Genomic DNA, 144,179 nt, shown 5'->3' on the forward strand with positions numbered 1-144,179 from the left:
CATGATGGGATTAAAGTGAAATTTTCCATGGGAACGTGTCAATTTAGTCAAAACTTGCAACAGAAACCAGGCAGGGATGGCTACCCAGCTCCCTGCCTCGCAGGCTGCTGGTCTTCCAGGGGTTGCTGGGCTGCCCAGCTCCTCAGCTACACCCTGGTGGGCTGCCCCAGAACCAGGGCTCTCTGGGCTCACAGCTCCTCAGCAAACCATCTTGGGGGGCGGGGGGGGGGGGGACCTTGGGAGTCAGAGTTCCCTAGGCTTCAAGGCTCAACAGCTCATTGAGCAGCTGCCTCTCCAGGCTGGCCAGCTGTCTGGGCAACTGGCTTTCCAGGCTGCCTGGCTCCCTGGGCAGCTGCTTGCTGGGCTGCCTGACTCATGGCCTCCCAGGGAGCCAGCTGCCTTGCCAGGAGAATATCTTGGCTTGCTGTTTCAGTCCTCCTGAAATACGTTTTTTCCACAACCTCCCCCCCGCCCCCCCCCAGCAAGAAATTTTGAATTTTTGTCCATTCGCCCCCATTTCAGATTATTTTTTTTTCTTTCAAGGTAGGAAAATTTCCTTTTCCTGCAAGCTCTGGAGAAACCTCTTGGAGAAATATTGCTTTGTGTGTGTGTGTGTGTGGTGCTGCTCTCTGAAACTTCCGAACCTGGTCCCTGACACCTGCCCTTAAGGGCCATTCACTCCCCTAGCATTTTCAGAGAATCCACCTGATCCAACTATGCACTCTTCTACACAACATTGCTCAGCTGATGAGGTGCATTACAATAATATCACTTCTCCACTTTCCGCAAAGCCATCAAAAGTGGGTGAGGGCTGGGGGCAGAATACCAGACTGGATGGACTGATAGTTTTATCTAAGACAGCTAAGTCTATATTCCTAGAAATCCGTTTTCCCCACAATCAAAAGGCAAAGCATGTTTGGAGCAGGGTGGGATAAGGGGGTTTGGGACCACAGGATGGCCCGCAGTGCTGTGGGAAATAAATACTTTATCTTAATCTTTATTTTATTTCCAATGTCCTGGTTTCACACAGAAATGATCTGTACAATGTTTTGAACCTGCAGGAAAGTAAGTAAAGTGGCAGGGAAGTGGAGAGAGAGGGAGAAAGAAAAGGTTTTAAAGGAAGAAAAGAAATGGTGCAATTTCCCAGACACTGTTAAAGTCCCCTTGAAACTAATTGTGGCAACAAGCAAGGTGGGCCGTGCTGCTGGGGATTTCCAAGGGGGAGCTGTTAACGTTACTATGATTGATGGGAAGTTTTCCTCTCTCTCAGAGGGGATGAAGTTGAGAGCCCTTCGAGAAGGAGAGTGCCTGTGTTCTCAGACAGTCTAAATAATGGCCTCTAATGGGTTCAGCAATGTCAAGAGGGTCTATAGAACAACACTGGAAGCCATTCCCTTCCACTTCCCCCTCTGCAGACTCAGATGTATTACCAGGGCTGGAAGTGCCAGCTTGCCTCTCCCACCTGGGCTGGCAGTGCCGACAAAGGGAAGCCCCTTAAGTGAGTCTCACTGGCTTCTCCATTTGTTTTCATTTTGTCACCAGACGTTTCTATTTAAGCCGCTTGGAAAGATATCTCAACAACAACTGTACTGGACTCAAGGAGACAGAGGCTGATGATACGCCCGCCCTCCTTCTTTCTCCGGAACTTCACTGCTGTGTCGAAATAACCGGCACCTACCAGGGAGAGAAAATCGGGCAGGTCCAGAGGGTCTGTTACATTCTCCTTGTCATGCATGCCACGTTGAGCTGTGATGGGGTCAGATCTAATTCACTAACCCAGGAGGAGCCAGGTCAGTACTGGGGTGGGAGATTTCTAAGGAAAACCCAGGGGGCTGCAGGAATTCATGTGGATAATTCAAGTTGAGTCAGTGCTGAACCAATGCCCCAAACTAATGCTAGAGAGTGCTGTGCTGGAGGAGACACTGTCCATCCCGTAGCTGTTAGGACTGCAGAATGACATTAGCACTAATGCAGAGGTTCCCATACTGGGTTCCCTGAAATATCTGCCAATGATTCACAGAGACCTGGCAGGTTACATGGCTTTGTCTACAGCTCTTTGTCTCCATGTGCTCTAGTTCAGGCTATTGGAAAGCTAGACTTACATGCTTGTAAGAACAACTGGTAATAAGTCATAGCCGTGTTAGAGGCCTCTATTGGCAGCCACTGCTACATATGAAGAGCACACGAGGAAATAGGAACCAACACTCAGGGGCAGAACACTTATAAATAACTAAATACTTTCCTAATTTCTTTTCCATAGAAGAAGGTGTTGTCATCGCCACAAGCGTGTTTATCAGTGGGTTTCCACTGATAAACACGCAACAACCTTGTGGCGATGACAACACCTTCTTCTATGGAAAAGAAATTAGGAAAGTATTTAGTTATTTATAAGTGTTCTGCTCCTGAGTGTTGGTTCCTATTTCCTCGTGTGCTCTTCATATGTAGCAGTGGCTGCCAATAGAGGCCTCTAACACGGCTATGACTTATTACCAGTTGTTCTTACAAGCATGTAAGTGGAGTGGAGATGATCCCTGCAAGCTGCAGGGCTCAGAGCTCGGAACTAGAAATCATGAGATCTGAGTTCCATTCCTGATTCTGCCAGTGATTTGCTGTGAGAGTTTGGGCATGCTGTTTCTCCGTGCCTCAGTTTCCCTGCACGTGAAATGGAAATTATGCCCACCGTTGTGAAGTGCTTTGCTGTCCTTGGATAAAAAGTGATATGTGAGTGCAAGGTATTGCTACAACTGATGCTGACAGTCTGTCTGTTGCACAACCAAGTGTAAGTGTGTTTAGATCAGAGCGGGTGCATGAGCTCCTCCTCAATTTTGTCACACTATGAGTGTGCTACCAAGTGCCTGTGTGTTAGAAGGGGATTCTCTCTACCTGCTAATCAAGTGCAGTTTATCCATAATAGTGTGTGACTGTCACATTGTCCATGGAGGACTCGATGTTTCATGTGTGTGCACGATTATAGGTGTGGGCTTATTACCATGGTGTATGTGGATGACTGCACGCAGTTGATGTATGTATTTGGATCTGGCTTGTCTTTGTGTGTTTATGTCACTATGTGTACCTGTGTGCGTGATTGTCAGTGAACTGGGCCAGGAGAGGATAGGACAAGGGGAAAGCACATTATTTAAGAGTCAGTTTTCCTTTCTCTTTTCCGAGTCGATCATAATTAAACCCTAGATTCTGGCCAAAGTCACCTTCATTGGGTCACTGCAGAAGCCCCAGATTTAAACATCTGACTGCTCTCCCCTTTGGCCTGGGGAAAAGAGTGTCCACCAAAAGGAATGGCAGAGGCTTTTAGCAAAGTCTCCAAAGAACAACCCTTGAATGGCTCAGAATTGCCTGTGCCAAGCAGAGAGAACTGTAAAGCAAGCACAAGCCAAAGACAGAGAGAGACAGGGCTGCTCCACTTTAGCTCTCTGCTGCACTGTGCACTTATTATTCGCACAAGGTCTAATTTATAAACCCTGCTCATGTTTATAAACTCTGCCATCCTAATGGAAATGAAAACATTAATACAACCCGAGGAATCTTCACTTTCCAGGTTTTAATTAAAATCATAGGCGTTAAGAAATGAAAGCGTCTTCGTGGAATAAGTCTAATGAAGTATTTCCTCACATAGCACAAATCTCCGTGTGCAGTCCCTGATCACTGGTGCCAGGAGCCTGAATAACCAACCCCCTTGTCATCAGGAGATTGCACCTCAAAAATTAGACAAATTATCCTGAAATTTATTTCAAATAAATATAGTTGCCAAGATGGAGCTAGGAAATAATATCCAGTGCAGGAGGGTGGGGATGGGGGGAACCAGCACAGCCACGAAACATGATGTCTTAATTGATTAACTAGAGGCAAGGGTGACTGCATCACATGCCATCTGGTGGGAATTGAAGGGGAGAGGAGAGCACTGAGAGATGGAGGCGGTGTGTTCAGAGGCAGCGAGAAGGGGAGAAAGAAAGAGAGGGAGAGAAGGATAAATGGATGGATCATGGGGCTGCAGGGGGAGAGGAAGTAATGGGGTGTGCAGAGAATAAAAGACCACAGGAATTGCCAGACTGGATCTCACCAGATGCTGCAGAGGAAGCTGTGAAGTGAGCAGTTATGGAATGACCTGCCTGTAGGGGAAGTTTGTTCCTAACCTCAGTGAAAGGTTGGCTTGTGCTCTGAAGCATAAGGGTTTATATCCCTATATCAGGCTAAAAAAAAAAAAAAAAAAAGGAGCGGAGGAGATAGATGAAGTGTGGAAAGAACCAACATGAAAATCAATGGAAACCAGAGACGCAGGCAGTGTTTGTGTGGGAATGGATGGGGCAAGTGCCCCACCAGCTGCTTTGCCTGCCCTGTGCCAGGCACATGGTACCTCTGGAAAGCCCTGAGAAGAGAGGAATGCTGGGATACCAGAGCCCGTTGTCACACAGTAGCAAGACAACGACCATTTTCTGCACCATTTTTTTCTCCAGAGCCTCAAGCAGAATATACAGGAACTAGTGCTGGGCCTAAAGCAAATAATCTGGATCTACACCTGAATTTCTGGAGCTTTTTGGTTGCCAGGTTTTGGTCTGGGCTTATTTCCAAGAGGAACATGTCATGTGTCGGACTGGATCAGTCAATAGGCTAGCTAGACCAGTATCCGGTCTCTGCCGGTGGCTACCAAGAGCTGCTTCAGAGGAAGGGTGACAAGCTCAGCTCAGCTCTGAAGCGCCTCTTGTTTGGGCTCACCTGCAGCTTGTGGACACTGAGTTGCCCAGTTTGAGACCCATCTGAGGTAATGCATAGAATTTGAAGTCAATAGAAAGACTTCCACTCACTTCAATGGACTTTGGAACAGACTCCATAGCAAGTGCCTCTTGCACCATGGGGGAAAATCAGTTCACTTGTTACATCTACTTTGATGTCTGCACCACTAGTTCACAGACAACACCAGTCCTTCCCTCTCATCAGGTTAAGGACAAGGGAAGAGCATGCGGCAGGTATAGAAGGACTAATACTCTAAGGCAGAGGTGGGCAAACTTTTTGGCCCGAGGGCCACATCCAGGTATGGAAATTGTATGATGGGCCATAAATGCTCACAAACATTAGAGGTTGGGGTGCAGGGGGGGTGCAGGCTCTGGGCGGGGGGCAGAAATGAGGAGTTTGGGGTATGAGAGGGTGCTCTGGGTTGGGACTGAGAGGGTGGGATGGGGATCAGGGTTCAGACAGGAGGTTGGGGCATGGGAGGGGGTCGGGGTGCAGGCTCCTGGCAGTGCTTACCTCAAGCAGCTACTAGAAGCAGTGGCAGGTCCCCGCTCTGGTTCCTATGCGGAAGCATGGCCAGGCACCTCTGTGCACTGACCTGTCTGCAGGCGCCACCCCTGCAGTTCCCATTGCCCGTGATTCCCGGCCAATGGGAGCTGCAGGGGCAGCATGCGGAGCCCCCTGGCTACCCGTACGCGTAGGAGCCGGAGTGGGGACCTGTCGCTGCTTCTGGGGACTGCGCAGAGTGGGGCAAGTCCCTGACTCAGCTCCCTGGCTAGAGCGGGGCAAGTCCTGGAGCTCAAGAGACAGATTAAAATATCTGGAAGGCCGGATGCAGCCCCCGGGCTGTAGTTTGCCCATCCTTGCTCTAAAGTGCAGTGCCTCAGATAGAGGAGACCTCTTGTACCATTGTCTGAGTTGTAAGAGTTCTGAACACAGAAAGCGCCATGACACTAGGAGCGAGGGAGGAAAACAATCAATGCTGTGGTGTTATTAAGAGGTAAACATGCTTTCTGACCCTCACGGGATGCTGTACACAGCATTAATGAGGCCCAAAAAAGGAACTGAAGCATCACAGAATTTCACAGATTGCCTCCTAGTTACTGGCCCAGTGGGGGCAACTTTCAGTTTTATTGGGCTAGTCCTTTGGTCACGGTCTGATCGGTTTGTATTCTTTTTATCACGGCAACAAAGGGGAGGCTTTAGCATCATTCAAAAATGCAATGTTGTGGAATCAAATGGAGTGACCTGGCAACTCTGGGGTTTATAAATCAGCCAGTGGAATGAACACCATTCAGCACTGAGAGCCATGTGCACAAATACTTTGCACTCACATTTACTCTCCACTAACACCAAAAGAATCATTTGCATGTCTATGGGCACCTTCCATTAGAGGGTCTCCCAGTGCTTTGCAAGCATTAGTACAAATGCACCCTGGGCTTCAATCTTCACTGCCTGGTACTGTATCATTGGGCCAGATCCTCAGCTGGGCTAGCTAATTCCAATGGAGCCAGACCTGATTTTTGACACCATCTCAGGCCAGGTCTTGGGAGAGCTAATGGAGAGTCAACAGGATGCCAAAGGACCAAGCACTGACAGAAAGAGTTGTTAAAAAAATCAGGAATATGTTGCAAATGTACCTGGTCTTGTGATTAGAGATTTGAACTTGCACCTACTGAAGCGAATGGCCTGGCCCCCATGGAACTTTAGTAGGGAAGGATCTGACCCTTTGAGCAGTCAGGATCCACAGGAACCCAAATAATTCCACGTATTTGTTTATATGTGTAGGTGTATTTATATTTTGCATGGGCTCTTTTTGCTTCAAGAAACAGTTTATGGAGACCGAATGGAGGCGAGATCTAGTTACTGTGGAGACAGATCGAATATAAAAATCTACAGAGATGAAACCTGGTCATGGTTCTGATGAAGCTGGAATTTCCTGTAATGTTTTTAGAAATCTGAGGCATGCCTCAGTTTCCTCCTGTACATTGCATGGCTACCCCCTGGGTGCAAAGGGTTAAATGGATGCTCTTGGGGCACAACAGGAGACCAGAGGTGTATCACCTAATGGTCTGGGGTGGAATGAATGGTTCAGGAAAGAACTGGTTGAAACTGACCCATATCCGTGAAGGATCCACCAAAAAAAATGATGGGACCCCCAAGGACTGAACACCTGACACTTATCCAACTTACCCAGGGGAATCACTGGCAAGCGGAACATGTGAACTCAGAATGGGTTGGGGGCAGGGGGAGGCATGAGATAATTGTCAGAGAGACTGGGCAGCTCTCCCCTGGTTGTGACAGAGATAGGAAGAGAGAGAGAGCGTGAAAGAAATGGATTCCATAGCAGCTTGGCTGGCTGATTGCATTGCCTTGGTGAGGATGGACAACCTTCATTTCTCTATGCTAACCTAAGGACTTTCAGAATCTGTAGGTCAGGTGACTAATCAATGATTACCCTGCAGTGGAAAGGCTGCCTAGCGTCACTGCAGATAGTCGCTGAGAGCACTGCACCATGAGGGGGTATAGTACACAAACCTCCTGCAGGAGTGGGGCTTGTGTGGATTTGCTGCTGGGAGCCATGGAGAGAGACCGGAATTGTTGTGCCCACAAGCCCAGTGTTGGAGTCTTGGCAGCTGTAGGCCTGTCCCTGTTGAACAGTGTGGGTCCTTGGGGCCTGGCACAAGGAACGGGTGGTATTTCCACTATATAAAGTAAGAGAGTGTGTGTGTGCGCGAGAGAGAGAGAGAGAGAAAATAAGACTGCCCCAGACTAGAAGACTGATATCAACAGCTTTAGGAATATACTTTTTTCAGTTTTCTATTTCACAGCTGGTTGATTTCAACATTTTAATGGACCTTCCCCACCCCAGTGCCCATCTGTCCACCCTAATAAATGCTCTTGGTAGAATCTACCTATCTGTTGTATCACCACTTTCATAAAAACCCAGCGGCGCTATCAAGTTTCACCCTAAATCAGGGGCTGTAAGGCTGAAGTCTATCGAAATGATACAATCCCTACTCTGTCACAAATCAGACACGGGCAGAAGCAGACAGACTGACTGATCTGCACGGCAAGGTGAATGGATTGGGTCTCTTCTCTCTCCTTTGCTCTTCGCTTAGCACAGAGCGGGTGGCTGTAATGCCAGGGTGCCCCATTAAGTCACAGAGCCTCCTTTGAGTGGCAAACAGAGCAATGTGGAGGCTCATGAGCCACCCCAGAGATGCTGTGTGATAACTGATGTGTTGAAGGTACCAGACGACAAAGCCCTGCCTCTCTTGGGGATCCATTAGTTATTTCCGATCTGCTGGTGTCTCTGCCTTGGTCTCTTTCTCTCCAGAGCTAATCAGTGGTGATGGATGTTGACACTTGTTCCTTCCTGCGGGCATCCAATTGCAGTGTCTCTCATTTGTCACTGGCTCTCCCATCTATTTCCCAATGCGTCCTTAATTCAAATGAGCAGGAGCCAGGCCAGGAAGAGAGCACACTCATTCAGATTACCCTCTGTCAGGTTTCCAGCTGGTGAGTCAGTTAAACAGCAGTTGATGAGCATAGTTGGAATGCAAACACTGATCTCCATACTATTAGGAAACCTGGATATCCAGATCCCTTGCCTCTGTTTCCACCTCTATTCCAGAAACAGACCTGCTGGCTGCTGCTATCATTGCCCAGATAGCCTGAGGCAGAGCTAGAGTGGAAGAGCTCAGAACCTCTGCTTTGCTCCATCCCAAACCAAACAAGCACCTGGGATTTCCTGCCCTGAGTTATCACACTGTTCACTCTGTCTCATGCAATTAGTAGTTATTAGGCCCCAGCCTTCTCAAGGCCAAAGAGAGGTCATCGTGTCTGTGAAGCTTTGTCTCTGCTGATCCAGCAAGTGGAGAGCTCTCCCACCTCCCATCTGCTTCCGAATGGGGGACATCCTGCAAGTAACAGTTCACTTACCTTCCCCAATCCCCACTACCATGGCTGGACCTCCCAATCCCACCTTCCGTTCTCTGATCCTACTCATTCTTCTTGACAGATGAAGAAAGAAATGGGAAGACAGACTGCAAGCAGTGCCAGTAAGTCATGCAAAGGACAGTGAAGAAGTCTTACCCAGGCAGAGCAGTAGTGCAGTCCATCAAGCAGGGGCAGTAGGGCCATAAAACACAGAGGGAGTCTGACCTTCTACCCACTCCTCTCATCACAAGGGAGGTTGAGCTATCCATTTCCGTGACTAGCGGTGGTACAGTGTGGGAAGAAATTCAGGACACAGGACTAAATTGAGCCCTGGGGAAAGTCCGATTCGAGTTTCACCCACTTACCCTAGGGCTGAATTTGGCCCAGAGATCAGATCCTCTCCCTCACCCTAAGAGATAGCATCTCTACTGGGGCCTTCTCCGAATGGCAGCAGCAGCCTGTGCTAACACCATGCTTCTGTGATTGCCCTGGGGACACGAATGTTTGGTTAAGTCTCGGCATTTCACCCTTCATCAATACTAAAAAATTAGCACAAAATGTGTACAATAAAGGCTTATGTCTTAGGCCTTTTCCTTATTAATCCTATTACACTTGTCTTTATGAGCTCTCCAAGTTCCTTTCACTCCCTCCGGGGCTTGGCTGCAAATGAGATTTTGCATCTCAGTGTAAAATAACCCGAACATTTTTATATAAAATTAAATAAAAATCCTCCATCCTGGCAGTACATGCCTGGAATCCAATTTCTGGAGCTTGTGTCTTTCAAGAACCTCATTGTCTTCCCAACTTCTCTTAGCTTTGGGAAGATGCTGCTTTTCTTTCATTCAGACAATGTATTGATTAATATCACAAAGGCAAGTGAGGAGCTAATTTTGAATGGCTCAGATGAGCAGGATGGAGAAAGCATGTGTTTAAAACACAGAATGGGGAGGCCAGAACAGAGTGAATAATTTATGGTTTGGGTCAGTGGCTGAACTGAAAAATCAGGGGGGGAAATGTGGTTTCTTTCTAACCGAAACTGAATTTATTTTTTTCTTGACAAAAAGGAAAACTAAAACACTTAGTTTGGGTTGAACAAAACATTTTGAATGTCAAACCAAAATGACATTTCAAAATGAAAATGCTGATTTGAAATGAAACGTCAAAATGATTCGGTTTGACATATTCAAAATTTGTGTTTTCAGGTGTTTTTTTTTCCAACTGAACTATTTGCCAAATTTGAACCAAACTCAGAAATATTGGTGCTACCAAAAAATGCATTTTTCAGCCTATTTACTATTCACCACAAATATTTTGCCTAGCTCTAGTCAGGACACCTGGTTTCCATTCCCAGTTCTGCCACTAACTATTGCTCTGACATTAGGCAAGTCACTACACTGCTCTGTGCCTCAGTTTCCCTATTGGTAAAATGGAGATAACTAGAGGTCCTTCCCAGCTGGTGAATTGTGAGGCTCCATTCACGAATGCTCAAAAGTGCTCGGAGATCCTTGAGCAACAGAGGTATACAGCATTAATTTATTATTTTTACTACATCTAAATGTTCAAATCTTTTCCTGATCCTCTTATATGATTCTTATTTCAGTGTATGTTTATCACTCTCTAATATTGATACAAGACATGTTCATGAGCCACACATTTTGGACCTGTATTGGCAATTTCCCAGTGTTGGTTCCAGATTTTAATTCAAGCCACTCTCTGCTTGTTGCAGCAGAACAAGCTGGACACAAGAAAAAATAAAACACAATTAAGAGATTTATAAGTGTAGATTTTAAGGCCAGAAAGGGGTCATAGTGATCTAGTCTTACCTGCTGTATAACGTGACCTGCTGTAAAACACAGGAGTTCACCCAGTAATTCCTCTTTAAGCATATAGCATTCCTGTTCGACCCCTTCCAGTACTCTGTTGTTTACCATAAAAGCTGACATTTAAAGGTGAAAAATCCAGGAAGGAAAGGGGGTGACTTAAAAATAAAATGTAATTTACACTAATTATCTAGTTACACAGGATGCTCTGTGAAAACATTAGCAAGCGAGATTAATTCAGAAAAGCACCAAATACACCACAGAGAAGATTTTCACCTTTTACAGTCAAAAATCTGTGGTTATCTACCACTAGTCATTCGAGTATACATCACAGCCATTCAAGTCATCGACAGCAGGGATCTATCTAAAGTATTTATACAGCTCCAAACACCATGCTATCTGAGCACTTCACAGTCTTTAATATATTTAACCCCACAACACCCCTGTGAGGTAGGGAAGCGCTGTTATCCCCATTGCCCAGATGGGAAACACAGGCACAGAGAGAATAAGGGCATGTCTACACTCTGGAGTAATGAGCACTATGGGTGGGTGGGGGTTTCTAAAGTGCACTAACAAATTGCACATTAATTGGCCTATGTAGACCCTTCTGTGGCACACTAAACATTCGCTAGTGTGCTTTAAAGCAGTACTGTGCACTACATTAAGTGTACAACAGAACCATTTGTGCCCACCAGTAGGGTCTACAAGGCCCAATCAATGCATATAACACATTAGTGTGCTTTAGAAATTACAGCTTGTAGTGTGCATTAACCGCATAGTGTACGCAAGCCTGAAGTGACTTGCCCAAGGTCAAATAGAAAAGTTGTGACAGAAGAGAGAATCATAACCATGTCTCCCAAGTCCCAGCTTAGTGCCCTAATAACTACACCGTCCTTTCTCTGAGACACGGCAGCTCCTTCAGCTCCAAAAGCAACATATCCCTACCACTAGAACTACAATGGAGTAAACTAATGGGCCACTTCACCTTGTATGGTCCCTTATATGTGCTAACTACTTATGCTATACTATCTGTTCCATCTTGTATTTAGCTGTGACACTAAGGGCATGCCTACACTTACCTCCAGAGCGATCGATCCAGCGGGGGTCGATTTATCGCATCCAACGAAGACACGATAAATCGACCACCGAGCGCTCCACCGGAGCGAGAAGTTATGCGGTGCCGACGGGGGAGCGTCAGCGGTCGACCTACTGCAGTGAAGACACCGCGGTAAGTAGCTCTTAAGTACATCGACTTCTGCTATGCTATTTTCATAGCTGAAGCTGCATAACTTAGACGGTCTTAACTCGCCCCTTCCCCCCACCATGTAGACCACGTAAAAGGGCTGGTCTACACTGGCACTTTACAGCGCTGCAACTTTCTCGCCCGGGGTGTGAAAAAACACCCCCTCCCCCCCGAGCGCTGCAAATTTCAGCGCTGTAACGTGCCCGTGTAGACAGTGCCGCAGGGCTGGGAGCTACGCCCCTCGTGGGGGTGGGTTTTTTAGAGCACTGGGAGAGCTCTCTCCCAACCCTGTGCCACAACCACACAAGCCACGGTCAAGCGCTGCTGCGGCCGTGCTTGAATATTGCCTGCGTGGACTAGCCCTAAGGCTTGCCCTGCAGCACACAGGTAGGTTGATGTAAGGCAGCTTACATTGTAGGTTGCTGTAGTTCGGGCGATGCAGTGTAGGCACTGCATTACTTACATCAGCTGTTGGCTAAAATTCTTGTTAATTTTACAGCTTTCTGCTGGAGCCATGAAACTGACAAGAAAGGCTGGTAGGTTCCATGCTGTGAACCCTGAGCCCAGCTCACAACTTGGGCTGTCACACTGGGGCAGTGCTGGGCTCCAGATACAGCTCAGCTGTTCCCCAGGTTCCCCCCTACCTGCTCCCAGCCAGGCTCTCCACTGGGAGCCCTGCTTCCCCCACGCTCCTGGCTCCCCACTCTGAGCCCGGCTGCCCAGCACTGAAAGCCTGGGCTCCCAATTCCCCATGAGACTCCCAGAGTGTGGCTGCTCTGAGCAGAGACAACAACAGCGTGAAATTGACAAGAATATCAATTTCACTGCTGGTAGGCTCTGTGCTGTGAAATTGAGCCTGCTCCAGGCTCACAGCTGTGAGCCCAGGCAGCTCTATGTCCCACACAATGCCCCTTTTCAATCAGTGCAAGTGCTCCTGGTGAGGATGTGCTCCACCGGCAGAAGGAGAGTAACGTGGACACCAATAGCCAATTGAATTACTACAGTGGTTGTAGGTCGACTTAAATTAAGTCGACATAATTTTGTAGTGTAGAGAAGCCGTAAGGCCAGGTCTACACTACAGACCTATAGGCATAACTATGTTGCCACACCCCTGAGCAACGCTGTTAGCCCGACCCAACCCCCAATGTAGACAGTGCTATGTTGACGGGAGAGCTTCTCCCATCAACATAGCTCCCCCCTCTCACAGAGGGGGATTAACTACACCAACAGGAGAAGCTTTCCCATCGGTGTAGTAGCATCTTCACTAAAGCACGACAGTGACATAGTTGCGCTGCTGTAATTCTGTACACGAAGACAAATCCTAAGTACCTTTCCCAGACCTGAGGAAAAGTTCTGCATGGCTCGAAAGCATGTCTCTCTCACCAACAGGAGCTGGTCCAATAAAGGATATTACCTCACTTTGTCTAATTAGCTACTGATTGACAGCATAGGACATAAAGTGACATAAAGTTGAGCAATTTGGATTCTTTTTGGTATAGTGCACTCTCTCTCTCACACATACACACACACACCCCATTCAGTACAGGATATAGATGTTCTACATATACTAAAAGCCACCATTAGTGATTTTTTTTTTAAAGAAAAGGTTAATTTCACAAATATTTGCTAAAATGCAGAAAAGTGACTCTGAAAATAACATAATGGGATTTTCATACTTAATGTGTCTCAAAGACTCCAGATCAAATTGTCTCCATTTACAAGTCAATTTTCAGTTTGTTCTCCTGTAGCTGTATTGTCTCTCTGGAGGACTAACAGGAGTAAGAATTTGCTTTTGTCACTATTGTCAGCAGGCCCCTACGCAAAGACACTCACAGGAGTGTATACTGGGAGCAGATATGTTGATCATAAAGCATCTTTCTAACAGACAAGTTAAAAAAAAATTAACCGTATTTTAATGTAACCTTTTCTTGGTCTCTCTCTCACACACACAGACACAAACATATGATCAACTCTGCTGTATGCAAAATAACCCTGCAGACAACCCCTTTAGTAACCTAGTGATCAAAAATACAGTATTAGGTTAAATCATTTAAACTCACATATTTTAGAGGCACATAAACCGTCTCAGGAATGATTTGGTACATTCATGTGAATAGCTCCTGCCCTTTATCTTCCACCAGGTTTTTTCCAACCTCTATACTCAAATCCATATGACAAGATGTTACCTCAGAAGGGGTAGCACTGGAAAAAATCCTCAAGTGCTGCATTAACAAATCTGGCATTTATATTTTACTTTTTAGCCAATAAGAACTCAAAGTGGTTTTGTAAACTTTTAAAAAAGTTTGAAACTTTAAAAACTACTTATTGCATATCTATCTTTATCACTCTATTGATCACTAGGGTTGGGCATGTGATGGAAAAATTGTCTGGCCATTTATTTGAAAAACCTTGTGAAATATTTCAGCCAATTATTTGACAAATACATCTGAGAATTGTTCAGCCAGCTCTGTTAACCAGATTAATTATGGAAAAGGATATCAACTGAATAATTTATTCCAAAATATAGCCATCATTGAATAAATTATTGAAATAATAATATTTGATAAATACTGCCCTTCACTGATGTACAACTTTCTCTGTGATGGAACAGAGCAGCTGTTAAAAGTACACAATCGTTTAGGACAGTAAATGCAGGGGGAAAATATGCCAATTTGTAAGTGCTGAGGGAATTTGATATTAGGCAGAATGTAATTACGCAGATTGGGATTTAGTCAGAGATGATAACCTTCTTTTGTAAAAAATGTAACATTATAATGACCACAAATGATAAACACCTCATGTCTTGTTTTCATCCAAAAGAATAGACTCCCCAACAATATAGTTCCCTTTATCATCATACTGGTTCCATACCAATTCAGAAGGGAAAGCACTCCCTCCTGATTCATCAACCCCACTTCTTATAACACAGCACCCTCTAGGATCACACTGAGGCATTAGTGGGGATAAATTATGGAAGCACTCAGGAAGCATTAATTAAAGAAAAGAGCTACAACTACAGACAAACAAAACAAGTTTCCTACACAGCTTGAGTTCCAACTTTATCCCCTTTGTGTACTTGTTTACTACAATCTGAAACCCTATACAGTGCAGAGAGACATCTGGAGGCTGAATTATACCCTGTCAGTAAACATATCATTACATTGGTTTCTGTACCGATTCAGAAAAAAGAAAAAAAAAGAAAAGAATACTTGATGCTGAATCACCAAAACTGCTCCTGCAGTATGTCAGTGTTTTCTTCCAGCAGCTCCTGACCAAGTACTACCCACACCCAGCTGTAATTAATTTCTAAGATCAGTTGGATCACACAGCACAAGTTGCTGCAAATTTAACCTCACACTAGACAACTCTCATTTTGGCTGAATATAGGGAATTGCAGCCTCACGAATACTCCAATGTTCAGAACTCAGCTGTATGTACTTTTTGCTTATGGTTTTTGTGTCAACTGTGATAAGTTAGGAATGAAAGAAACCCTCTTTTTCTTCAAGTATATTTCTTTCATCAGTCTTGCGGCCAGCAGGACGCTCTCACTCAATGCCACAGAGAAGTACTCAATATGGCTATTAGTGTACCTGTAGGGGTTGTTACTTTAAAATCACTGCCAGTCCCTTTCAAAGGGGGAAATCATAAGAATGACAGCTCAGAAAGATTTGCTTCTAGTATCTGAAAAAGGAACGGAGTTTATTTTAAGCATTTCAAAAATTATTTGGGGAATTTACACTCCTGGGTCCTCACTCTTGGTTACCAGCAGGGAAACACAATACCGCATGGAAAATGAAATTTACAAACGTCTGTCGCCCCTTGGGAACGTGGTGGTGTTCTCCAATTTACAGACACACACCTTGAATGTGTAAATACTTCACCGCCACAGTTTAAGGACACCCATGATTTGCACAGCAACATAAATCACTGTTTCCCCGGTGAGCAGAAAGCTGCTGCGAACTAGGACTAATGCCAGATGTGGATTAACATTAACATCTCAACCAGTATGCTGGAAGTTTAATTGTTTACGTACATGATGTGAACTGATTTAAAATCTATTATTTACACACATTTAGATGGCACACACTCATTAATAAATTAGACACTCGCAAAACAAGTGTAAATCACTGGAGCCGTGACTTGACTTTATTTACGAGCCTCCTCAGGGCCAGGCGGCCTCCGAGCCCTTGCCAAAACTCATGCAAGGGTCCAGAACTAACTCCTCCACCTGGCTCCCCATGCTGGGGTTATGTTTTCCATACATAATTTGCATTGCCGCTGCTGGTGACATACCTCTCCCAGGGCTACATAAAGGTCTTCCATCCCACGGGCTTTCAATCTGGCACCTTTTCCCAGCACTGAATTCAATCATTTAAAAGATTATAATAATAAATAATAAAAATAAATGTCAGGTCTTCCAAGGAAAAGCTTGGACCTATGGGGAAGCAGCCCGAGGATCTGAAGTGGGACAGTTGCCACCCCAGACCATTGCACCAGCCTTTTTTCTAGTCAGCTCTCCAGACTCCGCTCCCCTCCACCCAAAAGCCAACGATTAAATCTTAGATGCTCTGATCTCTGCCTCATTAAATAGAGAATATTCACACTCTGTCCTGACCTGCACTGGGGCCAGTTTAAGGAGCAATCTGTCATGAGATCATTAATACAGAAACTGGCTCAGCCGGCGAGAATAATCATCCAAAATTAATTTTGTAACCTTTTCTGGGAAGGCCTTGGAGAGGGTATTTTACCTCTCATAACTGGGGGATCAGTTATATATTTCCTGGTTTCAGTCATTACAGAACCAAGCCAAGAAGGCACATCCACACTGAGGCAATGCCTCCCAGAGCCTCTTGGCGACACTGCAATGCTACGTATGCATGGCCCTGCCTCAGAGAAAGGGGCTGAAACAGCAAAGTGTGGGGTCAAGGATAGATTGAGACAAGTACAGTTTGGACGGACAAGAGACATGGATTCCAAAATTGCTTTCTAGGGAGCCAGGTGGAAAATATACCTGGGGAACTGGCATTTACTGGAAAAATATTGATGTGTCTCTATCATGCCTTCAGAGCAGAAGGTCCAGACCAGATCAGCTAGAGTACTTTGCAGGCTGTATGAGTGACAAGTCTGCCTACAAAAGGAGAATTCTGGTTTTGCTAACTGGTCAACACAACCAGTGTTTCTGTAAACTCTCTGGGGGTAAGAACTGTCTTTTTTAAATATGTGAATCCAGTGCCTAGCACAATGGAATCCTGATCAGGGCATCCCAGTCCCTTAATAAATAATAATCTCCCCTTAAGAAGTGATTGTCCTGGACTCAGGCTTCCTCCTCTCCTCTTTCCTGTCTCTTTCCCCATCTTTCCTTCCTTGCTGGCTGTTAGTGGCAGGATGCACACATATCCTGGTATAGACAGAGAGAGAGAGAGAGATCAATCAAACTTAGGTAGATAGATGGTGGAAGCCTCCAGCACGCATACATTCTATCTTGACAGTGTGCAATTCACACAGACCACGGCAGAATTGGGATAAATAATAAAATAATGGAAATTTCTCATCCCCTATTGCTGTCACATCCCGTTAAACTCACTGCAGGTAAAAGGTGCATTGTCGATGCTGCTAAAACCGCCTGGCACACTGGGTTACCATAAACAAGCGAAAGTATACAAACAAACAGTCATCTCCACAGTGACGCTGGGGGAGGAAGGGAATAGGTGCTTTTCCAGAGGAAGCGTATAGGCTATCTCACAGGAGAACTGAAGCCTAGAATTAAACCTTTCATTGCTGGTTCTAGGAAAAGCAGCTGCACTGTCTCCTGTAATGTTAATGTGTATTTATACCAAATAAAATAACTGGATTAGTATGGAACTTGTGGAACAAGGTTTGTACCGTGTGATTTGACATCCAACAACTGAATTAAAGATGGCAGCTTGATACATAATGCACAATGCCAAAAGGAGTCCATATGAACTATGAAACCTAGACTGGATCAAGTGTAAGAATGGACTGCACTTGGGAAATGACTTGAGTGGGTAATTACTTCTGAGAGTAAGGTGGTAACATTTTTACAGTCACTTTCTGGCAGTAACTGCATTTTATGTGATTTCAGTGCACAAAAAATTTGTTACAGACAAATATAGTTCTTTTAGAAATCAACCTCACCCATAACTCATGGTAAGAAATAATATTACCCTTGTTATAGGACTTTTCACTCATGAGATAAAAGTTCTTTACAAAGGCTATTGTAGGAAGTTGGCTATCTACACTATAGAGAGCAGGACACAGGCTACCCTCTTGTCCAAAGCCACTGTGAAGTAGCTCACCAGAGACGAAGCAGGCTTCCACGTCGACCTACCCAGTGGGTAACTGACAGGAATTTGAGGGGTGTGGAACTTAACCAGTCTTTCCTGAAACTTAAAAGAGGTCTATATAAGGAGAGAACATTTTAGTAGTTTTTTATTTTGCCCAGACAGATTTGCCTTTAAATACCATTGGCTTGATCAAGCCATCTTCCTGGAGCTTTGGCAGCTCCGAGAGGTAATGTAAATGTAGCTATTACCATAGCCCTGGAGAAAACCTTTTTAAGGAATGGGTTTCATCATCATTTGGAATGCATTTAACATACGGAGCAACATTCTGGGTGTCACAACTCCTAGCTGGTGGCCAGACGCTACCGTGGACTCAACCAACTGGCAAGTCCTTCGGCCTGCCAGCCCGACATTCTGCGCATGCATGACCTGTGTGGTTCCATGGCACAGCCTTGGAGCACCATCCCCGAGATCTGCAAGCAAAAGCACGGTCTGCTGAACGGCAGAGGAAGCCGTTCCCTGGCCAAGCTGGGAGGAGCTGTGCCAAGTTAATCTCAGCTGCCCTATCTTACCCTGGAAATAGAAGGAACCCAGTTATCGCCCATAGGTTTTACTGCCCGGCTAGACTGCAGGAAGAAAGACTGTGGTTATGGCACAGACCTGAGTGTCAAGAGACCGGGGTCTCATCTCAGATCTGCTGCCATTTTACTCTGAGACCTTGGGCATGTCTCCTTGTCATGCCTCAGTTTCCTGTACAATAGAGGTAATGAATGATACTGACCTACCCTAGTAAACTGCTTTGAGAGACATACATGGTGTAGGAGAGGTTTCTATTATATCTGTAAGCCAGGACGATCAACGCTCAAAAGGAGGCCTGAGTGGTTAATATTTGTACAGGACTCAAGAAGAAGGTGCTACGTAAGTGCCAAGTGCTACTGCTCATTGCAGCCTGTAGGGTGGATTTCTGTAATTGGTTTGCCCATTTGCAATTCTGTGGCGAATTCGTAGTTATTTGCTGTCCAAAGTGCAGCTGTGCTATCACTCCTGCAGTATTACAGTAAGAGACACAATTGCATTGCCAGCTAGACTGGTCACTTAGCAAACACTAACGCCCCCGTTTGCAAGGTGATGATTAAGGGGTACTCTGACTTTATAACATAAAAAATGGCTGTGTGGTCACAGACTGATCACACACAACCGGGAGTGGCATTGATTAAATGCTATTGGCAATCTCGCTGCTAGAATACCAATAATATAGGTCGCCAGCAGCTGTAATATTGGAGTAATTAATAATAATGCTTAATCTTTCCCTCTGATGAACAGCGGCAGAACTCTCTTCCCTCCACCCCCAAAATAAATCTTTCGGCTGCATAGGAAGTGGAAAGCTGCAGTCACAGCGTGAAGGGGAACACAGAGACCATTCCCGTGGCCGCCCGCCCCCAACCAATTTTGGAAGAGACAAGAACTTTGCCAGATGGAGGTCAGCTTAGCCACTCCACCCTTGCAAACTACCGTACATCTGCCCTGGTGTGTAACCGTCCGAGCGGAGCTCTGATCATGAATGGAGGAATCTCCAACCTCCTGCCCAGCTCCCACCTGTGACTGACGCTCAGATCAAACACTGACATCCTGTGAAGGGAGCGCTATCCAGCCACCCCGGTGCCTTTGAGGAAGTAGGTAAAAGGGGGTGGGAATGGGGGCAAAAGGAGACTCTCAGAGTAATACCTTCCCACTATGGTGTATACAGCTATTTAAGTATGATGCCTTTGTTTACCAGGTACTGCACCTTTGCATTTCCACTATTGGCTATCCCTAGCAACCATAAATCATGAGGCAGCCCGCACCCCAAATCAGGAGATCTAAACAAACGTAATACATTTGGGGCTCTTTTTATTTGGTCTTCTGGATTTTGAATATTCAAATCATATCGGGTCACATTTTCAAGCTTTCCTCTGCAACCAAGAGGGCTAGAAAATAACTATTTGTAAATGAAAGCGGAGATTCTCACCTAATCCCATACTTCCAGGAGCTTGGGCCTTAAGATCAACACTGAATGTGGCAAGATGCACGGTAAAAATTGAGAGAGTTGGCAACATTGCATTTCTAAGAACTCTGCCTGTGTGCAAAAATGATGGCCATTTTGTGCTCTGAGCTGACACACCCTATTACAAAGGAGACCCACACATTGTGCTTTGTGTTACTTTTATGCTTTGTTGTTGCTGTTTTCTTTAATTGAAAGTAAAAGGTGCGCACATGGAAAGTCAATGGCTGCGCTCTTTGTACATGGGGAAAGTCAATGGCTGCGCTCTTTCTACATGTACGTAGTACGTTTCCCAAAAAACAGGATACCATCCAGGTTAAAAGGCCCAAATGTCACCTAATTCCAAAATAACAGGGATTCTCCATTCATATAGCCCTCATGATCCTGCAAGATTTATTGGTCCCCAAACAAATAAAAATGAACATCTCAACACACACTTCATAGCTCTAAAAAGAGGGGTATATTTAAGCCATGGAATTCCCTGCTGCAGGAGATCATTAAGTCAAAGGAACAGTGGCCATGTTTTTTAAACGGTCGGTATGGAGTTACGCCCACGAAACATCTGTACAGCTATGGGAGCCACACTAACTACCCAGGCAATCAAGCCTCATGCTTCAGGAAGTAACATGATCATCACAGAGGAGGATTTACATCCCCTGAACTGTATTAATAGGTATATTGAGTGCCTTCTGGTGGTAGTTCAAGTCATAGCACGTAGGAAGTACCTGTTTGACAACTCTTATCCAGATCCCTTAGGAGGAAGCTGGACCCTCAGCTGCATTGTGCGTTGGCCAGTTATTGCTTTCCTCTGAAGCATCTGGTACTGGCTATCGAGGCAGACAGAGTCTGATCTTGTATGTCAAACCCTATATTCCTTTGAAAGGGAAGGACACACACACCCCACCCTGTTCCTCTCTTCTGCCAGCCAGCCAGCTGTGTTGTCATGAGTAAGATTTGTTTGATGGGCTTCATATTGGCCTGGCATCACTTGCTCCGTAAAGCCACAGAGGAGGGGATTAGAGAGCAGAAAGAGGGCAGAAGGTACACCTGCTTGCCTGCCCACCAAAACAGTTGGGAAATTTATTGTTCGGCCTCTCATTAGACCTGACAGAAAAATTGTAGCATCACTTAAATCATAATGAGCGAGTGGCACATTTGATGTTTACCGATTGTAGGTTAGGAGCAAGAGTGCAGGACTTAGTGATAGTCACTGGATATTTTTGAACAAATGAGCTGACGCTGCAACGTTTGGAGCCAAGCCTTAGCTTCAGGACCACTAGACCGACAGACAGACAGGCGGAAACACGGGGTTGCCTCATGTGTCACAAGGCACGAGAGCATCTAATAAATAATTCAGGACCTAGGTGCTTGGACAGAAAACGACAATGCTTAGGGAACTGGTAATAGGATAGAAAGCTTGTGTCCTGCAGGATGAGCTGGTTTATATCCAGGCCAGGGTCAGCAGTGACTGAGAGTTGTTACCACCAAATGACTATGTGAAATTAGTTGGTGGGTCTTGGCTTGGCTTCTAATGGACAGACGTCCATATCACCAAAACCACAGCTATCATCATCACTAAGTATTTCCCTTGTCAACTGTCCCAGCAGAGGGGTCAAGGACTGAATGGGCCCTGGGGAATGAACCCATCTCTCATCCTTAGAGATAGGGAGAGAGCAGGGAAGGGTAGAAAAGAAAGAAGGCAGTGCAGAGTACACCCAGGTCTCAGACTTAAAATTTGGGTCTGGATTTTGAATGCCCAGGGCCCAATTCTCCCGCTGTAGGAGTCAACATGAGTTACTCTATCTAGTGATGGGAGACTCAAGCCCCTCTTTCAAGGAGGTTTGGGGGGCTTTGGTTCAGCCCATTACAAATATAGAGGGGCTAGCCATAAAAAATGTCTCAGGATGAGGTCTGGACTTCCAAAACCTTTCCTGATCCTCCAGAGGTGGGAGTTTGGCACAGATCCATCTCTAGGATGGAGCAAAGATTCCTGGATGTCATGCATGGAAAATTGGCTTGTTCCGAGAGTCAGGGCTTAAATAACTGCCCACCCCAGGGATACAGCAGTGAAAGGACCATTAGGAATAAGTATTACAACAACAACACCAAGCCTTACAGCTGAGCCTGTGTCAGCCAGAGCGTAGATTCTATAGCAGTGGGCACTCAGAAATCCATAGGTGGAGAGACAAACAGAGAGAGAGACAAATAGGATTAGCTTGGATTGAATTAATAGATGCTCAGTGCCCTACTGAAAGAAGCCCTTCTCCTTCCTTCCCCTCCCCAGCCTCCTCCCTCCTGACTGGTTTCATCACAGCTCCAGATTGCTTGAACAAACTGCCTGATAAGCCCACAGATGCCAACAGGAAGCGATGATGTTACAATAAGTGTCACAGGGAAAATGTCAACTGTATCATTATAATGAAGGTCATGTCTCCCTCACCGAGAGAGTAGCAGAGAGCTCAGGGCTTTGCACAATTCACATGTTGTTATTAGGAGGATGTTGACACGTGTAAACTTCTACCTTACACGAGTCACTGCATAATGAATGGGGGGAAAAGCGCTGGCTGGGGGGGAATGTGCCACTACTCCAGCCCCAGCCTCTCCCAGCAGGGGGCATTGTAGGAAGCAAGACAAGAGTACTGGACCCATGCCAGGCTCTCCTAGCAGAAGGTGCTGTAGGGAACGAGGCAGACATGCTAGCAGTCAGGCGCCATCCCAAAGTTCCCTGTCGCAAATGACACTCATGTACTCCATGTTAAACAGCTCACTGCCTCTCTAATGTAGGGAATCTCCTCCTTTTAAACCCAGCGATAAAAATGATAAAAAAGGGGACGATAAAATATAAAAGCCTTGAATTAGTGCTCTAATGAAGTTTTAGTATTTTTTTTAAATATTTTGTAATGTGATGAGGAAATATATACTCTCCTTGGCTCCAGATCTCTCTCTCTCTCTCTCTGCTTTTTTAATTCACCGAAGACAGCAGACAGTACAAAGGGTTCTTTTCTGTCTCCTCTCCATCTTCAAACCTGTCAATATTCTGCTCAATAAGGCATGATTTGCTGGCGAGAACTTGCGCACAGGCGCGCGCCCACCACACCTATATAAACAAAATGTTATTTACCCAAGCCCCGGTACCGCCAGAGGGAGAGAGGAGAAATCTCAGAGACCTGACTAATGGCTCGCCTGACAGGACAGTAAGTGACCCACCACGCAGCCTACTGCTTGCTTCCTGGGGTAGATGGCTAGGGACCAATAGTTTTCATGAGAGCAATGTAAAAGCCCCAGGGACTGAGAAAAATGTGTGTTTAAAGGATGAGGAGGGCAGCAAAGAAAAGAAAGAGCAGTGAAGACATGTGGAATTGTTCCGTTTAATGGCTCACCAGGGGCAAGGGCTGAAGACAGTGGTTAGTCTGGCCTCAGAGGGAGGAAGAGGGGGTGTAGGGAATGAGCAGATGGCTGTTAAAAGGTGCTAGGGTCCCTATTGAGAGTCCTAGGGTGCAATGTGTTTGCTGCTAGCAGACACAGAGTTTCTCTTCAGGCTCCCATTCCAACACTGCCACAGTATAAACCCTGCTGTCACTGGCTCCCATTTGCACTCGTGTGACGGGAGCTTGAAGGACTTGCTCAGCAGGGTCCTTTTCACTGCAGACTTCACTCACTTTGAGGACTGGGATGAGCCCGGCCAGTCATACCCATACCACCAAACCCAGGGCTATTGGGGATCTCAATGCTACATCTGAAGGGCCTTTAGGGGAGAGGGAGGGTGTATTTTACTCTTCCCATCCATAGAGACCATTCTCCTGTGTCTCTGGAATTGTAAGTGGGGAAAATTTAAATGTGGGCATCTGTTGGGAAATAGGTTGGTCCACTGGAGGGAGTGGGTGTGGTGGCTGTTTCTATTTAGTCTTAATTCACCACTACATGCCAGCTACATGAAATGCAGCCAGGAGTTCAGTGAAGGCCTCTGGTTCATTCCATCCCCGCTTGTGTTGTCAGCTCCTAGAAGTATTCACCTTCCCCCTTCCCACCCTGGACTTTCAAACAGCTAAAGCAGGGAGAGCCCCTTAAGAATCCAGCCCAGCTTTCCCATGGGTCCCAGTGCAAGGGCATGCAGACCTCAAGGCAAGCTGATTGTGTTCAGTAAAGCTGGTAGTTCTTTGCCTTTACACCGAGTCTCATTGAGTTAATTCAAGGCTCCCTGTCATCTAGAGACTCAACAGCTGCCCTCTCAGACCAGAATGCCCAATGATGGACAGATTTCTGGGCATCTCCACAGCAGCTGCCTGGCCTGAGAGTGAGATATTCCACCCCTGTACGGAAGGCGTGAAAGGAGCACATCACAGCCCAAGGACAATCTCCGTAGGCAAAGTGATGAGCTGACACTTACAGTGTCCCCAACCTGCTGGCCTAGCAACAGGAGCACTGGCCACAATAGCAGCTCTGTAGGGAAAGGAGGAAGGGGTCTGAATTAGGGAAAGTGGAGAGGAAGACACACAAACAGCAAAAGGAGACAGGACACTGAAAACAACCCTTCTAGGCTGTAAGTGCCCTCACACGCATAATCTGGCCCCCAGCTCAGGGGACACCTTCCAATCAAGAGTTCCAAAACTACCATGCTTCCTCAGATTTCTGACATTCAACTGACTCATCCTGGGGAATGGAGAATAGATATATTTAACAAAACCCCGTTCTAAGCAGAGATTTAAAAAAAAAAAAAAATAGGGGCCCTGCCATTTGTGCCTGGCCTACTTTCTAAGTCATTGCACTCTACCCCACATCCTAAATTGCCCCATAGATTCATCTGGGTGCAATACTCTGCTTTGCTTTCTGTCTCATCCTGTTGTGCAATGCTTCTGCACATTGTTAAACAGCTGCTGCACTCCCCCCTCGAGAGGAGGCTGCATTTCAAGGATGGGTGCTGGGATCTCGGCACGTTGTCTGTAATGTGGTTTGTCTGATATTGGTGAGAGTCTGAATAACTGAAACCTTCCCTACCTTTGCATCATGGTGTTGCCTCATCATGTCAATGTGACACAAAGATTATCCTCTGGTTTAGGATGGTCCTGCATTATGGAAGCCCATTTGGTATACATGGATAGCAAGAGGGAGCAGTGGGATTCCCTTAGCCTGAGTGGAGAGGGAAAGGAGGAAGTGGCAGCATTGGCATTTATCAACACCCATGTTCAACAAAAGAACTCTACTGTGAATTTCCCTTGGTTAATCTAGCCCCAGCAAGGCAATCTTGCATTCTGATTGATGCTCATTCATAGCATCACGCCTTCTTTGGCAGAGTCCTAGAAAGATAGGCTATATCCACGGTCACAAACGCAGCCTGTTTAGGTACCACTGAAATAAGTGATCAGCAGCAGAGGCTCACAGGCTTCTCCCTTGGCTCCAGAACTGCAAGGCAGTGCAAAATTGACTGGTTTCTGCATTACAGTCTCCACTTGTTTATTTTAATTTGCCAGAGGATTTAGTACTCATGGAAGTCAGGGATCAATATCACTAGCTTGAGCCAAGCGGAGCTCTGAGCAAGTTCCCCCACACCCCCCCGCCATGCTTCTGCCAATAACAATGCACCTCAATCCTGACCTCAGCACCACTCCCAGCTATCAGAGGCTTGGTGTCCCCCCATAGCCCAGCCAGTGCACATCAATCCTGACCTTTAGGTTCCACTGCCACACATTCCAGTCCTGGGCTCTCCACACAGCTCTGCCAATACACTTCAATTCTGACCTTGGACTTTCTTGAGCTGAGGTTGCAAATACTGCCAGATGGTGAGGTTGTGGTGTTGAGATGGGCCACAAATGAGAGAATTAAGATTAAATTTATCACATTCATTTTTATCTGCAAACCTAAACCACGCTTCACTTTACAGGACAAAAAAAAATAAAAATAAATGAGAGCAAAAGATAGAATGAGTTCAAGTGCATCAGTTGCAGATTGTTAACATATGACCAACATATTTTGTGCTATTTATCTTTTATGTGGTTTGCTTTAGAGAGGGTTTTGTACAATGGCCATTACAATAAACGATTCACCAGGACAGTAAAGGATCCAGGAAAGTGATCTGAGTTCATCTCTTAGAGCAAAAAGATCCTGAAGAGAGTTTTCAGGTTACTTGACCTCCCCCGCCACCACCACTCCTCAAAAAACAAACAAATAAATAAATCCACCCACAACATAACACACACCTTTCTTAAACAAAGAATCATTGTCACAGGAATCATTTCCAGTTTTCGAAAACTACCTCCAGGCTTCCTGGTTATTTTCATGTGACCAACTCATGTAGTCTCACTGTGCCTCCATTCCCCATCTATAAAATAGGGATAATAGTATTTCCCTGCCTCACTGGGGCACTGTAAGGATAAATTAGAGATTGTGAGGCTCTTCGTATCTACTGCTGAAAAGCTCCATGTAAGAGCTAGGCATTAGTGCACAGGCTGAGTTGATATTGGTGATACAGATAGTATGGCCTGGCTGGTAATGCAAGTGGGGGTGGGGAGGTGTCAAAGGTCATTTTGTGGCAGCTTTTCACCTTCCCTACTCGCTGGGAGCCTGCCAGGCTTCTGTTATAAATCCAGGAAGCCCTGGGGCTGCTCTAATTTACTCTTGGCTACCCACAGCCTAGAAGCTGAGGGTAGTCACACAGCAGCAGCTGCTCTTTCACTCATACTCCTAACACTCTGCCTACATTGGGGCTGCTATAAGTAGTGGAATAGAGCCAGCAATGCAGGAAATGTCTGTGCTAGGGGGTATTCAGAAGGAAAAGCACCACCAAAACAAGGCAGGATTTCATAGGACGTCTCCCACCCACATAAGGGCAGGCCTCCCTTAGAGGTTCTGATGTTCTCTAGGCTCACAGTGGTCTAGCTTTGGAGCTGTGAATGTTAACCCCGAGAGGATAGTCCCTCCTCAGCTGAGAGCAAGGACTTGTCCCCACACTGGCTTAATATAAAGTGTGATTTTTAAATTGAGTTAGTTAAACCAGTGCAAAAGTCTGCTTAGATGTTCTTATCCCAATTTAAGATTAGTTTATCTCAAATAAGACTAAATCATTTAAGAACAGGTTTTAATTAAATTGAAGAGTATCTTCACAGCCTTTTGCACTGGTTTAACTAAAGCGGTGTGCATTTACATGCAGACAGCCAGGGACCCCCTGCTTTCTATCAGCCATTGGCACCTGCTTGCTCCCTGTGAGGGTGCTTCTGTCAGCTATTGAATCTGGAGGTGTCCGAGGGAGGGAATACTATTGAGAGTCAAATTTTAAAGGTGAGCTGATGAGGCAGCAAGCAAACCCACTAAGACACGGAATCGAGCAGAGACATTTACTACCAACCAAATTGGTTATGGTTTTGGGGCAGTTAGCTCTATCCTGTCACTCTCAATAAGACTGTTATTGATTAGCATATGATCTGATTGTCCAGAGCTGGCTCAGAGCCCAGATGGAAGGATTCCAGAGGGAAAGGAGGGTGAATGGGGTGTGGGTGAGAGGGAAGAGAAGGGAAGCCTGGAAACAAAGTCTTCAAAAGAGTAATGAATTCTGATTGTTATGGCCATCTCCTCAGATTTTCAAGATTATTATACATCAGTTGGCCACATCCATTCTATTAGCATTCATTCTGGGAATGGGTCCCAGTGGGAACTGATCAGCTGAAGCCCATTACTGCTCTACAGCAGGGCTCAGACCTGGAGGAAGGGGAATAATTTTGGCTGCCCATTGCAGGCCCTGCATGTTCCTAATCCCATGGAAAACATGTGAGAAGGGAGCACAGATCTTGGGAGATGGACTGTCATTTCAGAGCCACCCATCTCCACCGCTGTCCCTTGAGCACATGGCAAAGGGCTAGGGGATAGGTGGCCTGCAAATCCTACATATAAGTATACAGTAAACACCAAGGAACATCCTCCCACAACTCAGACAGTATGAGGGATCCCCTTTGGCCTTCCCACAGGCCTTGTCCTCCTCCAGTAACGCCAACAAGGCCACTGATGGTGCCCACACAACTCCAAAGTCTCCAACAGCCACAGAGGAGGAGTTATGGTCCCCTCTTAGAGCTATGCTGCAAGACTGAGCTGCTTTTCCTTCCCCTTGCATTATTCCATCAGCTTGGCCATGCTGAGAAGCTGCAGAAGGGAAAGAGTTAGCTACATAGTGCTGTTGGAAGTAAACATACCAGCTGGCTGCCTATCCGCCACTGAGGATCCCTGGGAGGATTAGAGCCCTTTTGGCTCTCTTTCCGCTGCCTAAATGGAGGGGAACCTACGGCCTTTAGCCATAGACACTAGTGAGATGAATTGCTTTGTTCTACAGCTGGTCAAAACTGGTAAACTGGCCTTCCCCTGCCTCCCATTAAACAAAAGGGTTTTGGCTGACTTTTTTGTGATTTTTTTGAAAACGCAGTTCCTAAATGAAAATGTTTTAGTTTGAAATTTTTCATTTTGTTTTGGTGGGGGAAATCCCACCATCTTTTACATTTTAGATCCACCCCCCATCCTCACACACACGCACAAACTTTTTCCCCCACTGGAAAATGGAGGAAAAAATGTTTCAGTGAAAAGGCTTCTTGTTGTCGCTGACAAATAAGATTCCATAGAAAACAAACTTTTGTGATTTTTTTGGTTTGGGGTGGTTTTTTGTTTTTTTTTTTTTTAATTCAAAATGAAACATTTTTTTGATGGGGGAACAATTTGGAGTGAGAGAAAGGCAGGGAGGGAACCACTCTCTCTCTCTCACACATTTTTTCCATTTGGAAAAAAAAAGAGTCAGTTATTTTATGTTACCTTCTCTCACTTCTTAACTCCCCCATCCTCGCTACTTTTCTGTGTAGGAAAAGGGAGGGAAAAGTGAAAGAAACTGACAAAGTGGGCATTTACCCACCATTTAGAAATAAGAGATTTCAAAAATATCCCCCAAAATTGTTCCCCCACCAAAAAAGTTTCATTTTGAATTTTTTTTTAAATCATCCCAAATTAAAAAAACAAAACAAAACACAAAAAAGTTTGTTTTCTGTGGAATCTTATTTGTCAGCAACAACCAAAAGCCTTTTCACTGAAACATTTTTGACCAACTATACTTTGTGATGTTTGGTTGGTGTTATCACACCTCACCTCGGGTGCTCGAGAGAGAGCGCACACAGGGTTGGAAGGGGGCAACGGGGGTAGCCAGAACAAGGGCACTGAGGTATTAGGAAAGGAGAAGGCCAGTATCAAGTAACTTCCCCTAACCATTAAGTATGAGCACATTTATGCGTGAGAAAAAATAGCCTGAGGCCAAGAGCCCATGGGTGGGGGTGTGTGCATGTCAGGCGTGGTCCCTTAACACAAGCACAGAATGCTTCCACTTCACAAAATAATTGCCTGACAATTCAGTAAGTTTTGTGCCGTCTGCTCAGAGGCCCATGGGACAGCGACAAGGGGCACTGCAGGGCGGGACTGACGGGCATTGGTAAAACTGCGTGGGGAGCCCAGGACTGGAATATCAGGAGGGACTGCCCGTCAGGAGTGAAGGGCACTGGCAGAGCTGTGCAAGTTTTATAGGAAGCCTGTCCAGCCTATAATTAGAAGTTTATAAGCATAATCAGCCTGTCAGTCAGTTTCATGGCCTCAAACACTGTACCCTAAATTTATAAGTCCCCCACCCAGCAAACAGAACTCCTTCAGATGCAAAGAATTACCTATAAAAACTCCACATCTGCTTTTATCTACCAAACCCTTACCCACACAATAGTCGCACTAGGAGTGTGTTTTCATTAGAAAACATGAACTTCATGAGCTTTCAAAGAAGGACGAAGGGGACCCAGGGCAAGCTCTTCAGATGACCCCATTTTTAGGGCCGAGCTGCACTATAATGGTACTGAACCATAAATACAACAGCAGGCTCGTTCTGTAAGGACCAGGTTCCTGTGCCAATTATACTGGAGTGGTCTGGTGAGGACACCATTAGCTGTGCTCAACTCTGCTGCTCTGAAGTCATACCCATGAAACCTGCACTCTGCGCTGAGTTAACAGCCTTGGCTTTATTGTGCTATAGCAGGAGGGTTCAGGCAGAGTAAGAAAGCATTAACTCTGCCATGGCACTCACAGGATCTGTGGAAGCCTATATTATCAAGGCCAGACATTAACAACTTGCTGTCAGAATAGCAGCTGGAACTTTGAGCAGCACAATAGCCCCATGGATTCCCATTGTTACATCTTTCTCGCCCTTCCTCCTCCCCCAGCCTGCTCCTTCTCATTCCCTCCCCCTCATACCTGCTGCCTTCCCCTGTCACTTTCCATTAGCAATACTCTGGGCAAGGAGGGAGGGGTGTCTCAAGAGTCCTTTGCAAAAAGGAGGACATCACTAAACTGAAGGGAGTGTTAGGTGTGATTTTATGATGAGTCACCCCCTCTCTGGGTGCTGCTGAATCTTCCCTACCAGAGGCCATGCATCCCTAAGGCTCCTCCTAAACATACTTTGGAAGAGCAAAATTTTCTCTTTGGGTGCCATCTAATCCACTCTGATGGCCTCTGTTAAACTTTCCCCTTGGAGAGAACCCTCCCCCCAAGTTCAGATGACCCCAGCTGAACCCTGTGCTTCCCTAGCTGGAGGCCCAGGAGAGTTTTCAGGGTCAAAGCATAAGCCTTGCCAGCACAGTGCAGGTGTAGAGCACTTGTTTTGCCCAGCAGAGCTGCCTCCTTGCTTGGGGGCTGAGGGGGTGGGAGCAGGGGAAATAGGAGAGAGACCATTTGTTCTTTAAACAGGAAAACACATCAATAGATCTCCAGCCCCTCATCACTCTCAGCAGCACACACGTCCCTGGAGCAAAGAGTTTATCACAAGCTATGCAGTGTGGAGGGAGAATTTTTGCAGGAGGCCTTCGTTAAAAATACTGTCTTGTGTGGCTACATCTCTCACTCACACCTTCCTCTTTGTGGATCTGCTTCTTTCCTTCCCTCTGTTTTCCTCTCCAGCATCTAGTGCCACCTTCCACTCTACACACTTTGTCCCCCCCCCTTCTCCTATCCTTGGCCAGTGTCCCTCACTTTCTCTCCCCTCCACGGGTGCCTCCACCTTCTTTACTATTTATACTAGAACTATCGTTTGTTTAGCACCAGCAACACATCCCCGCTTACAGGGCCGCTCCTGCGGTTTCTCTACACAGAAAAAAAAAAAAGTTGCCCTGTGCTTTTACTCTGAATGGTTCTCACTTTGCATGACCGAACAAAACAAAACACAACACGAAGGAACAAAAGTAAGCCCCCGTGCGAGAAAAGAAGTAAGAGTGTGTGTTAGTTCCTGTTCCCTCTGTAATAGGCAACAGTCTATCAGGTTTGATCAGCTATTTGGCTGATCACAAAACGGCAGACTGGATGGATAATCATGCAATGAGAAATAAAAAGGTGCAGTGCACACAAAAGAACCATATAGCTACATACCCAGTGTCCTCTTGCTGCCCTATGCTGGGCTATCAGTGTCAAACCCTGTAACACAAACACAGTTTTCCAGAAAAAGTGAGCTCTCTTTTTAATATGCAGCATCCTTCTGGTCCGGCTAACAGTAGAGCCATAGAAATATATTCACTAACCTTCTGAGCTCTGCAACCTGGGACTTGTGCCGAATCCTTGGGATGTGCTGTGGACTGTGTCTTAATGTCGTAAAGCAGAATTAAAAGATCACTGAGAGCCAACACAGGGAGACACACACAGGGCAAGTGAGCACCAATGGACTGAGACAACCAGTTTCTCACATGCTCCCAGAAAAATTGAACACAGAGAAAGCTGGGATTTCAGGAGGAGGACAGGGGCAACAAATTAAAGAAGTCATGCCCATGAGCCTTATTTTCCTAATTGCTTTAATGAGGTGCCCCTGCATGCCTATTACCTGACCATGGCTGACTTCCCACATACGCCCCACACAGCGGGCACTGGCTCACCCACATGGCACTTGTCAAAGAAAGCATCAGAGGGCATACTGCAAAGTGTGCAGAGAGAAACCAGTTTCGGTGGTGGCACTAACAGCCTTGCAAAATCATCATGAAGAAAAATGACCAAATCTACTTGTCCACCTTGAGGATGATGGCAACTTCTTCAGGCATTTCTGAGAAAATGTTCATTATCTGAAATTAATTGATGTGCCAAAGAATTTATTGTGAACAAGCATCCAGCTACCAGTTATTCACAAAAACTGTTCACTTTCACTAGACTTGACTTGCTTCTTGTAATACGTAGCATCTCTCAGCTCACCCGAGTCTCATGATATTGTTACTGGATGACAAACGTTTCAAACAGGAAAATAGCAAAGAACCCCCTTATGGGTATGCATTTTTATCAATAATAATTCATGTTAAAATTCAGGATTCACAAATGCCACCCAGCAGCCATCTGAATACTGACAAACAACAAATAAGGCAACCCCACAGTTAACAGCAAACTGAACTTTACCACTTCTAGCTGCAAAAATACTTGAGTCATATTTTGTATTAATTTGACCAGCCGTGCTAGCTGGCTAGCATCAGCAATTGCAGAGGCACTAAAATGAAACTGTGGGAGAATGATATGTAGGTTTTGACAAAACCAATTCACTTTGAGGGTTAGGTCTGTCCTTGTTTTCCTTATACAGGTGTGTGGTCTCTGGGTGAAATCTCCTCCCTTTGTATCTAGGACGTTTTTCTTCTCCTGGGCTGCAAAGCTTTATAGATAACATTTTCAAAAGAACTCGACGTTGGCCTAACTTTGACTTCAGTGGGAAGAGAGGTAGGCCACCAGCGAGTGTTGTTGAAGATTCCACACAAGCATATATTTGGACCACATCTCTCCTAATCATTTAGCAAAGTCGGGAGAGAATCAAACTGCAACCCCCTCCAACTTTTATTTGATCCATAAACTAGATCATGGTTTAACTTACACCACAACCAACCACTGCCAGAGAGAGATGTGAAGCAGCCATGCAGGGTTCAGGGAAGTACATTTCTGAATTCAGTTAGTTGGAAAAGCTTCTGGAAACACTAAAATAATGGGATTGGGCCTCAGCTGGCAAGGAATGGCTTGAAGACTGGCACATGCTTCACTCCCCATTGTGCCAGAGATTGCTCCACAGATCACCAGTTGTTCATGGAGCACTGAATTAGACGGATGATTGGAATGAAAAGGGGTGATTAAAAAGGCTTTCAAGGGTTGGGGTGGGGGGGAGGTAATGGATAAGGAATAGTGTTAAAGAGGCCTTCTCCTTGATGTGAAGCAGATAGATTGCAGCAGTGCTGAGGAGGTGGCCTCTCCTCTCTAATGAGCAGAGAATGACTTACATGGATGGATGGAGGAGAGACATTTGCATTGTGGGAGCCTTTCAGAATGTTTGATATGGCCGGTGGGAGGAAAGATTTCATGGAGACAGACAACAAGCTCTGCAATTTCCACAATCAAGGTCATAACATCTATTATAGTTATTTTTTTACTGAAGCCAGTCTAGACGTTTAAATACAGCCCCAGTTCACTTAGCTAACCAGACAGAGGGCAATCAGGTTATTCTTTGCATGAGAAGAGCCTGCCTGGAATTCTTTGGTGGGGGGTGTGCGTGTGTCCAAATCAACTTTGGTCAAGATTTTCAAAAGCAGATGCCCCCCAGCAGGCTCTTAAGTCCATATTTAGGTATCAAATAAGCAAGCACAGGGCATTCATAAGAACAGCCGTACTGGGTCCGACCAATGGTCCATCTAGCCCAGTATCCGGTCTTCCAATGCCAGGTGCTTCAGAGGGAATGAACAGAACAGGCAATCAGGTGAACCATCCTCCGTTGCCCATTCCCCAGCTTCTGGCAAACAGAGGCTAGGGACACCATCCCTGCCCATCCTGGCTAATAGCCATTGATGGACCGATCCTCTGTGAATTTATCTGGTTCTTTTTTTAACCTTGTTATAATCTTGTCCTTCACAACATCCTCTGGCAAAGAATTCCACAGGTTGACTGTGCGTTATGTGAAGAAGTACTTCCTTTTGTTTGTTTTAAACCTGCTGCCTATTAATTTCATTTGGTGACTCCTGGTTCTTGTGTTATGCAAAGGGGCAAATAACACATTCTTATTCAGTTTCTCCACACCAGTCATGATTTTTTAGACCTCTGTCGTATCCCCTCTTAGTTGTCACTTTTCCAAGCTGAAAAGGACCAGTCTTATTAATCTCTCCTCACGTGGAAGCTGTTCCATACCCCTAATCAATTTTGTTGTCCTTTTCTGTACCTTTTCTAATTCCAATTAATCCCTTTTTTTGAGATGGGGAGACAACATCTGCATGCAGTATTCAAGATGTGGGCATACCTTGGAGCAGCTCCTTCTGAAATTGATGGGATCTTTTGGGTGCTCAAGACTTGAAAACCAAATCCCTTATTTAGCTGCCTAAATATGGATTTAGGTGCCTAGCTTTAGGAACCCAGGTTTGAAACTCTTGGCATCCTGGCACATCTCTTGGAAGGAAAGGACTCAGAAACGAGCATCTAGTAGGTACCTCTCCTGACCTCCATTACCATCCTGGGAGAGGGACAGTGCACCTGTTAGGGGACTGATTGACTGGTGGTTCATAGCTGCAGCAGCAGCAGCAGCTTCGAGTGCTAGGACAAGCTGGCATCATAAAGGCCATCTCAATCTGGCTTTTATCAGAAGGAACTGAACAAGCTTATCTGGGAGAGATGCAGAGGTTAAGAAATCCATCACATTTTTATCGTTCTTGATAAATTATGATGTGCCATCTTTCATCTCTTGGTAATGTAGTGCCTGCATGTTGGCTCACATTATTCTGTCAGCTCCACTTTCACTCCCTCCTCCCCCTGCCCTATTTGGCCTGTTGCTACTAAAAATGACAAAGATTCATATCTGCAAAGGAGAGATGGGTGCCAGAGAGAAAGATACTAATAGACTCATGACTATCAGACGCATGACGACCATTCCTCCCATGCCCATCACCTCCTCCTGTTGCAGACATAGGTGTTTCTGTTCAGGGAGGTTCATTTCTGATTCTGGAAAGCAGGAGAAACTGGTTGAAGATTAGGGAGAACTTCCAATCTTCAGGACATTTTCATCACAACACAACCTCCTCTGGTACAGCAGAGACACAAAGCTCAGGATTCAGACAACACGCTTTCAGACCTGCAGGGTCAGAATCTTAAAATTAGGGTGGGGAGGGTCAATGGGAAGGAGAATTGGGTGGATTTATCCTATGTAACCAGAATCTGCAGGAAGGGTCTGGTAGCATTAGAAGGATGGGTGAAATTGGGTCAGTTCTTAAACTTTGCCGGTCCTTGCTGGTACCTCCCTGTTTGAAAATGAGTGGCAATTATCTTTTTGGGCAGATCTAGAGCGAATTCTTGGATTAAAAAAAGACTTTCTAGGAAAGCTGAGAAAGGGATGTTGTTGAATCAAGAGTTGATGTTTGCCCTCTGAATCAGTAGCGTACCGAAGCCCCGTTGAGGTGTAAGGTAGGAGGCATTGTGCTGCTGGAGGTGTTGTCTTTCCAATAAGATTTGAGTTCTTGATCACTTGTGGTCGTGGCAGATCCCCTGGAACTTTTAGAACCTGATAATTATTGTATATTCTGCCAGTTTAAAATCCCCCCTCCAGTTTAAGTTAGATACAGTTGCCTTCACTTCTTTGGCTAAAATTACTGCATAACTTTGTTGTCTGCTGTTAAACAGCTACTGTGTTTTATCCCAAAGCTGGCTCCAACTCGGTGCTGGGAGAAGGGACTTCTGGCTGTAAGTGAGCTTGGTGTCATTTGGGATGAAACATCCCAGCCCCCAAGATTTAATCAGCGGTATATAGTACAAGTCATGGACTGATCACAGGGATATGGATTTTTGTTGACTGCCTGGTGACCTGTCCATGACATTTACTAAAAATACCCATGACTAAAACATAGCCTTAATCACCACCACCACCTTTATTTGGCAGCTGAAGAATCAGGTTTAAAAACAGGGAAGTTCAGAGACCACTGCTAACCAGTACAGTCTCATTGTTCCCTAGGCATCTCCCATTGGCCTGCCTATCTCCATCCGTTGTCTCTTCTCTTATACAGAGGTGCTGGAATTAGGGGTGCTACCGGTGCTGACAGTGTCACTGGCTTGATGTGGTTTCCATCATGTACAGGGTTTGCAGCTGGGTTCAGTGGCTCTCAGCACCCCCACTATACAAATTGTTCCAGCATTGCTGCTCTGACACTGAGATTGGGAGCTCTTTGGAGCAGGGATCACCCTTTTGTTCTGTGTTTGTACAGTGCCTAGCATTAATATATAGGCTTGTTTTTCAGCCAGAAATAGAATTTGGGGTTTTACTTTTGATACTCTTATATCCTTACTAATATGCATGAAGAACAGTAAACAACCAGATGGGGCTTTTAGTACAATAGAAAAGATAAGGGATAAGGAGGAATTAAAAGTGTTACAGTGGGAGTAGAATATATGAGCATACACTGGAAGGCTGCCTGGCTCTTCTCTCAAGCGAAGGTCAAGCAACCAGTCGGAAGGGGCAAGGGGGAGGGGGGGATGGCAGAGAGGCATAAGAAACACTAGAAGCCAAAGAAAAGCCTGGCCTTGGCCATAGCACAACCTCACTTCTTATCCCTCCCACGTGATACAAAAGAGGTGGGAGAAAGACCCCAGACTCATGACCCTCCAAAACAGAATAGGACCATAAGTGGTAAGGGGTGTGACTTTGGGCATGCACTGTGGGTATGTTTAGGCCTGCTAAGGAAGAGGGAATGGGGCCACAGGCAAGTCTCTGCAGCGTCAGAGCTGTGAACGGCACACTGGGACACAGATTCTGTCGGCGTGTAGAGCTATGGATGTGTTTGCTTGGAACCAACCCCAATAAACATTGCATTGCCTGCACTTCGGACTTCTGGTCTTCTGCTTTCTGTCTGCATGACAAGAACATGGGGAGGGGGTGAAGGGAAAGCCCTTGAACACCTAGCACAATGGGATCCTGGCCCATGACTGGGGTTACTAGGTGCTACCACAAAATAAACAAGTTCTCTAAGAGCTGAAGGTGTGGAGTGGGGACCTGAACAAGAGGATATTTATTAACTGTAAGGTCATCTCCTGCCCTGTTTATAGAATGAGGAAGGGAGAAAGAGGCTGACAAATTGTGGAGAATGGGGAGGGAGGTTTGGAGAAGAAGTGTAGTGATGCTATGAGGGGAAATGGGGTGAGGTGTGTATGGGGGGGGTGCGTGGGGATGAAGAGGAGAGGGAAGGCCACTCCCATGAAACAGCCTGTCTCGTAAACAAGTTGTCCCTTTGATGTGCTCCCCTCCAGGGCACCAAAGCATGAAGCGGGAGATGTATTTCAAGCCAAACAGGTGATTTGTAGGTGCTAAGTGTTCATAAAGACACGATTAAAGAGCTTTCCCACAACAGGGTAGTAAATCATTCCCCACCTGCAGAGCCGAGTGCCGCATGGGCAAGGCTGCTCCTCCGACCCTGATTAAATAAAAGGATGGCTCAGCGAGACTGGGCTAAAGTTAGCTGACAGCTCCTGAGTGAACTGCCGCTACTGATGGCTAATTTTCTCCCCAGGGAACCTATGTAAAGGTTTGTAATTAAAAGTGGTAAGAGGCAATCAAACTTATAAAGAGCCAGCATCATCTATCCGCCTTCCCTAACAGCATCCCCTCCTCAGCCTGCAGGTTAAAGTGAGACCCTTCTGAAGGGCTATGGTTACCGTAAGGTGGCTCCAAGGCTAGAAATGCTGGCCATGGTGCTTTCCCTGTGTTCAAAGGAAAGAGAATGCATCCAACCTCACCTCAGTGACTACAGAATGCCAAACAGGTTGGGATCATTGTCGCAAATCTTTATCAGAAGCTAGACCAGTTTGAGGTTAAATAAATATTTGCATAATAATAAATAATAATAATAATAAAAACCTTTATGCCTTCTATCCTTCCCATGGTGCTTTCCAAACAATAATGAATTCAGCCTCACACCACCACCCTTAGAGGGATGAGAAGTTGGGGAAATGGAGGCACAGAGAAAAAGTAGTGACTTACCATTCATTCAATGCAGAATGGGTGATAGAAGCCAGGAGACCTGTCTCCCAGTCCCTTCCCCCTAACCAAGCAGATGCGAAGTCTGGAAAAATAGGTTGCATTTTGAACATGACCTATTTTACTAGTTTAGACAGGACCCAAAATAAAATAATGGAAGGGAAATTTAATGAGACTATCAGACTTTTAGAGGGTTTTCCTACGCTGTATTATTCGCTCTTTGGATTATTAGAGCATAGAATTTTAAAGTTCTAAGTTACTTATGTCAACCCATTGTACTTTGTTCTAGTTCCCTCTTTTTTGTTACACAGTTTGGTCATTTTCTTTCATTTTCTGGTTCTCCTGCACTACTGCAGTGTAGGCATATTTGGGTTTCCAGCAGCCAAAAGGTATTGTTTAAAACTAAGCAACAAAATCATTTTAACTGAAATAAAAACTCTGCAAATATTTATATTGCTATTACCTTCTGTAATTTATATCACAAACAACAAAACCCTAAACTTTGGCCCTATACTACCTGACAGTATCTAGTATTTTGGTTTGGAGATTTAAAAGTTGTTTTAAATGTATTTATTTAGAGCATCTCTTCACCTGCTTCCGGTCCCAAAATAAAAAGTGAAGAGAAGTGCTCAAAATCCCAGATCATGTAAACAGAATCTTCAGATCTTTGAAGTCAGTCCATCACTAGCATGGTAGAGAAATGCTTTCATTTCACAGTCCGATATTCTAGCCAGGGAGTTTACTGCCCGGAATAGTAATGGAAACAATGAATTTTAAGCAAAAAGTCACAGAAAATTCATGGAAGGAGACTTTTGAATTCAAAATACCAGTATTCACACTGGCAAATGCTTCTCCAAGCAGGGAACAGAAACAAAGCATGCTGCCTCTTTAGCACTTTCACTTCTTGTCAGGACTTCAGGGATCAGGATGGGGAGTTTTTTTCCCCAGCAGCCAGTCTACTGGGAATGCCTCCATGCTACTACAGGAGCTGTGGGAGGGGAAGAAGAAGAGAAGAGAGCTGGGCTGGGCTCCCCTTGAACCCAGCTTATGACCTCAGGTGGCCAATTCCCTCTTCTGGGGGGCATGACATGGGGCAGGGACTCACTTCATCCAATCAACAATGCCCTGGATATAGCAACCATTTCCTCCCCCAACTCAGAGCACCATACCGGGTTGGAGCATCCCCAGTTCCCATGCATGATGAGGGGAAGAACAACCAGACTGGACCTGGCTTCCTTGCACTGACTAGTCACCAGACCCAGCGGTCCATTTCCCCATTTCTGAAATAACAGCCTTCTACTGCTACTACCTAACATAGCTAGCCCTCTAGCTAGAGGGTTACACTGTTGAAAGTTCACAGCTCAAGCTCTCTGATGATGATGATACATGATGGTGGAACCATTACAGTGGCACATAATGCAATTTGTCCTAATCTTTTTTTCCTTTAAAATAAACAAACACAAACAACAACTTGGCATTTTAAAAAACAAACAAAACAAAACAAACATTTCAGGTGCAAAGTTAAGCACTCAAAATTAGGAAATGCCAGAGAGTTAGTTACCCATGCAACTTTGATTTGGCCCCTATTGTGCATGCATCATGATATAATCTTTACTTACGTGATCACTTAATGCTTTTTCTACAGGACCCCTGCCTCTTCAGCACACAGGATGCATGCAGAATTAAGGTTGTATAGGCAACTGTAAAACTGTCACTTCCTAATTTTGGAGTGCTTGACTCTGCAACCAAATGTTCTTTTAATACAGTTTTTTAAAAGTGGCATTTAACATTGATATTTCAGTAGAAGGCCCAGTTTATTTGATTGAGACCCTAGTTTATTTGATCTTTTACCAATGCATTGAGCTAGAAGTACATAGAGATAGTCCAAGTGGCAGCATTTGAATCTAAAATTGGATTTGAATGGTAACATTTCCAAAGTCTGGGTGCGTTTGGATTTGGCTCATTACAGGGATGGATTTGAGCCTTGAAGTTAGAATCTGGAGTTCAGGGGTGGTTTCGATCTTGTATTTCGGTTCCAATCCATCTCTAAGTTCCCAATGTGCCCAAATATTTGAAGACACAAAAGTCTTGGCATTCTGGTTAAATTTGGAGCAATGATTCATGTTGATTCTTCTTGTACCTGAACTGGTTCACCTGTCCTTAAGGATCATTCAAAAAGGATATCTAATAAAGCATGGGAGTGAGTGAAATAAGCATCCGGGGGAGCTAAAGGCCGCACTGTCCCAAGTGGCTGGCTTTTCTAAAACCTCTCTCCTGCTGGTGAAATGATCTTCAAACTACTGAATTACCTACACTGAAAAAAAGCAGTCAAGTCAGCTGCTGCTGCTCCACACTCCCTGGCATCTTCTCGTGTCTATGCTCTGCTGTGGTGTATCAAGAGCAGAACTGGGAGGGCTAACTGGTTTTCCTCTCCTCAGGATCTGCTGTGCTCTAGCATCACAGGCCTCTCTCTCCTTTCCTTCTGTAAGTAGTGAGCAATATGACATCTCTATATCTTCCATGTCAACTTCTAACACTGCTCTACCAGCAGAGCCCTGAGCTACGTATCATGCTCTCTTCAAGGCAAGAGAAAAATCTCAGTCACTATGTCTATTCAACCCTGGTCTCCTACACTCACTCCACATCACCAAGAACCCATTGCCCCACTGGGAAACAACCCTCTTTAGGGAAGTAGAGGGACATTATCTTGTTCCATGTTTAAACAGCCCTGGGCTTTGCCCTGATGCCCTTACTCCCCACCCACACCTCTCTACCAAAGGAAACAAAGCACATGGCTTGGAAAGGGAATCATTTGAAATCAATAGGAGTTAGGCACCTAAATACTTTTGAGGATTTGTGCCTTAGCTGTCATTTACCCCTGTGTAATGAGATTGAAACACTCTCCCAAGGGGGTCAAGTGAGGGTATGTCTGCATTGCAATTAAAAACCCAGGGCTGACTTGTGTCAGTTGACTTGGGCTCACAGGGCTCAGGTTGTGGGTCTATAAAATTGCAGTGTAGTCATTTGGGCTTGGGCTGGAGTGCAGACTCTGGGACCCCATGTGGGGAGAGGGTCCTGATGAAGAGCTCTGTGTGGCTTGAAAGCTGGTCTACTGGACCCACACCTGTTCTGGAGATAAACGATATTACCTCACCCACCTTGTCAGTCTACACAGATGTTTGTGGTTTACCACAGGCAGACCCCTGGAACAAATATCTGTGTAGTGTCTAGACTAGCATTTACAAGCATGTCAGACTTTACGTTAATTGGCAATCATTTAACTTGAATTAAAACTAGAGCAGAAATGTAGTCTAGCTATGCCCACAAAGGACAATGGAAAGGTATGGCCACGGCATCTTTATGACAGGATGATAGCTCAGATACAGAATCCCTGAAATAGAACTAAGATACCGCACCAACAAAATTCTATTTCTACTGGGGACCAATCTTGGTCCAATTGAAGTTAATTGCCACACTCCCAGTGACTTCACTGGTGCAAGATCAAACCCTTGGGGAGCCGCATGACTTCAATATGCAGTCTGCTGAGAAACACATACCCACTTACCCTAGGAGGAAAAATGGTCCAGCGGTTAGGGCATAATTCTAGGATTCATGAAACTTGGGCTCAATTCCCTGGCTCTGACACACAGTTCCTCTGTAACCTGGAGCAAGTCACTTATCTCCACCGAACAGAGACTAAACAGCACTGCCCTAGCTCGTGGGGCGTTGCATGGATTAACTATTGTGAGGTGCTCAGATACGGCCATGATGGGGACCATACTGAAGGGATCTGACCTTATGTATTGTTTCTGATCTTTACCCTGGCGCACACAAACCAGTTCTCCAGTCTCGCTCCCTGGCCCCACCTGCCGGCCACACCAAACTAGCCAGCTGCTGCAGCCACGTGTGACAAGAACGTCTTTGCTCTCATCTGGGCTGCTGGTGCGGTGCCAGTCCCTCAGCCCTGCTCAATTCCCTGCATCTCCATCCTGCCCCGATGTATGCAGCACTGCAACATTATTTATCAACAGCTCCATAATTAATCAGACACAGACCTTGGCAACATTAAATGAGGAGCCTGGCTCAAGTGCTCTCAGAGCCACCTCCTGGCCCTGCAGCTCCACGCTTTCTCACACACCACAGTTCTGCAGTCTCTATTCAGTTTCTCCTTCTAACAGCAACCAGTGGGCTTTTGAAATGATCTCATCTTCCCAGGAGCTCTTCCTGCCAGACTGGTGGGAAGAGGAGAATTAGCATCCAGGTAAATACCCGCTCCCTGCCAGTCAGCCCATTTGGCCACCCAGCTAAAGAGCTGCAGCTGTTCCTCAATTAGCAGCTTCAGCTTTCCTGTCCCTGGCATCCTCCACAATAACAAACACTCACCCTGTTCACCTGTCCCTCCTTCCCCCATTCCCTAATCACACTCACCCCTTTTCCCTTCCTTCATCTCCATGCGCGGCTTTTCCACATCTGCTTTGTATGTCAGTCTCTCTTTTACTCAGATATTCTGCTCTCTCTTTCTGACACCTGGTACCAAAACATTTGGTGCAATTAAATTGTAGAGTATTTTGAATTCTTAAACATGGCTGTAGGAGGAACCTAGAATCCAGGGTCCTCAGATCCTAACCTGCCAATAGGATTTCAGCTTCACATTGAATTAATATACAAGCCTCAGGAAACTTGTGCTCTATTCCCAGCTCTGCCATGCACTTGCTGTGTGACCACAGGCAAGTCACTTCAAAGGCCCCATGACTCAGTTTCCCTACCTGTAAAATGGGGGCAAGGATATTGACCTGCACCACAAGGGTATTTTGAGGACAAATCGGTGAATGTGTGAGAGATGTTCAGACACCGGTGCAGTGACAGGAGCCCTAAAGGAGAATCTACAATTAAAAATATGTTTTTCTCTCAGCATGCATGTTACTATCAGCTCATCCCTATCTGTTCCAGTCTAGAAGACATGGCCCTGTGACAGTAGGAAACTGGGAGCTCAAGACTGGCTTTACTCCCACCCACCCTCTTCATCCTGGGCTGTCTTTTCCCCTAAGCATATTCCCTATTTCCCTTAGACAAACTCCCATTTCTCTCAATATTGGCTGCTGCTTGGTGCCGTCAGCCCTTGCTGACCCACTGGTAAGATGATAAAGAGCCCTACATTCTTCCCAAAACCCAGCTCACCCACACAGCAGTCGCCATGAGGAGCCATCAGCAGTAACCTCAAAATCTGACATTGGGCGATTTGGTTCATATCAGTACCCACAAGTTCAGATGCTTTGTGGAGTTATCTTGTCTGAGCTATCCAGACCTCATGGGCCTGCCAAACTACCCCGGAAACCTCAGCAGTAGCGAACATCTAATGAGGTGCCCCAGCCGTTCTCCCCTGGTTGAGTCCTATGAAAACAGCCTCCTTCATAGTAACACTGCACTGCTGTTTCCTACCCCAGCAGGAACCAAGAAGTTAAGAAACAAAACATGAAAAATAACATAGGGTGAGGAGGATTCACTCTGCATTACTGAAGGCTGGGATCCGGGTAAGGTTTATAATGGATTTTATTTTCTCCAAACTGATTCACTCATCTGTAGCCATCAGCACATTAGCCTTGAATCTGCTCTAGGGGCTAAGAACGGATTACATGCCATTAAAATGAACAAATATCCCTGTCCCCTGGGGGGCCTCCCTTGAAAGCTAAGGGCTTGTCTACATATGGAAATTTACCAAAACAGCTATTCTGGAATCAGTGTCTACACGGGAGCTTATTATGGAATAGCTATTCTGGAATAACTATCCTAGAACAGCTAGTCCAATATGTTTCCAAGCATAGACAAGCTTAAACATAGAAGAGAATATATACTCTCCCCATACAGAATGACTAGACAGAACCTTCAGCTTCCTTCCAGGTGAGAACAGTGGCTGGGGGCAAGACGAGGGCATTGCTAAGAGTTAGCATTTGTGCAGATTAGGGATTTTTGCACTGGTGTAGACAGATAACTATGTAGCTACACTGATGCATGTGTCTCACATAGACACACTTTGCCATGGCAAGGGCTTGCATGAGATATGAAGTGCAGATTTGGGGAGCTGGAAAGACAGACTTCAGGAACGTTATGCCAGGACAGAATTTGGCTGATATTATTCACCAAGGCATTCAGTGCTAGGAATGTGTTCTCTTTATTTCTTCCTTCAATCAGGGTGAAGGTAACAACAAAAAGTGAAAAAGTAGAGAAACAATAGGAAAATAAGGGGGGCAGATAGTCAAAAAAAGCACAAAATGTGGAAAGGATTACAATGAGATGAGACTGGAACGAGGAAAGGAGAGAAAGGAAAAGGACAATGCGAATGGAAATCTGATGATGAGAGATAAAGTAGAAGAAAAGACAGAAGGAAAACAGAGAAAGATGTAGAAAGCTCTGCCCTTTGGATTCGAATAAAGGCAACTAAATCTCTGTGGCGCACCAGTTACATGAAGTTTCTGCCTCTAATGGATTTCCAGACACCATCTCTAACCTTCTGCCTTCATCTTAGGGCATGGGGCCACTGGAATTATTCCAGCAAGCATGAGAAATGCCAGCAAAGCCTCCTTCCTGGTACCCATCCTTCTGTGTAACTCTCACCATCTCACAGGAGAGGGCAGAAACATCAGCGACATACTCCAATGTTGTTCAGAGAGATACTGAGAAATACAGATTAAGCCTGAGGGTCTCAGGTGGAGGGAGCATTATCCAAAACTGAACTAATTATTTGGTGGATTGAGGCCACTGGCTGGGTCTGCGGAGCTAGCAGATGGACGGGAATGCATCAGAGCCCTTTTTCAGGGTGGGCTGCACAATGTGAACATCTGTCCGCTCCAAACAGGAATATGTTCCAAGCCCACTTGGCCCCCAAAGTGTAAGCATCACACCCTGCCTGTATCTGACATGCAGACACCAAAGCTGCCTTGAAAACTTTTACCCTATGCCAAAAGCTAATGGCTAGGATTTGAATGAACGCAGAAGGGTGGGACTAGCTGGTTGACTCAGATGGTGGGGTGAGGTAGTGGCTTACAGAACCTTTCACTACTAGGTCATGGGTTTGAATCCAGCTCCTATCGTTGGGGAATGAAAGTCATTATCTGGCAGCTTCTGTGTGAAGCGAGTTTTGTGGGTTTCAGTCAGCTATTGTGATCCCAAAAAACTCACTCGTGGCATAAAATGTAGGGAGGGACAAACAGATCTGGCAAACTAGAATTAGAGAAACAGCAAAGCAAGCTGACAAGAAGGGGGAAAACTCCCACATAACGAGTCCTGGGGAAGCAGTTGTCAGAGAAAATTTGGAGTCCTTCGACAAAGTAAATTAAACAACCCTGGACACACATGTCCTGGTAGAAGTTTGCAACACCTATTAGCGAAGCAAATCTTCCTCATAGCCCTGTAAGCAGAGCTTCAAATATTCCCAATGGGGCAGATTCTGCCGTCCTTATGTGACAAACACATGGCTGCTTGTATAGCAACAACGGATTCCCAGCGCGGTTCCCACACGGCTTCCAACAGCATACACAGAAGCCTCTACCACTTGAGCTGGTGGAGTTCTCCCTTTTCCTGTAAGTAGCGGGCTGTTCTAGTGGCAGACCAAGACCACATGCACTACACTGGTGTGTTACACTTGCTCAGGTACTTGACTTTTTAAGAGCAAGAGTTTTACCTGAGCAGGAACTGCAGAATTTGGCTCAGCATCAGGGAGAATCCACTACGAACGAGATCCCTTCTCACACATACCTGATGGGTACAGGAGCAACAATATGCTACATCAGCTGCTGACAATATTCAAGGAACACAGGGTTTTAAACTCAGTTGGATCCTCCAATAATTAAGAAGGAGAGGACTATCTTCTCCTTTTAGGAGCCTAGGACACAGGGCTAGACAGGGAGGTAGGCAGAGGGAGTCTACCTGGCTTGGCGCACACACAATAGGCAGTTGCGAGCCCTTGCATCAGCTTGCATTCCGTTTTAAGCACCTCCCGTCACCTAGCTGTCCTCCGGCTCATGGTGCGTCTCCTTCCCCCTGAATTCCAGGGACCGCCATTTCCCCAGAGGGCCCAGACACATCACAAACTTTTAGCAGCCTGAACAACAAGGCAGAAATGGACTGTCTGAAAATGACAAATGGAATCAGCCTGGTGTTATGCAGGGCAGCAGCCGGAGCCAGCACTGCTATTTACCAGGGACTTGTCTTGTAAAAAGCACATCTCCTCGCATCCCATGGGTCTTCTCTCTAACCAGCATGAAGTGTTACAGCAAAGGTGGGTAATTAATCTGCCATCACACCACCTGTCTGTACTCCCTCACCGCCATGAGCTACAAGCTGCAGGCTGAGCAGAGCTTAGTGTTGCCACCTATTGGTGTTTGTCTTGCCTTGCTTGAAGTTTAGGCATTTAGGTCACGGTGACACTGTGCCAGTCTGAGTAACCACCACCCAATGCAATGGCTCCATGAAAAAAAATGAAGACATTATCAGCCCTGAAGTCAATTCCAAGCTCTGTGCCCATACAGCGTAAGCCAGGCTTTGTAGGGCACAAGAGGGGTAGGTGAAATTAACACGGTTTGTGATGCCTGTGGATTAATGGTAACTTTCCACTGGGGCAAAAGGGGCATTCCTCCCCCTATGAGTTGTAACATATATTGAGATATATAGCAGGAAGTGCTTGAGGTTTCCATGTAAATCTACTTCCTACTTTGAAGCTCAACAGGTCAGGATAGAGGTGGGTATTGCAAGCAGGACTGGAATAATGGTGGTGGGGGGAGAGATCAGGAGTGAGGGCCACAGGCAGAGCCCCTGCCTGCAGCCATTGCTATAAGTCCCCCACTTTGGTAAAACATCAAAACCCTGCCCTAATAAAGCAGCTAAAAAGAAAACCACCCTTTGTTCTTTAAAGCTGACCTTTCCCTTTTCCCAGCACAGTTAGATCCCTTACAAGATTTGGTATGTTCAAGACATTTTTTTTAATTTTTTTTTTTTTTTTTTTTTTTTTTTTTTTTTTTTACAAACACTCTCTGCATCACTGCTTCCACTAATCGTACTGACAGTGGCGATCAATGCCTTTAAAGGAGATTTGTGGAAACCACAAAGAGCCAAATGCTGCCACTCGGGAGATAAATGCCCCTTCAGTTCCCCAGCTGCAGCTCACCATAACATGCTTCCTCGGGGAAGGTTTTATTTCATATCCAGGTTATTACTGTGATGGGGCACAAATTCAGTATTGACTTGGGGGGGTGGGGGTGGGGGGGGAGAGTGCTTCAGACTCGGGCTCAAATAAAGGAGTTCACGTCCAGCATTGCAGTACCCTCTAGCACTATGCTGGGGTATGAATTCTGCATGTAAGGAGACCACCACCACTTGCTGTAGCACCCTGAATTTGAAAGTCACCTATTCCAAGTACCAAACAGGTTCAGCCCTGCTTAGTGAATGAGATCAGATGAGATCACAACCTGTGTTCTAAGGGCTCAGGAACCTGGAAAATATGCAATTTAGCGTTTATTGCGATCAAAGATACAGGATGGCTCATTTTAAATTTGAAATGTTTCACCCATCCCTCTTTGTGACTCACTCCAGCCAGTAGGCACACGGGGGGAAAGCTCCCATGCTCACCACAAACCATATAATGAATTGCAGTCTAGCCACACAGGATTAAATAAAATTACCCTGCCCCCGGCCCCAATATTTTAGAGGGCATGGATCTATGCAGATATATATTTTCATTAGGATAAATACCACCTAGGGTTTTATATAGCACTTTTCATCAGTAGATCTCAAAGTGCTTTACAAAGGAGGTCAGGATCATTACCCCCACTTTACAGATGGGAAAAGGAGGTAAAGAATGGAAGTAACGTGCTCAAGCTCACCCAGCAGGTCAGGGGCAGAGGCAGGACAAGAACCCAGGTCACCCGAGACCCAGGACAGTGCTCTATCCACTAGACAGCACTGTCTCCAAGCAAGTAACAGTATATTGATTACATACCCATAATATTGGTGGAAGTAATTTCCAAGAGGTAGCACCCTACATGGAACTTGGAGGAAGGTGCATGGGTTGCAGGAGGGGAGAGTTACCATGGAGGAAGCAATAGGCACTCATATGAGTGCACATGGCTGGAATACTAGCTGCAGTTGTAGCATCTCTGTAAGTAGTTATCTTAATAGAGACCCATTTTAGTTTTAAAAACATGGAGTCCTTTCATGTTACTATCCAGTATGTGGTAGGTGAAACATGGAACAGCAGTCCATCTAGGAGACCCACAGCAAGGAAGAGTGTGATTAAAAGACAAACAAAACAGCACCCAGAAAAAGAGCAAATAAGCAGCATGGAGGGACTCACACCCCCAGGAATGCTGGATTTCCAGACAAAAAGCCTTGCACATGCATGGAAGCAGTGGTAGCAAGAATTCAGTCTGTATACAGAGCTGACCATGGGGGATAAAGATGACGTGGGTGGGGGAAATGTAGGCAAATCTTTCCTACTACTTCACTGGGGAAAAAAGGATGAGAAATGAGTGAGGCACTGTTGCCAGGAATAGTGCTTGAAACACTGGTTGATAGAGATGTCTGATGAGTACAGTGACCCCAGACAGAATGAGACTGTAGAGAGAGACCTGCTTTTTAACTGAAGTCAAGAAGCAGAAGAGGGAATAGATATTTATACTGCAGAGCTGAGAACTCCAGTGCCCATGTGTCATTTCAGAAACACCAAAGATTCCTTCATTAAAGACAGGACTGTTTGTAGGACTTGTTATTCCAGCTTACAGGAAAGTTTGTTGAAAGAATCACATCCTATTTATAGGCATTTCTCTAGGGTTAGAAGGGCAGCTGAACCATCCAGGTAAGGATCCAGACAATGACAGCCAGTAGTGCAGAATAAGTACACAGACTCGAACTAAAGGACACAGGGACCAGGGCAGAGACAGATGGACTGAGAACATGGTCAGCATACTGTAGAAAGCACGAAAAGCAGAGAGAAAAAAAAAGTGTCCAGCCTTTGAGCAGCTGTGCAAGGGGTAAGGAATCACTTTATTATCATTAGACCCATCGAGACGAGCGCATGGTGGATCAGTAGTCCACTAGTAGTGCTGAGAAACCTTCAGATAAATGGAGGATCTGCATTGACCCATAACCGCTGAACAGACCATGGGGGTGGGGGGGGTGAGGGTGGGGAGTCACAACCCATTTCCAACAACTGAGGACTTACTACCAGATTAATCCAGGGCAAAATGATCATTGTTTGTGATGTCAAGCATGGGTTTGGCATATTCAGCTACCTTACCACCATCCAGCCACCTCACCACCTTTGCCACACACCTTTGGGAGGCACTGTTTCATACCCTGAGAAACTGACCACCACCAAGGAAATATCCAGACCAAAGAATCCAGAGATAGGGACAGCCAACTATTTTTTCTAGATTCTTGGCACACCCGTCAGAGGCCTCTGAACCCTGAGACAATCACTACACAACAATGCAGCCTGGGAATGGTCAGAGACCCAAGAACAGGCATTTGAAAGAGTAAAGAAAATCATAAGCAAGGCACCACTCCTAAAGTATTAGCAATGCTGTGGAGCAGCTAGAGTTACAGCAGGATGCCTCAGAGGAGGCCTAGGAGCAGCACTGTTGCAAAGCCAGCCAGCCATCCACAGCATTTGCTAGTGGAGAGCCCTAACAGATCACAAAGAGAATACGGTCAGAAAGAAAAGGAACTGTTGGATGTGGTCTTTGGAATGGACCGATTCCATCGATTCTCCTTTGGGCACATGGTGGACATGCAGTCTGATCAGAAGCATTAGAAAGCATTAAGAAGAAGCCACTGTGGAGTGCACCCAAGTGAATACAATAGATGTTACTGAGACTGCAGCGCTATGATGCGAGGATAATGTACTGCCTAGGAAAGTCACTACTGGTGGCAGATACACTAAGCAGGGCATCCCTTCCACAGTATGGCTCTGTGAAACAGGAGAAGTAGCATGCTGATAGACTATCATCTTTGCATCTCTGATGGGAGGCTCCAAGCAACCCAGCAGAGCATTGAACAGAATGGGGTGCTGTAAGCAGTCAAATGATTCATACTCCAAGGTTGGCCAGATTGCATGGAGCAACTGCCATGGGAGGTTGCCCCCTACTAGCCAGTGAGGGACGAGCTGTGTGCGCGCAAGAGGAAGCAGAGTAGTAATCCCAGCAGATTACAGGTGACATCATGAAAAGGATACACGTTTCCCCTCAGGGATAGTGGTATGCCTGAGGTAAGTGTTCTCTAACGCAGTGGTGTTCAAACGGGGGAGGGGGGCCTAGGAGGTGCAAGAGGTTCTCTGGAGTGGGGGGCACAAGGCGGGTCCCCAGCTCTGAAGTCAGCAGCGCAGAAGTAAGGGTGGCAATACACCATATACCACTCTTACTTCTGCAGGTAGCAGTGCTGCCTTCAGAGCTAGGCAGCCATAGAGTGATGGCTACTGTCCGGGGTGTTCTTGTGGTTTGTTGCGTGGGACATGTGAAGGGAGAAGGGGCATGTATCAACCAATTTTTTGGTTGAACCCCTCCAAGCCGTGCGGCCCACTGAATTGAGTCGGGGGAGGAGGTGGAGCTCCCTCCCCAACCCCAGCCAGCCCCCAGGTTGACTCCCTGCTGGCCCTGGGCTAGCCTAGACCACCTGGCATTGCCCCTCGCCCCCGTGAAACATTCCTCCACACCCCCCTAAGGATCCCACTCCCTGAGGGGAATGATAAATGGTAAAGGGCGGGGGGGCGTGACTGTAAAAGTTTGCACACTACTGCTCTAATGCCCAACTGACAGCATATGGGGACCAGTGCAAGGAGTACAGTGACAGACACCACCACCACATGAAATCCTGGGAAAAGGTCAGAACAGACCTGTCCACTTTTAATGACAGGAACTACATTACTACTCCAAATTGTGAGAAGTGGGTTAATTGGAGGACACCCAAGCAAGAGCTGAGCAGGAAACTGTAGGCACATTTTATACGGTATGGCATACCTGAAACGCTGAGCTCAGATAATGGCCGTAGAATTCAAACCACTGCAGCGGAATTCAAATGATTCAACACCAGAGGGGGATTATCCACAAAGCAACAGGAAGGCAGAGTTGGCAGTAAAGACAGCCAAGAGACTGATGGCAAAGACAAAAAAGAAACCAGACAGGAAGTGCTCCCTACCTGGCAGTGTTAGGCATCACAATACTACCTCCCAAGGACTAGATAGTGGACCAGCAGAGACTGATGGACCTGAGAACAAAGACTCTGCTTGTCACGTGGGGTAGTCTGCAGCAGCTCAGCGAAGGAGCAACAGACAGTACACAGAAGCAGTTAAGAGAATGCCAAACTAAGCAGGAAGCTCACTACAATAACGGCGCCAAGGTCCTGATGCCACTACACACAGCTGAGCAGGTGTGGGAATACCCATTAAATAGCCACGCAAAGCAATGGCAAAAAGAGAACAGTACAAACTGCAGCGGGACACAGGTGTTTCCGAGGTAGCTAGTGTCTCAGGACAGCGGCGCAGATGAAACTAAAGACAACGGTGGGGTAGTAGCAGACAGGGGGCGCACTCAGAAAGAAAGGGCCCAGGCCAAGACCAGCAGACATCAGCTTCTCTTTAAAAAGACCCCTTTATTTTTATTTTGTTTACAATCATGGAATCCTTTCATGTTGTACCTAGCACATGAAACAAGTGATAAATTGAAAAGCCATGGGACAAATGCATTTATCATGCAACTTTGACTGCCTTACCTGTACTCTGTTCACTAATATCTTCCCCGGGGCTTGTTTGAACCTTCCAAAACCCTTCGCAGCTTCAGATAGTTGCCATTTTCATAGAAACAAACTGTTAGAGAAATATTTCCTCTTCCTCGCCCCAAATTTTATCCCTGGATGGCTTGGGTAAGATTCAGTCATGGGGCTGTAACAGCTAAGTCTGAGAACTCATGACCCTGCAGGGCTAGGCACAGGAGCTTAGAACGACTAGGAAGGTTTTCATCTTTCTCAGGCGATACACAGCATTCACTTCCAGTCCTGGAAGCTACTAAAACTTCAGACTTTAAAATCCATGATATTTTTTTTTCCTGTACAGAAAAGTCATTTGTAGAGGGTTTTATGGCTTCTTTTGAGCCCTGCACATTTGGACTCATGAAAAGCAAAGGTACCTGGCTTTAAAGGCAAAGCGATACTGCCAGGGCTGCCTCCGGCACCCTGCAAACACCTTCAATGGAATGGTTTTACTTGGGACAATGTACCCATGGTTACAAACAAAATATACGAGTGGGGGTGCAGAGACATGGGGAACGCAGGGGAAGAAGAGGGTATCTAGAGGAGTGTAGGCTCTTCAGGGCAGAAAATTGTCTTCATATACGTGTGGAAAGCATCTAGCGCGTAGTGGGCACTACCATAATCCAGACAATAAAAATAATAGAAGGAATAGGAGGTATGCAGCATTAAAGGGGCCCTGAAACAGCCTAAGCCAGGGGGCAGCAGTAACATCAGTAGCTGAGTCCCTGAAGCATGTGTAAGCGGTGGAATGGTCCTGCTATTGTGGGGAACTTTCCTGGCTTCTGCACTACCCTGGTGAGGTGGGCTAGCGAAAGGATCTGAGTCCTCGCTCCCACCTCCTTTACCCAGTGGCCTCCCTGCCCTTGAGGTCTCCCCTTCCACTCTCCCGTCTGGCAGAGTCCTCGTAACCCTGACAAGGCTGAGCCCAGGATTCCTAGGGGGCTCGACCCCCAACCCTGCTGTGGTCACCTAGGACAGGGGCTAGGGTGTCCCCACTCCGGGGTACTCTCTCTGCACTGGGCACTTCTCTGACCCACTGACCATTACATACAAGTTAAAGCAAATGCAAGTTATTTAATCAACAATTAATTTTAAAAAGAACAAGGAAAAATGGAAAAGGTTAAAGGAAACACATCACCCCGCTCTGTGGCAGGGATCATCACAAACAGTGTCTCTGGAACGTCAGGGCAGTTCACAGTCTGTCCCTTGTAAGTCCCAGGCCTTCTTCTCAGGCCCTGGCTTTGCTGCAGGGATGCTGTGGGTTGGACACTTGCTCTGGTGGTGGCATCACGCTCTCAGGCTCTAAGTGGCAGGACCCTTCTTCCCAGTGTCGCCCCCGCCCTGTCGGGGTTACGATCCATGCCTGGCCTGCAGAGCCTCTTGGCTAAGGTGTCTCCCTGTGCTGGGCCTGCTGCCCAGGGTCCCCCTCGGTCTCCCCAGCTGCTCACCGCACCCAGCTCCGGACTGCTCCAGCCCCAGCTCCACCGCTCCGTCTCTGCACTGCTGCTGCTGCTCTGCCTCCAGCTCCCTGGGCTGCTTCTCTGGCCCCTCTGCCTCTGGTTGCTACAGCTCTGCTCCCAGGACAGGTCTGCTCTGCAGGCTGCTTCTGTGACTCTGCTCCCAGCACTGATCTGCTTCGTGGGCTGCTTTTCTGGCCCCTCTGGCTCTGGTTGCTGCAGCTGTCCTCCCAGGGCAAGTCTGCTCTCTCTGGGCTGTGCCTCTGGCTTTGGGGCTGCAGCTCTGCTCCCAGGACAGGATCTGCTCTCTCTGGGCTGCTTTTCTGGTTCCTCTGGATCTGGCACAGCTCTGCTCCCCAGCTCAGCTTGCACCCCTGCTTTCTCCTTAGCTTGGCTCCACTCTGTCTGACCGAGGCAAATCCAGCTCACACAGAGAATGGGACCTCCCAGCCTCCTGACTCCCGGATTAGCCTGCTCGCCCTGTCATTCACGCTGACCTGGAGCATTGGCCTCTCCCCATTCTTCCTGGGGACTGTCAGTTTCAGGGTCCTGATTCCCTATCGACCCTTCCCCCTTTTTAGTACTGGGAGCTAGCAACTAAAACACGCCCACTGAATGTTAGTAAGGGGGCAACAGTCCCCTTACACATGGGTTATAGCCAGAATGCAAGACAGCTAGAGACAAGCAGATCATGACCCTTCCCTTCCCAATCCAAACATCAAATATCCCAGTTTCCCTGCTCCCATGTTTTAGCTGGTAATGTCATCTAGCTGGCAGCTCTGAAGTGTCTGGGCTGAGCCTGGGAATGGTCAGGAGTTGGGAATCTCAGCTGTTCATGGGATGAGCTTGTGTGCCCATTCCCTCTGTGGCCTGGAGGAAGACCAAGCAGCAGGGCTTGAAAGTTTGTCCCAACACTTACTTGCCTCAGGACTAAACTTACCAGCCCAGGTGCAAAATGCATACCCCACATACCTTACAAAAGCCACACCCACCAAGCCATACATATTTCATTTCCATGGACACATCTGCATCTTGCCCCACCTAAAATTAAGTCCCTCCAGAAGAAACTGATGCTGCCCCTTGGTCATTTCTTTCTCCTGTCAAAATAGATTGCTTAGCTCACCGATCAATCACTGTGCTCTCACCAAATCCAGTCATTCATTCCTGACACAAACACATCCATTTTGCCCTCCCCACAGAATAAATCAGTTCTGTAAGCATTCTGCCCCCTTCCTGTCAGTTTTGGTCTGCCCTGAAAAGCAATCCTGTCCCCCAATCAGTTCTGCCTCCCCAAACACATGAATACATCTGTCTCTTCAACACAATCAGTCCTATGCATCCCAATTAGTATTGCTCCCCAAAGTTTTGTTTCGGACAGCCAAATCATTTCCCTGATCTTGCTGCACTGTTGTTGCCCCCCTGCCCCTCTTCTCTACCTTGAGTCTCTGCTTCTGGCTCCAACTTCGGTCCTCTCAAAGGAGCCATGACTCAGCACTGCACTGCTCCTCCCTCCACTACTTAAGAAGAACTAGCAGCCGCTGGGTTGCTCTGGTTTCTGCCTCCCTCTCCCAGCCTTAGAAAAAGCCAGAGGCTGCCTGGGCAAAATTCTTACTTGTATAACTACATTTTAGTGAATGCCCCCTTCTTAACCTGGAGTCTCCATCACCAGAGGTTTTTCAGCCTGTGTGAATCAGACCTAGATACAACAAACGGCTGCAGTAAAAGTTTCAAAGACTTTCTAAAACACTCCTAAAATAGTCTGCATGTGCCATATGGCGAATACATGATGGTGTGATGCAATAATCAAATTTTTATTGGCTGTATAATTCCACTCATCCCAAGCTCATGCCGATCAAACTTTTATACTAAAGTTGAGGAAGAAGTTTTGAAAAGTTTGAGGGGCAAAAGGAAAAGATAAAAAGACAAATGAACAAGCGTGGGGGAGGAACCCACCTCTAGGCATTTGTTCTATTGCACACAGTGGTAAAATTAAGGGGGGGGACCCCAAATAAATCAAGAGTTTGAAATTTCAAAGTGTTCTGTTTCGATGAAAAAATGGGGAGGGGGGAATTTTCATAAAAAAGTTATTGGTTTTTAAAGGTCCATTTTTGTACCAAAAAGAGGTTCTAGCCAGCTCTAGAATTATGTCTTCCACATGGGAAGACAAGCTTGGACATCTTTTCATATTCACATTTTCCTAAGGCCTCAGCTAACTGGGAACATAGGTACCTTTCCTTCTTTTTCTTCCTTCCACCATCATCCCTAGCTTTCTTCCCTTCTCTGTATCTGTCACTTATTTCTGATTTCTCCTGTCCTCTGCGGTTGGTCAGAACTAAGACACAAGACTGATTCTTCAAGTGAAAAGATCCCGCATCAATTATTGTCAACAAACTAGGAACTTGTTTTCAGAAGAAAGTGTGAGTTAGTGTGTGTCTCTCTCTCTCTCTCACACACACACACACACTCACTCTCGTGGGAAATATTCGTAATGACTAAAGATACAACTAAAGATTCACTCCATGCATCTGATGGAGTGGGTTCTAACCCACGAAAGCTTATGCCCAAATAAATTTATTAGTCTCTAAGGTGCCACAAGGACTCCTCATTATTTTTGCTGATACAGACTAACATGGCTACCACTCTAAAGATAGGTCTGAAGATGCAAAATCTGAATCCAGATTTCACACAACCCAAGGTCTGGATTTTTAGTTAATTCCATTGTGAAGATAAAAGCCATTCTGGAAATGTTTTCACTAGCTCTATTTACTACCTGGAATCCAGTACACCAGCCTAATTGATGTAGGGAAATAGCAGAAAGGGAGGGAGCTGAGGAAAGAGGAGCTCACAGAGCTAACTCTCTCTCATTCTGTCTTCTGCTGACTGCTTGCAAGTGTAACACAATTATACCTTTTATTCTTTTCTCTTCAGCAGCCTACGTCCTCCCCACCCATCTCCCAGGTAGAGTTCTCTATTGCTCATCATAACCCATCCATGGTATAAATTCACGGAAGGCTCTTGACTCTTCCATTAGCACTGTGTAACCTGTCCTAGACTTGCACCTCAGCTGTACAGTGTTACTTCATGTAGTGGACAGAAGCTGTGGGCAAGAGCGGGTTACACAAAGAATTTGAAAGGTTCCTACTTGCCAGATGCCGAGTGGCACTGGCTCTCACCTTCAGCTCTAATCATTAGGGCAGTGAAGAGTAACACAGTCTATCCCTCCTACTTGTCAATAGAGATATCAAAGCTCTGGAACACCTCAGCTGACCCCCATAGATGGGCCAATAGTGACCTACAGCAAGTCTCAATTCCACCTCTAACTGCTGTGTCTATGATCCTCTTTCCATTCTGGTAATAATGCTTATATTCTCTTTTCCAATTTCCAATCTTGAGAAGACACCATTCCAAGAGCCTTTTCTTTCCTAACCCAGCTTCTCCTTCCACTTTGCAAAACAAAGTCACCATTACCGGTCTTTATAACAGACCAATCTGTAGCCACGGACATGCTGTGACATCATGAGTGCAGCATTATGAACATGCAGCAGGATCAAGGAGGTGGATCTTTAATATTTGTATCACCATATGGTGATACAAATATTAAAGATATTGGCGAGGCAAATAGATTTATTTTATACCTAATACATTTGAAAGTTTTCCCTAAATATGAAAGTCACTTGAATGCTTAGCTAATTCTATGCTTTTTATTTTTCTCCCCTTCATTAAATATTCTCCCCTTTCTTTCTATATTCCCTTCTCTCTCCGCTCCTCCCTCTAGCCCTTTACTCCAGGGGTTGGGGCTGTTGAAACCCCAGGAAGAGCAGAATTTAAGGTCGACTGACTCTCCCTGAATTCAGAGGAGCACTCTGGAGAGAATGACTCCCCGCTCCCACAGCAGCGGAGGGCAGCCCAAGAGAGGGGGAAAGATGCTGAGAATCAACAACTAGTTAACGGCTCCTGATTCTCTGCTCCTGTGCCAATTCAGATTAGAGCAACCTGGAAGCTGCTCTAACTTGCACCAGCTGACTACTGTCCCCCAGCCAGAGCAGCACAAAGGGAGCAGAAAAAGGCAGGAATCTGCCCGAAGACATTGACTGTGGCCCCTCGAACATACTATTGTATGTTCGGCCCTCTGGCTGAAAAAGCTGGACACCACAGGCCCAGCAGAACAGGCTCCAGACTCCGCTGGACTTTCTAAGCATTACCATAAATATAAATATCCATCTAATCTGCACCTTAAATTACCATGATAAGGCATGTGAATCTGGTAGATGCATAGCTGGCTATCAACATGCACAAATAAGCAATTGCTATACTTATATGTGCAAACATGGTGTGCGATTGCACACATATCTGTTAGAAAAGCAGACCTTCTGTATGCCAACAGAACACAAACCTGCACCCTCTCTGCATTGAGGATCTACTGATGAAGTCGGTAAGAATGAACCATAGAACTCAAACTCCAGTCCCAGACTTTTCATAACTTATGTCTTTTTCCCTTTTCTTTCTTTTATTTAATAATAAAATTAATAAGTGGAATATTCTGTGGCAGCTTTGAAGAACATAATTTAGATTAAAAAATCGGAGTGCCTCAAGTTAATTTAATTCAGTCCTGGGCTTGCACTGCTGCCAAATTCCACACTTCAAAACTGCATAGCCCGAGAACTTTAGGTGCTCTCTGACAATGCCTGAGGAGAAGAGTGAGGGGGAAAAAAAAGACCCATGAAAGCAAATGAAGGCAAAGTCTTGTTTGTTGAGTGGAGGGGAGCAAGAAGGAATAGGAAGTTTCAATTAATCTGTGATAGATTTAACACTTAAGCGCAATAGTTAGGTGGAAGTGTTATTAGCATTTATTTAATTATTCAGAAGCTTTTGAAGGGACTATATAGTAGGTCAGCCAAGAGAAGATGAGCAAGGCAGTGATGCCCATCAATAAAGAATAGCTAGCTTGAGGAATGGAAGGATAGAACACCACTCAGGTCCTGCGGGTCAAGGCTTCAAGGGAGGGAAATCAAAGCACACAGGGCAAAAATATGCCCTTGGCTATGTGCATACGGTATATATTGACTTCTATGGGCACCCTGCAGACACATATCCAAGGGCAGAATTTGGCCTGCAAGAAGGGAACAGACAAGAGGCATCTGATCCTGATCCCACTGAAGCAAAACTTCTGAGGAAGCAGGATTGATTCCTATATGTTTCTTAGATGAATTTTGAGATACCTAAGCAGTTATAAGAAAAGGAGTACTTGTGGCTCCTTAGAGACTGTAGCTCAAATAAATTTGTTAGTCTCTAAGGTGCCACAAGTACTCCTTTTCTTTTTGCGGATACAGACTAACACGGCTGCTACTCTGAAACCTGTCACTAAGCAGCTATGTTAGACAGAGAATATATGTGAGGAGGTGTGGCAGAATTAGGAGTTAGAAATGCTCTTCAAACATATTTAACTTCTTAATGTCATAGGATGACATCTGCGTCACAGTCTGGAAAAGAGGGGTTAGGCCAGAGGAATTAGGCCAGGTCTTATAGCCTGTTTTGAAAAAAATATGGTGTCCATTGCTATTATTATTAATAATCATCATCATGTTTATCACATAACCTAAGGGCCAACCAAGAGTGGGGCCCCTTCTGCTAGTCATCACAACACACACACACACACACACAGTGTAGCGCATGGTCCCTACCCCAAAGAGCTTAAATGATCTAAATAGACTAGACAGATAGGGTGGGAGAAGTGGTATAACACATAAGCAGAGTGGACAACATGATGACAGCAAGCAGCTTGGTAGATCCATGATTTTTGGAGTGGGGTAAGTGGGGAGGTTTACTTAGAAGGGGATCAGCTAAATGGAAAGAAAAAAATGGAAGGGGTGAGGGCAGGGGAGAAGGTAGTGAGAGGGGCAGGTGTGGAATGAACAGACTATAGGGGACGAGGAAAGATTGCTAAAAACCAATCAGCACAAGGCAGAGAAAGTCCAGTAAAACTATAGAAAGTTTGGATCACTTGATGATTACCTGTTCTGTTCATTCCCTCTGGGGCACCTGTCATTGGTCACTACTTAAAACTTGCCTCTGCTGTAATGCATCCAGAAACCTACCATCTGATAATTAGTAGGCAGGTAGCAAATGCTGCTGCTAGTGACTGGCTTACTGTATTTAGCAATTGTACATGTAGTTAGTATATGTACTTACTGTTCCTTTGTTCTTCCTAGCCCCTGTCCACCTGTTTGGCTCACCCATCTGTTACTTCTTGAGGTTGTATTTGGATTATAAGCCTCTTTTACTGTGTGTTTGTTGAACTTCTACCGGACTAGGGGGAGTTTGACTTCAAGGTCACGCCACACTCATTGGAAAAGTAATACATCCTAAATTTACAATAAAGTCTTGACCTTTGACATCTTAGGTTTGGCCTATCATCTTGAATGGTCTGATACGAACTCCTCTGAAAGAGTTAGGAGCTGAAGGTTGGGCCGGATGTCACTGAGAGGCCCTAGCCACTAGATTTACAATAAAAGTCTCAGATTTGACCAACGACCTTGACGTAATAATGGTTTGAGCCCCATCCTCCTTGAAATGACACCTGGGCTAGTACATGAGAAAAGATTGGCCAAAGTTCTGAATTATATGTGGGAGTTCTCAGTGTTCCTCAGTCTTCTTTCTCCCCCATTTATTTCTCAGCTTCCATCCTCATGCTCTGTGTTTAGTAGAGTCACCTCCTACGGCCTCCAAAGCCTGTTAGCGCCACTCCAAGCATTGGCCAGAGCGGACAGCCAGATTGTGACCCAAGGCCTAATACAATTTCAGGGGCTGAGCTTATTGACTTCATATAGATTCCAGCCCTGGGAACAAGGGACTTGATCCTGGTGCTGGCCTTGGACACCTTTTGCAACACTGGTGCTAGCCCACTGCATGGCCTGGTTTTTAGTGTAGTCAGCAGCCCTTCCACAATGGCTTAGTTGAGAGTAAGACTTAGGGAGACCTTGCATAGTGACATTGGGCAACGCAGGCCGTATTAGGCAGTCAGGACAGCAGAGAGAACCACAGGGGTCTGTGTCCAGCAGCCTCACTGAGCAGTTCACTTCATATTCGTTACAACCCAGCCCAGTGGCTTCTCCTTCATGAGGAACACTACAAGTTTCCATAACAAAATTGCTAATTGTACTGAAATTCATTTACAATATGTATTATCTACATGCTTTTCTATGGCATTCCTTAGTGTGGTATCCAAATAGCTAACAAATGTGAATGATGGTATATCCATAACACCCTTGCAAGTTACTGTAATCCCCGCTGTAGAGTTGGGGAACTGAGGCACAGAAAGAGTAAGTGACTTGCCCAAGGTTCCAGGAAATTTGTGGTGGTGCCTAGAAAAGAACCAAGATCTCCTAAACCCCTGTGCTTTGCCTTCACTCCCAGACCATCCTCCACCCTTATGAATGACATTGTTATATAATGCAATTAGGAGAAAGTAGCAAGTTCTATTCTAGGAACTTCTAATCAGCAACAAGGACTGCACTCCAAACACTCTCCAATTAGTATAGAAACACATCACTGTGCTCTAGCACCACCTAGCAGAGTCCCAAGACAGTGCACATCACCACACATTCCAGATAATTAATGGAATATCTCTAACCCAGAGACACTGCCTCATTGTAGGTAGTCAAGGCCTCTGGAATGCTCAATCAACCAACCAAGAAGTGCTAAGGATCTGGTCTCTTTTAAAAAAAAGTTTTCAAGGCTTATTTAAAAAAATTTCTTGGCATGGCAATGTTTTTGGCAGTTTTGGCTATGTGGAGTATTACGTAGGTGCTTTGTTACAGCACCTGGGATGCTATGGCAAATAGATTATATGTTTTAATTACGTAATGGCAACTAATCAGTAGAGCTGGGCACAGAAACCCCTGACCTCGGGGATCAGATCAATTCAGATCCGGATCAGAGCATTGCAGTTCTGCCCCGTCTCTAATGATCCATGCTAATATTTTATTTGCTTATTTGTTAGTTTATTGCAACTACTTCCTGCTGTAGGAATGTTACACACATTTAAATGCACACACTTTAGTGTTTTTGTTTCATGCCCTGTTCTAGTCCATCATACAGTTCTGATGTCAACATATGGCCACCATTACAGAGATCATCATGCCTCTATACCCTTATCCATCTACCTAGAAGAAAAGGATAGCCATGGTGAGGTATCAAGCACCTAGAGACAAACACATACTGTTTTCCTCAGCAGACATTGCAACAGCAAAATTTGGATTTGGATTCAAAGTTCCTCACAGTCTGGGAGTGTTTGATCTGGACTTTTTGTTTGGATGCATCGCTAGGTAATACCCGCTTTCCTTCAGAAGTCCAGCTAGGATAGGAAAGCAACAGGTAACACTGGAGAGATCACAACTAGAGCTGGAGAGATGTGTGAAGGAGGCCAGTATTGGGACAACAGGGATCCTGCTTAAAATCTTGAGCAACATGATCTAATGCTCTCAGCATGGACATGGGATCCGGAGCCTCCTGAATGCCATTCCCAGCTACGTCCTCTGACTCAGTTTCCCCAGCTGTAAAAGGGAATGATTCTGAGTGTGACCTACTTTGCGGATGGGGAGAGGGCTGTGAGATTTAATTTTTGCTCTGATTGTGTAAAGCATTAAATGTATTATTGGTCTCCACAGAATCATGGAAATCAAGGGCCGGAAGGGGCCTCAAGAGGTCATCTAGTCCAGCCTTCCCCTGCGCTGAGGCAGAGAATCAAAAAAACCCAGACCATCCCTGGCAGGTGTTTGAACAGCCTGTTCTTAAAAACCGGCAATGACAGGGATTCCATGTTAGAATGCAGAGTCTGAAAAGTGTCAGTGAAAAAGGAGCCAGAGGATTGAACTAAGAGCTCTAAAATAGGGAAGAGAGTGTAAAAAAAAAAAAAAAAAAATCAAACCAAAATGCTTTAGCCTCCCAAGGCAAGGACAAGAAGCAGTTAAGAAGGGATTTCACTTAAGCACAGAGAAGAAAATCTTCAGAGATACAAATCATGACGACTGATTATTCTGTTTTCCTTCTGCCACAGATAATGGGATAAGTGGGCATGCATGGAAATCACAGAAAGGAGGATTCTGAAGAGATGAAAGCCTTTCACACAGCAGCTCCATTAGACCATTTTCAATTGTGCCTCCTGTTGGGAGAGGCTGGGAGTGCACCATAGCCAGTACTCTATGTAAGGGAGGCTGGAAATGGAATCGCTGTGAGCTCTCCTCCAGCTGCTATCCCCTACATTTGTTCCCTCTGGAAGAGGCTGGGACTGGAATAGTTGGGAGTCACTCTCACAGCCAGTGCTCCTGCCCCCTTTCCCACAGTGACTCCTGGAGGCAGAGGCTGGGACTAGAGTTGTAGTGAGCATCTCCCGCTCTCTCACAAGAGACAGCCTGGGCTGAATAAAACAGCACATTACTGCCTTGGGTTAGCCAGCGTCAAAAGCTCATTCACCGATGTGCAAAACTGAAATCTCTGTAAGGCTCCCTTTTTATTCTCCCCTCCCCCGCCCTCAGTCTCTCTCTCTCTCTCTCTCTCTCACACACACACTCGCTTTTTGGATGTTGCCATGGAAACTGCATCTAGTTTCCATTCTCTCTGTTTCCCTCATGTCCCTGCTCAGAAGTAGAGGAGAGAGACATTGATCAGTGATGCAATGAGACAGCCCCTAGGGAGCAACGGAGGCCTGAAGCAGGGAGCAGGGCGCATCCCCAGGACACCGGATCACAAGCCACTTTCTCGGTGGAGATGGGGCCACGTTCCCATCCTTCGGGAGAGTTTAATTAAAAAACAGTGGGGACCAGCCCCTTTGAGACACTGCGCCGCTGTGGGGCCCTGGAATTCCCCCCCTTGGGTGGCTCATCAGGAGGCTGGGACAAGCCAGCAATGGCCCTGTATGCACAGAAGGCTGATGCTACTAAGAAACTGGAGATTTAATTGAGTGTCTGTTTCTCTTTTAGATTTTCAAAAGCCAGTGCCATTCCCTGCTCATGCTATTCAGTAAGGCCCTAAAGGGACAATGGGCACCTTTCCTAGAGGAGTTACCCTAGCCCCAGTGCCACGTTCCCCGGAGCAGCTCCTGCTATGCGCGGCTGGGACAGCAGCATCCGTGAGCCCCCACACATCCAGCTTCCCCAGGCTCTGCAGCTCTTCCTCTTGTAAAAGCTGGGACTGGAGGAGCCCAGAGCTGTTTATCCCTGTGTTAACGCTACCTGATGGAAGCAATTATCCCTACTGATGTGGGTGTTCCCATTATGAAGAGTAGCGAGGGCAGAAAAAAAAAAGTGTCAGACTGCAAATGAACGTAGGGTGGCAAAATGAAAAGGAGGGACAAGGCAGTCTCTAGAGAAGGGGTAAACAGGTTGTGCAGCCGGGGCGGGGGAGACGGGGGGAGTCTGACTGCTGGTTTATTGGTGCTTATTGCTGGCAGATCTGCCCCTGCCCCATCTCCAAGGGAGCATCATCTCTGAGCTCACTGATGTGCCAAGGAGCCCTCTGACAGCTCTCTATTAATTAACTTCATGCCGATACAAATTTTATTTAAAAGTTAAAAAATCCAATTCACATTGATCCACCTTCATCGCTCCATCCGGATAAAGTCATGTGTTGCCAATCAACAGCCACTCAGCTTTACCTAACAGGGCCACATCTCCTCACTGCCCGGGAAGGCCATGCTCCTGAAATGGGAATGGAGAAGGCCATCTCGGTACCTCTGCCCCCACAGAACTCCTTCCGTTCCCCACAGGGCAGGGCTGTCCCTGGCCCTCTGCACCCCCCAGAACTCCCTCCATCCCCCACTGGGAGGGGCTGCCCCATACCACACCCCCCAAGCACCCTCTATCCCCCAGGGGGAGGGACTCTCTCTATACTCCTCTCCCCAAGAGCCCTCTCTGTCCCACACTGGGAAAGAACCACTTTTGCAGCTCTCACTAGAGCAGACTGGGTTAAATTAAACTGTAGGGTAACTCTATTGAGTTCACTGGAGACACACCAACAATGAACTGGGCTCTCTGCGTGCAGCCCTTTGACAAGATTTTCTGGATTTCTCACTGAACAATTTGTCAGTTCTTTCTCTGTGAGAGAAGCTTAGTCTCTTTGCCTCCCCCTTGCTCTGGTAATCAATACTGCCTCTATAGAAAAGAGCCTTTCGAATACAGTGCTGGGTCCCTGAGGCCTTGTCTGCCCCAGGAAAATTGGTAAGCACATTTATGCACTAGAAGTAGCAATGACAGAAGCTGTAGCATATACAGAGCACCTGTATCATCACCCCAGGGCTAGACAACATGGGCGAGCAGCCCTGTCTACACAGTTGCTTCCTTTCTGTCTTGCTACCACTAGCTCGGTTGCAGGTGATTTACCCCAGTGTCACTGCATCTTTGGGCATCTGCTGGGAGAGGCTCGGACTGGAAGCGTCTCGACTAGAAAAAGGGGTTGAGTTTTGGTTGGGATTAGCTAAATTGTGCAGGCTAAATCTCATCTTTTTCTTAGTGCTGATGCAGGGTAACACCTTTACCTCAATGTTGGCAGTTAAGCATAGCTTACGCGGGAGCTAAAGGTTAGTTACCCTGCACCTCCCCTTTGAAAAAGGACAATTGGTTTTAGTTTGCATAGGTTAGTTAAGCCCAACTGAAACTTGCTCATGCTGCCTAGTCGAGACAACCTTCAATTCCCTCAGCAGTATCGGGGGCAGGGGCACTGGTGAATCCAAACACCGTGTTGGGCAAACTGTTCAGTCCAGTGCTTAAACACGATTCCCTGGAGTCCTCTGTTGCTACTACAGGCGGCACTGAAATGGTGGGAAGTTACCACAGTTATGTCCTTAAAGAGAGAGAGCAATGGAGAGGGAGAGTATTTGCACCTTCAGAGAACGAAGGGAACTCCTGGGAGAACCTTGCTAAAAGTCCACTACCAATCTGTATGGTGATGTCCCTGTCTGATGGAGTCACATGTTCTCTGGCTACCAATAAACCCTGTAGCCAGAGAAATCCCATCCCTACGACTCCCTCTTTTTGGCATGGGCCAGATTGCTTAACAGATTCTGGCTGCTCTGTGGGGTTTATAGTACATTTTCCTTTGGAGCCAACGGGGGCTGATTGACGCTGAAGGGCACCATCTACCTCCAGCTACTAAATGGGACATCCAGTCTCCATGCGTGATGCTCTGTTATGCACACCTGCATGTGTGTGTATGGCAGGAGTCTACTAAAGGGCAGCGATATACCTGCTCCTCACATAACAGTTCCCATTCGTGGATGAGCTGCTAGAGCAGTGCAGAGAGGGGAAGGGAAAGATCGGAGTTCTAACTTCCTTGTAGCAAAATAACACTCCCCAGGCGCAAGACTTCCATCCTGCTTATCTAATTAAGGTGTCATTTATATGCTGTGCACAGAGTGGTAGTTACACACATATGCCTTGTGCAGGGTGTGAGGTAGAAGCCTGGATGCTTCCTGCAATGGAAGAGAAGCATCTCTGGGACACTAAGTGCACACCTGGCTTGCGCTGCTTTGCAGAGCTTAGTTGTTGCATCTGGGCCAGATTCAGGCAGGAGAGAGGGGATGCAATATACACTTCAGAACCCTAGAGGGAGCTAATTAGTCCTTGGGAACAGGGAGGAGACAAACTGAGTGATGGAACAGCTGCATCATCATAGCGCTGCAGGATAAAATCCAGGTTGATTCTCCTGGGTGACCACAGACGTTAGCCAAAACACAACGTTAGTAATGAACGATCTTGCAGCTGAACAGTTTTGATGCATGCAGGTGCTCAGGACTATCTCCTGAGTACATTGCTCAGAATCCCTGCCTTCTGAGCAGACTTCAGCCGTCCGTTTCATAACACAGGGGAAGCACGGGAGCATGGTGGTTGTCAGGTCACCTCAAGGGTGAGGTGAGGTGTGAGGCGGAGCTTGGGAATAACTCACTTAGCTGTGAGTACAATACAGTCTTTGCTGGGGCCGGCCACCAGAGGGAGACAATCCCAGTTAGCCGATGTATTTCATGTTTTTCCTACTAGAGAAGCTCATCCCAAGCCGCTATAGGGTGCCATTTTGTTAAAAAGCAAGACTTCAAGCATACCAATATCTATTTGACCCCCCATCACCGTAGGATCAGAGCACCTCAGTCTGTAAAATATTTATCCTCATAACACCCCTGAGAGTTAGAGGGCAATGCTCTTATCTCGATGTTACAAATGGGAACTGAAGGACTGAGAGACAGAGCAGGGAACTGAACTAACAGCTCTGCAGTCCCAGATTAGTGTCCCAATAACTAAGCCAACCTTCCTTCAGCAGGCTCATTAGCAAGGATTGGACACAGGACCTGCAGCACCTAAACATATGTCCTTGCTACTTGAGTTTATGGAATTATTATTTACTGCAATTATTATTTTTATACCTTGTCCTTGCTCAGGCCAGCCACTGGGGGAGCTATACATGACACCCCCCCACATCCTTCACTGGCTCTTCCCCATTTGTTTCATTGCTCCCTCTATGCTGTCCCAATTGCCTTGGGCTTCCCCTCTTTCTAGCCCTGCAGAGACGGAGGTGCTCACTGTTCATTGGGAATCTGAAAAGAAATTGCCATGAGCCACTGAGTTTGCGCTTTGGAAGTGAATGACACTGGCCCTCGCACACCTGGCTTCAGACAATAAATCAAATGCACTTAAGCTGGCATTAAACCACCTCAGGCTTTCAGAGCTCGCTGGCAGAAAGAGAAAATAAAAAAGGGGAATGAGGTAGGAAAAATCCCAAACCCCACGACGGAGCTAAAGAAATAACAATCCAACGGATGGCTTGGCTTTGATAATCATAGCTCTCCACATGATCACTGGAGGCTGCGATTGGGTACCTGCTGCCAAGGGGCTGCTGCCTCAACCCCAGCACTCGCCCATCTTCCTCCCGCTTTCACTCTCACACATATTCTATCCATTCTCTGTCCTTCCCTCCTGTACAGCCTCGTTTTTCCCCTTCCCCTCTTTTCTGTCTCCACTCCCTCCTTCGGTCTCTCTCTATTCCTCTTTCACACCTTCCTCTCTCCCTTCAATGCATCTTTTCTCCCTCTCCCTTCAGAGCATCCTCTCCATCCCTCTTGCACACTCTCAGCCTCTCTTATTTTCAACCCTTTAGCAGGACCTGTAAACAGTCTGGTTTTTAGGGATGGGGACAAAGGTTTGTATTGAATATAAGCTAGTCTTAAATTGTAAGCTCTTTGGAATAGTGACTATCTTTTTATTATGTGTCTGTATAGCGCCTAGCATTATGGGGCCCTGATCACCTCTGGGAGACTTTAGGTGTTACTGTAATACACAACAACACTATGATCATCTAGTCTGTGCAGAGACCCTCAGTCAGTCATTCTTGCATTGAGCCCATGACTATTCGAGCTATGCCTCTTAGAAACACATCCAGTCTTGATTTAAAGACTTCAAGTGATGGAGAATCTACCACCTCCTTTGATAAATTGCTCCAGTGTTTAATTGCCCTCATTGTTAAAACTGCGCCTTATTACTTGTCTGAATTTGTCTAGCTTCAGCTTCCAGCTGTTGGCTCTCATTAAGCCTTTTTCAACTAGATTAAAGATCTGTCTTATTTATTTATTATTATTAGAGCTGAATGAAATGGAGTGTTTCTCTTCCATGGTAAATTCCAGCATTTCAGAATATCCTTCTTCTCAAATTGGAACAAAGTCAAAATTTCCCACAAAATGAAAATTCAAAAATATTTCATTTTGGAGCACTTCAGTTCGAGTTTATCGTTTTGACTTTTATATTGTAATAAAATATCTTATACACATGTCTAAATGAAGTGCTTTGACCTCATTGAAACAAAAAACATTGATCATTTTTTTTGTCAAAAATGTCAACGTAGTCCCACTGTCAGGAATTGGGGCCTGCAGCAGAGACGGTCCCTGGGAAATCTAACGAGTGCAGGTGGCCTATAGTAGGCTGCCTAACTAGCTACACTGCCTGATTGGCTGGAAGAGAGAGTGAGCAGACTGGCTCTTAAGCCCAGCAGCAGTGGCGGCTCAAAGTATTAGCCCATGGCTGTGATAGGTCCTGCTCCTGTCTTGCCTCTGTGATACAGCATTGCCAGAGGGCAGCAGGAGAGTGTTAGAAGGGAGCCTTATTCTCTGTAGAGGGAAGAAAGTTTGCTATAGATTAATTAAAGCACCTGAAGCCAATTAGAGCACCTGAAGCCAGTCATCTGATAAAACCCCCCTGCTTCAATCAGACAGGAGAAGGAGTTGAAGCAGAGTGGATTGGTGTTGGAGCAGAGAGCAGTTTGGAGGGAAGCAGAGGAGAGTTTGGAGAAGTACTGCAGTGGGCTAAGACTACCAAGACCCTAGGTAAAGGGACACCTGGTTTGTGCAGAAGGAGGGCAGGAAGCCCACAAGCTGAAGGGCAGGAGAGGGAAGTAGCCCAGGGGAAGGAACCCCTAGTTCAAGAGGTTTACCGCTATCCCTAGGGCCCCTGAGCTGGGACCCAGAGTAGAGGGTTGGGCTGGGTCCCTCCCTCTCCACTCCCCTTCTCTAGGACACTAGTGGGGCAGTTAATGCCCCAGTTCAGGGGTGAGAAATGGTGCCCTGAACCCTCCCCAAGAAGACAAAGTGCGAGACCCATCAAAGTAGTGCCAGCAATTTGCCACACCTCACTCTGGATAACACCATTCTGACCTTCAGCTCCAAATCCTGACTTCAGCTCTGACCCTTGACTCTGGCATCTGGCCTCTAGTTCTGACTCTGGGCTCTGATCCCTGGCTACCAATGCCAGCTCCAATGGCTACCCTCGACCATCCATGTCCTGGTCCCGGACATCCATGAAACATTTCAATTTTGTAGCATCAGTATTTTCCAATGGAAAAACCTGTTCCTTTGGAAGGTTTTCAACCAGCTCTAATTATTACTAATAACCTTCACTCAGTCCTTGATCCACAGTGCGTCTCAAATCCAAAGGAGTTTGTTTAGCTCAGTATTTGATTTCATGCCGATCATGCCTGAGAAGATGGGGAGGCAGACATGTTGAAATAGCACTTAATGTGTGGGGGGGAGGAAAGGATGGCCTATTCTTCTGCTGTATTTTCTGCACTGAAACAGCAAGTGCTGGAAGGGTTGCAGAGAAGCCCATTCTCCCAAGAGCTCCACACTGAAACAGTTTGGAGCCATTCATAGATTGCACCAATTCATAAGTTCCAAGGCCAGATGGGACCTTTGTGATCTTCTAGTCTGACCTCCTGTAGAACACAGGCCATAGAATTTCCCCCCAAATAATTCCTAGAGCAGATGTTAGAAAAACATCCAATCTTGATTTTTTTTTTAAAAAAAAGTGTCTGATGAAAATCCACCATGACCCATTTCCCAGGCTGTGTTGGAGTATTTATACTAGATCTGGTGGGGGGGGGGGGGCAATGTTTTTCTTGCCACACATTGAAAAATGAAAAACCTTTTGAGATTTCAGTCAAAAAGTCAGTTTTCCCACAGGAAGTTTTAAATCAATTGGAACTGTCAAATTTCCTTTCATTTCAGCTTAAAATATCAGTTGGATAGGGTGTGAGTTTCATTTTCTGGAAGTAAATGAAGATGCTCATGATGACAAGTGCAAATAGTGCTTTAACATTGTTTCACCTATTTTTAAACGGAGAAACCAAACCCAAATATTTTCCATCAAAACATCAATTCAAAACAAACATCTTCACTTAGAAATTTCCCCCTAGAAAATCAAGGTTTCCTCCCATCAGAAATGAAATAATTTTGCAAAACAAACAAAAACACACTGCCAAACCTCACTTCCAATAAAAAAAACCACACTTAAGCACAAAAATGTTTCTGCATGAAAAATTTCTCTACCAGTTCTAATTTCTCCCCTTGTGTAACTTTGCCTGTATATCAGAAATGGTTCTCATAGGGTTAAAATGGGGGACTAGACAGACACTCAGGGTGAGATACCACCAGAGCTAGGGCTTGGCAGTTCATAGCCCGACACCTCTGGGCTTGCTGCATCAGTTATGAACGTAAAAAAAATGGCTGGTGCTCTGGCTCCTCTTTCATTACAAATTAAGCACTGGAAATCACCAGCAGAAGGCTAGCTCAGTGAGATACAGATAGAGTGGGCTTTCCCACCCAAGGGGTGTTTGTGAGGAGCCCAGCCTCCTGGTTCTACATAACCACTTTACTGCTTAGATTGCAAGTTCTGTGAGGGCAGGGACCATCTTGTTGTTCTGTATTTGTATATCACTAGTACAATGAGGTCCTGCGCCAGGACTAGGACTCTGAGGTGCCACTAGCATACAAATATTACCACTAATAATAGGGCCAATGGAATGAGCCTAATTCCCTCATTCCTTGGCATTAAGTATGGGCAGCTGGCATCCCAGGGAGGAGTGGGGCTGCAGTGTCCATCTCAGGCTCTAACACCAGGGAAGGTGCTCACTCTGCTGGGGCTGGCATCCTAGATGACCCCCATGCTCTTTGGCACTGGGGAGAGACCGAAGCGCAGAACGGTAGTGGCACTCTTGGGCTTTGGCACCAGGCAGGGCTGGCGTACACCATAGGGAAGGGCTCTGCATGATGAAGTCCTGCTTTTGGTGTCTGTGTCCAGTTGCTGATTTATGGCGGGCTGTGCTCTCTTTCCAACTGCCAGGGACAGCCCCTGTGGCCTCTAAGCACATGGAGCTATTTCTGCCACAGCATATATCAAATGGAGCGGGACATGCAGAATGTATTGGGGTGCCCTAGCATAGGAGTACAGTTCCCTCCTCCTAACTGCCAGTGAGGAGCAGGGATCTGTGTATATCCTGCCCCAGATGGAGAGCTTGTATTTAATACATGGCTTTGTCAGCACTGACTGCCCTTTGAAAAATTACCTTCTTAATAAAGTAGTATTTGATGGATTCCCCAGCCTCCAGTGGATGCAGGATCCAGGACACTGGCAAGCCTGCACTATAGGAATTCCCGCAACAGCCTATGCCTGGGCTTGTCCCCTGAAGCTGGTAATGAAGCTAGTCAAATCGCTGGTTCTGCAAGGACTGTGTGGAGAGGAAGCGCTGCTTATCCCTGGACCAAGGTCCATGACCCCACCTGATCCATTTTACCCTAACCTGCGCCAAGGGAGATCACCCTGACCCACCTCCCCCTGCTCCTTGGCTCATGTCCTAAGGGTATTTACTGGGCTATCATCCTCTCGATTTAACATACCAGAGCTATGAACATTTGAGGGCAAGAAGAAAAGATGCTACTGAATCATTGGCTGGGCTGTTAAAGATGGACCCTGGGCACATACACGTGCAGCTGCTTCAGTACACAATTGCCTGTTGCCAGGCCTCATGCAGGCTTCGCCTCTTACCTTGGCCTCTCCTGCATTGTGGGCAGCTATCCAGCCACCTCCTCCTCCGCTCCCACCCCAACGTGTGACCCTTGGATCACACATTCAGTTTGAGTTTCTTGCGCTCCAGGGAGGAAGTAGTTCCAGAGCCTGCTTCTGCTGGCTGGCAACAAGATTCCCAGATGTACCTCCGAGCCCTCCCCCACTCTAATTAGGAGGAGCACCCAAGCCCTAGTTCCATTCTGTGAGTGCGCAAAAGGCACTTGGATAGGGTTTTTTAAAGGGACAGTCCCGTATTTAAGCCCCCCTGCAGGTGCCCTGACTTTCTTAAAAATGGGCAAATTGTCCTGTATTTTCTGTCTCCCCTGCATCAGTACTGGTGGGTCCTGCTGCTGGCAGGATCCCTACTCACCAGCCCCCCACCCACCAGCGGTGGGTGGGGGAATCCAATGGACAAAGATGAGGGTGGATGTGCAAGGCTAGTGGTAGGGAAAAGCTGCAGCGCATGGAACTGGGTCACTCCCCGTACTGGTCTATCAGCGCAGCCCCGACTGAGTGCTGGCTCTCAGCCAGCAGGGCCCTACCCCCTGTCCTGTTTCTGGCCGGTGCTAGCTATGCTCTGCGATGGCTGGTGAGTGCAGGCAGGCGCCTGGCAGCAGCTGGTTACGTGTACCCTCTGCTGCTCACCCATCAGCCTTTACATGCTCCCCCTCTTGCTGTCCTCCCCCTGCTTTTCCCCTTCACCCACCCCAGCCCCACTGCTCCTCCATATCCCCCTCTCCCCCTAGTAGGGCACATCCCACTCCCAGCGCTGTGTGGAGAACCAGCCCCTGGTTGGAGCACTCAGCTCACCTGACCGGCAGGCTCCTTCCTTCCCCCACTGCCTCTGGCTGGGCCGCCACCCTGGGAGAGCCCGAGAACCTCCAGGCCTGGGGTGCTGGCCAGGAGGAGCCGAGCCCTGCATATGCCAAAGCCCTGCACAGCACTGGTACAGCGAAGCCTCTCCGTGCCTCAGCTAAGCTCTAGAGTGGCAGGGGAAGCAATTTCCAGCCGGCTCATGCCCTGACCCTGCAGGCTCCACAGCAGCTTCCCGGGCAGGGGCTTAACACCCTCTTCACCTGCCCCACTCCCTACCCTGGGTCCTGCCCCCAGAGAGCACGGGGCTGCTGTGTCCACTAAGCACCCTCTGCTGGCGAGCCACCTCTCTGGCTGGGTTCGCTGAAGCCCCTGCAGTCAGGTTCCCTGAGCCCTGGTGCACAAGGCATCCTTAGGGCTGAACGCCTTCTTGGCTGTGGTGTAGCCAGGGTAAAGGAGGTGGCTGGGTTACGTCAGTGGCCGGGTTACGTCAGTGGCCAGCAGCAGCCTGGAGGTGTTAGCTGCCTTTCGACACTGTGTGGGCAGGAAGGGACAAGCTGCTTCCAGCCACGGGGGAGGCGCAGGGGTGGAAAGAGATGAGCTCTTCAAAGACACGGGACAGGTCATTCCTTCCCCTCCTGGTCCTCCCCTGTGCCTGGGAGGAGCTCCAGTCCCTTCCCTCCTGTACAGTGCCAAAAGGCTGCTGCTGGCCACATTCTGGTGTGAACCCTGGCAGAAATCTGGGAGGGGGGATGTGACTATGTGCCTCTCCCCCTACATGTTGCCTGGGGAAGACCTGGCGCCAGGTACCAGGAGAGGCAGGTCCATCCTGGGGGCCACAGAGGGTGGAGAGTGCCAGGCAGGGAGAGTCGGGTCAGTTGGTCACCCTCCCATGTGAGAAAGATGTATGGGAGTATGTGTGTGTCACTCATCCCCATGTGAGCCCGAAAGCCTTAAAGATAAGCAGGTAAATAAAAAGAATCTAACTACGCAGTATTTCTTTTTAACAGGGCCTCAGTCAACTTGATGTTAATTTGAACATTTGTACTGCACAGTTCTGATTGATTGCCCTTGAACTTGCTTGAATGTAAGTAATTTTACCAGGTGTTCCATATTTGGCATAGGGAAATATGGTCACCCTACGCTTAGATGTCCTGGGTTCATTAAGTTGCCAACCCTCCAGGATTGCCCTGGAGTCTCCAGAAATAAAATATTAATATTCAATTCAATATTATGTCATGTGATGAAACCTCCAGGAATACCGCCAACCAGAATTGGCAACCCTAGGGTTTACAGGTCCACAAGTGCTTCTATTAAGAGAGCCCAATTTGATGTCCACATATTAGCATTGGCCTGCTAAACCCAGGGTTGTGAGTTCAATCCTTGAGGGGGCCACTTAGGGAACTGGGGCAAAAATTGGGGGATTGGTCCTGCTTTGAGCAGGGGGTTGGACTAGATGATCTCCTGAGGTCCCTTCCAACCCTGATATTCTATGATTCTATGATATTTTAAATGGTGACATTAAAAGAGTGTGCATTTCAGCGACAGCACCTGTGGCATCTAAGCCCTACTGACGCTTTCAAGTTGTGAGCCCCATGGCATCCCAGGGGTGGGGATTTTCAAGTGATTTAGAAGTACACATCTCACTGAACATTAATGGGACAATGCTCCTAAGTCACTTACATGATTTTTAAAATCCCACCCTTCATTTCTAAAAACCTCTGATATAAAATGCAAAAAAAAAAAAAACAACCTAAAATCAATGCCAATACACTATTAAGATCACCCAAAAATAAATAAATACAATCCGGAAATGGCAAAGCTAAGTAGCCCAGCACAGCTTTAACTCAGGCATACTGCGCATGTGTAATATTGGCTGTTGCCTGTTTTTCCTTCTTAAAGGTGTGTCTTAACAGGTTACAGCAATAACCTAAACCAGAGGACTGCAAAAACATGCATATTAGTGCTCACTCCCATCCTGGGCACAGACACCTCTTCACCGACTATCCTGGGTGCATAAATACCAGTACTAGTATGCAGGAGTTAACTATTTCCTGATCTTGGCCAGGGGCTATCATAAACCAGAATTTTGGCTCCAGGATGGGGAATATGAAAATTTCTATCTTGCCTCTCCTACTGTCCTCTGACTTTATGTCCTCTTTTTGCCTCACAGAGGGAGTGGATATGCAACTCTGTTCCTTGTGCAAGGGGATACAGTGTTCTCTAGAGCCACACAATACAGTAGCATGCTGGCCTGTGGCTTACCCAGCCCTATACTTCTTAGCAAGATCTAACTCCGAGCTGTTCAATGTACATGCTGGATACAGACCAGTCAGGTTAATGGAGCAGTGGGAGCCTTAACATTTGCATTTCCTGGTTGTTTGTGAATTTAACTGCTCAGGTTTAGGGCCAAAATGCAGCTGACTCTGTGGGTGCATTTCTGGGCAGGGGTATGGAGGGAGCAGAGAGACTCTCACTCCTACATTGCAAAGTGCAGGAGGCTGTGGTGGCAGGGGAGTTCTTGAAGACTAGAGTGGGCCAGATAGCTCTGCCGGCAGAGCTTTATACTGAAAAGGGGTGTAACTGGATAGGCTGGGGTGTGGCTATTGCCAGCACACCCTGTGCCCTTTTACTGGGCACACTACCCCGAAAACCCCTTCTGTAGCCATAACGTCTCTCTGCTGGGGTATTCAGCCTTCCTAGTGCTTCACTGCTACATCAATTGGCCCTCCGTGTTGCCACAGCAGAACATCTATATAATTATACTCTGACTTTCTTCAGAGGATTGCAATTTGCTATATTAAATTAGCACCAGGAATACTGAGCCCCAGCTCTGTAAGACAGGGAGTAGATGGCAAGGGGCTGGGGGGGAATGCAGCCGCAACTTACAGACCCGTCTCATACCCAGCTCTATCACACACGGAGGCACCTGTTCGTTTAACCTTGTTCTTGTTTATCTGAGGACCTAGCTTAACAAAGAGTACAGGTTAGAGCTCTGCTGGCTGCTGTTTCACTCCGTAGCCTTCCCCTTTCCTTTTGGTTTAGCAACAAATTCTCTCTAAGTCTCATTTCTTTCCCATCAGTCAGCGTGATCTTCTGGCCCACGCCACTGAACCTCCACCTGGCTGAAAGGAGAGACAGCTTCATTAAGCGTTCAAGAAAGCTGTGTGTGAAATCTAAATTAGGAGTGCCTGGCCCTTGAAGCCTGAGGAAAGGAAGTGTGGGGGTGTATGCAAGCAGGCATCTGAAATCAGGAGTCCCGGACACTGAATGCAGGATTAGCATGACAGAGAGATCTGGATGTGAGGCCTGACTTTCTCACAGGTTGGGGATCATAGAATATCAGGGTTGAAGGGACCTCAGGAGTTCATCTAGTCCAACCCCCTGCTCAAAGCAGGACCAATGCCCCACTAAATCATCCCAGCCAGGGCTTTGTCAAGCCTGACCTTAAAAACCTCTAAGGAAGGAGATTCCACCACCTCCCTAGGTAACCCGTTCCAGTGCTTCACCACCCTCCTAGTGAAAAAGTTTTTCCTACTATCCAACCTAAACCTGCCCCTCTGCAACTAGGATAATGCCTACTGAAATCAATGGGAATTGTTTGCACCTTGCGAGAGTGAGAGAGTCCTAGGGCCTTACAAGTGAAGTGAGAGAGAGATCATAGTGAAATCTAACCCAAGAGTGCCAAAAGCTGTCCAACGCTCAGGACCCTTAACTCTGCAGAGGCAGAAGGAAGGAGGGCCATCACACAAGGCATACATATGTTGAAACAAACTTGGCTGGGACACTGACCTTGTGACACCTGTAATGGGTTGTGCATCCTTACCCAACGGCCAACCCACTTGTTTTACAACCCTTGGTGTTACCACTCAGCTGCAACACCCTGGCCAAGTTTTCCAGTGCATGTCTGGCTGAGTGGATGCAACCTACAGCAGCTTCTTTCTAGAGCTGTTTGCAATGTTTCTGGCTTCCTACTGCTCTGGCTCAGCTGCTCCTTCCAGCTCTCTCCCTTGTATTTGGAAATCCCACCCAAAGGATGTGCCAGGAGTCCAGGACTGTCCCATGAGAAATAGCATTATGTGTTAGTGAGCCCTGCGTAGTACTAAGGACAAACAAGGAAGCCAGACACGTCATGCAATGGTGTCCCATGATGGCTTCCTGGCTTGGACACAGACAGCCCTGAAGCTACAGCACCATAAATTATAGGGACCTACATATAAAACCCTGTGCCCGATTGTCCCATTTGTTGCGCTGTTCACACATGGGATGTAGCTTTCTGTCAGGAAAGACATGGGTTCATTGCTAACAAGCTACCAGGTTTCATTCGTATCCCCCCACACATTGTCACACCCTCTTAAGGAGTCTAGGTTCGTGCATGTCTTGTGCTAAGTAATACAAGAACTAGAACTACTACTAGAAGACATGCAAGACACCAGGTGACATTCTACCTTCATTTACTCCTGATGACCCCGCTGAAGTTAAAGGGGTTACACAAGTGAATCTGAGGGCAGAACCTGGGCCTACAGGCATGTTTCTACGCTACACTGCTAAGGACAAGAAAATGCATAAGTCTAATGTACGGAAACAGGAGAACACATCTTGCACCAGATCATCCCCAAGGAAGTAGAAAGAAAGCACGTGCAAAGCCAATCATATCATACACACCCATGCCAGGTGATTGGTAGCAATTTTCCCCCACCCACCCACCCAAAGATATGGATACCAGGGAAGTTGTTTAGTGGGGGAGAAAACAAACGTGGCAGGTAGATCAAAACAAGAGAATGGCAACCGTAGGCTGTGAAGACAATCTATAGTCACAGAATCTAATGAGCACTAGAGTGAGAAAATGCAATATCCATTGTGATAAATGAAGAGGGGGAGGGGAGGGTAGCTTCCTTTTATGGACACCCAGCCAGCCAGCTAGCTATAAAATCCCTCTTGGTAGCTGTTCTCTACTTGCTTTACCCTAAAGGGTTAAAAAAGTCCATACGTAAAAGGAAGGGAGTGGGCACCTGACCAAAAGAGCCAATGGGAGGGCTAGAACTTTTTAAAATTCAGGGAAAACTTTCCCCTTATCTGTTCTGTTGTTCTCTGGAGAGAGGGGACAGAGCAGAGACAGGGCTGGGACTATGCTTTAAAAAGCTTTTTGTCAGGTATGGAAATAATCAAATCATACCTAAAATCTACTCATAAATCAGAAAATATCTAGAAGGACAATTTCTTATTGGCTTGTGGATTCCTCTGTGCTAACTCCAAATGCTTTTTGTTTTGCTTGTAACCTTTAAGATGGACCTCAAGAAGGTTATTCTTGATGTTTAATTTTTGTAAGTGGGTTTTTTAAATCTAGCAAAAGTCTAAGTTCCAGATGTATTTTCTCTCTTTTTGTTTTCAATAAAACTTACCTTTAAGAACAGGATTGGATTTTTGGTGTCCTAAGAGGTTTGTGCATATGTTGTTTAATTAGCTGGGGGCAATAGCTAATTTCCTTTTTATTCTCTCTCAGCTCTTTCCTGGGGGGGGGGGCGTGGGGGGGGGGTGTGAAAGGGCTTGAGGGAATTCCACAGGAAGGAATTCCCAAGTGCGCATTCTTGGGTTCCCAGGGGTTTTGCATTTGGGTGGTGGCAGCATCTACCCATCCAAGGTCAGAGAGAATCTGTAACCTTGGGAATGTAATACAAACCTGGATTGGCCAGTATCAATTTTTAGAATCCTTGCATGCCCCCACATTCTGCACTCAAAATGCCAGAGTGGGGAAATCAGCCTTAAACATTGTGAACACTAGCGGGAGCCAAGGAGAGGAAAGGAAAAAAAAAAAAGATTGAAAGATGGAGGTATTTTACTTTTTGCAAGTGTGCAGAAAAGGAAGAATTTATTTTAACTGAATCCTTCTATTTACTCACTGACTCCAACCAAAATACAAGAGGAGGAGGAGCCCAGCATACAAACCTGTGTTATAGCACATAGGTATGGGAAAGGTATAACCAACCCAGCGAACCGAACAACGCAGTAAGGCCCACTGCCTTATGTGGGAGTGTAGAAGCAAGAACCCACATGCATTTATTGCTTGTTCATTAATGGCAACCCATCCAACAGCATTGGGAAATAGGGTTGATGCAGAAGTTATTGGGGGAGGTTGTTTGGCCTGTGTTGGGACCACTATGAAAACCGAGTCATTTCTGGCCTTATAGTCTCTGAGGCAATTACACACCAGTCACTCATGGCACATACACAGCAAAGGTCCATATAGAGGTTCCAGATGCTTTGCTGGCTTCTGCCTTTGGCTGTATTATCGGATGCTCCTAGAATTCCAAACAGGAAGTATGCTGTGCAGCCATCAGTGTTTTGGCCATGTCCCATCCTGGTTTCCTCACCCACTTTCTTATGGTATGTCATTTCCACTTGCATCTGCTACCATGTTCACCCGGGCATACTTTCCTTCAGTCAGCGGGAGGCTACCGAAGCATCCCTGCTTGCAATGGGCATTGCTGGGCAGCTGAGCTGACATGGAAAGGTGCCCTCTTACATCATGGCCTGCGTTTACTACTGTATCTAATTCAGAATAAAGGTAGGAGAGGTCAGCCAGCCTGTCTTGGGGAAGCCTCCCCTGACTCCTTGGTGGTCTACCCAGCACTTTCCTGCTTGTACAACGTAGGACTCTAGGAGGTAGTTGGGTCCCTATCATTAAGGGGCTGAAGCTTGGACAGACTGGGAGCTCTAAGGCTTGAAGATAGTGAAATCTGCTCCTCATCCTTAATATGAGAGAGAGAATAAAGATATCAAGGGGAATGTTTAATTGAGGCAGCTGTACACAGACAGACCCTGCAATTCTCTCTAGCTCTCTCACCCCTAGCCCCAGGCTGTGTAAAGTTGTGACACAGGGTGTCCCTTAAGTCCTGGCCTGGATTTGGCAGCAGTGGAAGGGACTGCTGAGTCTCCTACAATCCCCTACCCCAGCCCCATTGCTTCAGGGGAGTGTCAGGAGAGTGAGGTGCAAAGTTGGGCCAGTCATTAGAAAGCTCTTTTAATCAGACCTTCATGAAGATCACAAAGTTATCAGCTGGCGGTGACGGATTGCCCGCGACTCTGAGATGAATGCATTTGCAAATATTGCTGCAGAATAATTTCCTTCCATCGCTGGAGCACTCCAAACAAATTAGATTCCCTCTAATCACATCTCCTGTCCATGTAGGAGGAAAGATGGACCCGTCAGCACAAATGCATTTAGGGGGCAGATGGGAGAGGGGAAAAAGCAAGGTAGGGGGCTAGATGCGGTATGCAGTCAGATGAGGATGTGGAAAGCTGCCAAGCATTGAGAAATCGCCAAGCAGTGGGATAGATATATGGGGTATGTCTACACCACAGCTGGGAGAAAGCCTGCTAGTCTACCTAGACAGACTCACACCAGGGGGGCTTGAGCTAGCCTGCTAAAAATAATAGTGTGGATGTTGGGCCTAAAGGCTGAGTTGCAGCCTGAGCCACAACTGACCCCCTAGACTTGAAAGCCCAGATCACAATGTCCATGCTGCTATTTTTAGCTCACTAATGCCAGTCCGTCTTGCTGGGTTGGGAGGCTTGCTCTTGCCTGCAGTTTGGACAACCCCTGACAACACTTCACCTTCTAAAACAGAGTGGGCCTGCCCATACAAAGCAGTGTGAATTCTACAGCAGGTGGGCTAGGCACCATTGGAAACAGGGCAGGCTAGAGACAGAATTGCAGGCAACTCAGCTGGAATTTCTAGGAGGATGCAGATTACAGGGAAGGAGACGAATGCCTCTCTTGATTCCATTTATCAAAGGACACTCGGGCCACAACTCCATTATCCATTGGAGTTAACCCCTTCACGCCACCCACCTAGAAGTCAAACTCAGCTGCTTTATTGAGGCAAAGGCTGGGTTGTGTACTGTATAGCCTTCACTGATCCTTATTTCTGAGTAGAACATTGGAACAAGTGAAACAGAGCCAGCTGTCCCCAAAGAATACATAGGCAGCATAACACAAGATACAATACTGGGCTAGGGACACTGTGGGGAATATTTAGTTACTGGTGTGTGGCCATAAAGCCAAGCTGGATGCATTCAATAAAGCCACTAGGCTTTCCCATTCATACTAAGCCGCAGCATATTAATTCAAGGCTCTCCGGAATCGGGAGCACAACAAAACTCGATTTCAGGGTAAATCAATGATGAGTAGCAGTCGGTGTTTAAAACACAGATCAGACTTACAGGGCTTTCTGCGTGAGAGAAGAGAATGTCTTAGCAGACTCATGGGCCTCCCACCAATTGCCTGGCCTCACCTCACCGTCCCTCCTACAGGGAGGCAGCTAATTTAGAAGAACACTGCTTACCCTCGGCCAGTCAAAGGTTTAATCCCACTACCCTTCAAAGCGGAAGGAGATCTTTGTAAGATGGACAAGGTCTGACCATCTTGGGGATGTCACCCCCATGAAGACCCACAGGATAGAAGACACATAGGGCCAAATTTAGCCCTCATGCAAGCAGGTGCAACTCTGCTGCAGAGTGGGAGTTGAACTCCCTTACCCCAAGGCTGAATTTGGCCCATGAAGTTGCTGGGGTAAAATGTTTGGTGCTAAGTGAAACAGGTTCCTGCAAACAGCGCTGAGAGTGTTCCCAGCCCCCCATATCTCCACCACTGGGTTCTGGTGAGCACAGAAAGGTTGCAGTAACAGTCACAAGTAGAGTTCCTCATGTGTCCCCCACCCACCACTGCAAGTTACCCCCTAAATCATACTTTCATGGGCTAATTCTTTACCTGATCCCTCTCCTGAACCACCCCCGTCATCGGCAAGGTCAGAGCCAAAAACAGCTATGGGGAAATGTCACTGGCATGGTCAAGGGCTGGGGAGGAATCAAAGCAGCTGTGCGATTCCCCAGCCCCAAAGATTAAACAGGTCCCCCAGTGTGTTTTCCATGGCTGTTAAAAGGCTCCTGCTACTAGTCTGCAGGAATTTCCGCCCTTTTCCAGAATGCATACTACACCTACGGCCACCCCCCTTTCCCAGCAGCTGGCCATGCTCCTGGCTCCCCCATTGACTGCGCTGTGCACAACATGAGTCCTGCCCACCCCCACCAACACATGCAGTTTCTCTAGAAGCCGACTTTCTCATCTCTATATCTTATGCAGAAGCAGTCAGGCTACTGGAGCTGAGTGAACGTATCAGAACATATATCATCCAGCATTTGGAGCCAATATCATCTCTGTCTGCCATTTTCTCAAATGTACTTGGTAATTAAACAAAAACTCTTCCCTTCCCCCCCCACCCCGCCACCCCCCAGAGTTCTGCTTACTCCGTTTGAAAGTCAAGCTGTGTTGCTTAGTTAACATCGGCCATGCAAGCCCCATGGTACTGTTGCCGTTGCCTGACTGGATGAGCGTACTCCTTAGAATCAGATTCACGACTTCAAAAATTGCTTTCCCCAAATAATCTCTCACATTCACTTACAATTCACTGTGTCTGAATAGTTTTGCCAGGAAATTTGAGCATCCCAATAGTCCGAGGAAGTAGATACTGAAGGGCTGGAAGCGTGGGCAAAGTGAATTCATTCAAATGCTTTGCAGTGGATAAGTGTTTGCAGTATTTGCCAACTGCCATTGAGTAGGGTGCAAACGTGCCTGCACCCACGTAGCAGGGGCATATGAGTAAAAGCTGAAAGCAAGCAGAGGAGATCCATATGTGGTGGGGGAACCAAAGAGAACGTGTGTGGAAAGTGAGATCGTGGGTGTGAGCAGAGGGCACAAGGATAGATGAGAGCGCGCGTATGGATGATGCAGGCTGTGAGCAATGGACATACGGATGTAGGAGTGAGGAAGAACAGTGTTTATGAGAGAGAGAGAGAGAGAGACTCTGACTTACAATTATCCTTTATTCATTCTCCTGGTCACAACAATGGTAGCCTTGGCTCCCCTCCCCACCCCCACTCAGTTCCAACTTGCTTTTCAGAGGCTCCATCCTGGCAGCTAAGAAACCCTGCCAACAGCTCACTACTGAAGGAAAAATGTAAACCCTCTCCGTGCCCCTTTTAATTAACTCCGAGATCTGGCGAGGAAAAACCCACACGGAAGAGACAAAGTAAAGAAAAAGTCTTGTTTGAAATATGGTGCCGAGCTAGCTGTGGAATTCTGAGCAGGGCCACAGGGTGGGGGCAGGGGAATTGAAGCAAGGAGCAATTGGCCTTCTCTGTCCTCCTGGAAGTCTCAGCGTGCACTTCCTCCAACGTGCACTGGTTTTATATAGGGGCAAACCTTTGCAGGCTAGTGGGTTCAGATCGAGACTTGGGCCGAGGAGCAGGCGCTGCCAGCTTTCTCCTCGTGCTGGCTCGCTCTCTCAGCAGGGCCTTCTTATCACATGTGATAAGCTGCACTCCTGGGCGAGGCTGGCAGGCTTCCAGCTCACGTACCGGGAGTGTGGCTGGGCGCTGCTGCTGTGTGAGCACACTTTAATAAGAGTCTGATTTCTATCTGAACATTTTATTAATCCCGACTCAGCCGTTTGCCTAAAAAGCCAATGTTTGGAATACGCCCTTGTGTCTTCTCTCCATCTTCCAGGCCCAAAGTCCCCTCTGCCTCACACCTAGAGGGGCTGTCTTTGTACAGTCCCCCGACTCCCTTCCACCTCAGGTTGATAGGGTCTGTCATTGTACCTCTTCCTGCCCAGCTCCAGAGCCCCCTCTGGGAGGGCTGGCTCTGTACTACAGACAATCTTTTGAACAGGTTCCTTTCACTGTAGCTTTCCCCCCCTGCTAACATACTTCTTGCTCGCTACATAGGGCATGTGGAAAGCTCTGATGGCTGCAGGTTTGTCCAGAAACAACTGCCCTCTGCTACCCCAATGGCCCGATCTCCATGCCATACGCACCGTGACCTTGGCCCTTCCACGGAGACGTCGAGACCTCATTTGGCACCCTTTGCTGCCAACAACTGAGCTGCCTGGTGTAGTGTGATGGGCTGGCTGGGACGCTGAGCCCAGCAGGGCGAGATGGCTGTTCTGGGGCATCCAGGCCGACTGCTGATTTCTGTGCTCTGCCCATAGGTGCTGGAACCAGGGATGCTGCCGCACCTCCTGGCTTGAAGTGGTTTCCATTATATACAGGGTTTACAGTTTGGTTCAATGGTTCTTAGTACCCCCACGTTAAAAACTGTTCCAGCACCCGTGGTGCTGCCATTGGACTGAGTGCCTGATTAAGATGGATTCCCTGACATTCTGTGGCTGTGTCCATTTTTTGTTCCTCGAATAGGATTTCCCTTTCTTACCGTGCTGCTTCATGGGAAGGGTGCTCCCGAGACCCACTGAGTGGTCTGGCCCCAGACCTAGCAAAGCACTTCATGTGCTTAAAGTTAAGCACAGGAATAGTCCCATTGACTTCAGCAACACTGATCACAAGCTGAAAGTTCAGTAGATAAGGCTTTGCTGGATCAGGACCCAGGCACTCAGCATTTTGGAGGATTGAGATACCCTCAAGCACAGGGCCATGCCTGCCAAGCTCCTACCAAGGGTTGCTCTCTACTTATATCCAAGCTTAGAGCTGTTCCACAGTCACTTTAAGTTCAAGCCCATTCCCTTTTAAGCTCTTCCCATGAATCAGTCCAGCCATGGGGATTCTCACGGAACATCCCTAGAAGTCAGATATCCCCACCCCCCATTGGGGTCTCTTACAGTCTCCAAAATATCCAGGGGAGCTCAGTAAGAGACATCTGGTGGCAGGGAATTCAGGCACATACCACCTTGGGCAAGAAGAGATAGATATGTGGGATGTCCAAATGGTTTCTCATCAGCCGCGTTGGCAGACAGGTTGGACACGCAATTGCTAGACATCATTGTGCAATGGACGCAGCGACAAGCTACCGAAGCAGACTACAAACTCTTTCTTCTCTGCTTATTTACCCGGGCAACTAGGTTTTGGTATAATCTTGTGTGTTGAAAGCCCACCAAAAATCAGAGAGGAAGGATGGTCTTGTGGCTAAAGCACTGGCTGGAGACTGAAGAGCCCTGGGCTCAAATCCTAGCTCTGCCACAAACTTCTGGGAGACCTTGGGCAAGTCATATCATCAGCTCTCTCTCAGTTCTCTACCCTACATTTGGAGATGCTAGAAAGAGTAATCACTGTTCTCGTTTGTGAGCTCCTCAAGGCAGCTACTGACTTACTATAGGTTCGAACAATGCCTAGAATGAATAGGGCCCTGATCTCAGCTGGATCCTGTAGCGGAGGCTCCAATAATAGCAATGACACTTTTTACATTACTCAGAGCTACAAAGTGGGGGGAGGGGGAGTATAGATGAGGGGATTACCCAATTTACTACCTCTGAAGGGTTCTAAGATTCAGCTGCTGACGTTTGTCCCAAGTGCTATGAAGATGAAATAGGGTAGGTATTACCATGAAGTTTAGCTTGAATTGTGTTATATCATTTTTTAGTTGCATTGCCTAAAGGCCAAGGCCCCATTGTGCTAGGTGCTGTACAAACACAGAAGAGAAAGTTGATCACTGCCATGAAGAGTCTACTGCCTTATAAGCCCTTCACAATTGGCAGTCCTTCCCCCAGCAGGGACTGTTTTACATTTAAAAAGGGATTGGACATTTAGATCATGAATATCCAGAGCTACCCTAGTTAATGAGAACAAATATGAGATGAGATGTTAAACTTCAGGCCTTAAACCAAATCTCTATTTATTAATTAGGAGACCAAATTTGGGCGAGAAATTATCCCAAATCTGCCCCAAAGCAAGGGTCTTCCCCTTCCTCCAAAGCATCCACCCATTATTGGAAACAGGATACTGACTAGATGATCTTGGGTCTGATCAAGTCTAGCAATTCCTATTTGCATATATAGACTGTGGCACAGTCTGCTGTGAGAGGAGATGGAAGCTCCCTCACTTGGGACTTTTAAAAAAACAAACAAACAAACAGCTAGTCAAAGCCCTGATAAATACACTGGAGGCAACCATCCTGTATTAGCTTGTTTGAGGAGAGGCATATAGACGAGACTTTGGAGTCTCAATGTGGGATAGGGTGCGTCACAAATCTGTATTATGGGGTCACAGCCATCCTGCCTTCTCCCATTTAGCAAAATGGGATAGACCTGAACAGATCCAAACTAGGTGGGAGGGTATCCTATCATGGAAAAGGTTGTCATTCACTGCATTGATGGCATATTGTAATAGGTCTATCATAAGAATGGCCATACTGGGCCAGACCAATGGTCCAGCTAGCCCAGTACCCTGTCTTTGACAGTGGCCAGTGTCATATGCTTCAGAGGGAATGACCAGAACAGGGCACTTCATCAAGCGATCCATCCCCTGTTGTCCAGTCCCAGCTTCTAGCACTCAGCAGAACATAGACTTGTGTCCCTGACCATCCTGACTCATAGCCATTGATGGCCCTGTCTTCCATGAATTTATCTAGTTCTTTTTTGCACCCTGTTATAATTTTGACCTCCAAAACATCTAGCAACATGTTCCACAGGTTGCCTCTGCATAGTATGAAGTCCCCCCCTTTTGTTTTAAACTTGCTGCCTATTAATTTCATTGGGTGACCCCTGGTTCTTGTGTTACATGAAGGGATAAATAACATGTTCTTATTCACTTTCCCACGCCAGTCATGATTTTATAGACCTGTATCATCTCTCCCCTTCGTCTCCTCTTTTCCAGCCTGAACAGTCCCAGTCTTTTTAATCTCTCCTCATACGGAAGCTGTTCCATACCCCTCCTCATTTTTGTTGCCCTTCTCTGTACCTTTTCCAATTCTAATACATCTTTTTTGAGATGGGTCAACAAGAACTGTCCACATTATTCAACGTGTGGCTATACCATGGATTTAGACAGTGGTATTGTGTCATTTGCTGTCTTATCTACCCCCTTCCTAACATTGTTCACTTTTTTGACTGCCACTGCACATTGAGCCGATGTTTTCTCAGAACTATCCACAATGGCTCCAAGATCTCTTTTTTGAGTGGTAAGAGCTAATTTAGACCCCAATCATTTTGTATGTATAGTTAGGTCTATGTTTTCCAGTGTGTATTACTTTGCATTTATCAGCATTGAATTTCATCTGCCAATTTCTTGCCTAGTCACCCAGATTAGTGAGATCCCTTTGTAACTCTTTGCAGTCAGGTTTGGACTTAACTATCTTGAGTAATTTTGTATCATCTGTAAACTTTGCCACCCCACTGTTTACCCCTTTTTCCAGACCATTTATGAATATGTTGAACATCACTGGTCCCAGTACAGATCCCTCTATTTACTTCTCTCCATTACGATAACAGACCATTTATTCCCACCCTCTGTTTCCTGTCTTTTAACCAGTTACCGATCCATGGAAGGTTCTTCCCTCTTATCCCATGACTGTCTACTTTGCCTAAGTGTCTTTGTGGAGGGACCTTGTCAAAGGCTTTCTGAATATCCAAGTAGACTATATCCACTATCATCATTGTCCACGTTTGTTGAGCCTCTCAAAGAAATCTAATAGATTGGTGAGTCATGATTTCCTTTTACAAAAGTGGTATTAACTCTTCCTCAACAGAATGTGTTCATCTGTGTCTCTGATAATTCTGGTCTTTACTATAATTTCAACCAATTTGCCAGATACTGAAATTAGGTTTACCAGCCTGTAATTGCCAGGATTACCTCTGTAGCCATTAAAAAAAACCCCAACACCACATTAGTTACCTGGTACAGTAGCTGATTTAAGTGATAGGTTACATACCCAGTTAGTACTTCTGCAATTTCGTTTTGGAGTTCCTTCAGAACTCTTGGGTGAATACCATCCGGTTATGGTGAGCTATTACTCTTCAGTTTATCAATTTGTTCCAAACCCTGCTCTACTGACACCTCAGTCAGGTGACAGAGCTTAGGAATGGTCCCAAACAAGGATGGCTCAGGTGTGGGAATCTCCCTCACATTTTCTGCAGTGAAGACCGATGCACAGAATTCACTTAGCTTCTCCACAACAGTCTCATCTTCCTTGAGTGCTCCCTTAGTACCTCAAATCATCCAGTGGCCCTACTGATTGTTTAGCAGGATTCCTGCTTATGATCTACTTAAAATGTTGATTAGTTTGTGTGTCTTTTGCTAGTTGCTCTTCAAATTCTTTTGGGGTCTGCTATTCTTTTTTTGGCTGCTATCATCATACTGATAATATCTTTGCTTTGAATTAGCTTGCTGCTGTAAATCAAAGAGGTACTGTGACAGACTTTGCAACCCCATGTAATATATTTGGGGACCAAGCTGTGTTAGGTTTGTGTATCGCTGTGGGCCAGGGATGTATGCAATGCTGGGGGAGAGCTACCTCAGCTTCTACAGGAACTAAAAACCAGTGTGTGGCGGTGGGGTAGGATTAAGATGACTCACTTAGGTTATAAACACCTCCAGAGATGTACCACCCCCCTGGGGAGGCTTGCACATACGGATTCACACTGGGTTTCCTACAGACCAACAGAGAGGCTTTTGATACAAAAAAATCTCTTTAAATTGGCTGAGGGCCTACTTCCTGGTACAGCAAACAGATAGGAACTTCTGTTCAATTGGGGGCTCCCACCCCTTGGGGAAGGGTTGGAAAGACTTTGGCCTGACTAGGGCCCTATGAGCTGGAAGGGTGGGAGATTCCTGGTATGTTTAAATCTGTTTATTGTTTTATATGGTTTCTTGGTCATGCTTTTACCTCCACAATAAAGGTGCTCGCTTAGAAAGAGCTGGGTGGTAACTTGCAATTGCTGGCAATGCACTGTTCATAGCCCTCAGAGAGGAAGCAAAACCGGTACTTGCCCTTATGCAGACTGGCTTGCTGGGGGTATCACTGTGTATGGCAGGGGGCTGTGCACCCTTAAAACCCCCAGTCAGGAGGAAACGGCACAAGGGTCTCAGGCCAGAGAGAGAGGTGAGACTGAACTGGGCACTCCAGGAATGGACCATGGAGTGGGGGATACAGGTGCCATTATCTTGTAACTTTGACAGGTGCTAGAGAGCACAGAGGGGTTCCAACCTGTTTGCTAGCACAGTGATGGGCACTAGAGAAACCGCTACTGTTCCAGGCATGCCTTTCCGTGCACTTGTACGCTATTTGTACAGAGCAATATTATCCTAAATGTTTTCTAATTATTCCTCCAGATTAACAAAAACATGTTATATTATTGACGGATCTTTTGCAATATTTATAAAACACAGATAGGATTAAGGAGGAATAAATAGATATGCAGAGGTTGCCTAACATGTAAATAATAAATATTCAGTCATCTATTTTTCGCAAGATGGTTTAAATATACAGCATTTTCAATAAATCTTTAATAACTCAGCAAATATTTATTTATTTGCTTCTGAAATGTAAGGGAATTGCAAGCAGGCTCTGCAGATTCCACAAAGGGCAGGCAGGCAGATGGAACGCAGGCCATACAGCTAAGCAAACTTATCCTTGCTGCTGTTCCACTCCCAGGCCTGTATTAGGCAGAGAAAGGTGGGGAGATATACTATCAGGCATAGAGCTGAGGTCTCCCAACTTGCCTCACAAAGGCCCTACCACATATTCACACTATCACCCCCAACGCACACAATGCATCACTTCTGCCCAACCCTCTAACCCCCACACATTGCACTAGTCGTAAGCCCACACCTCCACATGTTGCGCCCCACGCACATCCCCACAAAGTGCACTACTCACACACATTCACCCCCTTGCCATTCCAGCACATGCAAACACACACGTAACAGCACCACATATTGCAAACATTCAGCCTGAAACAGGATACACACAATCCTTCACCTTGAACGCTGACATCCTGCCGCGCACACACGCGGCACTTCAACGGTCTCAAATTCCCAATCCCTGCCCAATGGTTGAACTGTATTGATTGCAGGCAAGTCTTCTGCACATTTACCAGCTGCCATTACAGAGTTTCACAGCACGTTTTTGTTTCCACAGTCAGTCAAAAAAAAAAACAAAACAAAAACAAACCACACCCACAACCCACAAACCCCAACCAACCAACCCACTCACCCACCTGCCTATTCAGTGCAAAAAAACAAAACAAAAAACAAAAACAAACAAAAACACACTTGCGGATTGACAGAGGCCATTTACCTGCCCTTCGTCAAGAGCCCTGTGAAACATCCACTTCCCCCAGCTGCACTGTCTTTGTTCATCGTTGACTAACCAGGTACAAGAGATTTTGGGAATCTGGATTTTCCCATCCCCACATAGTGTCCATGTGTTGCTCCATCCCTGGACACTTGTCCAAGAGGGGCTGTTCCCACTCCAATCCCTTGGGTGACAAAATATCTAGGAAATCAGGAAGCAGCAGGTGCCTTGCTACCCTGTCCCAATTCCAACAGACTTGCAAGAGGTTAAGAGACCTTGATCTAGCAAGGTGCTCAGCCCTCTTAACTCCCAGTGAAGGTAGTGGTAGCTGAGAGCACTCAAGCCAGACTACAAAGCCATAGGAGTTTAAAATCCCAACTGGCAGCTGATGAGATCTCATTGCACTGCAAAAGCTCCATCACACTCAACACACCATGATAGATGGATGGATGCAACATCCTGACCTCAGATAACACCATGGTAGGAGAAATGACTGGGCCCCCTTCCCTCCAATACTTCTTTGCAGCATCAAACACCTGTAAAGATAGTGGCTTTTTGTAGTCACTTGGTATTAGGGTAAGTAAAGCTTTTTCCAATTAAAATGCCTAAAACAGAATTAACGCGTTTAGTTTTAATGGGATAGGATGGTCATTTTAAATAAATACTGATTGCAAAAAACCAAGCAGTGTCACTGAATTTTAACAGCCTGGGAGTAAATAACTGTTTGTGGGTCTATTATGTGGATTTGTAAACCTCAGCAAATATGTTTTTAATATTCAGTTGATACTTAACTATCTGATTAAGTCAAAGGAGATGGATCTAGCTGAAGAAGTTACTGCACAATGTAACAATGCCTTTGGATTAATGAACATATTCATTGAGGTTGAAAGTTTGACACAGATTCATATCTCCCTGCCTGTGTCCTTATTGCAGCCCCTGGGGCTGTCTTCTCATTGATCTCCTAAGATAGGCAATGCTCCACCTGATCAATACTTGGATGGGATCCCATCCAGGGAAACCCAGAATGCTGGACGAAGAGTAATGTAGCAAGAGCACACTCTTCCCTCTCACTCTTTGTGGAACCCAGTGCCCCAGTGTGATGTTAGGGAGTACTTGGTTTATAGATGGGGGCACAGGTCTGGACCACACATGGTCACTGAAGAGCTCAAGGCACTTTTCACATGAATATCAATCCTAGTGTCCAGGCAAATCCTACTGTGGCTCTTCAAATTCTGCCACCCTAAACTTTGTACTGTATCCAGACGAAACAGCATTGTTCCTCATTTCCTGGCCCACTTCCTATTAGAGGGAAACTCCCCTCGGAAGCAGACCTAATACCACTTGAGTATTCTCCTAGTTGTTCTTTCCTTTTCACAGCCCAAATACCCCAAAGCAAATCCCCAGCTAGTTTAACCCTCTAACTATTGAATTGTTTGAGATTCAGTAAACATACATTGTGGTAACTGCAGTCCCCAACCAGCCATAGGACTGGCAAGATCGCAAAGGTAGTTCAGAAGCATCTTTGTCCACCTATTCCTTCACTAGGGCGATGCTTAACATCAACTCTCACTGGGTTAAGATCTAGCTCAGGGTCTAATGTAAGGCTCTTGTCACCTGGGACATAATATACACCTCCCCACTAATAGCTGGAATGAGACCATCAACTCATTTCACACAATTGCCAGGATAGCAAATTCCCAGTGTAGCATTTATTTCTTAAATAAATAAATGCATGCAGGTGTCAGGAAATACGAAATTGCAGTCGATATCAACAAGGAGACAGACCCTCAGGCTGCGTACATCATCATAACGCCAATGAAGTCAAGGAAGCTGTGATATTTTACATCATCTGAGGATTTGGTCCAAGGTGTTTAGTAAAGAAAACAATCACATTTACAGAGAAACAAACAAGCTTCCATCCACATAGCTTGATTCACGCCTTTATTTCATTCACCAGGGACCCCAACCCTGTGTGGAACTCTGCAACATAGAGACATCCAGTGGTTAAAGAGGTGGACCTCAGAAGGTTTAGCAATTCAGGCATCTAAAAAGTTTGGAAGCTTATATGACCTATGTAAACTTCTAATCCTCTGGGGACTGGTGATCCTGCACTCATGAATTTCCTGAAGGGCTCCCAGTAAGCCCTGCTTCTGTTCTCATTGGAAATACCCAGACAGAACTACCTCCTTTGTCCCAAGATGCACAAAGATGCATGAGAATCAAACAATGATGTTAGCCCAACCTGTAGGGGTTGGTTCTTATTTTATCAGCCAACCACATGTTCAGACTCCACCCCTCATTGGTTACCATCAACCTGCCTGCCTGCAATAAGATGGACATCCAATGAAGCTGAAAAGGCTGGTAAATTTCAGGACTATTGCAAGGGAGCACTCACTGAGAGTCTGAAGTTCAAACTGCTGCAGAGTATCAAATATCGTGACTGAATTTTTAACAGAGATGGAAAATGTCATGCCTATTAATAGCATTCATAGATCACAGTAATAACAATTACTACACTTTGCTCTCCTACAGGATCTTCCATTCAGGAGTCTCAAAGTACTTTGCAAAAAAATAGCTAAGTATCACTATCCCCATTTTACTGATAGGGAAGTGGAAGCATGGAGAGGTCCAAAGGCACACCCTAAGTCATTGGCAGAGCTGGCTGGAATACCCAAACATCCCATTTGCCAGGCCAGTGCTCTGCCTCCAGGATCTTGCTGCCTTCCTACCAATAGGCAAGCTAGGAAAATAAGGCAATCAAATCCCAGCCTTCAGGAATCGGAGTGGATTTATAAAGAATTGCTCTTCTCTCACCCACAACCGTGCATCCTTTGTTGGGTGCATTATGGGATATTCTTCACTTCCTTCTAAAGCATCAGCTCATAAAGATAGGATGTAGGCCTACAAAGGACCAATAACTCAATACAGAAAATCCCACATTCCTCAAATAAACTGGACTGCCAAAAACTGAGAAACAGGGGCGATGCTAGCAGAAAAGGTTCACAGGAGGGGAAGGAACTCACTTAAGGAAGAGCTTTATGTGAATAGTTCCAATGAGATCAATGCAACTACTCAGTGAGTAAGGGCTGCAGGGTCACGCCTATAGCAAGTTCTCTCTACCTGAGCCCTTCGCTCCTAACTCATCACCAACAATTAGATCAACCTGCTGCAAAGGAGTGTTGAGAGGGCTCCATGCCAGTCGCAGCGATGGCTGGGAGAACAATCCAGCTCTCCAATTAACGGGCAGACATCAGCCTGTACCTGGGAGAGGAAAGGCAGAACATAAACCTCTAGGAGGGACTCACTCATCCAGAGATGCTTAAATAGAGGTGTTGGCTTCCTCCTCCGATTCAGGCTGTAGGATGAGACTTGGAACCATAAATAAGAGGCAGCAAAAGAGCCATTGGGATCCTCGCTGTTTTTCCCCTGTCCCTCTCCCCCCCTCACTTCTTATTTATGAAATACACTAGAAGCCTGGATATGGATCAGCTCTCTCTGCTCACTATTTATCAGCATCTCACCTGCCTCGCTGAAATAGGAACTGCAGGCGTTTTGATTAATGGATTGAAAAAGAATTGTGTAGTTTCCCTGTCACCCTGGTAAGCGCCTCTCTGGATCTTGTGCTCAGAGGCTATTTTATAACATCATAGTCCTCAGTGAATCTCCACAGCTTGCTCGATGCCTCCTACCAAAAGTGCTGTGCTAACGGGGGGGACTGGCACTAGGTGTTCTCCTCCGGCTGCTGGTGGAGGCACACTGTGGTGCAAAGTCAGGGGGAATAGGCCCTCGGTGGAAAAATAAAGTCACAGGCCTAAAGTTCTGTCCAGAGGCAACAGCAGAGGACAACTTGTTCCTCTTTCTCCACCCAGGAAATTAGAATAAAGATTCTCAGTCAGCGTGCCATAACTGGTCCCGGGAGCGGGGGCAGCCTACTCCCTTTCCCTGTTCCACATGCCAGCATGTCCCATAATCTATTGCAGCAACCCCACAGTGCCTCCTGTGAACCCTTTATAAATCAGAGCAAAGGATTCTGGGTAGGATCTGAAGGGAATGGGGTGGATCAGCCAAATGAGGAGTTCACGGGGGGGGTGTGTGTGTGTAACTCACGAAAGCTTATGCTCAAATAAATTTTAGTCTAAGGTGCCACAAGTCCTCCTTTCCTAATATTCATGAGTTCATCCCCGCAAAAATTAAGTTAAAAAAATCCCTCAATTTTTTATGCAAAGGGGTTCTTTTTATTGGTCTTTTAGTTTCCACCCTTTAGGTTACGCACATCTCATATTTTCATGGTTTAGGGAGAAAAGCTAGAAACTATCTTTATTTTGAAAGCAAGCCAAGATTCTCACCTAATCACCTGACTGCAGCAGCTGGAGCATAAACGAAACAAACGTCACAAGACTCACAATAAAGTTGAGCTAGTTGGCAGCCTTGGGGACACCAGGGTTGTGCAAAGCTGGCAAAGACTATTTTCGAATCACAAAAATATGCAGTTTCGTTCCAGGCTAATTCACAGCCCCAAAATGTCACACTGCACACCATTTTCACCCAAGGGCTTTTTTACTTCTGTGCAAAGCCAGACTGAAATCTTGCTGTGGCTCAGGAGGGCATTTATCATCCCATCAATAGACAGGCAGGGGAGGAGTATTTAGTAATGTGGAGATGGGCCTAAGCATCAAAACTCAGATCCAAATTACCTCCAGCTTGAGAGATGTGTGGATCTAGAGTGTTGGTTTAGACTCATGTCTCTATATTGAGACCAATGGTGGTGTTATGTCCTCGCCTCAGGTAAGGCAAAACTTGTCTTCAGTGCAGAGTTTATAGGGTTCAAAAGGAGTTGAACCAACTCTCCAGTGCCAATTTTTTAAACAGTCCATGAACAGAAAAACCACACATTATATACACCTCATTGTGGGTACTAGTTTCAGTGATGCAGGCAGCCATCGGCCCAAAGGAAGATCAGAGCCATGAGCTAAGGAAGCAGATACGCGGCCATGAATATAAGAGCAGATCCAGTTTCATCTAAGCGAGGATAGTCTCACCTTCAGTGTTTGGAACAAATAGATGGTGGGCGGGGGAGGGGGGGTTAGGGGGGGTTTGGTAAAGAGAAACACAAATGCATCAAGGAAAAGCCCGCCACCAGTAAATCAGCTAGTCCATCTTCCTTGGACTGGTGCAGGATTGTTCTGTGCAGGTGCTTGGAATCCATGCAGTTATTTAATCTTGCAGAGAGTCAAATTGTATAGATAAAAGAATACTAATGAGGTTTTGTTCTTGTGGAAATGAAGGACACATGACATGGGCTAGAGCCAGGACACTCAGGGGGCAGACACTGCAAGCGTCTCTCTCATGGCTCTGCCGATGCACTTCACTCCTGCCCCGTAGTGCCCTCCCAGTATATGGGCCTCCCTGAGGGGAGACTTCAAGTGTGTTGTACAGCAGGGGACGCCCCTGGGAGCGTAAGCTAATATCATCCAACTCTTTCCAAATGTGACTTGTATGAGATTTCACCCACGGTGCTGCGGCCTAGGAAAGGGGATGCTCTAACCTACTGATCCACCAAGACTCCAGCTAAGATTTCTTGCATGCCATATTCATCCCACCCTGATTTGCACCAACAGCCCCAATAGATTTTGAAGGGGAGCTGTGGCTGCGCGGCACCTCTGAATCAGTCAGGCCCCAACCCATTTGGGCCAATGATGGAATGAATGACGCCGCAGGCTATTATTGTTTTAAAAATCTACGTGTTGATTGAACGATTGGCAGCCTCCCTGGGCCGTGGCAAGACAAAGGGGGCCTTCCGCCTTCCAACACCTTTCACCGCTCCTCCCATTCTTTAGCATTCAGCGTGGGCCTTTGAGAGAGACTGGAGGAATTCATTTTCTTCATGGCCCCCTCCAAACAAAACTACTGCTGGCTTTTCCAAGTGGGATTTGCAGGAGAAATATGAAAGCTAAAGGCACACTATATAAATAAACATGGAATGGGAACATGAAAGGCGAACAGAGGCCTGATGCAGACTAGAGACACAATACAGCATAACAAATAGTATGTTGCGCTTTGCCTGTGGCATTTTCCAGCTACATCAATAATTATATAAAACGGTCACTGATTTCTCAGCTGCCAATCGATACAGGCTTTGGTGCCGCCCCACTCCCTGGCTGCTCATTGACCAAGGTGCTCTTTGCAGGCTTCCACCCTGACCGCAGCTGGGATCGATACCCACATAACAAACGCGGCACTTGCGAGTCCTGAATACCGTGAAGCCAATGGCTGGCAAAATGGGGAGCAACCTGAAGGTGAAGGTACCAACCTGTCAGGTGCAGGAGATAGCCAGTGATGACTCAACCAGGCATTGCTTCACCTGGACAGCGATGGAGTGAGGTTCAGGTGTCTGCAGGCTCTCCAGCTGCAAACTCACACAGCTAGGGCCACTCTGCAGCTGTCTTTCATGGCATGGGTGTGTCCCGTCACTCTTCACCCCAGCACAGCATTAGAGGGCGCTGTGCTGCTGGAGATGCCAGTAGACTTCATGACCCAGACGCATCCCACCACCCAAGGGATGGTGTCTCCTAGCTTCCCCGTTCTTTTGGCTTGGAGCATTGTAAGTCACGTTGCTATAAAGAGCAGAGACTTCTGTTCTCATTGCTCTCCCTCCCGCCCTGTCTTAAGTGCCCAATCGCCAGAAGTGGCACTAAAGAGGGAGAAAATAGGAAAGCGGACGAAAGAAACTGATTGAAGACAAATAAATAAATCCCTCCTGTTAGCTGGTGTGGGATTCCAGCAGGGCTCTAGTATAGATTTCAAACTATTAATACCATTATTTAAATGCCAGCTGGAGAGAGAGTTAGCAAGAGCTGTACCTGACCCACGTGACTCCCCACAAATGGCAATTACCTCTAAAAGCTTCCCGAGTCAAATCTAATTAAAGAGAGAGAGACATTTGGAAGCTGAATGGACAGCTTTTCTTCCTGGAAAGAGGGGGCTGCTGGGTTAGAATTGACCAAAAAAAAAAAAAAAAAAAACCAAAAAACCCACACACACAAAAAAAAACAAAAAACCAAACAACCAGAAGCCACATGTGGTATCTCCTCTGTGCAGTTGGGCGATGGGGGAAATTAGATTGCAAGCTGTCTGTGGCCAGGCTATGTCTTTGATTTGTTAGTAAACATCATTTGGTTGTTATGTAATGTCTTGTGGAATACAATTGGGTCCAGTCCTTACCCCAGGCAGAACTCCCACTGATGTCCAGGGGAGTTTTGACTGATTCACAACTGTAGTATTGGAGGCCTTTTCCATTATAAGAATGGCATTCACAACACTGCCCTGCAACCCTCCCAAAAAAATCCCAACTATCACACTATATAGCAATCATAATAAGTGTCCCTGAAACAAGTCAGCTTAACTAAAAATCAATCACAGCTGAAAACTCTGAACCAAAAACCCTAACCCCCCTCCCCCAGCAGAGTTTTGGCCCCAAAACAAAGAGAGGCAACAGATTCCATAAAGGCTGCTGGGCACTGCACTATTGATTATACACAGAAGACGCTCAGATATTATGCTGATGTGCCACTGGCTAAATCCCTAAGATACGTAGGGGTATCATCTCCCGGCTGCAAGAAGCTACCACTGCAGCAAGAGCTCTGAAGGACCAGATTGACCCACACTTTCGTTACTGCTACCTGGGGCTAAACACAACCACCATGATTAGTTGTGCTACGGTAGCACGAGAGCCCCAACTGAGATGGAGGCCACAGGGTGCTAAAGGCTGCACATCTATGTAGGAAGATACAGTTGTGGCACCCCTATATTCACACCCTACACACTGTTGTATTAATCTTTGTGCAAAATATAGAATATCAGGGTTGGAAGGGACCTCAGGAGATCATGTAGTCCAACCCCTTTGAGCAGGACCAATCCCCAACTAAATCATCCCAGCCAGGGCTTTGTCAAGCCTGACCTTAAAAACCTCAAAGGAAGGAGATTCTACCACCTCCCTAGGTAACCCATTCCAGTGCTTCACCACCCTCCTAACGAGACCTCCTCTGCCTTGTCAGGTCCCCTTTGAAAACTAGGAACTCTTTGGTCAATAATATCATGGTAGAATACATGTAGCAACGTTATATGTAAACGTATGAATTCCCCTTGAATGATGTTGGTGGCACATGTTCAAACCCACATAATCCCAATGAGGCAGGACCGGTCAAGCAGGTCTTAAACAGAGGAGTGTGGGTTTACCTCAGTTTACATGTAAGTTGTAAAGAAGGTGCTCAGACAGCAAGAGGGGGAAGACAGGAGACAAGAAAAATCTGCATTTCAGCAAACCAGTGAGAAGAAACAACATGAAACATTGTTCACCACCAGACACCATGTCATCTTCTTTACTGTTCAAATGAACTTTAACTAGGGATAGCCCCCCAGGAAAATGCATTTCAATTGGTAACAACTACAAAAATGAGGGGGCAAAAAACAACAACAACTTATCTGTCCGCGTCCATCTCTCTTTTCCACCTAAGAGGAGAGAAGAAACAGCCTATGGACTTTTGGGAGCAGATCCTAACCTGAAATTTGGTCAGCCCTTCTGCTGTGGTAAGGACTTCATTTTGAACCAAGTTAAGTTTAGAAAGCATTTTATCTTTATTTTTCTTGTAAGCATTTCTAACTTTAATGCCATGTTACTTGTACTCACTTAAAATCTCTCTTCTTGTAGTTAAATAAACTTGTTTTATTCTTCAATTAAAATGAATCCAGTGTTGTGAATGGTTTGGAGAACTCCATTAAAGGTAGCAGCAGACTGTTGTGTGTTGATCCTCTTAGAGGGGCATTGGACCTAATATATCCGTGCTGCCCAGGAGAGGGGTGGACAGTGCTGAATGCACGTTTGGGGAAAATCCGGGAGTGGGAGTGTGTTGGGGTCATCCTGCAAGTAGTAGCCAAGACTGCTGGAAGCCATATGTGGCTGGTATTTGCTGACAGGCTGCTATGGTCAGAGCTGCTGGACAAGGGCTGTGGCTTTTCACAGACACTCAGGGTGTGACCTACATGCTGTTTGTGAGGGGCCCAGGCTCGGTATTACAGCAGCAAAGCATTGTGAGGCACCCCAGTTTGCAGGGCAACGGTGACACAGCCCTTGTCACCCTTGTACATCATAACAGTCCCTGCTGCAAAAAGCTCAGACTTAACTGACAGAGGGTACAAAGGGAGGGGAACAACATGAAGTAACTTGCTTAGGGTCAGTGACAGAGGCAGGATTAGGACCTAGCTGTCCTGATTCCCCATCCAGTGCCCTATCCACGAGACCACATTGCCTCTCCTGGGAGTCCAGAATGATACAACATGCACCAGTACAAGTAATAAGCTGCAAAGGTACATCCCACCTGTGCCACTCCATCTGCTTCAGAACAGAATTCAAAGTTCAGGTCTGACGTCACGAGGCCCTTGAGAAATCAGAACCCAGGAACCTTAGAGGCCACCTTGCCTTTTACAGTCTCTCAGGAGAACTGGTTACAGATCCTGCTTGGAAGGGCAAGGCCTGCAGTCCTGCTGATGTGGAAAGAGCTGGGATGGGAGAATACACCCAACAAAGGATGCTGAGTGAGCATTTTCTCCCATTAAAATGAATTGAGTGGAGTCTATGTCCAGCAATAGAATTTTACTCATACAAGTGATCCGAGAAAGGGGATTGAAAAGTGTGTGTTAGCAAGGGTTTGACTACACACACACACACGCCCATCTTTCCTAGGTACTTATATGTAAAAGGGAAGACTCACCTCAGGCATGCCCCCTTATCGCTGGGCGCAGAATAGCGGCTCTTTCTTCTCTAGCACTCACTGTCAATAGCGGCTCTGGTCTTGTGGTGTCCTCTCTTCTCATGCCTTGGCCCTCCAGCCAGGTCACATTTTAGTTCCACCCCTTCCAGAGTAATAAAGTTCAACAGAAAAGCCAGTGTCTTTATATCTGGTCCTTGGCCCCAACACTTGACCCCAATGATCCTTACACCCTTTTCTCAGGGTGTTAAGTCATTCTCAGCCCCTTACAATAGAGGGCTCCATACCATCTTCCCCAGTGGCTGGTAGCTCCATACTATCTTCCCCAGCGGCTGGTCCAGCACCTCCCACCCCCCCCCCCACTAGATTCCAATGCCTATAAAAAGCACCCATGGTTTGCTCTATCAGACACGCCGCTGCTGCCTCCTTGGATTTCTTCCTGCCTTCAGGCCTTTTCCCCCCAACCCCTTCCTGGGCTCTGTGGAATGATTACCACCTCCTAGGACTTCTTCCCAGAGGTCTGGTTCCTTCCCTTATGTCAGGGTCAGCCACTTGCTCCAATCCTGTGTCTTCCAGGTATCTTCCTTTCTCATCCCACCCTAGGTTTCCACCTCACACTGCAGGAGCCTTCCCACAGATCCCTCCACTCTCTACCACCAAGAGAGTAACTGCAGAGTTCTTCCCTCTCTCCATAAAACCCCTCATCCTTCAGTCCAAATGCCCTTTCAGCTTTACCATCCCTGCCTTTCAGGCACCACTACCTCCAGCTTTCTCCTGCTTCAGAACCACCCAACTCTAGCCCCACACTTACTCCTAACTCAGAATCCTCTGGTTCTGGCTTTAGGCTTCTATCTGCCTTTAGCTCAAGAGAGAAAACCACCAGCTAACTCACCAGCAGGGCTTCATCTTTAATTAGGCCTGGCCCATTCTCCAGGTGCAACCAGGTGTGTTAATTAGTCTCTCAGGCCCACATTAACTCTTTCACCACCTGTGTGAAACAGACACTCCATCACAGGCCCCAATTAACATAGTATCTGAACACCTCAAATACTTCATGTATTTATCCTCATGTCATCCCCCTGAGGCAGCAAAGTGCTACAATCTCCCTACTGTTGTTCCTGAGGCACAAAGGCCAGGATTCTATTTAGGATCTTAACTACCATTGATTTCAATGGAAGCTACCAGCCTAAATGCTTTTGTGGATCTGGGCCTAAGGATACGTCTACACTGCAGCTGGGGAGCACGCCTTTCAGCCTTTCAGACAGTGTAGACATACCCTAGGTGACTTGCCCAAGGTCATGCAGGAAGCCTGTGATGGAAAAGGAAATTAAACCCAGGCCCCCTGAGTCCCTGCCTAGCGCCTAGCCCACAGGACTATCCCTCTGCTCTCATCATTTTAACGTATGGTGTGTTTTTAAACTGATTTACCAGGAGCAAAAGTGTGTGCGGACACTATTATTTCAGTTGAAACCAGGTTTACCCTGGTTCAGTTTGCATTGATTAGGAAGAGGTTTAATATAAACCAAAATAAGCCACTCTTAAATCAGAATCGGCGTGTCCATGCTACAGCTTACTCTGGTTTAACTAAGAGGATGCAAATGTGTACGTGGACAGGGACTGAGTGCTTGGTGGATAACGGGAGAAGCAGGTTCTGATGACCAAGCTATACTGGTGGAATTGTTAGGACTAATGTGTTCATTTCCTTGACATCTAAACAAGTCAATTTGGAAGACAGATTTCTCTTTACTCCACTGCTAGGGCTCTCTCTTTTCATTGCGTGCCAAAGCTCAGGAAAGGTGATTAGCACATTTTATAGAGAAGAATGCTTTATGCTGCAAAGGGACGAGGTTCCCAAAACTCTCTGCCAGAGGCCTGGATAAGGCAATTAAATGAGGATCTGCGCACACCCTTCACAGCTAGGAGCGTTTAGTGGCCGTAGGTATATGCACACGTGCACGCACAGTTTCTTTCTTTTCCCCTATGAGTGTGAGAAGAGAAAATTACATTTAAAATCTGTACCCAGGCAATCAGTATATATAGCAGCCCACTTTTTTCTCAGAACAGTGCCTCAGGCACGGCCTGCAAGACCCAGAAAGGGAGAGGGTTAATGTATTCAGCAGTCCCCTAGTGCTGCCTATCTGCTCCTTCTCCCTATGCTATGCCCTCTATGGAGACGGTCAAACTCTCAGTGGCTTCTTCACACCCTACAAGAGTTGTGCTCGTCCACTCAGGGAACAGAAACAACAGCATGTGACTCACGCGACCAATCACAGCCAACCACCAAAGCTTCAATACTGAGTATCAACTACCCAGTGAACAGGTTGTAACCAACCCATAGAATTCATGGCGTAGGTCTGAGGAAATGACCACCTACTTACAGGCATTACACACGCAGGCAGTGAGGTTAAACCCATCAGCTGAAGTTTCCACAGCTGCCTAAGAGACATGGACAGCCAGTTTGCATTCAAATTAATAGGAGCCCACCTCTGCTTTTCAAGAGGCGATGGAGCAGACGAAGGCTGCAGGGTTCCTAACAGTTGTGCCAGGTTGGAAGAGGGCTTCCACTGAAGCAAGAAGGAGAGGGGCAGTACATCCTCTTGGGGAATCAGGTTCTTGTGGAAGACAGGCCCTATGGAAACTCAGAGGATTATTATTAGCTCAGTTTGTGCCTTTAACAAGTGCTGAAAGGGTCAGTGTGTGAGGTTTTCCTTCCCACAAATGGAAGGAGACACAGGGTTGTGAGTTGTAATTTTGAGGCGATTTAGCTGAATTGTAACTATGGTTTTATCACCACAAAACACAGATTACCAAGAGGCAACTGGCATCTGTTGTCATAACCATGGTAAATCTGTCATTACTCCTACATAGCTCTAGCCCTTCAATTGCTCCCACCAGTGGGAAGCTGCAGGACAGCAAGGCTACCTCGCAAAGGGCTCCCCAGGCCTGATGGGTTTCTAGACAAAGGGAGCCATGTTTAGACTGGCATATGAGTGAGGAAAGAAGCTGTCAGCCAGATTAAACTGGATTCTTTCTTCAAGCAAACTGCTGGAACCTTAAAGCCCTGCCATCTTGTCCCTCTCCTTCCCCTCAGCTCCCTCTAGTGTTCTTAGGGTCGCATTACAGCACCTCATTCCTGCTCCTAACCACTTACAGGGACATTTTCAAAAGCACCTAAGTGACTGAGGAGCCTAAGTCCTATTTTCAAAAGTGACTTGAGGCCCAGATCCATTCATTCCAATGGGAGGTAGGGTACATCTACATTGTGGAGACTATTCCAGTTTAACTACATTGCCATAGCTATGCCAGCATAACCCTGTAGTGTAGACGCAGCCGACGCCAACGGAAGCGGTTTTTCCATCAGTGTGGGAACACTACCTTCCCAAGTGACAGTAGTACATTGATGGAAGCACTCTTCTGTCAATCCAGCTGCTTTTATAGTGGCGGTTAGGTTGCAATAACCATGCTGGTCAACTTAACTTAAGCGTAGACCAAGCTTTAGGCCTAGTCTACACTTAAAGTTTAGGTCAACATAGCTACATCGCTCAGGGGTGTGAAAAATCCACACCCTGAATGCCACAGTTATGCCGGCCTAACCCCTAGAGTAGATGAAGCTGTGTTGATGGAAGAGTGCTTCTGTTGACTTACCTACTGTCACTTGGGGAGATGGTGGTCCTACACCAATGGAAAAAACCCTTCTGTTGGCATGCACTGTGTCTACACTATGAGGTTATGCTGATATAGCTATGGAACATAACTATGCTGCTATAGTCCCCTGAGTGTAGCCATGGCCTAAGTCACTTTTGAAAATAGGACTGAGAGTCTTAAGGAACTGTCTATACACAGACGTTACTCCAATTTAAGTTAAATTAGTCTAGTTAAACTGGTCTAACTTTACTGTGCAAACTCTTATAATCAGTTTTAAACTGGTTATAGCAATGTAGTGTGCGTATAAGCCAAGTTTAAACTAATGAGTGTCCACATACAAAGTTGCATTGGCTTAAGTACCCCGATATAAAAATAATACCTTTAATTATATTGGTACAACTTTGTTGGTAGACCCAGTCTCTTAGGTACTTTGAAAAAGTTTACCCACAGTCTTTATCCCTTTAGAATTCCTCCTGTCCTGCAAGAAAGGAGTTTCTTTTCTCAGGAGGAACTAAATGCTATTCAGTCTGCAGACCAGGATCTTCCCTAAAGGGCATGGGGAATTTTAAAGGGCCAGGATTGTAACATGAGGAACAACATACTCCAATCTCCATGTGAACTCTCTTTTCCTTATCCTGTATACGAACACACCCACACACGCCTAAGGGACAGGCTCTAAAGTGCTGGTGTTGCAGTTAGTTTAGATGACTACCGGGAACTTATTAGGACCTGCTATGTTTGCAAGTCTGGGGTAAAAATTAGCTAAAGAAAAGGATCTCCTGTGCTTTTATTGCTGGAGAATGAACAGCAGGATTTGGGCTCATGTCTGTTCAATAGGCAGTAAAATGGTTCTTACTAAAAAGTTAACATTTACCAAAGTGGTAATATCTGATTTACAGCAGTTATATCCTCTTCTACCGTGCTATGTAGGGATATATCAGGATATTGCTATATGGTAGGTATTGGTAAACATTGACTTCTTAATACAGACATCTCATCAGGCTGCTTAGGATATAGGCACTCAAGGATGGGGTGCGCTAAGAGGTCAGAGCAACACAAACTGAAGCTTAATACTTTGGAGGAAACCAGAATGAGCATAAATAGTTTTGGTTTGTCAAGGCCAGAAGTACCCAAGGCAGTAAAGGCTAGATCCTCAGGGGTATTTAGGCTTCTAATTTCCATTATTTCAATGAAAATTAGGTGCCTAAACACATTTGAGGATCTGGGCCTAAATGCTGAAATCGTCAACAACTGACAACTTTGTTGAGCACAATTTATCAGCGGTATTTAGTGACCTTTCCTAACAGCAAAATAGCAGAGCAATGGTGATGTGCATGGTCCTCAATCAGTTGATTCTTCTCCTTTTTTTCCTATTGAAGGCTTGGTGCAAAACCTTGTGGCTAGTTATTCAGTGAGCGTGTCAGTGGAATCAACCACTAGAGGATGCACCAAATAATGACCATTGTAGATGTTGGGCAGAGATAGAACTAGACTGAAATCCCAGATCCAACCACCTTTGAACTGTGGGAAGGCTTGAATCCACATCCGAACTTTGGGGCTTGGGCCCATCACTGGCGCTGAGCAATGATGAAGCCACAATACGTTTTTGGACGCATATTTGAGTGACTCATGCTGCAGTATTCAGGGTAGTTGTAGCCTAGAATATTAGAGAGACAAAGTGGGTGAGGTAATATCTTTTATTGGACCAACTTCTGTAGGTGAGAGAGACAAGCTTTTTGAGCCACACAGAGCTTTTTGAGCCACTTGTTAGCTCTAACATACTGTTCACAAGGCTGGTAAAAACGGGTCTTGCTACTTTTAACAAGCAAGTGAAATTCTATGCAGATTTAAGTATTTTGTTGAGAGTAGCGTGCTACATTAAAGGAGAAACAGGACTGTGATATAATGAATACAGAGTGGATTCTTCACTGATTCATTCATCCATTCACTGCTGCACACTGACAGGCCCTGTGGTTCTTTCTGGCTCTTTGGCGGCCAGACTGACTAAGGCAGCCTAGCGTCACCACACAACGTCTGCCTAACTCCTGGCCTGGATTGAGCAGTTATGGAATGGATAGCAAACTACACCAAGGAAGGTACAACTGAAAGAAATGTAGTAGCATTCACATGAAAAGCTTCTTTACTGAGCAGGTTACAGAGAGACGGCTAAGCATGGTATGTATTTATCAACAGCACATTAAAGCTCCAGGGCTCCAAAAGTTATCTCATTTCAAATAAGGACCCTCCTGCTCATTTTAAAAGGCTCCACAAGAAGCTCTCGGCATTAAAAAGGGATATCATGTTTTTCCAATCTGCTCTCCCTGTGTCCGCTCAATTCAACCAGACTATAGCAGGAAGAGCCTTGAATTCCCTTTTTGCACGACTACGTGTGAAGCTTAGCAAGCAAAATGCTGCAGCGGTTGGTCAGAAATGAGGGTCTGTGCCCATGCAGACCATGTTTCTTGATATGACTTGCCAAGAGATGCCCAGCGTGATAGCTCTGTACTGTAAACGGGCTGCTCTGCTCTATCTAACACTGGGATGAGTAACAGACGGGATTTCTTCCACACATGTATAGGGCTATCTTCTCCTCTCAGGTACAGCTCTCCAATCCCAGGGAACCCAAGAGAAGAATTTTGCCACAAAGTTCTCTCATTCAAAGAGAGGCCATCTGCCTACTGGCCCAGAAGCAGCCAGGATCCAGCAGCTAAAAGAAAGGGCTGGTACTCAGTAAGCTTGGGGTGATACTCCGCAGCTGACTCGCCATGGGGGACTGCATGCCCACGGAGAGTGCCTCAATTTCCCCATCTGTAAAATGAGGATAATCGTTCCCAGACAAGACTTCATTTAGCTGAAGTCATCGCGAAATTCCCAAGGAATAACTTAAAAGTGAAAACACTATACAAGAATATGTATTTAAAAACCCTATGCATTAGGGACCCAGGAAATTTAGCATTAAGAATAACATTTCTGAAATCCCAAAATGTTTGAAAAAGTCTTAAAATGCACAGTTAAGGCATTCAAATGATCTTAGCTCTGCCTCTACCTGATATCCTGGAGACGGTGGGGTGGCGGAGAACATGGAGACAACACTGTCCATCCATTTCATTTCACCATTTACAAACCCTAGAATGAGTTACTTTTTGTGCAGTGGTTGTACACATTCTGTGCTACACCAGGCACTGAAAAAGATGCTGTCACAACCCTGGCACGGATCCTGCCGCTGGACACTCACCAGGAAGCTGTATTTGGGTCTCACACACTGGGAACTAGATGCTCTTCTAAGCCATTGTTTCCCAAACCATGGCCGTGGAAAGGTTCTAGATAGATCACCAAACCCTGGCCTAGGCAAACATTCACTTCTCCCCGCAGCTGCGTAGGGTCACAGTTCCCCAGGTTACAACGCCTGGAGTGGGGAGCTGGACCCAGCTCTGTGGGACAGGAACTGCTGCTGTGTTTAGGATAGCCAGGTGTCTGGTTTTCTAGCGGAATGCCCACTTGAAAAGGGACCCTGGTGGCTCCGGTTGGCACTGCCGTCAGGGCCGTTAAAAGTCTGGTCGGTGGTGCAGCATGGCCCTGGGGATAAGGTGGGCTGCCTGCCCTCCTTCCATGCAGCTCCTGGAAGTAGTTGCCAGGTCCTTGCAGCCCCTAGGCACATGGGCAGCCAGGGAGGCTCCACGCACTGCCTCCCGCCCCAAGTGCAGGTGCCACAGCTCCTATTGGCTGGGAACTGCGACCAACGGGAGCTGTGGGGGCAGCGCCTGCGGGTACGGGGGCAGCACACAGAGCCTCCCTCGCTACCCATGCACCCAGGGGCTGCAGGGACCTGGTGGCTGCTTTCTGGGAGCCACGGTAAGCGCCGCTGGGACCCCGCACTCCCCACAAACACATGAATCCCCTGCCTTGGTCCTGAGTTTCCCCCAACACCCTGCCCCAGCCCTGATCCCGCTCCTGCACCCCAAACCCCTCATCCCTGGCCCCACCCCAGAGTCCACAAACCCCAGATGGAGCCCGCACCGCACCCTCCTGCCCCAGCCCGAAGCCCCCTCCTTCACCCCAAACCCCTCATTCCCAGCCCCACCCCAGGGCCTGCACCTCCATCCAGAGTCTGCACCCCCATCCGGAGTCCGCACCCCTTGACCTCAGCCCAGAACCCCCTCTTGCACTCCAAACCCCTCATCCCCGGTCCCACCAGAGTCTGCACCCCCAGCCAGAGCCCTCGCCCCTTCCTGCCCCCCAATCTCCTGCCCCAGCCTGGTGAAAGTGAGTGAGGGTGGGGGAAAGCGAGCGACAGAGGGAGTGGGGATGAAGCGAGTGGGAGCGGGGCCTCGGAGAAGGGGCGAGGCCTCAGAGAAGAGGTGGGGTGGGGGTGAAGCCTTGGAGAAGGGGCGGGGCCGGGTTGGAGATGTTCGGTTTTGTGCGATTAGAAAGTTGGCAACCTTAGCTGTGGTATGAGTACAGGGCATGGTCAATGTCCACCAAACCTCCATGGGCCTCCTTTCTGCATCAGGCCAGGATTATGATTGCGGTGCTGGGGCTGAAAGTGCATTTATGTAATGGTGGGTTGCAAACAATGACAAAATGCAGTGGGTGGGTCACCTTAGTAAAACACTTGGAAACCACCGCCCTAAACTTCCTGAGTTCGATTAGGCACAAACACTGTTAATTTCCTTGGTGTCTCTGGCAGTCTTCCTGGGCACAGGCTCTTTGTCAGCTCTTTATATAAATGGGGCCCTGCAGCCCAGCTACCCTAGGCTCCCAGGACCAGTGCTGACCATCTCCCTGCCCCCAGACACTCCAGTAGCTTAGCACATCCTCTTACAGAGCTCCGATCTCGTGGGTGCTCTGGGTTTACAGTTCCTCTCTTCCAGGACACATGATAGTGGAAGCGTGTGAGGGTTCCAAAATCAATCATTTTTTACATTAGCTAGCATAAGTGATATACAGATCCCAACAAGACAAACACCTGGGAGCATTTCTCTGCCTCATTGTCCTCAGTACTCCTGGCCTTTCTTTGGGCCTAGATCACAGTCCAGCATTCACCCTCCTGCACATGGCTTCTCTGAATCATGGCCTCTCTCTCTGTCCCCTGCAACCAGCTTCCTTCCTCCTCAGCTGGTCATGCAGCTGGAAAGGGCCCCTCTGCTACAGAAACAGCCCCCTCTGTTCTTCTCTCCTGCCCAACTCCCAAGCTTCCTTTTGTCTCTGTGAGTCCCTCTGATTTCCCAGTGTTGGCAACCTCAAGGGATCCAAAATCATGTGTTGTTTTTTTTTAAAGACTATATTGTGGTTCTTTGGTCAGTCTTTTGATTTTCCAACTCCCCCTGTCCATGCTGGTGTGTGACAACTAGCATTACCCACTCTCCCAGATGCATTGGGTGAACTGATTTTAGCCTCTGCTGCAGGAGCTCTCAGCTCCCCAATTTGCCTGTACCTTGCCCAGCTATCAAATCCCAATCTCCTCAGTTCGGGCCCATCTCTGCTTCTGTTGGGATTCTTCATCACCAAGGCCTCGGGGAGCTGCAGCAAGGTCCCCTCTCCCCTTTCCCAGGCTAGGGTGGGCACCCCGGCTCCTTCCCATGGCAGAGGCTGCAGCGGGGGTGGGGCAACGCTGTGCTGAGCTCTTTGCTCTCTCCTTCTCCCTCCTGTGAAAGCAGCAAGCAGAGGGGGAACTCTTCCAGCTTTTGGCAGAGCAGAACTCATGAGGACATGAGGGCTCACTCTAAAATCCCTGCACTTAAAAAAAAATATAAGAGTTGGCTGTAGTGTTCTCTCCCCCGTCTCTCCAGCTCTGTAGGTTTTAAGACCCAGCATTACCATCTCATCTCTTTGCTCTCCTGTACTGACGCTATTCAAACCCCACCCGCTTGCAGAGAGGGTGGAGAAAACCAGCTTTAGCTAGGATGCAGCTACACGTTTGTTCTTCCCAGGTGACATCTATTCAGTTGCTGATAGTGTTTAATAATCCACCTATTTATGCACAGATGTGCTAGCACCACTTCCCTGTGTCTTAAGCACACAAGACAGTCGTTAGATATAAGAATACAGACAGTTCATAAAATCAAACTGAAATTCAAAAGTTGTACATATACCTAGTTCCCAGATCATCACAGATGCACTTTATAAAATCTTTTTTAGGTAATAGCATACTGAGGGCCATCATTCCACACTCTTCATTAAAACTCCTTAGGCCACCAATTACACAAGAATCCGCAGTGTTTCGACCTCCCAGACCTTGACCAAAGAATTGCAGCACTTGCCTGAAAAGAACAAAGGTTCGTTTGATGATGAAGCTGCATGCTTCCAACTGGCATCACACCCACAAGTCTGGAGAAGCACCTTGTCTTATCACAGAAGATTTCTGCTTCCCGTTCTGAAAAAGGATGATGTTGGTATGATGGAAGGAGGGGCTGTGGTGGGGTGACGGTCCCAGGACATTGGCTTTGGGACACTTAAAATGTCCTCAGCCACAGTCTGTGAACATTTTACAGCCCTTAGTCTTCAATACAAAGATAGGGCCCAGATCCACAAAGGCTTAGGCGCCTAAGTCGGTTTTATGCCCCACTGCCAACAACAGAGCTCCTCCTGAACCCTGCAGGCACCTCAAATCAATCAGTGCCTAAGTTTTCAGAGTATAGTTTCCATATGTGCCTATGTTTCTGCCTGGGCATGCACACTGCTGCCTCCCTCTAGGTGTCTGGATGCCTAAGTCAAGTGTGGGGCCAGATCCAGTAGATGTGCTCAGAGACCATCAGTGCCCATTCGATATCCAGCTGGAGGAGGCGGCGGTGCAGCCATCATCCACGTTATAACTTTTACCCCTACAGTTACAGCACTTGCCTGGGATGTGGGAGGCCCTGGTTCAATCCCCTCTCCTGGCAGAGAAAGGCTTTGAATGGGGGTCTCCCTCATCTCAGGAGAGTTCTGTAACTGCTGAGCTATGGGATATTCTGATGGGCAGGAGGGCACCCTTGATCACTCCTGTTTAAGCTGTGGATAAATGATGAAAGAGTGGTTAGGACCAGGGGACAGGTCCCTCAGACATCCACAGCCCAGGCAAGTGCTCTGACCACTAGACTGAAAGTTATAAGGTGGGCACTAACACCATCTCTAGCCATGGAGCGAGGCAGGTGCCTAACTCAGTCCCTCAGGCACTTATTCAGGGATCACTAGCAGAGCTAGCCACTTCCCGGCAGCCTGGATTTAGGCACCTTTTTCTGAGAGAGGGGCAGGGTTTAGCACACACACCTCTCATCAGCAACTCCCATTGGTTACCTTAGGCAGCCCTCATTCTTAAGAGCCTGTCTCTCCCCATTCATTTTATAGAAGCCTAGGTACCTAACTCAGGCTTTGTGGATCACAGTGTTGTTCCTGTGATTTTCTAGGCACCTAAAAGTTAGGCAACTTGATGCTCAGCATTGAAACACCTAAGTCCCCCTTTGTGGATCCCACTCTCAGAGCTGAAATATCTTTGAGGATCTGGACCAAAGTGCCTATTAAGGAGTTTAGGGGACCAGAGAGCAGGTTGCTTGGAACCCTTTGCATGGGACTCAGAGAGCTGCAGGAGACAAGAAGAGGAGCAGAGGAGGGAGTCTTTACATCCTAGGAGTGTGTTTGAGAAATGCTCCATGCTGTGTGTGTGAAGAGCTGGATCTCTGTGTGACACTGGGGGCTCTTGAAAACCTATTTAATCACAAATTATATGAACGGGCATATAATTTGTGATTAAATAGCAGCTAAACATCTTTAGGCATCCCAATTTGCAAACAAATCCATTACTCCCATCAAAAGTTAGAAGGGGGACAGAAAAAAGGACTTAGAATGGAAGCATAGACTGATTATTAACGATGGAATTGTGACCAATGCATTCAGACTACTTACCCACGCGTATGAAGTGCTTTGAGTGCTATGCATAGAAAAGGCCTACATAAAGTAGTAGTGACTCAGAAAGTTTACCTTTTTAATTTCCTCCGTGGTTTTGTAAGATGATAATAATACTTAGAACCTTCTCATCTGAGGATTCCAAAGCAATTTATGAACATTAGTGCTTATAGCCTCACAACCCTCCCCTGAGGGAGACAAGAAGAATTACAACCATTTTAAAGAGGGAGAAACTGAGGACATAGAGATACTAAGTGACTCAACCAATACACCAGATGATATGGATGGTCTCTGCCTCACACTTGAAGATGTTGAACAGTTAATCAAGAATATCAAGAATATCAAATCCTGTGCAGTGGTTTGTCCACTGAAGAGACCACATGGGAGATGTAGTCCAGTGGGAGAGCTGGGTCCGTAGGGGAAAAGAGGGCCATGAGGGATTCAGAACTAGAACTCCCATGAGGCAATCCAGTGGCTCAAGCAGACGCACTGATTAATGTCGTCTCAAAACTAAATATGTCATTTTGCTTTTCCTGATGGAAAATTCTGCCAAAATCAATCATTTCCAGTGGAAAATGTTGATGTTGACAAAACACCAGTTTGGTTGGAAAAATGTTTTATTCTAATTTTTCAACCAGCCCTATTCCTCAGGCTTGATGCATAACCTCCCTTTGCAAGCCTTAGTGAATCTGTCCTCCCCAACAATTTCAGATTGGATCACTAGCTATCTGACAAGCCTACATAGGGTGGTCAGTCTCCAGTTGATCCTATTGAGGCTTCTCAGGGGGCCACTAACCCCATTTAGTCTCATTGGGCTCTATTAAGCCTGCAAAGGCGCCACACTGACTGGGGATGGTTATGAGGACCCCGCCAACCTTACTAAGGCTTATAGAAGTTGGAGGGGCCCTTGACAAGCTAAACAAGGATTGCAAGGAGATGGACTCCCCAACAGGCATCGTAAGGCTCACAGCAGGATGTCGCAAGGGACTCCAGTGAACCTCCATACTTCCAAGGTGGTCATAACAGGACTATTGTGGTTAGTAGGAGTGATGGTATGGTCCCCATTCAGCAGCTCTCACATACTCCCGCCCTTCACTACTGCGTACCCCCACTCTGCCGAGAGCTTCTCATGCTCCCCTTCTCTACAGCTACCCACATTCCAGGCTCTCCTCCAGCACCTGCTCTCTTACAGACCTCCAAGGAAGTAAACGTCTTAGGAGAGACATAGGAGAGGGTTTGTGGGTTGACCACACAGCTGGGGCAAGAGGAGAGCAAACGAGAGACAAAAACGCCTCTTTGCTGCTCCCCTGCTCAGCACAGATGAAACCAATCAACATCATTTTAATGGACTCCCACTCTCCTTTCCCACACAAAGAGCTGGCAAAAAAGGGCTAAATTTTTTCGAAGGAGAGGGGCCACTGCTTTTGTAAATTGGCCTTAATTTGCAAATACCTTCTCTAATTAATTTTTGGTGGAAAATTTCCCCTTTCTCCAGCGCAAAACCTCACTAGGTATCAGTGAGTACTGTGAGCTCTGTCTCTAAATGGAAAAGGGAGAGAGACAGTTACATTTTTTTAAAATAAAAGCTTCTGCCTCCAGCAGTCATTTGCTGGAACAAGCCAACGAACCATTCTGATCTCATTATTTAAAATCTTAACTTTTAAAATTAGAACTTAATCAACTCATCTTTGGTCCAATCACGTTGATCTTGACTCTGCAAATCAAGAAAACTAAAATGTATTTCTTTTACTTTTCCCAGTTTTGTTTTCTTTCTACAAATGGCAAAGACGTTAGAAGGATATTTGCACTCTGGTTAATGCCTCTGGTTTTTAGCATGTCAAAAATCAGGAAAGTCTTATCCAATTGACTTCAAATTTGTTAGAAATATTCTAACTTGGCCCCAGATCTAACCTACCAGTTTTGAGACCAATACTCCATTGTTGTTGTTTTTTCTGGGGAGGGGTAGATGACAAAAGGCAGGCTCATAATGAAAATTCAATTGCATTGCTAACAGTGGACTGGCTCCTACCATTCCATAAATTATAGTACGGAATAATCCTGCATTGGCAAGATGATGGACTAGATGGTGTAATAGGGCTAACTTCTATCATCCTGCATGGCAGGGACTTTGGCCCAGATCCTCAAAAGTATTGATTTCAATGGAAGTTAGGCATATAAGCACATTTGAGGATCTGGACCCTTGTCTCTCCTTAGATCTGTAAAGTGCCATGCACCCCTGTGGCGCCACAGAATTAAAATATTTTAAAAATGAAATACTATGTGTCTGGTGGGATTCCATTTTCCCTGATTTTTCACAACAAAAATATTATATTATTATTATTATTTGTATTACAGAAGCACCTAGAGGGTTCAGTGAAGATTGGGGCACCATTTTGCCAGGTGTGGGACACATCCAGAGACATTCAAGCCCCAAAGATTTTATCATCTAAATAGGCTGGACAGACAAAGGAAATATTATTTCCCCCACGTTACAGATGGGGAATAGAGGCCCAGACTGTTTAAATGACTTGCTCTAGTCACACATGACGTCTATGGCGCAGCCAGAAATTTATCCCAGATCTCCTGCGGCTCAGCCTCGTACCTTCACTATAAACCCCTCTGTCTGTTCTGGAATGCTCTCATATTCCTTAGCATGACTAACAGAATGGATTCTAGGGGGCTGATTGTAACTGTGTCGTGATTCTGAATAACCTTGTGTCGGTCGAGTGGGGAGGAATGGCCTTGCCCCCCAAGAGGCCTTTGCCTTCACTCAGTTCCAGCTTCTAGGGTTTCAGAAATTGAAAATACTGCATAAGTGACAGAACCGAACAATATTGAAGGCACAGTGAAAGAGAATTTTATGCTATCCCAGTTTAATGGCTGGTGCTTTTATTACATAGTTTGTATGGTTACAGAATAGTGTGTGCAGATTTAATGCCTGGGTATTGTAATATCCAAGATGAGGATACTGAACATTCTATTACGGTATAGTTAGGACATCAGTTTATTTTAAGTATCCGCTTCTCCTTGTCCCCTTCCCTTGTGTCGATGAGCTTTTCCTGATCCTGGAGACTGGTAGCTATGCAAGGCTGCCTCTTATAACTGAAAAAATGAATCACCTGTCTTCTTCTAGCATCTTCAGGGTTCAAAACACTTTATAAACATTCATAAAACCTCAATGAGACTTTATTATTATCATCCCTATTTTCCAAATAGGGAAACTGAGGAACAGAGAAGGAAGTGGCTTGCCCAGCATATCAGTGACAAAACTGGGACTAGAACCCAGGAGTGCTAGCACTTAGCTTCCACTAGGCCACACACACTGACTGCTTTTAACTGTGGGTGCCCTTTTAAGTGTGGTCAGAATTGGCATATGGTTCATTTCACTGCAAATTGCCTCCATATCTCTCAGTGTACAGCTGACTTTAGCAAATACAGCTTCAGTAGCCTTGCCATTCCTCTTCATCAGTGTTCTCGGCCAGATCACTCCTCGTCCCAGCCCTGATGCCATAACTGCTGCTTGGGACTGAGGAGAAAACTCAGCCCCCACTGGGAGCAGAGTCAAAGAGACACTAAAGAGCAGAGGAGGTAAGTGTAGGGCCAAAGTCTCTTAGGAGAGGCCCAACTGTTGTGATGGGTTCTTCCTGATCATTGATGAACCCAGAGTTGAATCATGTCGTGGTGCTGTCACTGAGCTCTCTCCTAGCTGAAAAAGAGCTCAGAATCACTGCAAATTGCCATCCAGAGAAACAGTCTTGCTACTATCAGGCAGTGGCAGAACAGAGCAGATTAGCGATCCCAGTCCTGTCTCCTCTCTCTGACAATGGTCAGTGAAAGTTGCTTCTGCAAAGAGACTAAATCCCGCACAATCCACCTTCTTGGGCTATACTGTACTGAAAGGAGACATTTCCTCCTGACCATATAACCTGAAGTATGAATATGGTCCCTTGTGAATTTCATAGTCGGTAGCGGAGCTGTGGATGCTATTCTTTGTATAAGAGCCATATCAGCTGTTCCCCTCTTGCTAAGCTATTTGTCACGGTGATTCTCTGTGGCAACAAGTACCACAGGGTTTTTTGCATCGGATCCATTACAGGCATACTGCCTTTTCACTGGCATGGTGCCCTACAGTGTTTATATTAAAGGGAAGGGTAAAACCAGCATGCTGCGGTCCAGCACTCAAAACAGTAACACATCAGTTTCTTAGACTCAGTTTTAGTGAGGCTTTTGTTGAACATCACAGTCAGCAGGCCCAGATGTATTGGTATCAGGGTTCTTTTGGGCATCCAAAAAAATACTTACATAGCACTTTTATCGTTTTACCAACCTTAGCTTTAGTTAGCCCTCACAACTACCCAGTGAGGTGATCCCCATTTTACAAATGTGGAAACCGAGGCACAAAGAGGTGGCAAGATCAGGGTCAGGACTCATAAATCCCTGGCTCAGACCATGAGAACATGGCACTCTCACTCAACATTGCATGCAGAGACCCTGTTTGTTGCTGCATTTGGACCTGCTATGCTCAGATACTATGGGTGACAGGCACCAATTTAAGAACCTAGCTAGCTACATGAGAGGTACCTAATCATGGCAACTGGAAGCCCCTTTGGACATCACATCCAGGTGTAAGTCTTTATGGTAACTGAGCCTTCTGGGTATTATTTGCTAGGTGAAGAGAAGGTGAGAGAGAATCTCTGGCAGGCCTAACAAAAGTCACTCTTCAGTCACAGATTCTATGACCTCAGGGACTCATGTTTGATTAGAACAGGAACCTAGGCCAAGGAGCATGTGTTTGGAGTCTCTGTTTAAAGGACATAATGCAGAGGACAAGGCAATGTACCTCTTTCTCAGCAAAGCAAACAACAGGTGTTTTGAGCCACCTTCTGCTAAGATCTTGGCCTCCCACAAAGTGTAATTTTAAAGTCTTAATTGATTAAAGTTTTCTGGAAACCTTATGGAAGGAGAGGCAGACAGGCCAGCATATTAAATAGTGATATAATGCTTTCTGCATTAGGTTTCTCTAGGGGTGAGGGTAAGCGTAATCTCATCAGGGTTAGACGTTTGTCTCGAGGCAATAGCACGCTGCAGCCTTCGTGCACTCTACTTCACACGCCACGCTGCTGATTAAAATAAGCAGACATTTCTGCGAGGTGAGTGCCATTTGAATTGACAAAGTGGGATTTCTGCTATGCAGTTCACCCGTAACGTGGCCCTTCCTAGACTTTGAAGGCAACGGCTTCTTGCCGTAGGGTCTGAAACTAACAAAGCTGAGCAACACGAGCCCAGGGCTCCCGTTGGATCCCTCATCAAAGACAATATTAAACAGCGCTGCTTTCAGAACTACTATTCTGGGCCACTTGGGCGCTGAAAACAGAGACAAGGAAGTTATCTTTTGCTACCGTAGCCAGCTGCAGCTGAGAGGGTCTTGAGAGAAGCTATCTTCTTTTAATGGCTCTCCCTGCCTGTGCCTTTGCAGAACTCTTATTAACGGGACTAGGTTTCTAAGGCTTGTCAAATGAATTCCTGTTCCTCCCCCAGCGGTTTCTCCAAATGTCTCCCTGTGCACATTAGGAAAGTCCCTTTCCTGGATCATTCACCCCACCTGCACAGCTGAATGCTTCTCCACTTTTTCTGCCACCAGCTCTGGAGACCCACAGCCCGTCACTTGAGAAGTACCGCTCTTCCCAGTGTGGGTCTGTGGCTAGAGCCCTGACTGGAGAGTTCTGAGATCTGAATTCTAGTCTCAGCTCTGCTACTGACTTGCTGTGTGACCTTAGGCAAGTCACAGCCTTAGTTTCCCCCTCTATAAAATGGGGAGATGTTAACAACGTTTATCCACCTATATTAAAGCCCTTAAATGGTACATGAATGAAAAGTGCAAAGTACTAATATTATGAGAGATGAACTGACAGGAAATTCACTGAGGTTAGTAGCAGCCATGGCAGGAGGAAGTGTCTGTGTCTGTTGCATGGAACATCTGATGCAGCTGTAAAGGACTCTGCGACTACCCACAGTGCAAAGCCAGCAGGTTCCTTGATTAACTGACATATAACTGCACCTGAGATCTTTTGCATTGTTCTTTCAAGACTGCAGAGTGGGTATTTTTGGCTCCCTGATTTTTCCAACTGCTCACTGTCAGCTGGCCAGGGGGGTTGTTTCAGAAGAGTAGGGGGGGCATGTTAGAGGCATTTGCACATTTGGCTCGAGAGGGGGAGGAAGGAGCAGATGCCTGTGAGTGACTGTGAAATGGGAAGACTCCAGAGAAGGAAAGCTTCACAGAACAGCAACAGTGGGGGATCCCCTTGACTGAGGCCTTGGTTTAAATAAGCACATTGGGTAATGTTCTCCCTTATTTCTTACTTTGAGGTCAGTGATTTCTAGGGTGGGATCAGAATTTCAAAGTGGAAGAAACAGGACACCTCTTGGGATGTGAGGAAAGGGTACCCTGGCAGCATCAAGGAGGTCTGCCTTGGTGAAAGGAAGAGGATGTTCCATTTCTCCCTCTCCTCATGCAGGCAACCATCTTCCCTCTCCCTCCTTTCCACCCTATGGATTTGATTCTCCATGCCAGAGAAGGCTGGTTTAAGGGCCTTGAGTAGGGGAAGGTCAGAGGGAAGCCTGGGGAGGGGAAGCTAGGGTATTAATATAGGACAGGACTTAGGACGGAGGATGTGCACATGTCCTCACCCAGTTTCACAGCTCAGCCAGCTGGCAGCTCATTCAGGCCACCAGTCTGCAAAGGGGTTATAAAAACTGGGACAAAATACCGGTGCTTGTAAAACTGACAAAGGCACCACGTCAGGCCCAGGAAACAGGAAGGTATTTGGTTTTCAGGTGCACATGTGCACCCTAAGAACACATGTTTTTCAATGTAAGCCTCATAATCAGGGTTTCACTACCCTGGGATCATGAGTCAAGCATAGGCCACAAGCCATTTCCTGAGGCTTATAAAATTTCCCACCCTATCTAAACTTTTTTTCTTTTTTTTCTTTTTTTAAAAGAAGTATCTAATCCTTGTGGTTGTGAAGCAAAGCTTCTGGACGTAAATAGCTGCATTATTTACGTTTATTGAACATCCGACAGTGGGGAATGAACAGTTCATGGCATTTTCAGTGAAGCTGTATGAATGAGATTTTCTGCTACATTTTTAAATGTGAAATTATCAAAATTTTATGCAGTGTCGACTCTGGCCATATATGACGCAGTGAACGGAATACACTGTTCTGTTTTGTAAGGTGACTCTCACTGATTTGCAAGGCACAGGTGCTCAGCTTACGTGTAAAGAGGGGCTCTCTCACGGTCAGTCCTTGCAAAGGCTACCTGGTTCTGCGAATCAAACTGGGCACTTACCTTTTCATGCATCCTCGCCAATTCTGTAGTTTCTGCAGGCTATCATATAGCCCTAGTTATACCTGTGCAATCCCACTGCCTTACCTTAGGCCCCCAAGGGAAATTCACTCCATCTGCATGGCATGTGGAATTTCCTCCCTTGGGAACACCTCCAGCATGAAGGCCAAAGTGGACAAAGGTTTCATGTGAACAGCAGTTGAACATGGATCAGTTGCTCCTAAGAGATAGGCCTCTATGTCACCCTCCGGTGTTAGTTTTAACAGCTCAGTCATTCTACACTGGAACCAGGCAGGACTCTTTGTTTAAAAGCCTTGCAATTCATTTACACTGCTGCTACTCCATCTGCTGCACCTCTGCCCAGGGCTGTTCCACCCTTTACTGCGGCTGTTTACTGCTGGAATATTGGGAATTCTCCTGGCCAGCTGCTGTCTCCTCTTCATCTCAGCTTGTTGAGCCACTAGTCATATTAGTAGTGCCCCCAGCTTGTCCAGCTGGGTCACCACCTGGCTGCAGCTCGGCAACATGGAGCTTATACTACATCTTGCTCCTTAGCTTTGGCAGCCTGGGTGCCGTTTTGTATCTGTGTGACACACAGATCCTTTGGAGTAGCTCATCAGTGGCTCCATCGAGCTTTTGTTCTCTCCCTTGGGTGGTCAGAAGTCATGCACAATGCTTCCATTGGGCTGCTTAGCTTTTGATTTCAGTTTTATGCTGTTTAGCACCTAAGCTGAATCCCACTACAAACACCATATGTCAAAGACTAGTTGGTTGATAACAATAAGACCACTCCAGGCAAGCCAAGGTCAAAACCAGAATAAAATAAAATGCATTTATCTTTCCCACAATGGGTAAAGGAACCAAAAAACCCCCCACCACACACAAATAACAAGCCATCAGAAGCAAAGAAAGAACTTATTCAGGCTAGTGATATGCTTACTAACCAGCCCTGGCTTTAAGTATCTGTTGCAAGGCTAGTCTCCCTCCCTTGAATTGTCTTGGGATATATTGCAGCTGGGAGTGTGTTTCCCAGCGTGGCTAGACAGACACACAGGTAGATGTGTTTCCTCCCTCAAAAAGCTGACATTCCCAGATCGTGAAAAGCCTTCTTCTTTTGCCAGTCACTGAGAAAAGCAAAACAACTGTCACCCTTGACTCCGTTTCTCCCCACACCCTCTTTTCTCATTGGAGAAACCAGCCACAAAACCAGCACCCTCTGTGCCTGACCAAAGCGAGGGGGAATTTCCTCCCCTGTGCAGTCCAGGGGATTTTGTGGTTTTACCGCAACAAGGCGGAATTAGTGATGTTTCACCTCTGATCCACTCCAAGTGAAGGGCACGTCTTTCCACACACTTCCAGCAATGCAGGCTCACTTTGCAGCTATCTCAAGTTCCTGTGCACACACATGGGATCCCAGTGGATTGCTATATTAAGCCACAGCAACTCCAAAGGCATTCCCACAGTGCAGCTGTAACCCGCTGTTCAGCGTGCATTCTTTGCTCCCTCCTCCCCCTTGCTGCTCCGTAGAGGATATGAGACTGTTACATCCCCAGCTTCAGAGCCTGGTTCTTTGGCTCAAACTGTAGAGACTCATGCTTTTAGCTCTGGAGGTCTCTCACTAGCCAGCCAACATTAGGGTTGCCAATTGTCTAATGGCACAAAACTGAACACCCCTTCCCCACTCCTTCTCCAAGGCCCTGCCCCAACTCACTCCATACCCTCTCCCTCCATTGCTCACTCTTTCCCACCCTCACTCACTTTCACTGGGCTGGGGCAGGGGTGCGAGATGGGGGTGACGGCTCTGGCTGGGTGTGCAGGCTCTGGGGTGTGGCCAGGGATGAGGGGTTTGGGGTGCAGGAGGGGGCTCTGGGCTGGGGCAGGGGTTTGGGGTGTGGGAGGGGGTTTGAGGTCCCAGCAGTGCTTACTGCAGCTCCCAGGAAGTGGCCGCCAGGTCCCTGCAGCCCCTAGGCACATGGGTGGCCAGGGAGGCTCCACGCACTGCTGTCGCGCCTGCAGGCACTGCCCCTGAAGCTCCCATTGGTCGCAGTTCCCGGCCAATGGAAGCTGCAGATCTGGCACTCAGGGCGGGGGCAGCACGCAGAGCCTCCTTGGCCACCCATGCGTCTAGGGGTCACAAGGATCCAGCAGCCACTTCTGGGAGCCGTGTGGAGCTAGGGCAGGCAGGGAGTCTGCATTAGCCCCGGGCCCCTGCTGCGCCGCCGACCGGACTTTTAACAGAGCCACTAGGTCCCTTTTCAACCAGGGATTCGGGTCAAAAACCGGACGCCTGGCAACCCTAGCCAACACAGCAGTCATTACACCATGGCTTCCCAGGCTGCTGTCACTGGACCCGTTCGGCCAAAGCTCAACAACCAAAGTCACCTGTTTAATTTCAGGGGGTCACTCACAATCCAATTACTTACCTGGGGGTGAAGGAGGCAAAAAACAACTGATAACATCCCCCAGAGACAAGCTTAGTGTGTCTCCTTCTAGCTTCGTCATATAGAGGCTCCATTTTTGGCTTACTCACCAGGTCAACTACCTCCAGATTACAGAGGGTCTGTTTTGATCTCAGCTCCTGTGACACACAAGAAGTGAATTCACACAAATGAATTCAGCCACATCACTGCTGGCCTCAGACTAACTATCCCTTTGTCCAGTTACCCGCTTAGAAAAATGATGGGATAAAGGAGGGGAGAGGTGGGGATATATGCATATCACACGGTCAGGGTGGGACGTTAGTTAGAATTTCAGCTGGTCAGGGATCCTGGAGAATAGAGTGCTGACCATGAGGTTTCACCTCAAAGGTGTCTGGGGTCATCCTAGACGTCACCTCCACCCAACTACCTAGTAGACTGAGGATCAATGGCCCCTCACAGTCATTTTCAGCTTCCACTAAATGAAAGAGGGGGGTTGAAACCAAACCCATGAAAGCTAGTATCTTACTTTAGTGACCGTAGTAAGAGAGTATCCAGGGGTTCTCAGCCCCTCTCCAATGTCTTCCTCACAGCAGAATAATATAATACAAGAAAGAGAAATGATTTAAAGACAAGCAATGCACTTATTTTCCAGATTGGGGGAATTTGTTCTGGTTCAGTAAGTGCATAGAAATTAGTGATTGCATACGAATCTATTAAGGCATCTAGACTATCTCCCGAGAGACCTTTGCAGGATTGTTCCGCACAAATTATTCTCCAGGGCTTTGCCCAGTCTAGTTTTAAATGTCCCAGATGATAGGGCTTCGCTCATTTCCCTTGGGGAAACTATTCCACAGTCAAATACATCTCTCAGTGCAAGATAATTTTTTCCTGCCCAGATTTCCTCTTTTCTTAATTTTGCACCATGATTTCTAGTTCTGCTTCTCAGGCCACCTGAAACAATCCCTCTTCCTCCTTGGGCTTCACACTCTCCGATACACAGAGATCATTAGTACATCTCCTCTTTAGTCACTTGGCCAAGCTAGCCATGTGTTTAGCTCTTTAAAGCTTTCCTCATAAGTCAGGCAGTCCCTCCAGCCCCTTAATCGTTTTTGTTGCTCTTCTCTGAATTCACTCTAATTTTGTTTACATCTCTCTGGAATTGAAGTGCCCGGAACTGAACATAGTAAACAACAACCGCTCATTATCTGGCTAGACGCTAATTCCAGCTATCAGAGCACAGGTGCTGTACACACACACACACACACACACACACTCCATGTATTTAGGTGCCAATTGCGCTCATATTTCCCTGAAGGAGAAGTCAGAGCTTCCTCAGATTAAATAAGTTCCTAACTGTCGCTCCAGACCAGAAATGAATCAGAACGCAAACCCCCTCTGGACATTTCAGAAAGTTCATAGGCGAGTTTTTGTTCCATTTTCATACAGCCCTGCAGTCCCTGGTCTCTTCCAGAAGTGGAGACACTCCAGGCCCTAGGCACATGAGAACCCCACAGCTCCATTCCTCTGGTCCCACCTCTCACTTAGAGTGACAGGGCCTCCCTGCCCTTCCAAAGAGGCTGAGACTGTAGCATAGGCTCTCTTACTCTCCTCAGGAGCATCAGATGGGGTCCCTTCTCCACTCCCCACCTCTCTAGGCAAAGCAGGGATGGTAGCAGGGGTGTCTTCTTTAATATTTACCTCAACAGCCCGCTATAGCTGCCTGACTGTAATAGACCTGGCCACCCCATCTTCTTCAGCCACACAAAAAGCCATCATCTGGGGTGGTATTCGCAGAGGGGAATCTGGGCGTTAGCACTTGTCTGTGAAGAATGGAACAGTTCACCACTTCCAGAGCTGTTGTTGAAGGCTGTCTGCAGACTAGATAGGTTACACTAAGTTCACATTTTCAACCTGATCTTCATAACCATATGAGCTAGAAACGTATTGATATTTTTGAGTGAATGTTGAGATTTGGATATATGGCTCAGGAGCTGAAATAGCTATACTGGCAAAAGTGCAGTTTTGCTGGTATGAGTCATTTTCACACTAGGAGCACTTCAAAGGTGTAGTATACAGGTATAGCTATGCCAGCAAAGCACTTTTAGGGTAAATTTGGCCTTAATTGTGCACCCATTGAACTATACAGGAATACTCTCCACACATACCCCCGGCATACTCCCAGCAACCATAGTTATTAACACACACCTACTGTACAAGCATCCTTACCAATGGTGACCACACACACAGGCATCATGCATATTTTAATACACACACACACTAACCCTCTCCCTCCATCTCTCTAATCCACTGCCTGTGGCATGCACCCTTCAAAACACAAGAGAAGACTCATTCAAACGCACATAGCCACGGGCTTCATACCAGACGTGTGCAAACACATGCAAACTCCTGGATCCATGCGTAGGAATGCATGCAATCACTTCATGCACTGCTGTATACTTACAAGACACAAATGCGTGTGCACACACCCACACGCTCAAAGGCAGATACACACTCATGTGCATTGGAACATATCTATACAAGCAAAAATCATAGATGCTCCTTTGAATACGTGAGAGATGAGTGCATGTGAATCCTCACCTGCAAACACATTGACCAACATACACACACAAGTGTATGGCCACATGAGCCTTTTTACAAACACCTGAAGGTTCTGTGCACTGGGCAGAAGGCTAGTACTCAGTAAGGCTTTGAGTCAGCTCTGCCAATAACTTGTGGTGTGGCCTTGGGTAAATCACTTAGGGCCAGATGGTGCCTAGCCATATGCAGGTGCATGAGCGGGAGGGTACGAGGGAGGATATTAATGGTTATTGTCCCAGTGGGTTGTAAGGATTAAGTGGTTCCAGACTGCAACCCACTACATACAAGTGCTAAAGGGCAGAGTGGGAAACCTGTGATTACTCACAAAGGCATTGCACCCTCACACCCGGACGGCTGTGCACTGATACACTATTGATTTCCCTGCTGGAAACTCCATGGCTGTTGCCAGTGCCTTCCATTTGTCTCCTTGTTCATTCCCCCCTTCATCGCTCACATTCTCTCTCTGTCACACGCCCTCCACAAGGCAATTCTTCATTTTTTATAGAAATGACAAAAAATCTAAGGATCGTTTTATTTAAGAGAGATTCCCTCCAGCCCTGAAAGGAACGAGGAAAGAGACTTCCCCAAGGTCAGCCAGAGCCCAAGCCCTGCAGAGAGGAGTTGATTTCAAGGACAGGCTGGCTTCAGACGTAGGAGTTAATTTAGGGTGGCTCTAATTGAACAGGAAACTCACAAACTCCAATTTTTGAGGCCAAATCTCCATCTATGTCCCCCTCGATTTTAGCTAAACCCTTACCTTAAACTTACCTTCAGATCCAAACACCTTATCCTAATCACCAACCCCAGCTCTGATCCCATCCCTCCAGCCTTAACATGAATGTCCCCATTTCCCCTCAAACCTGGACTCCTACCCTTGAAATCCAACCTATAGAATCCAGTAACGGCAGCACTACAAGCCAGCCCCAAATCTTGGCCTGGGCTCATGAATGAGTGGGAAAGAGGGGGAAGGAAGATACTTTTTCCAATGGAAACAGTAGGGCAGGATTCTTCCATAGAGCTTCAGGAAGCACTGGGGTACAGTCCTAAGAAGGGGGTAGGTCCAGGCCCATCAGCCAGCTGCCTGCATATGCTGTAAAACCCATAGAGTTTAAAGCCAGAAGGAACCATCAGATCACCTAGTCTGACCGCCTGTATATCACAGGCCACTAATACCCTCCCCCCTGCACACTAAACCCAACAACCAAACTTAGACCAAAGTATACAGCCCACAGAAATTATGTACCACAGCCAGAGAATAGGAGGGAATGAAGTGCAACAAGACAGAGGCCCCTGCAATGGCAGGGAAATTAAGTGAGATATACCCAGCTACTCCTGGCAAGTGATCCACATCCACATGCTGCAGAGGAAGGCAGAAAGCCCCAACGTCCCTATCAATCTGGCCTGGTGGAAAATTCCATCCTGACCCCACATATGGTGATCAGTTAGATACCAAGCATGTGAACAGCACACCGGCCAGCCAAACCCCTAAGAGACAGAATGCTTGGTGCCACCTCAGAGCCCTGTCCCCCACCCTGCCCAATGTCCCTTCTCCAGACATGGCCATCCCTGATGCTTCAGAGGAAGGAAGCATCAGCAAGCCCTAACCAGGGCAAACTCTGCTATGGCTCAGGGAAGCAGAGGTGCACCCTTCAAAGCACTTCCCTGCTTCTTTCTGCATGAGTGGGATGGGGAACCTTGTCCCGGCTGGCTTGAATCCCACTGGACAGGATACATGCTCCAGCCAAGGCAGGACTGAGCTCTGAATATCAAACATCAACCTCAAATCTCAACTCTTCCCTTGGGCCATAACCCTAATAATTCACCTTCCTCTGAGCTGCATTAAGGCAAATGGCATAGAACAAAATCAGGGCATTACCTCTCTTTCTTCACCCATTTGTATTTACATCACTAATTCCCAGAGTCCCCCCTGCCCCACACTGGGAGGGCCTGTTTCTTTGCCTCTTCCCCCACCCAGAGTCCCCTCTGCTCCACTCTTCACATAGAAACAGCCATACTGGATCAGACCAATGGTCCATCTAGCCCAGTATCCTGTCTTCCAACAATGGCTGGTGTCAGATGCTTCAGAGAGAATGAACAGAACAGGGCAATTATTGAATGCTCCATCCCCTCTTGTCCAATCCCAGCTTCTAGCTTAGGGGCATGCTGAGCATGCGGCTGCATCCCTGACCATCTTAGCTAATAGCCATTGATGGACTAATCCTCCATGAACTTATCTACTTCTTTTTTAACCAAGTTATACTTTTGCCCTTCACAACTTCCCCGGCAATGAGTTCCACAGGTTGACTGTGCTTTGTGTGAAGAAGTACTTCCCTTTTGTTTGTTTTAAACCTGCTGCTATTAATTTCATTGGGTGACCCCTGATTCTTGTGTTACATGAAGGGGTAAATAACACTTTCTTATTCACTTTCCCCACACCATTAGACCTCTGTCCTATCCCCCCTAAGTCATCTCTTTTCTAAGTTGAATAGTTGCAGTCCTTTCCCCATATGGAAGCTGTTCCGTACCCTTAATCAGTGGGAAGGCTGCCTTTGTACCTGTCCTTCCATAGTGTTCCCGTCCTACACTGGGAGGGGCAGTCTCTGTCTCTCTCCCACCAGAGCCCCACCCTACCCCACACTGGGAGGGAGAACTCTCTAGACTGCTCACCCGAAATGCTATCCATTCTGCCCTCACCATTTTCTCTTCTCATTATCAGCGCTGGACAAGATGGTCTGTGCTGTGACTGATATTTTTTTTTTCTCCTGGACAAAACGATAACAAGGAGTGTGCTTCATCCGTCAAAGTGATTCCCTGGCTGAGTCTGAACAGCACATGAAATCACAGCAGATTCTTCTTTAAGGAAAAGGGAACTTCTTAAAGAGGGAGAATTTGCTGTTGGGTCACTGAACTCAATCTCCTGCCACTGGCAGCGTCTCCCAGAAAAGGGACCCCACTAGTAAGGTACCTGACCAGTTGTGCAATGCTATCTGTGGGTGGCTAGATAAATTCCACACAAATCCCCATATGCTTCCCTGAAGCACAAGTTTTCAGTACCCTCTTCAGCTTGCGCTTCAGCTAGTTGTACTCATGGTCATAAAATCATCCAGCCCATTCCAAAACCTAGTCTCAGTAACCCCAGTGACTCTCTTCCGGCAGGGAGTTCTGCAGGTTTTCTATAGGCCCAGTGGAGAAGACTTCCCTTTCATTGGCTCTTAATCTCACCATAGCACCCTTTGTTCTCATTTTACAGCATTAAGCAGGAGGGATGGACTGATCCCAGAAGTACCCTGTCTCTGCCAAATAAGCACCCTTCTCATTCACCCACCCACTTACCACGCCCCCAGCACAGCTTGATTGCTCAGAGAACTGCATACCATAGAAAGGACCAGGCTTCCATTCCAGTGGTTATATCTAGCCCTGAACTTTGAAGTTCACATCAGAATGAGCCTAGCTCTCATCCAGTCACCTATGTGCAGAATCTCACCTCCCCCAATGAGGGTTAATCCCATCCCACTGCTGGATTGCAGAAGACCGGGGTGGGCGGGAGGGCTGCAGGAGGTGCTGCTGGCACAGGACAAGAAGGTTCTAAAGGGCTGCTTCTCCCATTGATCAATGATGGTAGGAGACAGGGGAGAAGTAGGAGGTGCTGGAAAGGAGTGTTTCAAGAAGCCCCTGTTGTTTGTGGGGTGAAAGGAAATGCAGGTGGTGGCTCCTTTAAGTTGTTTACTCTCTTGCCTGAAGCCCCAAGATACAGGAATGCCCCCAAGGTAGAAGGGCAGGGCAGAGCAATCGCTGTGTGACCCTAAGCATGGGGACTGACCACCCCAGCCCCTGTGTAAGGGGCAGAGAATGAGGAGGTCCCGTGCCCTTGTAAACCCATGCTAGTGCCAGAGACCACCTGGCTTTTTGTTCCCAGCACCAGTCTCAGAGCCTGCCTGATGACACTTGTCTCAGGACAAGGAGAGGGGAATTAGAGCCTGAGAGTTGGAGCAGGCCTCTGTTTGTCATAGTAAAGCCTTCAGATGACATGACTGAGAGTGGCGGTGTATAACTGGGGGAGGGATTGGGTCATTACTGGGGTGGTAGTTATTGTCTATATTGACAGGTTTCAGAGTAACAGCCGTGTTACTCTGTATTCGCAAAAAGAAAAGGAGTACTTGTGGCACCTTAGAGACTAATCAATTTATTTGAGCATGAGCTTTCGTGAGCTACAGCTCACTTCATCGGATGCATACCATGGAAACTGCAGAAGACATTATATATGCACAGAGACCATGAAACAATACCTCCTCCCGCCCCACTGTCCTGCTGGTAATAGCTTATCTAAAGTGATCATCAAGTTGGGCCATTTCCAGCACAAATCCAAGTTTTCTCACCCTCCGCCCCTCCCCCCCACACACACACACAAACTCACTCTCCTGCTGGTAATAGCCCATCCAAAGTGACCACTCTCTTCACAATGTGTCTGATAATCAAGGTGGGCCATTTCCTGCACAAATCCAGGTTCTCTCATCCTCCGCCCCCCCCCACCACACAAACTCACTCTCCTGCTGGTAATAGCCCATCCAAAGTGACCACTCTCTTCACAATGTGTCTGATAATCAAGGTGGGCCATTTCCTGCACAAATCCAGGTTCTCTCACCCCCCTCCAAAAACCACACACACAAACTCACTCTCCTGCTGGTAATAGCTTATCCAAAGTGACCACTCTCCCTACAACGTGCATGATAATCAAGGTGGACCATTTCCAGCACAAATCCAGGCTTTCTCACCCCCCCCCGCCCCCGGGGGAACACACACACACACACACACACAAACTCACTCTCCTGCTGGCAATAGCTCATCCAAACTGACCACTCTCCAAGTTTAAATCCAAGTTTAACCAGAACGTCGGGGGGGGGGGTAGGAAAAAACAAGGGGAAATAGGCTACCTTGCATAATGACTTAGCCACTCCCAGTCTCTATTTAAGCCTGAATTAATAGTATCCAATTTGCAAATGAATTCCAATTCAGCAGTTTCTCGCTGGAGTCTGGATTTGAAGTTTTTTTGTTGTAAGATAGCGACCTTCATGTCTGTGATTGCGTGACCAGAGAGATTGAAGTGTTCTCCGACTGGTTTATGAATGTTATTGGTCACTTTGGATAAGCTATTACCAGCAGGAGAGTGAGTTTGTGTGTGTGGTTTTTGGAGGGCGGTGAGGGAGTGAGAGAACCTGGATTTGTGCAGGAAATGGCCCACCTTGATTATCATACACATTGTGAAGAGAGTGGTCACTTTGGATGGGCTATTACCAGCAGGAGAGTGAGTTTGTGTGTGTGGGGGGGGGGGGGGGGCGGAGGGTGAGAAAACCTGGATTTGTGCTGGAAATGGCTCAACTTGATGATCACTTTAGATAAGCTATTACCAGCAGGACAGTGGGGCGGGAGGAGGTATTGTTTCATGGTCTCTGTGTGTATATAATGTCTTCTGCATTTTTCACGGTATGCATCCGATGAAGTGAGCTGTAGCTCATGAAAGCTCATGCTCAAATAAATTGGTTAGTCTCTAAGGTGCCACAAGTACTCCTTTTCTTTTTGTCTATACTGAGTTACAGTGGTCTGCGGGTGTTGGGGCAGGGCTAGAGCAAACTCATGGGGTTTGACTGAAAAATCCTTGTTTTCAGTACTCAAATAACCAGCTTTTTCTGCCTTCTCCCCCCATTCAGTGTCTGCAAGTAAATTCAGCTTCACCTTGGGCCTTGCACATCTTCATCACTTAAGGGAACGTAAACCAGCTGAGAGAGTCATTATCTCACCAATACAGCCATGTGTGGGGAGTGCTCCCTGATTGCATTAGACACACTGAAAATAACTAGAAAGAAAAGTATATCCAAGGAAGTGGGGAAAGACTTTTCCCTTGCCTCAGTGACGCACAGATACTGCACAAACCCATCATGTTCACCAGCAAACAGGCACCACAGACTAACACATATATGCCATGCTGTCATACCCCTCCACCACCATGCTACACTGGCTAATGAAATATCTACTGACGAAGCCCATGAAGATAAAATGCTGGCAAATAAATCAAGACACTGAAGGCTGTGCAGATTTGAGGGCATGGTGTGGTCCAAGAGTCAGCCCCATGGATTCAAACCGGAGTGGGGTGCTGGGGAGCATGGGGGCTGTGTGCCTCCAGCTCAAACAGGGCAGTGGGGCTGAGGCAACGCATGGCAGAGTTTGTAAGAGCCCACTTTGGGAGCACGGGTTGGCACCAGGGGAATGCGGGGACATAGGCCCAGCCCAGCCTGAGGGTGAGGTTCAGGGAGAACGGGAGTCCTATGCTGCCACCAAGCAGAAGCAGAGTAGCACCCAGCACGGGAGTGAGGAGAGTGAAACTCAGTGCAAGGCTGCAAGCCTCGAGCCCTGACAAGGGGAAAAAGAGCAAAGCCCCCTCTCCATCCCCATGCCCCTGAGCCCAGCCAGGCAGAGGGGACATTCAACCTGTTTCATGTACCCTGGCAAAGGCACCAGAGGAGACAGCCTGTGTGAGTCACTTGGCACTGTGCAGTCCTTAGCTCTCCTGCCAGCCTCAGCTGCGATCCCCTCTCCCTCCACTGCCTGCCATTCGGTCACAGCTTGGCTGCGCCCCACAACATCAGCCCAGTTCCCTTTTGCTCTCAGCTCAGTCGCCTGTGGGAGAGTGGAACAAGGGAAATGTCACCTCTGTATACACATATGCCCCTAGACAGACCGAGGGGGGCAAAAAACGTCAAGCCACTGTTTTAGGGTGGCTCAAAAAACGTCAAGCCCAGTTAGCTAGCTGTCTGCAACATGCAGTGCTGGGATGGCGTTTGGAAGCCATGTGAGGGGGCATTCCCTGTCCAAATCAATACTCCAGTACTCTAGAGTAACAGCCCCACACAGTCACTCTTGCCAGTGTTACTGACACATTCTGGGCTCATTACCATTGAATATTGTGGAGTGCAGCATTTTTCCTTTTAACCGCTTCAGCACCTTTTGATTTGCTCACCACAGCGCCCTGCCTCTCCTGGGCAGCCCCCACAGCCTGCCTTCTACAGGCTCTCACTCCCTGAGGACTAGAGATGTAAATTCCATGGCTGGCTTTCAGATCCGCAAAACTGGAACCAGGAGTGGCTCCGATCTGGGTTCCAGCTTATCCAAAAGTTTGAAGGAGGGAGGAATTGTAGTTGTGGTCCCAGTGTTAGCATTGTTCTCTCCCCTTCTCCAGAGGATACATGGTAGCTCAGCGTTCAAAGGGTTAATTATCTCTGGCCACATCAGGGAAACACACAGTTTAGGGGTTTGTGCAGTTGTTATGTAACTAGTGCATGGGAACAGGTTAAAGGATAGTAGCTCCCAAGCTTAGCATGGATTGTGGTGGGAGCCACAGGACCAGAGTCACTGCAAAAGGTGAAAGCAGCTCCAAACTATGCCAGACTCAGGATCTCCAGGTCACTGTTCATACCACCTTGTGTACTGGAAGCACCGTATGGCTCAAGCACCAGTGGCTTTAGTTGGACAATAAGCATCAGGGATAGAAGGAGGTGTTTGGAATCTGTGTGAATTGGCAGTGTCCGTTTTCCTTGATGGGTCCGTGCCAGTTCTCCCAGAGCAGAGGGACACTCAAGCCAAGCCATTGGACTGCACTGCTCACAATGGCTACGCATTTATTGGGGGGGAGGGGGAAACGCATGTGAGTGTTGAAAAATTCTCCCTCCTCCCTCAGAAACGGGCACATGGGGAGAAGAAAGTGCCTGTTTCCCAGTCCAGAGCTGAGAAAGTGTGAGGCTGAGAGAAAATCTGTGAGAGCATGGATGTGTGACACAGTGAGTGAGAGAGAGTGTGAGAGAGAACAGTCAGATAACGTGTGCAGCAGAGAGAGGGGAGGCGTATGGGAGCAAGGGCATGCAACAGGGGTGGGGAAAGAGTGAGCCTGTGAATGTGAGAGACTGTGTTAGTATGTCTGAGAGAAAGTGTGCAGAAGGGAGGGAGTTGGTGTGGGGTTTCTGTGGGTGCTTGATACAATGTGTGAGACAGAGGGACAGCGTGTGCACAAGTGTGACCTAGGGAGAAAAGAGGGACAATGTATACATAAGCAGGACAGGGTGTCAGAGTGTGACAGAGAAGGTGTGTGTGAGAGAGAGAGACCCAGAGCAAGAGATCGTGTGTGTGTGTGTGTGTGATCAAGTGCGTGTGAGGCAGCATATGACAGAGAGTAGGCCTGACATATAGATAATAAAGAGCATGTATGTGTGTGTGCAAGAGGGGTGCCGCCTGGTAGATAAGCATGTGCACAAACCAACAGTGGTGGTGAGATGGATCACGAGTGTGTGTGTGTACGCGAGTGAGAGAGAGGACTATGGAAGTGAGCATATGCAGGGGTGTGACACTATAGGAATTGCATGTGACGGGGAGATAGAAGTGTGTGTGTGGCACAGGAAGCTGGAGTGAGTTTACACACACTGTATGTTATATTTATGGGCATGTGTGTATGTGTGATTATCAGCATGTTTGAGTGAGTGTGTTTCTTGTGTATGAAATGCAAGTCCGTGTAGGGGGGCAGAGTGTGTGTATTAGTTTGTACATACTGTACAGTATGCATTCACTCTTAACCCTTGTTTACAGAAAACCTGTCTAAACCAGCCAAAAATGTCTCTCGTCCTTTCAAACTACATCCTACTTACACTTAGCTCTATAAGCACGAAACCCAGCTGACAGTTCCCCACTTGGCAAAACCTAATACCCAGAGCATTTCCTTCTCCCATCTCTGCCTCCCCCACTTTTTTTTCTGAGGGTGGGGAGGAGGCAGTGTTTGTGTGGACATACCAAAGAACCAAAAAGGGCCCTTCTAAAAACTTAACAGAGATTTCCACAGAAAGGCGCATCAGCACTAGTAACCCAAAGTGCCAAGCAACACAGGCTGCGTATGGAAGTAGAACAGGGACACCCAGCTCCATCCAGCCCCTTCCTTTGCTGATTCCCCCACTCCCAGCAGTCCCCTGCAAAGAACACAAACCCAACAGCAAGTAAGGCAAAGGAGGTGTCCTCTAAACAGAGGATTCACCAGCAATAATCTCTCCTTGGCTTTTATTTCCTGAAGGAGGTGGAGGATGAATTTAAATAGATACATCTCCATGTTCCAACTCGTCCTCAGTTCATCAGCCCCAAATCAAACAAGGGGGTTGGGGGAGGCATTAAGAAATGAACTCATCACCTACCTTGCAAGGAGAAGAGGGACAGGAAGAATCCCAGCACCCAGATGCTGTGCAGCCAGTAGGTCCTCATGCTTCTGTCTGTCTGTCAGTCTCTCTTTCTTTCTCGCTCTCCTGCTCTCTCGCTCTCTCTTTTTAAAAAATAAGATGGGATTCTTGTCTCCTTTCTTTCTCCCCGGGCTGTGTTCTAACAGCTCGGACAATCCAGTGCAGAGAAAGCTGACCCACGACGGCCAGATTCCCAAATAACCTCACACTCTCTCCTTCAAGTGATGGAGAAAGGGGGGGGGGGGCAGGTTAGATGCTTGTCGTAGCCTGCGCTGGCTGTAAACACAGAGAATCTCTCTGTCGCTCTCTCTCCTGCAGCTCCAACTAAATGCGACTGCACTTAAACAAGCAATGCCTTATAGGACAGCGCTCAGAGCAGAAAAGATCTCACCTCTGCCCCCTAGTGTTGCCAGCCAGACCATTTTATACATATTATAGAAATATGGACACATCATCGAATGTACGTCTCAGATCATGGGTGCTTGGACTATGTAGGGCTCACTGCTGCTCCGGGCTCTTACCCAGTGGTGTGGGGGAAGTTACTGAGCAAAGGGGGAATAATTTCCCCATCGATACAACAAAGATAGCAGTAGGGCTGATTGGATTTCTCATATCAGCCAGTAAAGTTCTGCATTATGAACTCCAGCACAAAGGGCCAGCTCTGCTAGTGTCACTACAGTGGAGGCCAGTGGGAGACTCAGGAATGCTGACTGTAGATACAGAGATGCTGATGCCCCCAGGAAATGTTTGAAACACTGGGCTACATTCATCCTTGTTGGAACTCCATTGCCTGTAGCACACAATATCACCAACGACCAGCTGGGCCCATTCTGTTAAGAAAATTCTGCTTGCAAACATTTTTTTTTCAGGAGGTGTCCCACACCTCCCTGCCTCTTCTTTGTTTTGTTACTGAAGGGTATTTCCATGGCACCAGCAACTTTCCCCCTAAGACTTTACTGGCTCCAGCTGCTTATCCCCCACCTGTTAGTCTCAAAACCTTTCACAAAAGAAGGCATCTTTTCCCAGCTGAGGAAAAAGCAGCAAAGTGATTGTGTGACCTTGAAGAAACAACTCTGTGATAGAGCGAGGATCAGAATCCAGGAGTCCTGGTTCATCTGCCCATGTCGTGTCATTTGGACCATGATGCCCCCTTACACTTGTCTCCATGGCAGCCCATTCTGAGGTCACAAATCGAGCATAACAACCTTGTCGTTATGTACTGGAGTGCCATCTTTTCCCAAAGGACCTTCATAGTGCTTCAGACTTAAAAAGGTACACAGCCAATACACAGAAATCACTTCTCCCTCCACTGAAATGCAGCCAGCTCTGTGACGGAATGTGGCACCTCTTTAATCACTGACAGCAACAGTGCACATTAGTTTAGTAAGGAAGTAAATCCCTTTCGCAACTGAAACTACAGGGTGGAGGGAGGCACAATGTAGTTACCTGATACTTGGATTTGGCTACAAGACCAGAGCTAACACCCCAAGCTTTGCTTACAGTGGCAAGGATTCTTAAAAGATCCTTGCATCTCATACAAACAACGACTTGGCCCTCAGGTGGGGATCTAAAGCAATAATTCTAAACGAAAGGTTTTGTTTCAATGCCAACGTCCCAGTAATAGAAGCAAGGGGAAGAGAAATAACATCAGGTATGACATGCTGTAGCAGCCACACCATCTCTAAATAGAATGTCTCTTGAAGGCTTCGGTGAGGTGGTAACAACTCTTTAAAAATCCTTTATTTTAAATGCAACTAGATGTGTATGTTGGGAAAACCACGCTGGTCCTGTGACCTCCCAGGAAGTTATGCTGAGGCTGTGTGGGGGGGGAGGATTCTTACTAATATAGAGATAGCACCATTTCAAACTATTTTCTTATAACAGCTTTTAAAAAAAGAAAAGAAAAGTGGATTAATATCAAGCAAGTAAATGGAGGAACATTTTTTCCATTCATTGCCTCCCCTCTTAAATGCTGAGTAAATTCAAATCACTTAAAGGTATTCCCTAAAGATATGCCATGTGGACATTAACTTCACTCTGGGATTTCCTTCGGATTGTCCTGTGTGTTCTCAGTTTATTGACATAGGCTAAGAAAAAAAAAAACAGAACTGGATTTCTGTATCCACCTGGAATAGGCTCTAGGTTCAATGCCTGGGAGAAGGAGAACCTCAATTGTGGCAGGGACCATGTTATGCTATGGATATGTACAGCATCTAGCACAATGAAACTCCAATTCTGACTGGAGCCTTTGAGCTCTACTGCAATAAAAATGTTGAAATAATAATATTGGAAGTGGACTTCTGTACCACCCTGGAATGATCTGTAGCAATCTGCATGGAACTTGGAGGGAGGAGTACAGGTTGCAGGAGGGAAGAGTCCGGAGGAGACACCTGGAAGCCTGTCTGGGTGCACATGGCTGGAATGGTGCACATGGCTGGAATGCTAGCTGCAGTTGCAGCACCTCTTTAAATTATTCTCTTAATAAAGGGCCCATTTAATTTTACAAGCACAGAGTCCTCTCATGTTACTACCCAGAACGTGGCATATGAAACAGAAGAGATCCTGAATTGGACTCTGCCCCATCTGGAAGATGCCCCTGATGGAGGATGCAATGAAATTGGAATTCTGAGGTCACTGCATCTGTACTTCCTTTGTGAAGATAGTGTGACTGAGGAGATGTATTGCTACTTTCTGTATTAACATGCAAAAGAGCTACATCACAGCTCTTGCTTAGCAGCATCTGGTACAGGTGCAAGATAGTTTCTTGTGTGCAATGATAATCCCATTTTGACATGCTCCAAACTTTCAGAAAGGTTTGGGGTCAGATTCTTGCACACTTACTCTGGCCAAATAGTATTTTACTACTCAAATAATCTAATTTAAACTAATGGGGCTACCCACAGTGTGAGAGTCTCTTCAGCATGAATCAGGGTAGCAGAATCTGTGGGCTTGAAATTCTCCATGGGCAGTCTCAGGCCAAAAGTGACGTTTTTCCCCCCAAAAGACTGAGCAAAATCCCTTCATCCACTTGAGATATGAGAGAGTGAAAAAACCCGGTCACTATTCCTTTTCTAAAAGATTAGAAAAGTTCCTCCACCCACCCAAGGACTCAAAAGCCAGATGAACCATGAAAGCTGGCATGAAAATACAAGTTATTGAAAAGTACCTCCACAACCGTTTTTGGGGAAAAAAAATAAAAAGGCTGGATATGAAGAAAGCTCAGAAGGATTGAAAGCTGGCTACTTTTAATGCATAATAAACATATTTAATTAAGTCTGAGTGTACACATTTAGATGCACTGTGCATATGTGTGTGTCCATTCTTTTATAAATGTGCCTTATGCCATTAGTTGTTTAAGCACTTAGGCCATCTATTCTATAGGTGCATTAGCTATAGTGCCTTTTACCCATAACGAGGTTAACTTGGCTGTGCTGCACATAGAGCATTTTCTGTCCCCGTATCGGCCATACAATTGTGCCTTATATAGCTAACTTAAAAGTTGATTCAGGAACTTTAATTTTTCATTGTAAAATCATTCTTATTTGAACTGTTGTGGCAAATTACCGGCACTACTATGATGGGTCTTGGGCTCTCTCTTCTTGGGGAGGGTTCAGGGCACCGTTTCTTGCCCCTGAACTGGGGCATTAACTGTGTCCTAGAGGAGGGGAGTGGAGAGAGAGGGACCCAGGCCCGCCCTCTACTCTGGGTCCCAGACCAGGGGCCCTAGGGATAGCGGTAAACCGCTTGAACTAGCAATTCCTTCCCATGGGCTACTTCCCTCTCCTGCCCTTCAGCTTGTGGGGCTTCCTGCCCTCCTTCTGCACACACCAGGTGTCCCTTTACCTAGGGTCTTGGTCTTCTTAGCCCACTGCAGTACTTCTCCAAACTCTGCTCTGCTTCCCTCCAAACTGCTCTCTGCTCCAACACCAATCCACTCTGCTTCAACTCCTCCTCTTGTCTGATTGAAGCAGGGGGGTTTATCATGTGACTGGCTTCAGGTGCTTTAATTAATTTATAGCAAACTTTCTTCCCTCTACAGGGAAAAAGGCTCCCTTCTAACACGCTCCTGCTGCCCGCTGGCCATGCTGTATCACATATCTCCCCGCCCCCCGCTCAACACCGTTGGGCTACAACGGGTTGGGCTACTTGGGATGAGAGGCGGTGCTGTCGTGATAGGCCATCAGCGTTGCAATGTTGGCTTCCGGCCCTATGCTGTACCCGGAAATGGAAGGACTGCAGGGATAGGAACCACCTAGTCACTCTTGCGTTTGTAACCCTTCTGCCCGTCAGAGTTGGCAGCAACAAGGGCCGGGTTCAATATCTAGGGGATCCATTCCAATAACACAATGCAAACCGGCTCGAGCCCCCACCCAGTGACCTAGGACAAATATATACCACCCCCGCTGGGCGCCTCCAAGAGGCAATACTTCCCCTCTCGCAAGCACATAGTCTGAGTGTAGCAAAAAGCCTTTTAATAACAGAGAGAAACAATGTGGCATTATGTTGGGGAAACACCACCAACAGGATTCATTACACAACCCATGAGCAAAAAAAACCCACCCCAAGCAAATTGGGACATGCCCCTTTCCTTTTGGTTCTTGAGTCCAATGACCCAAAAGTCTCTGTCCCTTGTCAGGGCAGCCCCAGAGTTTGAAAGTTTATCTGCGGAGCTTTACCTCCCAACCTGGGTGGAGATGGGACGGGGGTAAGAGGCACCTTACATGATCTGAAGCTGACCGCCCCACAGCTCCATAGGCCTTCGCTCCGCCAGCCGCCCCACAAACTCCTTCGCTCAGCTCCGCTTCGCGGCCCACAAGTAGCTCCCGCCGACCCACGAACTGCTCCACGAGCCTGTCCACAAGGCACGCCAGCCGTCCCGCAAACTGCTCCACACTATATCTTCAGGCTCCCCCACTACTTAACACAACGCTCAGTGATTTCAGCTCTTTGGTGAATTCAGCTTGTAGTAGGGGAGCCTCAGTGCTGGTGCACTGTTAGCCCAAAGTGAACTCAGCGCCTGTAACTAGACTTCTAATGAAATCAAAATTAGCTCTGATATTCCACAGTGGAGAGAGGAGGAAGTGCAATTAGCATGTAAGGCCCTCACCAAGGGACCCATGCCACCAAGTATTCATACTTGTCCCCAGCCTCTCTCAATTCACAGAGTTTTGGAACCCATGACCCTTGCCTAGCGAGTGCCACTTAGTTGATGGTGAGTCCCTCCATCATAACAAAAGGCAAAGTACAGTTCCAAGCACAGTTCCCATAATCAGGGTAATAACAATTTATTCTTCCTGCCCCAATAACAGAGACACTGGGGATCCCACAGCAGCCAAAGTGACCATTTGGGCAGCTATGGCCTCATTCTAGGCGGGGTGGGTGTGCCTATGCAAATGAGATCGGCCCCTGAAGTTCTTTTCCACAACTTGCCACACCTCACCACCAGATGTCAGGATGGAGCTCATCCTGACACTGCTTACACGTTCTTCTCCTTGTTTCGGTGCATCCACTGCAGTGGGGTGTGGTCTGTCACGAGGGTAAACCGCCGCCCCAGTAGGTAGAAGCGGAGAGTCTCCATAACCCATTTTACTGCCAGACATTCCTTTTCAACGGCGGCGTACTTTTGTTCCCTGGGGAGGAGTTTCCGGCTGAGGTACAAGATCGGGTGTTCCTCTTCCCCTACCATCTGTGAAAGAACGGTTCCTAGCCCTACTTCTGAGGCATCTGTTTGTAGGATGAATTCCTTCTCGAAGTCTGGGGCTATGAGTACTGGATGGCAGCAAAGGGCTGTCCTTAAATCTGCAAATGCTCCTTCTGCCGCATCAGTCCACTTTACTATCTCGGGGCCCCGTGCCTTTATCAAATCCGTCAATGGCCCTGCTCTTGTGGCGAAATGAGGGATGAATCTCGGATAGTATCCTACTATCCCTACAAATGCTCTGACCTGCTTTTTTCAGACTGGTCAAGGCCAACCTTGTATTGCCTCCACTTTATTTCATTGGGGTTTCACCAAACCTCTCCCTACTACATACCCGAGGTATCTGGCCTCAGCTAGTCCTATCACGCACTTGAGAGGGTTGGTAGTGGGGCCGGCCTTCCACAGGGCGTCTAGCACCGCTTCTACTTTTCTTAGGTGCGTTTCCCAATCTGGGCTATGGATGACTGTGTCGCCTACTTGGCATAGTGTCACAGCAATTTTTCCATAAGTTGTTGGAATATTGCAGGGGCCCCATGGAGTCCGAAAGAGAGGACAGTGTACTGGAACAGGCCATCGGGTGTAGAGAAGGCAGTCTTTTCCTTGGCATTCTTGGCCAGGGGAATTTGCCAATATCGTTTGGTCAGGTCCAGGGTGGTTATGTATCGGGTCTTGCCTAACTGATCAACTAGCTTGTCAATGCGTAGTATCGGATAGGCATCGAATTGGGATACTTCATTCAACTTCCGGAAGTCGTTGCAAAACTCAGGGTGCCATTAGGCTAGGGGTCTAGGATGATAGGGCTGGATCACTGGCTGTGGGATTCTTCAATAACCCCGAGTTCCAGCATCTTCTTCACGTCTGTCCTAATTTCTTCCCTTTTAACTTCCGGTATCCGGTACGGTCTTATCGTCACCCTTACTCCAGGCCTGGTGACAATATGATGTTGGACCAGTGTCGTACGGCCTGGCTGTGTACAGAACACATCCTGGTTCCGTTGGCTCAAATCAATGACCTCTGTTCGTTGTTCTGGGGTTAACTCAGGAGATATCTTCACCTGCCCCTGTGGATCGTCTGTCTGGCGTGGAGCTCCCCGAATGACCAGGCACGTCTCTCGGTCATGCCAGGGCTTCAGTAAGTTGATGTGATAGATTTGCTCTGGCCTTCGGCAGTCTGGTTGTCTGACCTTATAGTCCACCTCCCCAGTGGCTTCCACTATCTCATATGGTCCATGCCAGCAGGCTAGGAGTTTGCTTTCTGCTGTCGGCACTAGCTCCATCACCCGTTCCCCCGGCTGAAATCTCCGTACTTTTGCCTGACGGTTGTAATATGTCCGCTGGGCCTCTTGTGCTTTTTCCAAATGTTCTCATACTATAGGGGTTACTCGAGTTATTCGCTCTCTCATCTGTGTCACGTGCTCAATGACATTCTTTCTAGGGTTGGGTTGTTCTTCCCAATCTTCCTTGGCAATATCTAGTATCCCTCGTGGGTGGTGTCCGTATAGTAGTTCAAAGGGAGAGAAACCAGTGGACACCTGGAGGACTTCCTGTATAGCAAACATTAGATACAGTAGAAGGGCATCCCAGTCTTTTCCATCCTGAGCTACCGCCTTCCGGATTGTACTTTTAAGGGTATGGTTAAACTGCTCGACCAGTCTATCTGTTTGTGGATGGTAGACTGAGGTCCATATGGCCTGGATGCGGAGTAGGGTACATAAGTCTTTCATTAATTTTGACATGAAAGGGGTTCCTTTGTCTGTCAGGATCACCTTAGGGATGAACCTGGAGTTGTTCTTTTGCTATTGCCTTGGATGTGGGGTTTCTTAAAGGAATGGATTCTGGATACTGCGTGGTGTAGTCAAGGATGACTAGTACGTTTTGGTGGCCCCGTGCCGATCCTTCCAGTGGGCCCACTATGTCCATGGCTATCCTCTTATAAGGGACTTCAATAATAGGCAAAGGTACTAACAGGGCCCGCAAGTGAGGTCAGGGGCTATGCAACTGGCATTCAGGGCAGGAGGCACAATAGTGCTGGACCTCTGCATGTATTCCTGGCCAACAAAACCTTCTTAGGAGTCTATCCAGTGTCTTGTCTATTCCTAGATGTCCCCCAAATAGATGACTGTGAGCTACCTCTAGTACTGTCCTTTTGTGTTTCCGTGGGACTAAGGGTTGCTCTACTTCTTCCCCTCATATTTGCGCTATCCTGTACAACAGTTTGCGTTTTAGCATATAATATGGCCTTGGGCCATTGGTCTTTCCTTCCATGGGTACACCATTTACTTCCACTACCTCCTCCCTTACATTTGCATATAGCGGGTCATTGGCTTGGTCCTGCCCGAAATTCTCACGTGCGGTACCAATCTGATCTAATTCCAGGGGGCCTGTTTCTATTCCGTCCCCTGGGTTGCCCACACTTGGACTAGGAACCGCCTCCGAGTACTCACTGGCTGGAATTATCTCCTGGCCTCCTGAACGGGTTCACCTACCAACAAGGAAGGTTTTCTGGTTCTCTGCTAGAATCCTGGTCTTCAATCTTTTATCGGCCCTGCTTTCCCACCTAGACTTTCAGGGTTTTCTGGGGGATGAGAATAACTCTGGGGCAAATTTGGCAAACATTGGGGTGAGGCTATCTGTAGGTGCCTCCGTCTGAACCCGGAGGTTGCTACCCTCCCCTGGCTCTATTGGGGGGAATAAGCTCTCAAACCCGGGGAAGTCCCTACTAATTAAGACAGGGTAGGGGAGCCTGGGGACCACCCCTGCATTCACCCTGGTAGTATACCCCTGGATCTCAATCCATACTGGGATTGTGAGGTAGAAATTTACGGTGCCATGAATGCACATTACCCCTGTGTTTTTGGCCTGGGTTAGTTGGTCTTGCCCCACCAACTTCCCCGAGACCAGAGTGACAGCACTCCCGGAATCTATTAATGCTATAGTCTCAATACCATTCATATTTACTGATCTGGTATACCCATGTGAGGTCATTGCGACCCCTACCAGGCCGATTAGGCCACATTGCTCCCCGTGATCCTCCAGATTACATTGTATAGGCTCTTCCCTGTTGGGACATTGGGCTGCTATATGCCCCAATTTCCCACACTCGTAATGCTGCCCCCTTATTCTGGTTGCCACCCTCTGCCTGGGGTTATTTGGCCAGCCCCCCCCGTTCCCAAACCCCCAGGTCCCTTCTTGGCCTCAGCCCATTCCTTAGTGTCTTTCCTCCCAGTTATGATTCTCCTGGAGTTCTCGATAGTCTGGGGCCTTGGATTTGGGACTGGCTTCCTGGTTTGCCATGTCTCACCCCCTGGGGTCTGGAACAGGTCGCGGGCTGCTAGCTGTCTTTCCACAAGGGAGACCAACTCATCATGGGTGGAGGGGTCATTCTGGCCAACCCAAGCCTGGAGGCCTGGTGGTAGCCCCCCCACATACTGGTCCAGTACCTGGAGCTCCATCATCTTCTCAGAGCTGAGGGCCTCAGGGCACAGCCATTTCCAGGTCAGGTGGATCAGGTTAAACAATTGTGATCGGGGCGTCTTGTCCTCTGTATACTGCCACTCATGGAACCTCTGGGCTCACAATGCTGTCGTTACTCCGGGTCCCAGCCCAGGGGCCCTAGGGATAGCAGTAAACCACCAGAACTAGCGGTCCTTCCCCTGGGCTACTTCCCTTTCCTGCCCTCCCTCTGCACAAACCAGGTGTCCCTTTACCTAGGGTCTTGGGCTTCTTAGCCCACTGCAGTACTTCTCCAAACTCTCCTCTGCTTCCCTCCAAACTGCTCTCTGCTCCAACACCAATCCACTCTGCTTCAACTCCTTCTCTTGTCTGAATGAAGCAGGGGGGTTTTATCATGTGACTGGCTTCAGGTGCTTTAATTGGCTTCAAGTGCTTTAATTAATTTATAGCAAACTTTCTTCCCTTCTAACACTCTCCTGCTGCCCTCTGGCCTGGGCTTTCCTTGCTTTTTGCCCCGGCTTTAGTTCCCCCCGCCCCCGACCGGGCCAGACGCTTTTTCTTCATTTTGTTTTTTTGCTGGTTTTTTTTGCTGCCGTTCGAGTGCTGGTCGGCTGCCAGCTTGCCTGCCAGCCCCCACACACCTGCCCTCAGATGCTGCTATTGCTTCAGCTGCAACCCCCGGAGGAGGGGGGGAGGACTGGTGATCCGCTCCCCGGAGGAGGGGAGTGGACACCCCCAGACCCAACCGTTTTGCTGTTCGTTTGTGGATCCGTAATTAATCGTCTTCTTATCTTTGCTTGGCATTTTTGGAATGCTCCACAAAGACTGGGAGAGAAGACAGCTGACGGAGACATCGCCCGGGGAAGCTACAAATCATCGTGGAGGGGGCCGTAAGACTGAGTAACTTTTGAACTGTACTCTCGTGTGGGAGGAGTTTGACTGTGTTTTAACTGCGTTTGTAGGGGCACAGGGGGTGTGGCACGGAGCTGCCCCCTGATCCATCGGTGACCCCCCCCCAACACTACTACAACCGTCACGGCCCCCCCGCCGTCCGTCCCTGCTGGCAACCTGCCGTCTGCCTCTAGCCTCAACTGATTGCTTTGAATTCCATCATCCGGACCAGACACAACAGCCGACCAAACGAGACTCTTTAGATAAATGTGCGTGGGTCCGCGTCCCCCCCCCCGGACTGCCCACCCCACAGTTTGCCCCTACTACCTGACCCCAACTCCTGTTTCCTTCCTCTGTCCAGTCCAACCCATTTGCCCCTCCCCCGGTTAATCTGCTTCCCCCATCCCCCCTCCTCCTTCTGGTGTCTCCCCGTCTTGCCCTGCTCACGATGGCGGGGAATGAGAGGGGTGAGGCCCCGCTAACAATGTCAGTTGCCCCTCCCGCACCTACCCCCCTGCCCAACCCCCAAGCCCCCCTCCCCACCACTGCTGCCAAAACACCTGCCACCGCCCCCGCTGGGGCATCGGCAGCTGGAGGCACCGGGGCGACTATTACCGGTGCTACGCCCACCGCCCCCCCAGATTCTAGGAAAGCCCCCCCAGTTAGCCGGAAAGGCCAGGGTGCGAAGAAGGGGAAGGGCCTCGCCACAACCACCCAGCCCTCCATGGCAGAGGCTGTCCCCACCGCTGTGGCCTTGTCATTGACCATGGCATCCCTCCTCGCTGTTCCCTCCACCAGCTCTGCAAGCATCCCTCCCCCGGCCCCCAGGGCGTATGCCCGTGTGGTGGCAGCCCCCCGCCTGCCTGCCGCCTCGTCATCTCGCCCACCCACCGCCTCCGCTACCATCAATAGCGGCTGGGGCCCCTTTCCCACCATGACCAGGAAGCACGGCGTCCGTTGCCTCCTGGTGCCCGCCTCGCCCCACGTGGAGACATACGTGCAGGCGTTGGCGAGGGTGGTGGGACCCATGGCTATTGTGGTGGCCTCCAAAATGTACGGAAAGGTCGTCTTTTTCTTAGCATTGGAGGCTGCCGCCGAGGAGGCGGTGGAGAAGGGCCTGGCGGTGGGGGGCGGTGTTTGTCCCCCTGGAGCCGCTGGAAGACCTGGGCGTCCGCCTAATTCTGACCTCTGTCCCTCCTTTTGTACCCAATGCAGCCCTGTTACCCGCTCTCTCCACCCTGGGGAAACCCGTTTCTGTCATCAGCCCTCTCGCGTTGGGCTGCAAGGACCCCACCCTCCGTCACGTCCTTTCGTTCCGCCGGCAAGTGCAGTTTCTACCGCCGCCGGTGGCACGTGATGGAGAGGCGCTTGAGGGGTCCTTCCTAGTCCCCTATCAGGGAGCCCGCTATCGGGTCTACTATTCCACAGGAGAGGCCCGGTGCTACCTCTGCCGATCAGCGGGGCATGTCCGAAGAGACTGCCCCTTGGCCCGGCGGGGAGGGGCACCCGAGACCCCCGAGACCCGGCAGGACATCGGCTCCATCGTTGCCAACACCCCTGGCTGCCCAACATCTGAAACCACCTCTCCTCCTGCTCGATCCACCGCTGCTCCT

Source organism: Eretmochelys imbricata, chromosome 1, assembly GCF_965152235.1.
Source record: "Eretmochelys imbricata isolate rEreImb1 chromosome 1, rEreImb1.hap1, whole genome shotgun sequence".
Classification (NCBI taxonomy): Eukaryota; Metazoa; Chordata; order Testudines; family Cheloniidae; genus Eretmochelys; species Eretmochelys imbricata.